This window comes from Ahaetulla prasina, chromosome 4 (genome assembly GCF_028640845.1).
Source record: "Ahaetulla prasina isolate Xishuangbanna chromosome 4, ASM2864084v1, whole genome shotgun sequence".
Taxonomy (NCBI): Eukaryota; Metazoa; Chordata; class Lepidosauria; order Squamata; family Colubridae; genus Ahaetulla; species Ahaetulla prasina.
In genome coordinates, this window is record NC_080542.1 from 47,798,830 (window position 1) to 47,943,008 (window position 144,179).

Here is a 144,179-nt window from a genome sequence, read left to right on the forward strand (position 1 = left end):
AGAAAAACACAGACTTCAGAGGATAATTAGAACTGCAGAAAAAATAATTGCTACCAACTTGCCTTCCATTGAGGACCTGTATACTGCACGAATCAAGAAGAGGGCCGTGAAAATATTTGCAGATCCCTCGCATCCTGGACATAAACTGTTTCAACTCCTACCCTCAAAACGACGCTGTAGAGCACTGCACACCAGAACAACTAGACACAAGAACAGTTTTTTCCCGAAGGCCATCACTCTGCTAAACAAATAATTCCCTCAACACTGTCAGACTATTTACTGAATCTGCACTACTATTAATCGTTTCATAGTTCCCATCACCAATCTCTTTCCACTTATGACTGTATGACTATAACTTGTTGCTGGCAATCCTTATGATTTATATTGATATATTGATCATCAATTGTGTTGTAAATGTTGTACCTTGATGAACATATCTTTTCTTTTATGTACACTGAGAGCATATGCACCAAGACAAATTCCTTGTGTGTCCAATCACACTTGGCCAATAAAATTCTATTCTATTCTATTCTATATTTTTGTTTAATATTGATCATGCAATGTACCTTTTATATCCTGAATTTGATTTTTAAGTGAGTTCTTTAGCACTCACCACAAACTAACATTTTTATGTTATGCAGAGTGCTGCACTTCTTAGGTTTTCCATTTTATAGACATTGGTCATTGCTGGTACCCTACAAGTATGGCATTGAAGACACTGCACTAGCTTTGACGTTTCCCATGTGCTGTGGTAGCTGCCTATATTTCTGATGTAGTCCCACAAAGAGCCCCTAGATGTCACTGTCCACCCAACACTAGATTTTTAAGAATCTATCTAGCTTCAGCTAAGGGCCTCAAGCTAATAATGGGGCTTGCTAAAAGAAGGCACCTGAAATGCTAATGGAAAAAAAAGGGCAGCATTTAAGAAACGAGCTGCTTCATGTTGATTTTCACTCACTTTATGACTGCCTTGGAGAACATGGGTTGTGCATTCTGTGGAAGCATTTCAGAATTCTTTCTAATTTTATATTACAGTACATGAAAGTCATAGGAAATACAAAGCAGTACATATATATATATGATACATTCCTATCACCTTTAATCATTGCACTGAAAGAAATGATTTGGTTGGAGCACCATAGTAAGGAGAGAAGGAAAAAATAAATTGTATTTCATAATATGTCTTCTTCTAAACATGTAACATGAAAATGATTCTGCTCTCTTTCTGTAGCTGGCTGCCTCTTCTGTGTAAGCAATAATAAGGTGAAGGTTCTCCTTGCACATATGTGCTAGTCTAGAGGGCAGTGCTCATCTCCTTTTCAAAGCCAGAAGAGCCAGCGCTGTCCGAAGACGTCTCCGTGGTCATGTGGCCGGCATGACTAAACACCGAAGGCGCACAGAATGCTGTTACCTTCTCACAAAGGTGGTTCCTATTTTTCTACTTACATTTTTTATGTGCTTTCAAACTGCTAGGTTGGCAGAAGCTGGGACAAGTAAAAGGAGCTCACCCTATTATGCGGCACTAGGGATTCGAATTGCTGAACTGCCGACCTTTTGATCGACAATCTCAGTGTCTTAGCCACTTAGCCACTGCCTCCCTTACATAAGCATAAGCAATAATATGAAATTATTTTCTAATTTCAGCTAGGGGTCTCTTTATTATATGTGTGTATGTGTGTGTGTGTGTGTAGGTCTTTGGTTATTCAGGCTTTCTCCCGCGTAAAATTGGAAGTGTTTTGGCGACGTTTTGACAAAATCTCATTCGTCATCTTCAGGCTTCAGCTTCGTGCTTCTGGGAGCAATGTGTGATTGCAGCTGTTTCTTCCTTTTTAACTACTAGTGGGGTTTGAACTGATTGGGTGGGAGCTTGGCTGTGCTCTGATTGGATGGGTTTTTTGGTGCTCTGATTGGCTGGGGGTGTGTCCTGTTTGGGTGGAGGCTTGGTTGTGCTCAGATTAGTCTGAGTTGCAGGGGGATTTGAGCTGGTGAGCTGCATTGCTGTTGTTTGGCTTCTTGTTTGTGGTCGTGCTACATCTTCATTTATTTATTTAATCAAATTTATTTAATCAAATCTTCAGAGTGGGTGTCAGTCTGCTGCATGTATGGATTGGAGGGGTTTGAAATGGCTAATGTTGCAGCTGCGGTCTGGCTTCTGGCCCTTGGTCGTGCTTCATGATCAGTGTGGGTTTGGGTCTGCTTTCTGGGTAGATGTGTGGTGGTGACATCCTGTGTGGACCTCGTGAGTGTGGGTCTGGTGTCCTTCCTCGTGTTAGGGACTCGTTTGTCAATAAGGGCGGGTTTCCAAATGGCTGGTAGGCGGGAGTATCTTCTTGTTTGTTCATGCTGTGGGCATTTTTCTATCTCAATGGCTTCTCTGTTATTCTGTTGTTAAAGTGTTCAGTTTTGGCGATAGTTCTGGTCTTTTTAAAGTCAATATCGTGTCCTGTGGCTTTAAGGTGTTGGACCAGGGAAGAAGTTGGTTCCTCTTTTTTGACTGAGTTCTTGTGTTCTTCAATGCGTGCACTTATTCTTCTGTTGGTTTGTCCAATGTATGTGGTGGGGCAGGCAGTGCATGGGATTTCATATACTCCTTGATTTTCTAATTCAATTTTGTTTTTGGGGTTTCTTAGGATGGTGGATATTTTTTGGTTTGTGCAGAATGCTATATTGATGTTGTGTTTGTGGAGGATCTTGCTGATTCTGTCTGTGGTGTCTTTTATATATGGGAGGAGGGCTGTGCCATTTTCTTGTTCTCTGTCTTGGATATAAAAATACCCACCACACATCTACCCAGAAAGCAGACCCAAACCCACACTGATCATGAAGCACGACCAAGGACCAGAAGCCAGACCGCAGCTGCAACATTAGCCATTTCAAACCCCTCCAATCCATACATGCAGCAGACTGACACCCACTATGAAGATGTAGCACGACCACAAACACGAAGCCTAACAACAGCAATGCAGCTCACCAGCTCAAATCCCCCTGCAACTCAGACTAATCTGAACACAACCAAGCCCCCACCCAAACAGGACACACCCCCATCCAATCAGAGCACAAAAAAACCCTATCCAATCAGAGCACAGCCAAGCTCCCACCCAATCAGTTCAAACCCCCACTAGCAGTTAAAAAGGAAGAAATAGCTGCAATCACACATTGCTCCCAGAAGCACGAAGCTGAAGCCTGAAGATGACGTGAGACTTTGTCGAAACGTCGCCAAGACACTTCCAATTTTACGTGAGAGAAAACCCGAATAACCAAAGACCTACATATAAACACCCGCGAAAACCTCAGAAAATACACACACACACACACATATACATACACACACACACACACACACACACACACACACACACACATATGTATGTATTTATGCAGGAAGGTAGGTAGGCCTTGGCATTTTCGGATCTTTTCCCATGTAAGGTTGAGAGTATCCTGGCAATGTTTCAACGAGGTCTCACTCGTCATCTTCAGACTGGTGCTACGGCTTCGTGCTTCTGTGAGCAAATTGTGGTTGGAGCTGCCATCTCTCTATAAATATTGGTGGGGAGGTGGGGAGCGTTGACTTTGTTGCTGTAAGTGGGTTGGTTGGCTGGGTGGTTGCATTTTGATTGGTAGGTGGAATGGATGTTTGCAGATTAGTCAGCTGTTTTGTAGCATCCTGGGTGGGTGTGGTCCTACTTGTGTGCCCATTAGTCTTCTGTGTTGTAATGACCTGAATAATGGGTTGTGTGGAAATGTCCTGAGTTCTGGTAATGTGACCTCCTGAGTCTTGTGCTGTAACATCCTGGGTGGTTGGTTGTGTTGTAACGTCCTGAGCTTTGGTGTTGTGACCTCTTGAGTTTTGTGATGTAATGTCCTGAGCAGATGGCTGTGATGCAGCACCCTGGGCTCTGGTCTGGCTTCGAGTCTGAGGTCTTGTCATGTGTTCATAGCATGTGTCAGTTTGCTTTGTGTGGGGATTGGAGGGGGCGCAGCAGCTGGTGGTACCAATGTCGTCTGGCTTCTGGATGGTGGTTGTATTTCATCTGTGGGAGAGTGCTATTTGGGGATGGAGAAGGCACGGGGAGGTGGAGGTGTAAGTTGTTAACATATGCTTGAACAAATCCAGAGGTAGAAGGAAACCTGAGAGACAAACTAATCCAATCCTGATTTTTGTTATTGTTAGTGCAAGATAGAATATGAAGAAAATGAATTTTTTTCCCCAAAATTGATGTCTGCACTTCGAAGTAGACCAGATCACAGGGATTCCAGAAATGATGCCTTGTTATTGTAAAGTATGCGAGAATCTTGAAAGCTGCTCAATTTTTTCTGTGTCACATTTTTATAGTAAACAAGATCAAGGCATATTTAGAGTTCGTTTCTCACGCTTCCTTCAGTCCCTCCTTAACAGCTCACTCTCTACTGCACAACCCCCATGGTTCTCACTCCATCCTCAAAGTCAGCTCTATGTTCCTTTACTGATAATCTCCCAGCTGGATTACTGTAATGAATTAGACAAATAGGTCCTTTGGAAAATGATTTGGAAAATTCCGCAGTTCACAATAGACAGATAGACCATTGGGTTTTGCCAATCCAATAATATTAGGCCAACATTTTGACATCTGCACAGGCTATTGGACCAGTTCCAAGCCTAATTTAAAATATGCATTCAGTCTATGACACACAAATAACTTGAGCACAGGTCACTCAAAGGAACATCTCCTCAGCTATTATTCTACTTTGACTCTGAAATGTTCAGCAGAGACAATCATTCAATCTCCTCTTGAATGGTTACCCATAAAGGGGGGGGGGCTTTTTGGTGATGACACCACTAGGAACTTTAGAAATAAATAAATGACTGCTGCTATTAATGATGATTTCATCTTGAAAGCGCTATGCTATTCTCTGTGTTGGTGTTTGTATTTAAATAATTTCCCCCTATGATTTATACAGTTTTTATATTTTAACTGAACTAAAAGAGAACTTCTATCATTTTACAGTAAAGCAAATACAATAAAAATAAAACTGAGAAAGATTAATTAGACATGACAAATAAATTAGTGAATAGAAACTCTTTATTTATGTGTGCCACAGGCACTCTCTTACTTATACAAATGACCACATTGGCCTTACTTTTAACCAACATTACGCAAAATAATTCTTGCCCTTCATTTTGATCTCAGTTCAGGAAAAAGCAGCCTCACTTCTTGGCCGCTCTCCTTTCCTTTTTTTTTTTTTGGAACAAACACAGTTAGGATTTCACAACTTTGAAAATGAGAATACATTGACTTTGGGATAAGGGAACTAGAACGACTGGGAAATCATAAAAGATACCTCAAAGTTGGTTCAGTGCAAATCACCATTCCAGAGAAAAATCTTCCTAGTATTTTTAGTAACAAATTTGTTTTCAACACTTATTAATAGGAGAATTAAATCTCATTTTCTTAATTACAGAAGCAGCTATTTCTCATGGAAAGGTGCTACTCTTCAGCCAGAGAGATCCATAGATGCTACGTATATTTATAGGAAGTATTAGAGCAGCAGAGGCGCTAATGCAGTTGCAGAAAACAAAAGAGAAAGGAAAGGCACATTTATATTATTCTGCTCCCAAGTTTTAATATGGCCGTGAGTCTCTAGATGGAAAGAGCTGCAAGATGAAAAGACCTGTTGAAAGTCAGGTATGACAGTATTTCATCCTACCAAATATCTTCCATGCTTTACCTATGTTAGAGACTCTATCATACGAAAGACCCCAAGAATTTAGCCAGGTTGTTTCAGCAAGTCGCCTCTGCTTCAGAAAACTTGAGGGAGAATTTTCTGGTCATCTAGGACACTCACCTAGGTGAGTATTGATTCCCTGAGTGAAAAGCAGGACCTGAGGAGTACCTATCCCAATTCTTTGGGTGAAGCATTGTTAAGCAAGTGGCAAATCCTACATAATATGTCACTTACGATACTTTTTTTTTTAAATTTGAATTTATATCCCGCCCTTCTCCGAAGACTCAGGGCGGCTTACACTGTGTTAAGCAATAGTCTTCATCCATTTGTATATTATATACAAAGTCAACTTATTGCCCCCAACAATCTGGGTCCTCATTTTACCTACCTTATAAAGGATGGAAGGCTGAGTCAACCTTGGGCCTGGTGGGGCTTGAACCTGCAGTAATTGCAAATTCTCTTGCAATACTGATGAAGAGATTTCTGGATTTACATGATACATGATATGAATTAATGTAGCTACCTTGTATTGTACTTGTAGGCAGCAAAGGACTCAGTCTTGTTGGACAACAGATTTCTAGACTGACATGCTGGTGATTAAATATGGGATCTCTAGTTGTAAAGCATTGTTCTGTGCCTGAGCTACATTTTCTTCCCAAACCTCCCCCATGAAGATCAAGTAGTTATATATTCATGCACTTAGGTGTTGATGTCCACACATTTTAAAATTACAGTTTGTTGACTGGAATCATAGGCTGTAAGACGTAAAAGGCCCTTTGGGCATCATCTAGTGCAACTCCCTATCCAGTGCTATTTCTATAGAAAAGACTAAATTACAGTAGCCCAGTTTATATACAATATCAATACAGTGAATTAATTTCTACATGATGCTAAGCCAATAAGAAAAATTCTACATTAGAACTTATCATGTGTGAACCTACCAGGATACTAATGTTATGTGAAATATTATCTAGGAGGGATATAATCTGAACAAGAGACCTAGAAATATGTGAAGTAAGCATACAAAATGGATTAATACAGAGTGCTTTTTTTTTTCATTAGAAAAAGCAAATAATCTATAAACACTAGGAACTCTTTCCTTCTAAAAATTAAAAGCAAGGAATTTATTATATCATAGTCTTGGGATAAGTATAACAAAAAGAATAGTCTAACAATATTGAAACTCTGATGTAATATGTAAAACATTGGATTTGAAAATATATTTTTCTTTAAGAACATGCCTTATTTCTGAATTCATTTGGAAGTTCAGGTTTGCAATTGCATTGACAGCAAAATAGAACTGGATAGGTTCCTAAGCCTCATAATGAACTCCTGTAGTCTAGGGGTGTCAAAATCTGGCCCATGGGGCTGGCCTGGAAATAGCAAAAGACCAGATCTTGATGCCTGTGGCAGCCAAAATGGGGCACCGGGGGCCAGTTTCAGCCCCCCCCTGCCCCCTGTTTTGGCTGTCAGAGGCATTGCGGGCCAGTCCTGTGCCCCCTGCCCCCTGTTTTGGCTGTCAGGGTGCTGCAGGAGGAGTCCATCCTATCTCCCCCCTCCCCCTGCCGGCACATGGAGGAGAACTACAATGCTGATCTGGCCCTCAAAGAAATCCAGTTTGACACCCCTGCTACACTCCCTTCCCCTAAGCTATGTTTATTAGGAGCAAGGATTTCTGAAGGAAATCCTGCTTCCTTGCATGTTCTATGTTAGATAGCAGTGTGCAAAGTGTAATGAAGGACTTTCAGCACACTGTTCCCTTGGCCAATCCATCCAGTGTCTTGTATTTTGGAAAGGTAAATGAAAAGGGCAGTAGCAACAGCACAAGCAACTAGCTGAACCCTTGGAAATTTTGCCCGGATGAGGGACTTTGGGTTCAGCTTGCAATGGACTTAGATATCATGAAGCTCCTCTACCCCAAATTTCACTAATTCACATATGAGTTAGATTATAAAGCTCAATAATCATGACCCCTGATTTTGTTCAGATAGAATCTTCTCTTAACCCTGGATTTATGCAGTGCTGTTTATACTGAAGAGCAAGTCCTGCTTTCTTCTTCAGTATACGAGTCCAGGCCGTAGCCTTGGGCAAGCTGAGGTAAAAAAGAAAGTCTTGAAAGAATCACAGTGCAGATACTTTCTTGTGACAGCAGAACAGTGAAGGCTCTTGAGCAATGGCTGTTTTGTTTGTTTGTTTGTTTAAAAAAAATCTCTCACACCCGTAACAGAGACAGTTCCGTAAACATGAGTGGAGAAAACCTTGGAAGACTGTAATCTCACGAATTCCCACGGTATGTGATGTTGGTAAAGGTGGAGGTAGCTCCTTTGTACAGGGGATTGTTGGCCTAAAAGATAAAACAGATACATGGTGAAAAATATATACTTGGCAACTGATTTAACAATTGCCAAGTCATCCTAGTAACTTAAAATTCTTTAACAGGGTGAGGTGATTCTTGGTGCTCTCAAAAGTCATAACTCCAGAATTATTTAAGAAGTTGCAACAGGCATATAGGTCCATGGTGAAATTGTATATCTCCTAGAAAGATGTAAAAAAAAGAGAGGTATTGCTCCATAGTATGTGTGTGTGTTTTCATAATCACTTCTGTACAACCATTAACAAATAAAGCAAAGGAGAAGGCAGAAAATCCTGATGCAATGACATTCAGGTTATTTTTCAACAACACACTATTGAGAGAATGCTAACAATACAACCTCAAGGTACAATAAAACATATTTATGGATGATTCAGAATCAACGATAGGTTGCTATGTCAGGGAACTAAAACAATAAATCATTGCAACCTACCCTCCACTTAGGATGAAGCAAAATATTTGCTCTCTGTCTCCTTACACTCTTCTAATATTCCTTACCGTGTCCCATCTAGCCCTGGCACGCTCTTCTTCAAATTTGGCAAATTCTCGTCTGTCATGGATGGTAATAAGCAGTTTCCAGATGAGTAAAGCAGCCAAGCCAATAAGCAAGATGGCTCCAGTTACGGAAAGGAGAACTACCAAGACATCAGGTCCCTTGGGACAATCTGTAGAAAACAGTTGTATCATAAAACAGAATTGCAAAGCTATAAATCACCCCACTGACCATTATATTCTTAACTTTAGTTCACCAAAAGATATACATCTATTCATTTGATCAAGCTGCTGTGCCAAAGGAAATCCCGACTAAGGAGTAGCAGTCAAAGATTACTGTTGGATTTATGAGCATATAACTAGTCAGAAACTATTAGAAGACTTATTCTGCAAGCAACTTTTGGAGTGCTTGTTCTCTAATTCTGTGCTATGAATACCTGGCACATAATTGTTACGATGGGTAAGATGGATGTTTTGTAGCAAGAATGAACCATTTATAAAATCTCTTTGTTTAGAATTTCACGTTCAGTTTACATGTTAGACCTTCCTTCATGCTAAGTGGTGGCTAATAGGAATAAATATAGAATCATCTGCATAAATGAGACCAGCAAACAAAAGTTCATTTATACTATAAACTCAATTGCCAGAACCAACCCCATCCACAGCAAACTTAGATCATGGCCTGATCTATCATTTCTGCAATGGATTCACTCCCGCAAACTCCACACAGAACTCAAACAACGGCAAGACAAAGGCAAATCCAACTTATACATTGACTACCGTGCTGCATTAAAAGAAAAATCTAGAATCAATTGCCCAACGCCCAACCCCCATCACCCAAAACATCCAACCATTCGTTGTACAGAACTTTCAACCAGCCGTCATCCAAAACTAGGTATGCACGCCTCTTATTTGCTCTATACCAACCACTATAGAACTTAAATGCAAACTGATAAATGCAAGAAGCATTGTAAACAAAATGCCTGAATTTCTCCTCTTGTTAAATAGTGGTACATTCGACATTATATTTGTATGCGAAACATGGCTGAACTCATCCCTCCCAGACTCCATCATTTCAGACAGAGAATATCATGTTTTCCGGTCTGATCGCGAAACCCACAGAGGAGGTAGAACAGCTATCTTTTACAAAAAGTCACTGAATCTAAAAAATATTCAAGTTGCACATAAACTCGTTCTTCCACAAACTATTGTCTGTGAACTGTCCCTTAACATCACACTTCACTTCTTGCTATGCTACAGAGCCCCTGATTACGACATTGCACATGCGTATATGTTAACCACACTACTAATATGGGCTGCCTCTTGCCCTTATCCTCTCATCTTCCTGGGTGACCTCAACCTACCTCTTATTAATTGGATAACAAACAAATGTACAACTGAACCCATCCATACTACCCTGTATAATGCTGTTACAAATCTAGGTATTGATCAACCAGTAACTAACAATATAAGACTCAACAACTGCCTTGACCTCATCTTCTGCAACAACACAAACTCAATTTATGGACTACAAATAAAAGAACCCTTTTCCAACAGTGACCACAGCATGATAGACTTTTATCTCAATATACGCCCTTACAATAATCTCCATAATAATGGTATACCAAACTACAATTTCAAAAAAGCCAACTATGATCTTATAAACACTGACCTCTCATCTCTTGACTGGCAAAATCTATTCTCTAACTGTATCACTGCTGAAGACCACTATAGCGTTTTCCTACTTAAGTCAATAGAGTCATTAAACTATGCGTACCACAAACCACCACCAAAGTCAGGAAAAACAAATTACCTATTTCAATAAAAAAGCTCCAATCCAAAAAAAAATATCCCTCTGGCGAAAAAACAAAACTGGCTATGTAACCAACTTCAGAAACGGCTACAAAAATATATGCCACCAAATAAAGATCGAATGCACCAAATACCACATCAAACAAGAAGAGGACCTTCTGCACACAAAATCCAATCGCGCTTTCTATAATTTTGTAAACAACAAATTTAAAGACTCGAGATCCATCCCACTTCTAAAAGGATCTAATGGTAAAGAATGTAATGCTGAAACAGTTAAAGCAAATCTCTTTAACACATTATTCGGCTCAGTCTTTGTTAACAGTAATGGCTCATACCTCAAATTCCCCAGTCATACCAACAACGATTACAATGATGTAACACAAATAGATTTCACAGAAGATAATGTTGAAAAGGCCCTTCGCAGACTGCAACCATCTCTATCTATTGGACCTGATGGACTATGTGCATACTTCTTAAAAAAGTTTTCCACTGTTATAGCAAAACCCCTAAGCATAATCTTTGAAAAATCTTTCAGGACCAGCTCCCTTCCCAAATATGATCACTAGCCACGGTCATCCCAGTCTTCAAAAAAGGAGACCCCAGCTTAGTTGAAAATTACAGATCAATTTCTTTATGCTGTGTCATCTGCAAAGTAATGGAATCAATCATCAACCAATCCATCACCCTCCACTTTGAAACAAACAACCTACTCTCCAATAAACAATTTGGTTTCAGAAAAATATTATCCTGTAATTTACAACTTCTTCATTGCAAAAACATATGGACTACAAATCTTGATCACGGCAAAGCAATAGATGCAATTTACATAGACTTCTGTAAAGCTTTTGACTCAGTGGTACATGAGAAACTTCTTCAAAAACTAAAATCCTATGGCATCTCCGGACTCCTCCATAATTGGATAACAGCATTCCTGTTTGACCACTAGGCAACTAGGCAACTAGTGGTCAAAATAGGCAGTGCCCTATCAAATCCTGCTCCTGTCAATAGTGGTGTCCCCCAAGGCAGCGTTCTAGGACCAACACTCTTCATATTATACATTAATGACCTCTGTGACCATATTATAAATAATTGTGTTCTCTTCGCTGATGATGTTAAACTATTTAACACTACCAACAATGCGGCTATCCTTCAAAAAGACCTTGACTTTGTGTCGGAATGGTCAAAAAATTGGAAACTCCAAATCTCAACCAGCAAATGCTCTGTCTTACACATTGGAAAAAAGAATCAGAACACTAAATACAAGCTTGATGGACATTACCTTGTAGATGACCTTCACCCTGTCAAAGACCTTGGAGTTTTCATATCAAACAATCTAAGTGCCAAAGCCCACTGCAACTACATCACCAAAAAGGCTTTAAGAGTTGTAAACTTAATCCTGCATAGCTTCTCTTCTCCAGAAAGATTACACTACTAACCAGAGCATACAAAACGTTTGTTAGACCAGTTCTCGAATACAGCTCACCTGTCTGGAATCCACACCTCATTTCAGACATTAATTTCAGACATTAATGCAATTGAAAATTTCATTTCAGACATTAATGCAATTGAGCTTGTCCAGAAATATTTTACAAGAAGAATTCTCCACTCCTCTGATCACAACAAAATACCTTATGCCACCAGACTTGAACTCCTGGGTTTAGAAAATTTAGAACTATACTGCCTTCAGCATGACCTGAGTATAACTCTTAAAATCATCTAATAATAATAATAATAATAATAATAATAATAATAATAATAATAATAATAATAATAATAATAATAATAATAATAATAATAATAATAATATTTTAATTTGTATACTGCCCTTCTCTCGAAGGACTCAGGGCGGTGAACAGGCAGATAAAATACAAATACACACAATAATTAAAAACATCCCTTAAAAAACTAATTTAAATGCCCAAATGTTAAAATAACATACTCCCCCATAAAATCACAAAACTTTAAAAACCCATCAAATAAAGATAAAAATCAGGCTAGTCCAGCCATACGAAATAAATAAGTTTTAAGTTCGCGGCGAAAGGTCCTAAGGTCAGGTAATTGTCAAGTCCGAGGGAAGTTCGTTCCACAGGGTGAGCCCCACAGAAGGCCCTCCCCTGGGGCCGCCAGTCGACACTGTTTGGCTGATGGCACCCTGAGAGTCCCTCTCTGTGGGAGCGTGCGGACGATGGGAGATAGAGACCGGCAGTAGGCGGTCCCGTAGATAGCCGGTCCTAAGCCATGGGCGCTTTAAAGGTGGTAACCAATACCTTGAAGCGCACCCGGAAAACAACAGGTAGCCAGTGCAGTCTGCGCGGGATAGGTGTTATGTGGGAGCTCGAACCGCTCCCTCAATAACCCAGCGCAGCGTTCTGAACTAGCTGAAGTCTCCGGGTGCTCTTCAAGGGAGCCCCATGTAGAGAGCATTGCAGTAGTCCAGGCGAGAGGTAACGAGCATGAGTGACTGTGCATAAGGCATCCCGGTCCAGGAAGGGCGCAACTGGCGGATCAGGCGAATCTGATAAAAGCTCTCCTGGAGACGGTCGCCAAATGGTCTTCAAAGGACAACCGACCGTCCAGGAGCACGCCCAAGTTGCGTACCTTCTCCATCGGGCCAATGATTCACCCCCGACAGACAGCCGCATCTGCAGCTGACTGTACCGAGGTGCCGGCATCCACAGCCACTCCGTCTTGGAGGGATTAAGTTTGAGCCTGTTCCTCCCCATCCAGACCCGTACGGCTTCCAGACACCGGGACAGCACTTCGACAGCTTCACTGGGGTGGCCCGGGGTGGAAAAGTACAGCTGAGTATCATCAGCGTACAGTTGGTATCTCACCCCAAAGCCACTGATGATCTCACCCAGCGGCTTCATATAGATGTTGAACAGGAGGGGTGAGAGAATCGACCCCTGCGGCACCCCACACATGAGGCACCTTGGAGTCGATCTCTGCCCCCCTGTCAACACCGTCTGTGTCCGGTCAGAGAGGTAGGAGGAGAACCACTGATAAACGGTGCCTCCCACTCCCAACCCCTCCAACCGGCGCAGCAGGATACCATGGTCGATGGTATCAAAAGCCACTGAGAGGTCTAATAGGACCAGGGCAGAGGAGTAACCCATATCCCTGGCCCTCCAGAGATCATCCACCAGTGCGACCAAAGCTGTCTCAGTGCTGTATCCGGGCCGGAAGCCGGACTGGAACGGGTCTAGATAGACAGCTTCATCCAGGTACTGGGGTAGCTGACATGCCACCACACTCTCTACAACCTTCGCCGTGAAGCGAAGATTGGAGACTGGCCGGTAGTTCCCTAAAACAGCTGGGTCCAGGGAAGGCTTCTTGAGGAGGGGTCTCACCACCGCCTCTTTCAAGGCCGCGGGAAAGACCCCCTCCCGCAGAGAAGCATTTGTGCATCTGTGGTCTCTTCCCAAAATTCCCAAAATCCTCAAAGCTTTAACCAAAGACTATCTATTATTGACCTCACCCCATTCCTAAGAGATCTGTAAGGGGCGTGCATAAGAGTACCAGCATGCCTACCGTTCCTGTCCTAATGTTCCCTTTGATTGTATCCAATTCGTATGGTTATTTCATGCTTATACTTATATATACTGTTGTGTTTGGCAAATAAATAAATAAATAAAATAAAATAAAATAACCCATCAGTGGCTTTCAAATAGTTGCACAATTATTCAGTTCTAACATCTTTTTTACAAAATGTTATTCTAAAGCTATCTGCTCTTCAGCCTAAAGGGGGTAGTTTGGCAAAAAGAAAGTATATCTTTGATCTGATCCTCTAAACATAGTTGGAGAAAACATCCTATTTTGTAATTAGAAAACTCTTTCTGACAGCAAAGTCAATAACAACAAAAGATGTCCAAGATGACAGCAGCACATACTTCCTGCAAGAATTTAAAGCGGAATTAGGGAAATCATTTACTTTCAATGACCCAGGAAGGTTGCTGGTCCCAACAGTTTGCATCCTATCAAACAAGTTTTGACAATTCAATTTTTTTCCATCATTTCATTTCCAGAAATTTTTCTAGTTTCTGAAATATCCAACCCTCCTAACTACCTCATTCTTTTTAACATTTACTTAAGGGGAAGAGAGAGGGTTTAAAGGTCCCAGGCTATGATAGGAAGCGTGGCAGCTTTTGTGGTTTCCCCATGAGGTATTAGCTGGATTCAAATTGCTGTCCAAGGAGGTCTGGCTAAGCTCCTTCAAAAGCTGCCTGAGACTCCATCGTTGTCAACCTTCTAAGTGCAGTCTGAGTCATCGGCCAAGTTAATACCCTGTGGTGAGGGTATATCATTTATTGCATGCTTTTGGCAACTAATGAGAGCTTTATCACCCTCTTTGGGTTTAGAACACACTCTTTGAAGGTTTCTAGTGTCCCCTTCATGCTCACAAGCACGCAGAAAGAGATTTTGTCTTATTGGAGTTTATGGCAGAGTCAGTGTCTGTGGTCCTCTTTGCTCATCTCTCAGCAAGCAGAGACAGGACTCGCATTTAGTCATAAGTCAAATATCAAAGCAGACAAATCCAGCAGCTGGCTTAAAAAAATATTTCCATCCATGAATGACGGATGATATTTTTAATTCTGAACTGAAAGTTGCCAGACTGAATCACTGCTCTTTAGTCAGAACCAGTGATAGGATTCAGCCAGTTCGCACCACTTCAGGAGAACCGGTTGTTAAGTTTCTGAGCAGTTTGGCAAACAGGTTGTTGGAAGAAATCATTAGGGCAGAGAACCGGTTGTTAAATTACTTGAATCTCACCACTGGTCAGAACTATATTCATGTTGAACTAAAATAATGTTGAATTAAAAATACAGAATCCTGCCATCTTTAAGAATTATTGAAATCAGACATACCGCTTAGGTAAATTTTGTTTAAAGCATTTGATAATTCTGATTTTTTCCCCCCAATATGAGTTCAGGTTGGGGAATGAGTTTGCCTTACTGTCATTGATCTACTGTGCTGTCCTAGGCTAAGGGGAAACAGGACCTTCCAAAAATTTCTAGCAATGATCTCTTTCTGAATTGATTGGTCCCTATTAATGATGATTGGATATGTGTCCTTCTAATCCTTTTGTTCTGCATATGTTAATCCAGAAACCATTTCTATATTGTTTTCACATGATTATGTATCAAAAAAAGTAATCTGAATGGAAAATCGTGAGTTTACTAATTTCTAATGAGATAGGAAGGATCTTTCCTCCCCTGCTTTTGAAGGAAAAAGGTGGGAGAAAACTCATTTTATAAAGAAATAACTGCCAATCTTTAGATGCCTTTTTTCCCCATCTCTAAAAATCTCTGAAGTCCCTGCTCCAGTGAAAATGGGGATGGGCATGGTGAAAGTTGGGGCTGGAAAAAGGAAGGTAGGATGTCAACTAGCTCTTATCTTATTATAATATGAACCACTTTTGGTTTTTGTATTCACGTTGAGCTTGTACAGTTATGTCCATAATTAGTTTTAAAGGTATTTAATATACTGAAAACCAAGGTATTTCATCCCATGTCTCAGTTGGAATCTGGGTTTTTTCATAGCCATATATTGTTCTCAAATATAGTACCTCTAAGCATGAATTTAAGGACCTCACTTGTCATTATAATCACCCCTCTCATAATTTCAAATTAATATGGAATACCACGCTGAGTTCTGGAATTTCTCATCCTGCAAAGTATCAACTGGTCATCCAAAATGAAGACTTATTTTAGTGGCCCTTGGCCCTCACCTGGTTCCTCAATAACATAGAGGATAGATTTGCCACTGGAGTCCTCGTAATATTGGAAGTACACTACACAGTCAGTCTCATCCTTGTATGTGCAATTCACAGCATCTTTCCCCTTGTCTCCTGCAGAAGAGGACAAAGGAAAGAACATTTAGTTTCCTGACACTATTCAAGAAATTGTTAGCATTTAGATCTAGATATGTCACTAGGGGTGTTAAAGGAACAGGGTGACTCTGATACATCTCACCATCTATGTACGTAAAGACTGTTTTGCCAGACATGTGTCCATTATCATTGATCTATGTGGTACATCATATTTTGTATCTGCTATTCTCAAAAGAAGTGTGAAAATATAGAAGAATTTCTTTTAAACCCCTTCTCAAGTTGCAGATCTTCAGCCATCATTCACTTCTCCCAAAATGATGGGCCCATTAGGATGCTTCACCTATAGGCCAATTAAATCCAAATGTATTCCTAGGTGCTATTGGAATAGTCGACATGATTGGTACTAACATCAAAGTTCCAGTTTTGCTGCAAAATATGAAGCTGACTTAATAGGATCAGCCTGAATGTCTTCTTCTGTTCTGCAAAGCTATGATAGATTTCTGGTTTTCCAAAAAGCAGACTAAAAATGAAAGAAGTTAAGAGTAGAGCAAAATTCTCAGGAAATCATATTCATTATATAGTCTACTTTCCAGCAACAATAATTTTGGATACTTCACCAACATCCTTTCATCCTTATACAGTAATATTTTTAACAGCGTTTTCTCAATAATTCTGGTCTCACTCTGGGTAGATAGAGTAAGACATTATTAAAAAAAAAACTTTCAATAAGGGGGCAGTGATATATCTGAAGAAGAAAAATTCATGCATATCTGCCATAAGCAATATCTTACACCATTATTTATTTAATCCAGGAATATGTCCAGAATATAAACATTTCATTCTTTGTGGGGTTATTTTATTCTTGATTGCTGCAGCACTGTAGCTTAATTCCTGACTTTTAAAACCTTTCCTGACTAATTACATGTAACTGAAGGGGACTCATTGACTGCTTCCAACAGGCAGTTAAATTGCCTGTAAATTTACTTCTTGAAACAGCCTCCTTTTATTTTAATCTTTATCAGCTAATTTGTACTATTTTATTTTTAGTAGGCTTCTCAGATATTTTATTGTAGACTGACTAGACCATTTATCTGGATCCATTACCAGTTGGTTTCAGGCTGGATTCTAGCATGGACTGCTGGAGTTGTCTTAATGAATAACCTTTTGTTGGAAGATAACAACAAATGTATTTGGATGGGTGCCAGTTCCATTTCCAGCTTCCTACGTACTGCCCTAGTATTCAGTCATTGGATTTTAGGTGGTTCTGGTTTCTGGCTGCTGCTCTTTATTGCCAAGATAGCCTGTAATAAAGCCTATTCACAACTTAATCATGGAAGGCAGCAAAGCTGATATGTTCCACCAAGATTTGTTTGTTGGGCATGGGGAGTTGGGGTATTCACCCACCTAGTTTTGGCATCAGCCACTGTCAGCTTTGAGGGGCAGACCAGACAGGAAACACAGGCAGATGAGCTAATTATATTTTATTGTAAAGCTATATTAACAGAATCTTGCAAGACTGAAAGTACATCCCCCCTCCTCCCATGCCCATGGAGTGTGAATTCAACTGAGCACAGAGAAAAGCCTTTATTGATTGTTTCATGGCAGTGGAAACAGTGAAACTAAATATGCCTTCATCCTTATTGTTTTCACATATTACTGGCTGGTGACCTTACTTAAGTGACCAATTTATCGCTAGGGAGGGAGGGAGTGGGAAACACCTTTGAAGCCATTTTGGATGCTTCACCAACATCTATTCCAGGCATTATCCAGATAAAGTTGCTTTCAGAGTTGGGCAACCTAATAATCAATCAAATAAATAAATAAATTGGGGAGCCATCTCTCCCAGTCAACTCTGTCCATCTCATGAGGCTGTGCAAGGTTGGCATGTTCTGGTTCCCGCTCTGACCTAGGAGGCATGCCTTCTCTTGCTGTGGCACCTGATCTTTGAAATGAGCTTCACCCAGGGTTCTAATAGTCCTGAGCCTTTTGGCTTTCGGCATTGCTGTAAAGACCTGGCTCTCCTGTGCGTTTGGGCCAGGAGGATAGATGAAACTGTTCTGTAATGTGTATGCATATTTTTATTGTTGGCCTCAATTAGGGGCTTATGTTTTTGATTTTGTTGGTTTGGGGTAGGCTATCACTATATTTATTCTTTTTTAAAAAAAAAGAAGTATCTTTTGTATGTCACCCAGAGCCACAAATTTTGAGAAAGGCAGCTTTATAAATATAAATATATATATTTTAAATAACTCCTGTGGCGTCAGCTCGGTTTTCAGTAATCTCTGGTACTATATATTATTTTATCTTTCTAGATAGGTTCTGGAGGTGGGAACTGATGGAATAGTGACTCTTAAACTAGCTACGAAGTCCAAAGATAAAATGCTACAAGATCCTTTATTTAATTTTTTTAAAAAATCATTATTTCTGATGGAATTTAACATCTATAGGAGGAATGTGATATCACTGTTCTATTTTTCTTTAATTATGAAGAAAGGAAGATATGCAGGGGAGAGTTTTCTAATATTACAAACCTTCTTCCCTATTATGTAAAAAAGCAAAGGGAAACAGAGCTCTGCTGAGATAGTTTGTCTTTTTATAGCTGTCTCCTTTAAAATTCTTGCTTGAATTCTTGTGTTAAAACCTTAATTTTCTATAATGATGAATACTGTGAGATTAACTGCTTCCAATCCAGATTGCAAGGACCAAAAGTCTAATATCCTATAATTTGGAAACACACACGTCTAATTCTCTCTCTCTCTCTCTCTCTCTCTCTCTCTCTCTCTCTCTCTCTCTCTCTCTCTCTCTGTGTGTGTGTGTGTGTGTGTGTGTGTGTGTGTGTAGATATACAGATAAATATAGATATAATCTTCATCAGGCAGAAGCCCTGAATAGGCATGGTTTATTGTTTAGGATGATGTTACTGAAACTGTGTTCAACACCATAGGCAGGCCTCAACATACAACCACAACCGAGGAAAACTTCCATTGTTAAGCAATGTGATTTTTTAAGTGAGTCCTCATGTGACCATGCCTGATTTTACAACACCTTTTTGTCACTAATAATTTGGTTGTTAAGCAAATCTGGCTCCCCTCCTTCCATTGACTTTGCTTGTGGGAAGCTAGCTGAGAAAGTCAAAAATGGCAATCGTGGGACCTTGCGACACCGCAACCCCATAAATACATGCCACTTGCCAAGTACCTGAATTGTGATCGTGTGACCATGGGGACGCTGTGTCAGTTGTAAGTTCAAAGACAGGTTGTAACTCATTTTTTTCAGCCTCATTGTAATTTTGCACAGTTGTAAACAAATGATTGTGGACTCCCTATATCGAGGGAGGACTCCCTATATCTCAAGCAGGCAATATTCACAGCCTAACCTTGGCTTTGTCATTGGAGACCTAAATGATCTCTATGGTATGAGTGCCTTCCCTTAACTTAGCAACTGAATCATCTGGAAAGTTTCTAAGTCAGAAAAGGGAGGAGGAGGAGGAGGAAAAAAATTTAGAAGAAAACAACAATAGTTTTTTTTTTTTTAAAAAACCTGCCATAGTCTTTACATACCAAGTTCCTGCACCAACTCAATCTCATCTCGGCAATTGCGGTTGCAGGTGTTTTGTTCTATCAGGATTCCTCTCTCAAACTTCTTGCATTCCACACATTCCCTGTGCAGAAGAAAGAGTCATGAGCAAGGAGAACAGGGAGCAATAGTGATTATTGCCGCCATGTCCCATCCCTATAAAACCAAGAATTTAATGTCTTCTCTCTAGTCTAGGTCTCCTCCTGCTCTCACAGCCCTATGATGTCTTACTCTGTTACCCAATAGTTTCTTGGTTGCATATGACTAGATGGGGCATACATTTTATTTTATTGAGGATGCACTCTATTTGAAGGGCTACCTAATCAAATCTGGTTAAAGAGCATTTTGAAAGAACATAAGAAATCTGTGTATTACATCTCAATAGCATTTGCATAGCAGTAACCACAATTTCCGTCTTTCTCAGTATGGTTAGATATAGCTATAGTACAGTTAAGTTATTATTTCTAAATGTGCACCATATATATAGCCCAAATTGTTGTTGTTGCTGCTGTTGTTGTTCCATGAATCCTAGGCTCTTGGTTCAAATCATTGAAAGTAACCCATCTGAAAAATTGTGATATCCAATGCAATAGTTACAGTAATTAAAATACAGTACTGTTCCTGCTGTACTTGACTTACTTGCCTCATTTTAGTGCTTTTTTTTTTTTTGGGTGAGGTACCATCTATTTAGTTTTATCATTACAAAACCTGGGAGAGAAGCAGTGTATTGAAATGAAGAAGCGAAATATAATACCCACAAAGAGAATGGCTACCAAGTTCAAAAAAGGATTATAGCACGGAAAGCTAAGAACCCCTTTGAACTGAGGAAATGTTTCATTTAGATTGACAAGTGAGTTGCAACTTTTTTTTATTCTTGAACAATTTGCACTGATGGACTGGGATGGTGAAAAGCCATCATTACTGAAGAATGAAGACCAACAAGGAAAACAATATCCATTGGTTAAGCTCAGCCTTTTTGGCTTAACTCTATTTACTGACATTGTTATCTCACTTTTCCCCCAACCCATAAATACCAGTAACAAAATAGATGAGCTTATGGAAAAAAACATATGGGAGGATAAATTATAAGAGAATGAGAATTATAGCAAATATAATGAAAATATATATAATGAATCTGGATTAGGGAAATCTAGTTGGGAATAAAAAAGGTTAGCAGTAAAGAATGAAAAGAGTTATTCCTTCATTGTTTCTTCTGGTACTCAAAGATGACAATTCATGTTCCTGAAATGAGCATGCAAATTTCAGAATAAAATAAGTCTAGATGCTGCACTTGAACAGCATCAAACTACAGATAGTTAACGTTCAGGTATTTATTCGGGGCAAATGGCATAATAAATTTTCATTAACAAACAGGTGTACATATTCATTTAACACATTCCCTCTTTAGTAATCCTACAAAGTTAGAATGGTGCTTAAAAAATAATTTTATAACTGGTTTTTGGACTATTGGAGGACCTCTAAGGATGTGCTGTGAATACCATTTGCACTCTTGACAGATGGCTTCTGACTAGCAGAGTCAATGGAGAAGCAGGCCGAAAGGCATAAGCCATGTTTATAGGATGCCTCACTTAATAACTGTGAATGATTTGCTTAATCATTGTGGCCAATGAAGTGAGGTCATAAGTCCTTTATGATTGTGTCTGAAGACTGCATGTATGGACTTGCCCGTCTTCTATGATGCCAAATTTACCATAGTAATCTGAGAGAAATAACTTGGCTTCCCATAGAGTCTATTAAAGAGTTGTATGGACTTTTAAATGTCCTGCTCTACCATTGAAATCGTATGTTTCCTGAGGAAACAAATGACTATATACTTTCTTCTATTGAAGTATGAACCTAGTGGAGATGACATATGGAACAGGAAGTGATATGTTATCAGGTTCAGTTAAGACATGGGCTACAGTCAGCCTCAAGTTCATATAAATAGAAACCTAAGCAGAAAAGGGAGAGGAAAGAAGAAGCAGAAGAAACAGATGATGAAAAACCTCTGATCCACTCTTAAAATTCTTTCCCACTTTGAACAGGAACAATAATACAAAATCTTCATGAGTAGAGGCAATAAAACCTATGCTGACTACAGTTGTAACTGCAACAAAATCATTCTAAAAAAATTGTACAAACAAGAAAAGAAATAAACAAGTGACAACATTCAGCACCCAGTGATTATTACAGCTGTGAATCAGCATGCAGGATACTGTTTCCTATCGATTAAAAAGAGCAGATAATAGTCCAATGCAATCCAGTGGGGAACATGACATAGGGCAGATAGACATGGAACAGGAAACAGAACAGAAAATAATGAGCATTCAGATTCATCCAGAGGATAAACAGACATATTAAAAAAATGAATACATGCCTACAAGTGCTCACAAGATAATGATTCTGATTCAGCAGGCATAATTAAGGGATGGGAAAACCCACAGTAAGAATGATGTGATCAGACCCCATTTCTCACACAATTTGGCTGTCAGCTCAAGTCTTATGGAAGGGCAGTAGGTGTGGTAGTAAGGCACTGGAGGCACCAATGGATTACTTGGAGAACAGATCTGCATGCAAGGGACAATAAAGCCTAAGAGACAATCCTAACCAAGATGACAAGAGCTGCAGGTTACTAGTGTGCCTACTGAAGCACTGCTGCAGCCACTTGACCAGCAATCAAGCCCGTTTCTGTTTAAGTTACAGCTCACACATGTAACATACAGATTTAAACTTTCTTAATTTAAACACCCAATCTAGAGATGTACCAGGATCTTATAGTTACCACCAGGAAAGGTGGTAACTTATCACACAAGAAGCAGCGTTATAGTGAGAGATTTTTATTCCTGATAATGATTTTATTTATGCAAACAACCCCCCGACCCACGCTTTGGTCAATAAAAGTAACAAAATTATTGATTGAGGAGAGATAGGCTGCCACTGCTCGCCTCTTCCTAGCCCCTCCACTAGCATCAGGACAGTCCAGCAGCAGAACCCTGGAAGGGAGGGGACTTATATTTTAGAGCTTGATAGTCCCAGCCACAGAATGAGCAGGCAGAATAAACAGATTGTTTAAACAGAATAAACAGAAACCAAGAAGCCCAAGAATAAAAGTAAACTAGCCAGAAATAAGCAAGTAGAAAAAGTGACCTGAACAGTAAAGACTCTGATGGAGTACAAATAGAAAATGGGAAATATAAACAATAATTTGAACTCTGTACAGCTTTGTAGAGAGAGACAATAGGGATATGAGGGATATAAACAGAAGAAATACAGATCATTGTATTTTTGATTGGAAACCATCCAGAGTTGGTTATAAGATGGGTAGCTATAAGAGAGAGAGGGAGGGAGGGGGGAGACACCACTGTTTTTCTCAGACAGTGATCCCTTTAGAAACTATACAGTTTGAACCATGGGACTCAGATTAATAGTGAAATCTTTTATCACTTTTTTTTTCCAGCAGAAAGAGACAGTTGTCCTCCATGTGGACAAAGTAATTGCAGATTATATTATTATTGCAGGACATTTCCAGCACTTCATATCATTTTTTTGCTTTCAGCAGAACTTCCTGTTTCCATATGACAGTGTAAGGATTACAAAAACACAGTGTTTAACCTATTTAACCTAACATCGTTAGTCCACATTAGCTTACTCTAAATTGTGGGTTCAACACTAAATGTATTGAAGCAAAAATAGAAAAGCCCCCCCCCCAAAGCTTTTTGCCAGCTGTAATTATAGTGACCTTACAACCCCTCCAAAAAAAAATACCTTTGTGCTTTATTTTGGTCATTTAACTTGTACTGTAGAATTGGTACCACAGTGCACATTATTTCACATTCATGTGAAAAATATGGAAATTGAATTGTCTTTTAAAAATAAATTTACCTATACTGTCTGAGTTTATATATTTTTATTAGAATATGCATTTTTGTATATTTTTTCTTGTTTTCGTTCTAGAATTTTCCTTCATAAAGCACAATTATAAACAGTTTAAAATTTTGATTCTTTCAGATTTGCCCCCTTTTCGGATTTTTTTCCTTTATTTTTTGCCAAGAAAACGTGGTTCTCATAGCTGTTATGCATGTGGGGGAAAAAACAAGAATAATGTACTACCTGCTCAGAATCTTCCTAAGTAAAGCAAAAAACTATTTAAGAAGTTGCTTCACTGCTAGGAAAGAAATACTATGAAAGACAATTGGCACAGAACTTTGTCAGACAAGTCAGACAAAGTTCCCAGCACTGTAGAAAATGAGTTATGGATGATACAGACAATTTTACTGTTATATAGTCATTTTGCAGTGAGATAGACAGCAAAAAATGTAATATCAAATTAACAAACAATTAAAATATTTTACCAGAAACCCGAGAAAGACATTTCAGTTAATTTTACAAGGAGGAGATACTGGTTTATGAATGTTATGAATGGGATTTAGACAATTTACCTGAGTGGCCATTAATAATGTCATCACAGGCTAGGAATTTGATTAAGATTGTTAAGACTTTGGAAGATTCCTGGGATACGATCTAACCCGATTTGAGCAGATAAAAAACAATTCAGAAAGTGCACTCCAATTTGTTCCTGCTGTTCACAAATATTGACATTCACAAGCATGGCCAGATCCCCACTGATTTGGAAATAACAGTCATTGTTTAAAAAAGATCTGAGGGATGATGACTCTACAGGCTTTATTCCCGTTGGCCTGTCAAGTATAGGCAGAGAGCTTCATTCCAGGCCCTCATACTACCAATTTACCAATCTTTTAGCCGAACAGTTTAAAAAGTTTAAAGTCTCCACAACTAATCATTACTTATTATGCATTTAACCCACAGCTCACTATTGCCACATTAACAGGAAGAGCAAGAGGTACAGAATGAAGGCAGTATTGCGTCATTGCTGTGCAAAGCCTGCTTTTTTCGCACACATGGTTGCACCTATGTATAAAAAGTTTTGACTTGCAGCCTAATTGTGCAACATTGCTTTCCACATTTGGATAAAAGCAGCAAGATCCTACAGATTCCATGTGTCAATACAGTATATTCTTGAAAATCAGGTGCAATCTTCAAAGACATTTATCGACTGCCATTATTTTAACTTATAATGGTTATCCTAGGAAGGTACTTGATTTTATTAAATACTGATATTAGTAATGGGAGGGTGGTTCAGAATCCCTGATTCTGAAAAGAATCATTACAAAATGATCAGAAAGAAGTTTTCTATGCTCCCTTCAGCAGCACATACACTGAAATAAGAAACAGGTTTGTAACACATTTCATCAGACCAGGGGTCTTCAACCTTTGCAACTTTAAGCCTGGAGGACTTCAACTCCCAGAATTCCCCAGTGAGCAAAGCTGGCTGGTGGATTCTGGGAGTTGAAATCCTCCAGGCTTAAAGTTGCAAATGTTGGAGACCCCTGCATTGGACAATGCAGAATATTTAGGACTTGTATGTTTATAACTATTGCACATATGATCATTTGAATTTCAAGGAATTTTGCTGGCTATGTATCATTATCAGTTATATCACTGCCATTGGATCTCTCCCTTCCTGAGTTTGAAATGTCAGCGTGGAAAAAAAAATGAGGAAGGTTTGACTATATTGTGCGCTTATTGAGTCTGAAAACCCAAACCTTTAGTACTTCTAAATATCCTGAATTTCAGACCCTGGTATTAGAGAAAAGCAGCATAACAGCTAGAATATAATGCACCTGAAAGTTTGGCACTATTTGAGAACAAACCTGTGCCAAATTTAATCTTTGTTTCATATATGGCAACCCTTGGGGCCCTCTTCTTCTATAGACAATATCACAGGCAGCCTCCTTAGTGTTCTTTGCTTTTGAGGGCACCATGATAATATGGTTAGAAGTCCAACGTTCCAAAGTGTTTTTGAAATTTAGTTCAGAGAACTAATCTTGAAATTAGGTCAGGAGTAGTCGGCTTTTGGGCCTGAATAAAAATCAATTTCTTTCCTGAGGAATGCAGGTACCATTACCTAGGATTATGAGTAATTGGTAAGTCCTAAGGCTCAAACCCTAAGAACTGGTTTCTTTCTCATGAAACCAAATCAGAATTTGGCACTTACTTTTTGATGGTGCAGGCATCAGGACAGGTTGGGCACTTCTCACAGGTATCTCCGTAAGAGCCAGGCTGAGTACAGACACATTTCCCACAGACGCAATATCCACGGCCTTGCCCACTGCACATCAGCCCATTGCTGGACATGCAGGTGTCTGTCCGAGTTGTACAGTTGCAATACGTTCCAGTCCAATCAGGGTTGCAGGCACAGTCTCCACAGATGCATTTCCCATGTCCTACAGTAAAGCAATCATGAAAATGGGTCTGTATTGGAGACCATGGAAGGGAAGGTAGAAGAAGAAGGGGATACTACTCAGAAAGCTTTATTTTTGAATGCTAAGATCTCAATTTTAGCATTAAAGGAGTCAGTTCCTTTCTACTTCCCAATCTCTCTCCTCAATCACATGGAAAACAAATATAAAAGTTAAACAGAATAACATACTTTCTGGAGATCATTGACCTGATCTTATTTTCTGATCCTTTTTTGTCATACAAATGTTAGTAACCGGAAAAGTTTCTTACTTTTATTACTTTATTATAGACAATTTCTCCCTATTTTCTCCAAAAAACTCCAAAGGCTTCTTCCAAAGATTGGCTTCAAAGCCTGTCAGGATTCCCTTCAGACATTCCAAGCAGGTCTAAACAAGTTTCCCAGGGCTTTGGAGAAAGACTTCTGATATTTCACCAACTCCTCATTTTATGCATACAGGTAGGGCTGAGTCATATCTCAGGATGCAGTATTGCATGTGTGTATGTGTGTGTGTGTATGTGTGTTTGTATGTATGTATCTATGTATGTATGTATATTTATATACACACACACAATTAATTAAGAACACGAAAAGTTTGAAAAGTCAGATTCTCAAGTATTTAAGGGAGACCTTTTTGCATATCTCATTTGAAACTCACCAGCTTCTACCCACTAAAACGTCTGTAATGGTACAGCAGGATCACTTATTTTAACATCTCTGTTACCATCTCAGAAAGATTGAAATATAATTGTTAATTTAACCATTGTAGATAGTGCAAAATTGTGTCTCTAGAAGAGTGTTTCTGAATCTGCTCAGCAATTTTAAAATGTGGGGACTTCAAGTCCCAGAATTCATCAGCCAGCAGACTGCTCTAGGATAAGGAAAGCTAAAGGCAGTGAAGTGTCTGCTCTTAATAGTAGCCAAATAACTAGGACTTGCCCTTGCATATACTTTGTTCAGCTGTGCACTGACCCTTTGAAACTACTGAAGCTGTAAAGTCATTAGAATCGGAACATTATTGCATTATGAGAGGAAAGCTTAGAGGCCTCTACGAAAAGCTGCCATGAAAATAATCAGTGGAAGTATTTTTTTCTATAGGATTGACCTACCTACTAATACAAATTCATGAACTGAGGGAGGGAGGGAGGGAGAGGCAGACAGACAGACAGGCAGGCAGCCAGACAAACAGACAACAGACCCCTCTGCAGAGGACGAATAATAATGAAGATTAGTCAATGAGAAATTCCAGTGAATCATGGGGAAAATGAGCTGAATGAGTGAGCTGGGTGGAACAAAATCTCTAGCAGTACCAGGAAAATGTATATAATATTAGGAACAGTTTGTGAGTTTGTCACATAGCTAAGAAATAATTACTTGTCTGGAATATACCAAGAGACAACAGCTTCATCAAAAGATATTGAAGGGAAGGGTTGGAAAGTAGAATAGCAAAAATAGAAATGGTTCTTGGAACAGTTACTGATGTCCGATTAGATTTTGGATTTTCCTGCTAAACTCCACACCTCAGAATCAGATTTGCAAGCCATTTCACTTGACTTGCTCTCATACACAAGATTAATTAAAGTCTCATGTCACAAAGAAATGTAATATGGTAGGGAAATCTTTCCCAGTTCCTTGTTGAGGAACATCTTCATCTGGACGACAGATTGCTCTTAAAAGTATACAGGGCCACTAAGGGATATGGCAAAACCATTCAGAATTCACATTCAGTTTTGAGCAAACTCCACTCCCCACTAGTATTTCTGATGTTACGTAGTTTGATAAGGAAACATCTGCAGGAAAACAACCAAGCTCCAAGAGCATTAAGAATCCCACAATCATTTTTGATCATATTTTTAAGACAATTAGTGCCCCTTAGCATCCTTCTCAGAGCAAGTTAGAAATGGTTGCACAAAAAGTTCTTGAGAAAAGCAAGTACCTTCCTTCCCTTTGTAGTACCAAGTTGCAATCCTGAGTTTACTCTGTACAAAACTGTGCCTTCTAGCTGTGTCCTGGCTGTTTATTATTAAGCAGAAGCAGCCATGGCTGTATTCCTCAAGTGGAAAATTAGGCCCAAATGAGGCTTTGCAGCCCAGATCAATTCTAACTGTTCTGGTAGCCACTGAACAGACTTAACAGAAAAATAACAGTACAATAAGTTTCGGGGGGGGGAGGGGAGAGAACCAGAGTGATTAAATTGTGTGATGTATACCTGGCCAGCCTGTTTTAGCAATGTTTGAGGAACATCCTGATATCCCACATTGCAGAATAGTTGTATTTTATAGCACATACAGAAACTTCCATGGAATAGAATGAGTTGTTGTTCTAGACACAAGCATGTACAATCCCTCCACTTCTTATAATCAAATTACAGCAATTGTTTCCTTTAACACTGAGTCACACACACAAAGCAGTCATGAGTTCCAAACAGATAGCTGCTTCTAACACTTTCCCCCTCTTTCATGAAAGCAAATTGAGTCCTATCTGGATCACCAAGTTAATGGTTATATTGTAGGAAACAGTGTTTAACTGTTTTTTTTTCTTAAGCAGCAAGTTTTAGCTTGCTTTTACAGGCATACAAACACAAATGCTTTTTGCTTATTCCTACTATACCAAAGTTGTGATTTAATTCTTTCTTAAGGAACAGATTTTTCAGTTCTTTCTCAATTTAGTAAAGCACAAGTTTGACAAATTATATGTGTTTATAGTTATTCCAACTTGCTCTGGAAACATAAATAACTTCGCATCTGTATGTTTACAATCCCAATGATAATTAAATATCTGAGTTATCCTTTAGCTAGAAGGCGAATGAATAATCTGTGATAAATTTACACTCCTGCACTTGCTCACAGCCTAGACAAAAATAGAGAAATAAAAAGATAGCGTCTTCTATTATTTTTCAAACCACATATGATTATGTCATAAAACACCTGAAATATACCCCAGAAATGAGGCACTTTAGTTCTCCAAATGTTGTTGAATTATCCCTCTCAGCCGTTGTTATGAATTGGTTATGCGAGTTGCTGAGGATGCTGTGAGAGACTGCCATTCCTTAATAAAGATGTTTAAAGCCTAGGTATTGGAAAGATGTACCAAATACTAAATATTCCTTACCCCTACACACATGTGTGTAATGTCATGATGTACATACAAAAAGAATGCATTGTGATAGCACAACATGTTTTTTGTTATGTGCCCCCTTTTGACCTCCTTGCAGATATTTTTGATCCTATTTATGATTATTAATTATGAAGTGTTTTCTAAAGAATTTACATTTTTGCAGGTGTGTTTTGAGAACACTGCAGCTTCCCACAGTATAAACAAATGCATGTTTTTTTCGCTGTCAGTTCTAATCAGAAGAACTTTACAAAGCCTCCTTCCTTCCTCCCTCCCTCCATCCCTTCCTCCCGTGGTGGGATTCAAGTAATTTAACAATCGGTTCTCTGCCCTAATGATTTCTTCCAACAACCAGTTTGCCAAACTGCTCAGAAATTTAGCAACTGGTTCTCCCGAAGTGGTGCGAACTGGCTGAATCCCACCACTCCCTCCCTCCCTTTCTGTCTGTCTTTTTATTATTATTATTTGAATTTATATCCCGCCCTTCTCCGAAGACTCAGGGCGGCTTACACAGTGTTAAGCAATAGTCTTCATCTATTTGTATATTATATACAAAGTCAGCTTTTTATTGCCCCCAACAATCTGGGTCCTCATTTTACCTACCTTATAAAGGATGGAAGGCTGAGTCAACCTTGGGCCTGGTGGGACTTGGACTTGCAGTAATTGCAAGCAGCTCTGTTAATAACAGACAGACTTAGTCTGCTGAGCCACCAGAGGCCCTGTCTGTAGGTGAAGAGGGTTATAAAGAGGAATCACGGAACAACCCAACAGAAAGAAAGTTGGAAATCATGATATTTTCTTTCTTTGCTCTTTGCCTTTTTTCTGTTTATCTTATCTTACCTTTAAATATAAATTGTTAAATTGTTATATTTAAAGATTATACAGGTAGTCCTTGACTTTGTTTAGTGACCTTTCGAAGTTACAACATCACTGAAAAAATTGACTTGTGACTGTTTTTCAGTTATGACCATTGCAGCATCTCCATGATCATGTGATCAAAATTCAGAAGTTTGGCAACTGGTTCATATTTATGACCGTTGCTGTGTCCCAAAGTCGTGTGACTTTCTGACAAGCAAGTCAGTGGGAAAGCCAGATTTACTTAACAACCAGGTTGCTAACTTACCAACTGCAGTGATTCACTTAAGAAATATAGCAAGAAAGGTCATAAAAATGAGGCAAAACTCACTTAACAAACATCTTACTTAACAACATAAATTTTGGGCTCGAGGACTACCTATTACTGTTGCATTTAAACATTCTAGCGTTTTTTTAAGACAGAAAGAGGACTGGGAAAAATCATTCTTTTTTGCAGATATGTACAGTTCTTAGAAGCCCATCCCATTTCCTCAGGATGATGCCACTCACCTGAGCATAGTTCCCCTTTGAAGCGAACACAGGAAAAGTCATCACACTCACAGTATTTGCCCGATATCCTACCAAAGTCACTGCTGTAGCAAACACATTGGCCACAGATGCATTCTCCCCGCTGGTTGCAAAGTGGTTGCCCCTGACCAGGACTGCAATTGTCCTGCTGGGATGGGCCATATTCTTCCTCAGAGCACTCGCAGAAGGAACCCAGCCGGCCTGGGTGGCAACGGCACATCCCACATTCAAAGGTGCCATTCCCATTGTTACAGATCTTGCTATAAGGTTCGGCGAACGTCTGGCAAGCACAGTCACAGTTAAAGTTCAACAGAACTGTCAGGCTGTCTTCAAAGCCCACTGGCTTAATGGTGAAAGAGGTCTGCCGGTCCTTTGGGCAACCGCGGACCTTCGCTTCAATGCTGAAGCTCACCTGGGAAGAGGTTTAAGAGGAAGAATTACTCAGGATAAGGAAATATCCTAAATATGTCACATTCAGTTTAGATCTATACTAGGGGTGAAATGCTTCGGTTTGGACCGGCTCGCCCGATCCAGTAGCAATGGTGGCGGGTGGTTTGGAGAACTGGTAGCAAAAATCCGTGGCCCCGCCCCCTGCCTCTGCTGAGCTGCACCATCATCAGAGGGTTTTTTTAAACTTTTAAAAGCAGTTTTTCTTCAGCCGAAAACATACCTTTAAAAGTTAAAAAAAAAAAGCCTTTGAGGATCCCGCTCAGATCATCAGAACCCTTTTAAAACTTTTTTTTTAACAACCTCTTTGGCCGAAGAGGTTGTAAAAAAAAAGTTTTAAAAGGCTCCTCGGGTGATCCCAGCTGAGTTCCTCATCACCAGAACCTTAAAAAACATGTTTTCTATAAGCTCTTCAGCTGAAGAGCTTGTAGAAAACCTTCTTTTAAGAGGTTCTGGGCTGCGATGAAGCACTTACCTTATACTGCTCCTTTCCGGCTGGGAAAGCCATGCTTTACATCAGTTGCATCAGCTAGCAACTGAAGCTGCCTGCCTGAAATCCATCTTAGTCAGCAACTCAATTTGTCTGCTTTGCTGGCTGAGGAACTCTGGGAATTGAAGTCCACAAACCTTAAAGTTACAAAGGTTGGAGACCCCTGATCTAAAAAATATAAATAAAATAAAATAATAAAATAAAATATTTGTGCAGCTTTCTGAGATTTGGTGTGTTTCTGTAGTGTTTCACTCTAACTATACAAACACACAAAATCTCACAAAGCTGTATGTGGCATTTTGTGTATGAGAGAGAGAGTCAGTTGTGTTGTGTTGTGTTGTGTTGTGTGTGTGTAAAGTGTGAAAGTTGGTTTTTGAGCTTTTTGTGGCTGTGTGAGGTTCCTGCTTCTTGCAGGGGCCATTTTGAGTGAAGTGCAGCTGCTTTTACATTGTGTGTGAGTCAGTTGTGTTGTATTGTGTTGTGTGTGTGTAAAGTATGAAAGTTGGGTTTTGGTACCTCTTATTGTTTTGTTGTATACTTTGTTTATTATTTTTATTATTTATTGTTATTGGCCATGCCCACCCAATCATCTGACCACCAAGCCACACCCACCAATTAAGCCATGCCCACAGAACCGGTAGGGAAAATTTTTAGATTTCACCCCTGATCTATACACAGAGAAAGAGAGAGACAAACCGTTCAGAATAATGTATAATTGTTTGGATAGAGTTACTGGTTCCAAAATCAGCACAGGGATAGTTTTGTCGTAATGCTAATGTACCTGCAGCAGGCAATAGAACATATCAGCTTGGATGATCTGCGCAGGATTAAACCTGCAAAGTATCTTAATGAGAAACCACTAACAAAAAATCCAGGGCTGCAGGCTGTGCAGTAAAGTTTCAGAAACAACAACAAAATCTTGAGAAACCAATTCCACACGATTGCAAAGAAAACTATGGATATCTTCCTAGGTTTGCCTTTAATTAATTTATTACTCAAGGGTGAAATTCACTAACCTTCCCTACCGGTTTGCAAATGTGTGCATGCCATGCGCTCGCTTGCTTCGCTTGCATGCACCATCATCCACACATGCACAAAACCTTCTGAGCATGCGCAGAGGCTTAAAATGTTGCAAAAAAGCGATGTCATGACCTCCGTGCGGGTGGGCGGAGCCTCCCGCAACAGCCACTACTAGTTCGCCCAAGCCAGAGAGAACCGACTGAATTTCACCCCTGCTATTACTAATAAAAAGGGGAAGATATACTCATTAATTTCAGGAGGAAAATTTGTGGATGGAAGAAAGATGTTCAACTGTTGTTCATCTTCGCATCCCTTCCTCAAATCCTTTTCAACTTCTTTTTCATTTTTTCCCCTAAATTGGTCTCCAAAATCATAAATAAGCTGGGCTGAGATAATGAGGAAACTATCTTAAGTGCAAGGTTAGTTATGTAGTGGACCGCAAAAAACTAAAACAAAAAAAGTAAGTCTTATTTACTTACATTAAGTATTTCTATTCCTTTAGTAACCATTGATTTATTTTATTTTGTAATTTCATTATAAAATTTAGACACCACCCATCTTACTATCCAAGTGACTCTGGGTTGTTTACAAATACAAACCATAAAGCCAATTAAAATGACTTAATTAAAAGCAATATTAAAATTGAGTAAAGAACATAAAACAGAGTTTAAAAAGCTTTGTTTAACTTAGTTAAAAGGTGGAGGGAGCATCCTCAGGTCAGCAACCGACCCCTAGTTTGCCTGCTATTCTTTAGTTCTTGCATCAATTGACAGAACCAAAGTCACCATGTTCTTCCAAAAGAGGTGGGGGAGAACCTCATTTCTGGGAGCAAGATATTAATTAATTAAATGTATATACCGTACTGCTCACTATCAAGCAATTCTGGATAGTTTACAACGTGATAAATATTAAAATTTAACTTAACAAAAATTAGTTAAGGTAGGAACCAGTACAGAATAGGGTAGAGATGAATCTTCTTCTTAATCCACTAGCATAGAGGTCTGCAAACTTGGCTCTTTTAAGACTTGTGGACTTCAACTCCCAGAGTTCCTGAGCCACCTTTGCTGGCTGAGGAACTCTGGGAGTTGAAGTCCACAAGTCTTAAAAGAGCCAAGTTTGCAGACCCCTGCACTAGCATTTCCATCAGCAGAGCCAAGTTTTAAGGCCTTTTCAGAAGGCCAAGAGGTGGGGGCAGATCTTACGTTGAGAGGAATGATGTTCTAGAGGGCAGAGAAGGCTTTCTTCTTAGATGTTGCCAATTGAAATTATTTAATCAGCACTGCCCATACATACTTTCCCTGCCTGCCTGGGTGGGATAGATCAATGTAACTGGGACAACATAGTTTCTCAAGTAATCTGGTCCCATGAAGGGCTTTAAATCAATATTTGTAATTGGACCTGGAACCAAACTGGCACTCAATGTAGCACATACAGCAGAGGAATTATAGGCACAATCTTCAGAATGTGCAAAATTGTAAGTGTGCCCATATTCTGCACCAGCTGCAGCCTCTAGATGTTCTTCAAGTATCAGTCCCATGTAGAATGCTTTGCAGTAATCCATGGGGGAAATGACCAGGATATGAAGACTGAGAGAAGGGCCTTGATTGTCACTATATTATGTGTGCTGGGTAACATGAAATCGTTGCTTTTCTTCTTCAATAGCCACTTTCTGCTACTGCCATCCTTGCCAAGCATAGTTCAGACAGAGACAATGTACAGAATTTCTGAATTTCCAAAAAAGCATTTTCTCTTCATGCAATCTTTTTCTCTCGCTTTGTGTCTCACAGATCTACCAAGGCAAAAGCCGCATCGTAAAGGAGAAACTTAAGATGCTACTGACACAAGTGAATGTCTTTTCTCTAATATAATTCAACCTCTCCAACGGGAAGAGGTTGGATTCTTAAAATGTGCATTCACCCTGGGAAGAGGCGAGAACGTGTCTAAGAATCTAAGGTTCATGTAGCTCATTCAAATAACAAATGCTTATTTGTTTTAGCTTTGACCATTACACAGAGAGGAATCTTTGTGGAAATAGATTATTTGGCTGCCCATGCCAAAACGGCCATGGAGGGCAGTACTACTGCATAGAAGGCAACTTAAAGTAGCCAATAGGAGCTAGGCAAATCACAGGTGGCCATTGGTGCATTCCCAACTCATTGCCAATGAGGCACTCTACATTCTCTCTCCAATAACTATTGTGTCAGGAGAAGAGAGAAATTGCTTTAAAGCTAAAATAGCTACATGTTACTTTAAGCTGCCATGAGTGTGAAGGAGAAGAATTGAAGGCAATGTTTTGAACATTTGAACATAAAAATGGTTCCTAAGCCTGAATTTTGTACTGCAACTAGGAATATGTGAGGATGAGCTCTCACAAATATTCGAAGTATGTTTTGAATTTCCCAGATTCGAGATTCATTTTGTGCACAACCTTTCCAGAAATAAATACATTGTGGGTCTAATTGTGCTCCTCTCAAATATCTGGGTTTAAAAAGTTGCCTTGTGTGTCTTCTTGCAAAACTTCAGAAATGTCAAAGTGTTATTGGTTCTTTACAAACAGGTTGTTCATAAAGAAGGAAGAAAGCAGGTTTATTGTAATTGTTGCAATAAAAAAAATGTACTGTCCTATAATTGAGGTCTTTTTGACCCATGATTCCTTGGCACTTATCTCTATTTTTTGCTTCTTCCTTGTGGTTGGTTATTTTGTGTGCCTGAAGTGGTGCTTCTTGTTATAGCAGTACATTAGAGTGACGCATTTGCTGCCTGGATGCAGATACTAAAAAACACAAATTTTGTATTGATTTTTTTTTTTTTTTTGCTACAATGCAGAGAGCAACTTAAAAAAGGAACAGCTTTTTGACCAGAAAATCTACCTATTCATTGCAGGAATTTATGCTTCCAAATTTAATTAAAATTAATTCAGGTTCATCGTAGCTGAGCTCTTTAAAACAATGATGGCCCCTTTTTCAAGCAGACATTTGCTAAAATAGGACTGATATCAAGTGGTCGTTTCCAGATTGGTAACTCAGGAAACAGAGACAGAAACCCAGCTTGATAATGGAAAGATGTATATTCTAGTCAGGAAATGTTCCTTTAAATACCTTGAAGAAAAGCTTACAATAAATGTTTCTTGTGGGGCTAATATTTAACCCTATAGCATGTTTGCAATACTGGTAGTAGGGTATGACATTCCTCTTAAAAGTGATGGGAAATCACCATCTTAATTGTACCTTTAATTGCAACTTTCTAAAATTATTTCTGCCTTAATATGGTGCACCCATAACTCACCGTATCGCCGATCTTGAGTCCAACACAAGATTTAACTCCAGGAATGACTTCATTATCAAGGCAAGTGGCATTAAATGAGAGGGACAATTCCTCTGGGAGATTACGGACTTCTAATTCAACCTTGGAACGGATTTTCTGAGGAAGGACAGAAAGATAAAATCAGCCTCCATCTAGTTGTGGACCTCAACTAAAAACCCAACTAGTCTTCCCAATTTAAGCACAGGCTCCAACTCTCTCTCTCTCTCTCTCTTTTTTAAAATCATGGTTCCAATATCTCCTAACTACCTAAATTAGTTAGCGTTGATGTAGATCAGTTGGGAAGAGTGGTTCAATTGAGCTTAAGTCTACAAATTTTTTTTAATATCATTCCATGGCAGGGGGAGCTAATGGGAAAAGCAATTAAATATGGATGGGAGTTTCTAAAATACGACAGTAACAATTCCAGTGAGAAAAATATTGGGGACAGTAGAATAAGCCTGGTATGGTAAATAATGGAAAACAAGAGGGGCATCTAAGTAGCCCAGAACTGTAGACATGGACTTGGGGAGATTAAAGCTCAGCAGGATGTTGGCAAAGGATGCTAAGAATAACAAAAAGAGCTTCTTCGATATGCTCACAAGAAAAGAATTAGTGCAACAGCTGCTCTGTAAAGATGGCAAAATGTTAACAAATAGCAAAGAAAAGGCAGAGCTATTCAACTACTATTTTGGTTCAGTGAAAAACATCTTGGAATAGAAGTTGTTTACACACTGAAAATGTGTCAGCAATGTAACATTGCTGAAAAAAAAAAGGCAACTGCAGTTTAAGGCTACATTAGCAGAAGGAGTGTTTCCAAATTACAGAAGACAATAGCTTTCCCTTAACCTATGACAATCAGACCCTCAATACAGTGTTCCATTCTGAATAGATGAAGAGGGATTGAGACCAGGGGGATGAATAGGTAGCATATGGGACAAGGAAAGTCAAATGACAAATGACATGACACCTACTTGCAGTCAGAGAGAATAACATGACCGACACAATCACATTATGTCTCCTTTGCTCAATGATGTCATGATGCATATGTTATCATTTTGTGGCCATTGTGGCTAATAGCAGAGCCTTATGATTCAGACAACCTAGAACAGATGAAGTGAAAAGCACCGAGTGATTGTCAGGGGTCTAAGAACTAAGTCTCATGAAAAGATATGGAACTAAATGGGTATGTATAACCTTGAGACAAGAAGGCTGAGGAAATATATGATAACATTCTTCAAAGACCTTAAAGGATTTCAAAGAAGATTATTGAAAAGTCTGCTCAGAGCATAGAACAATGAATAATAGATTTATATTACCCGGGATGCAGATTATATCTGAATGTAAGGAAAATCTTTCTACCAATAAAAATAGTTCAGCATGGAACCAATTATCCAAAGACGTGCTGGATTGCTCTTACTAGATATGTTGAAATAGATTGCTAGTTATCTGCTCAGGATGCTTTGAATTCCTGTACTAAGTAGGGATTGGATTCATTACCTAAATGGTTCTGTGTTCTTATGAAATCAAGGATCGGATTGCTCAGCCATAAAGTTCCTAATGTAGATTTCTGTAAATATCTATCAGCTGACCACCATGGATAGGAATCTTAACTATTAAAAAGAACTGTCCAGTGAGTCAGTCAGCATAAAACAAAAAAGCTAGTTTGATATAGTGGTTAAGACATCAGCTAGAACTTGGGAAATGGTGAGTTCTAGTCCTGCTATAGGCACAAAGCCAGCTGGGTGATCTTGTACCAGTCACACACACACTCTCTCTCTCAACCTAGGAAGAAGGCAATGGCAAACTACTTCTGAAATCTTGCCAAGAAAACTGCATAGACATGCCAGGCGATTGCCAGGAGTCCAAATGGATTCAAAGACACCTTCCAAAACAGGAGATAGATTCAATGCTAATAGAAAAGATAAGAAATACAAAGGACAACTTTGCTATGAAAGCTTTAATGTGAAACTGGGGTTTTATGCTATTTAGATTCAGATCTGTCTACATAAATGTATGTCTATCCTACTGCCACACTCAAAAGAAGGCAATGCCTGAAGTTTTAAGTTGAAGGAAAACAGTCCAACAAGACTTTATTGTCCATATCAGATATATTGGTAACATAATTTTATTTTAGCAAATAAATTTGAGAAAGCCACAATACAGGAAGAGAAAATGCATGGGGAGGACAATGCAAAAAAAACCCCTCAAGTGCAGTGATTTATCAATTATGTTATCTGGCTTTTCTTTTTTTTAAAAAGTCTAAATTCTAAATAAAATTATTAGAGTTAGAAATTAACTCCCTATTTGTATCTCCATTCATCCCCTAAATTAGAAGGCTCAGTGTTATATCTTTGGTACGTGACAAATGTCAGTCAAGCAGAAGGCTGGGAAGTAGACGCTGTTGCTTTAAATATCTAGTTATGGATAAGAACATATTTGGATGAAGTCAAAAAAGTCAAAATGGAATCTGTCACCATGGGAGCAAAGTTACATTCTTTCTCACCTATGTCACAATTACAATACTCATTAAATACACAGGGTTTCAATTATATAGTTGTGCTCCTACCCCATAGGCATTTTTACCCCTGCCCCCACCAGTTTGGTATTTTAACATTTACAGAAGTTACCTTTTGCGTCCAGTGTCAGACAAACCTTGACAAAAACCCAGTGAAACTTTTAGACATTCCTATTCATGGACTCACCCCATAGGAATCCAAAATGAGCTGTAAAACATTGCTTGAGTCCCTTGACAAGGTCCCTACAGTAGTGCCTGGGAGCAGCTCGCTGTAGTTCTGCAAAGAAAACAGCAGAGATTTCCCTTAAATGGACAAATACAAGCTCAGGCTGTTATAAGCCTGTTATAAGCCGTAATAGCTCAGGCTGTTAGAAGCCTGCTATTAGAACACAACAGCCTGCAATTACTGCAGGTTCAAGCCCGGCCCAAGGTTGACTCAGCCTTCCATCCTTTATAAGGTAGGTAAAATGAGGACCCAGATTGTTGGGGGGGCAATAAGTTGACTTTGTAAATATACAAATAGAATGAGACTATTGCCTTATACACTGTAAGCCGCCCTGAGTCTTCGGAGAAGGGCGGGATATAAATGTAAATTAAAAAAAAAAAGCTAAGAAAATTGGAATACAGTTTTTCTATGTTAGACTGATTTTTTACAAAAGTTTTAAAAGGGACCCAGCACTACCCTCTTCCTATCGCTTGTATAGTCCTTTGATTTCTTTTTTCTAATAAAGGACAGCAAAAAAGGAAACAGCAATCCAACATCTAGACAAACTTTTTCTTGTTTTGACTTTCCAGTCCCACAATATCCCCTAACCATAATGTGTATCAATGTTTCTTCTTACCTGGTAAAGACCAACTATGTTCTGAGTCACTGCAAAAATCAAGTTAATGTTTTTCTGTGAGAGTTTATCTGTCAACAGACCAAGGGATGGGTAATCCTGGGGAAGAAAAATCAAGAGAGTCAAATAAGTAATCTGCTTCCATATCACTGCATAGGACAAAAACCACATCTTGGAATTGGTTGAACATAGAAATATGCTAGATATTATATAATATAGATATAATATTATATATTATATAGAAATATGCTAGATATTATATAACATAGATATAATATACTAGATATTTTATGTACTGTACCAAATTAAAACATTGGCATCTCACCTTTCTTCCAAATCTTCAAGACATTTACAGTAAACCTATCATCATGCTAAAACTGAAGATCTCATGACCTCTTGAGGCAATCTACAGTCGCCTTTTATTGTGAACAAGACAGACAATCTAGAATGGTGCTATAGGAATGAAGATGTTGGAGAGCAAAGTCATTGGGAAGAATTATCAGGAGCAGAAAGTAAATAAGACTACATCCAGCATAGATTTTAGGCACACCACCTTTACTTTCTCCCAAATGAGTGTAAAAATGCAATTTATTCCAGAAATTATTGCTCTTGAGAACATTATTAAAGTTAGGACAAAGCCTGATTTCTTCACAGGACAACGAATGGTCTGGTCTCAATTACAGGATTATCATTGAGGGTGCAGTATATCTCTGTACACTATATACCTCCCAGAAAAAAGCTTCAGACTGTTAACATTATTCAGAATTTGCTGACATCCTAGGCCAGCACTGGACCAGCATCTCATTTTAAACAGAGTATCTAGCTGTCTTTAATGCAGTCTTGAGCTTGGTTGTTTTCTTGTGGACATTTCATTACCCTAATTAAGTAACATCATCAGTGATAGTAAGGAGTGGGGTTTGCTATCAGTTTATATTTTATACTAATGGCTTTTGCTCTGTCAGAGCAAACCAATAGAATATAAACTAGGAGCAAACCCCACTCTTTACCAGCACGGATGATGTTTCCTAGTTTGGGTAATAAAACATTTGCAAGAAAACAATGAAGCCCAGAAAGGACCAAGGACCACTCATTTCAACCCCAAGCTACACATATTCTCCTTTTTTGGTGCAGAGAATCTAAGAAAAACAAAAGCATTGGGAAAATTCTGGGGTTTATATATTTTTTTCTTTCAGATTACAAAATCCCACTGGTTACCTAAGTCATCCTTCTATTCATCTTCCTGTCCTTCAGTAATGCTGTTGTCCTTCTGAATGCCCAAAGACCAATTTTTCTTTATCATCACTGGGAGGGGAAAAATGCTAAAGCAGCAAGTACTGGTATTTTGGGTTAGCTAATGAAGGAGGAACAGCAGAACTTTACTGAATAAGAAAATACCTATCTATCTATCATCTCTGTCTGACTGTCTGTCTGACTGTCTGTCTGTCTGTCTATCTATTTATCTATCCCACCCACCTATCCACCCACCCACCCATCAATCTATCCCATCCATCCATCCATCCATCCATCCATCCATCCATCCATCCATCCATCCATCCAGTCTGTCTGTCTGTCTGTCTGTCTATCTGTCCCACCTGTCTATCCACCCACCCACCCATCAATTATCCCATCCATCCATCCATCCATCCTGTCTGTCTGTCTGTCTGTCTCTGTCTGTCTATCTATATCTATCTATCTATCTATCTATCTATCTATCTATCTATCTATCTATCTATCTATCTATCTATCTATCTATCTATCTATCTATCTATCCCACCCACCTATCCACCCACCCACCCATCAATCTATCCCATCCATCCATCCATCCATCCATCCATCCATCCATCCCGTCTGTCTATCTGTCTTTCTGTCTCTGTCTGTCTGTCTATCTATCTATCTATCTATCTATCTATCTATCTATCTATCTATCTATCTATCTATTTATTTATTTATTTATTTATTTATTATTTAAATTTATATACCGCCCTATCTCCCAAAGGACTCAGGGCGGTTCACAGGCATATAAAACATCAGTGTACAAAATTAAAATAATCTTTAAAAAACTTATTCCAGTGCCCTATCATTAAAAATAGAAATATAAATATTAAAATCAATTTAAAACCCTATAAAATTAAAATCTAAGCCAGTCCTGCACAGATGAATAAATGTGTCTTGAGCTCATGACGGAAGGTTGAAGGTCCGGAAGTTGGCGGAGTCCTGGGGAGCTCGTTCCAGAGGCGGGAGCCCCCACAGAAGGCCCTTCCTGGGCGTCGCCAGGCAACACTGCCTAGCTGGCGGCACCCTGAGGAGTCCCTCCTGTGAGAGCGCACGGGTCGGTGAGAGGTATCTGGTCGCAGTAGGCGGTCCCGTAGATAACCCGGCCCTATGCCATGGGCGCTTTAAAGGTGGTCACCAAAACCTTGAGCGCACCGGAAGGCCACAGGTAGCCAGTGCAGCCTCGCAGGATGGGTGTTATCACGGGAGCCACGAGGGCTCCATCTATCACCAGCGCAGCCGCATTCTGGACTAACTGTAGCCTCGGATGCCCTTCAAGGGAGCCCCATGTGAGGCGTTGCAGTAATCCAGGCGAGGCGTCACGGGCGTGGTGACCGTGCATAGGGCCTCCCGGTCCAGAAAGGGGCGCAACTGGCGCACCAGGCGAACCTGGTAGAACGCTCTCCTGGAGACGGCCGTCAAATGATCTTCTAGAGACAGCCGTTCATCCAGGAGGACGCCTAAGTTGCGCACCCTCTCCATCGGGGCCAGTGACTCGCCACCGATGGTCAGCCGCGGATTTAACTGACTGTACCGGGATGTATCTATCTATCTATCTATCTATCTATCTATCTATCTATTTATCTATCTATCTATCTATCCCACCCACCTATCCACCCATCAATCTATCCCATCCATCCATCTATCCATCCATCCATCCTGTCTGTCTGTCTGTCTGTCTGTCTGTCTATCTATCTATCTATCTATCTATCTATCTATCTATCTATCTATCTATCCCACCCACCTATCCACCCACCCACCCATCAATCTATTCCATCCATCCATCCATCCATCCCGTCTGTCTGTCTGTCTGTCTGTCTGTCTGTCTGTCTGTCTGTCTGTCTCTGTCTGTCTGTCTATCTATCTATCTATCTATCCATCCATCCATCCATCCATCCATCCATCCATCCATCCATCCATCTATCTATCTATCTATCTATCTATCTACCTATCTATCTACCTATCTATCTACCTACCTACCTACCTACCTACCTACCTACCTACCTACCTACCTACCTACCTACCTATCTAATTTATATGCTGCCTCACTCATCAAGAAGATGACTCTATCTGAAAGTTGAGATAGTTCGGCTGAAAGTTAAATCAACACGGCAAAAGCCCCATTTTTAACAGGAGTAAGCACATGGACAAACATGGAGTTACATAATTGTTCATAGTGCTAGTGATTAGTATACAGATAGCCTCATTGACTGAAAATTCCTGCACTTGAAGTCGAGTTTATCTGGAGGAGACCAGGCTAGGGAAGGCTAAACTAACTTTTAACTTTGATAACATAGAGGAAGTAAACCTAAAGTTATGGAATTCCAGCCAAGTCTATCATCTGCTATAATGGAACAATTTTTGTAGCTATATTAATTCCAATCCTGTGGCTATGAAATGAAATATCCTCACCAGTGTGGTGGAAGCTTCATAATAGTTATTGCTGTTCATGTGGCACTTCCCATCATTGGGTATTACAATTCCAGCCAGTCTCCCATCTAAAGCAATGTGTGTCTTGGCATCTGTAGTGAAGACCAACAAGTGGGAAGCATCAGGTCTCCAGCCGATTTTGTCCTGTAAGAAAATAATTCCATGATATGTTCAAAACAAAAACAAAACCTCATAAAGAGGTCCACAAAGATATTCCCAGCACCAATCCGAGGAAATTAGTTAACCATTTAAGACTGAAATATTAATGGTGGAAAAGAAGTGGTGTATGGGTCTGACTCATGCCTTTTTTAAAAAAAAATCATTATTAGAGTCAATTGTAAAAATCAGTAAGAATCATATAATAATGTAAAAAGTTACAATGCAAAATAGCAACATAGATACATATTACTAGTACCACTTTATAAAACCCTAGTAAGGCCACACCTGGAATGCTGCAACCAATTTTGGTCACCATACTACAAAAAAGATGTTGAGACCTTGGAAAAAGTATCAGAGAGGAGCATCTAAGATGATCAAAGGCCTGGAGACTAAAACATATGAAGAACGGCTGCAGGATTTGGGTTTAGCTAGTGACAGTCTAAAGAAAAGAAGAATTAGGGGTGACATGATAGCAGTATTCCAATATTTGAAGGGCTACCACAAAGAAGAGGGGTTCAAATTATTCTACAAAACACCATAGGGCAGGACAAGAAATAATGGTTGGAAACTAACCAAAGAGAGAAGCAACCTGCAATTAAGGAGAAACTTCCTAACAGTGAGGATAATTAACCAGTGGAATATTTTGCCTTCAGAAATCATGGACACACCATCACTGGTGGTTTTTAGGAAGAAACTAGACAGCCACTTATCTGAAATAGTATAGGTTCTCCTGCTTGAGTAGGGGGGTTGACTAGAAGACCTCCAAGGTTTCTGTTTCTTTTCTATTCTATTCTATTCTATTCTATTCTATTCTATTCTATTCTATTCTATTCTATTCTATTCTATTCTATTCTAATAGTGAGAGAAAAAAGAAGAAAAAACTCATCCAACAGGTCACCCATTCTCATATTTGAGAGAGAGAAAAGGAGGTAAAAGTGTTTAAAGGCAGGCAGACTAATTGACTCTTGAGCTTGGGGATGCTCCTTCTTATCCCTTCAATGACTATATATGACAACTTAAGTATGGCTGACTTCTGAAAACATAGAGTTGACCAATATTTAGGAGACAAAATGTCTCTGGTCCCCAAAGGGGAATCCAACCCACATATCTTTGCCCACTGAATTGGCACCAATGCTTTTTTGAGCCACCAATGATTTTTTGAGAAGCTTGAATCCCCCATAATAGAGATTGCCTCTTACATCACAGACAACTGCTTGGATGATGGCATCAAATCCTCCTTCAGGTGCATCTCGATTCTTAGACACGCTTTGTTTCTTCACCTCCTCATTGAAACGCTTGACCTCATCTGTGAGAGCTAGGACATGCTTGTAACCAAACATTGGTAGGCAGTGATCATTTGGTGGTTTCAAGCTAAAAAAATAGCATGTCAAGGTTAGAAAAGGGAACAGGAAACTGAAAACCCAAGGAAGTCCACAGAATTTAGCACAGCCACTGGCCTCATGTTATACTCCCTCCCAGTTAAACAACCCAATCAATTTCTCCTGAACTCAATTAAAGGGTCCTTAACCTAGCTCTTCCCCTCTGCCACAGTAGTTCCCAAAAACACACGGTAGTGCCCTCATTAGTTACATTAGCTGTTTATTTCCATGAAAATCAAAAATAAGTAGTTGAAATAGCTAAGGAAGAACCCAACTACTACTTACGTACTTTTAGAATTACTTCGACTATATAACACCACTACTTGGTGAGCCAGTGTTGTTCCAGGTATAACTAAAGAGGCTGGTTCAGTAGTGGGATTCAATTTTTTTTTACTATCGGTTCTGTGGGTGTGGCTTGGTGGGCATGGCAGGGGAAGGATACTGTAAAATCTCCATTCCCTCCCGATCAGCTGGGAGTTGCGAGGCAGAGAATAGATGGGGGCGGGGCCAGTCAAAGGTGGTATTTACCAGTTCTCCGAACTACTCAAGGTTCTGAACTGATCAGAACCTGCTGAATACAACCTCTGGGCTGGTTGACATTTTTACAGCCCTTCAACGTTTGAGGCTGGGTTACTTGAGGGATCATCTCATCCTTGTTATTTCTGTCCGTCTGATCCAGTCTGGCAGGATGGGAATGCTTTGGATCCCATTGGCTAAGGAATGTTGGTTGATAAGGTCCAGAAGATGTCCATCTTATGAAACCTTTTCCGACTGGAGACAAGAAAGCCCCAACCCTCCTGGCTTTTCATAAGGCTCTGAATATCTGGTTCTGTGCCTGGATCTAGATTCCTGAGTGTGTGAAGGAATTCATCCCTTAGCTGTATAGATAATAATGTTTTCCTTGGCTGCTTTTTAATTTTGGATTTGTGGTTGTAATTGTTTTTTTTTATTTGATTTTTTTGTTGCTGCCTAGGGTTACTTGTTAAGATGGGCAGCTATACAAATGTATAAAATAAAATGAAATAAAACTCATGAATTTCCCTAGATTTTACCTGATATTAAGAAAGAAATATTTCATTCTGCTGCACATATTTAAGGTAAAGAGGGACTAGGAATACACATTTAGCGATCTTTAGAACTACAGATTATAAATTTTAGCTTTAGAGATAGGGGATCTGAGATGTTTGAGATGCTTCTAGGCTGCAACACCCTTCATCTCCGATTTTTGGACAAGTTGGCAGAAGGTGATGGGAGCTAACCTCCGTTGCAGCTGGTGAATTCAGGCTTGTTTAACAAAGATACACTCATCAATGTTTCTTCTGACTAGAGAACTTACTCATAGCATGGGTTTTTAATGGCCTCTGGAGGAGAAATGTACATGTAAGGAGACAGAGGTTTGTCCACAAAAGCTCCAAAGCCAATCCTCAGGTTGCTGGTCACTTTGCGCATTTCCATGGCAAGATTGGTACCTAAGTTCTGGATATTACGGAGGTCATCCTTCATGGAGTTAGACAAATCCATTAGATAGTAGATGTCCACGGGATAATCTTCCACCTGGCGCACTTGTATTGAGAAAGTTTGGGAGTCATCTGAAATAGCAAAATTGGATAAGGACTGAAGGACTAAAGATGAGGGATGTTTTTCCAAAGATTTCAACCTAGCCTATTCTTTCCAAATGTTTTATTTACTAAGTCACATTATTACAAACCCATGCTATCATAAACTAATCCAAACATACACCATTCTTTTCCCCCTGATTGATATGAGATATGGTCGTTTGAGATCAATATTCCAAATCATAGCAAAGTAATGTGATGACCAAACACAAGTACATCTGTAGACATCTCTTCTGGTCATTGTTGACTGCTTGCTTCAGCCAAGATCTTTACATTTTAATAAAAACCAATAAGTGATAAGTTGATATGAAATAGTACAAATTCACATTATTATTTCTGATTACAGTCATCCACTCCAGATGATTTTAGGTGGCTTACAATATTCAAATATATAATCACAAGTAAAAAAAAAACATAACAAGACAAGGCAGCAATATTTATTTCCAAGAATGGTTCTAAACATCAGATAGGCCTTATATTTATGAAAAATAAAAATAATGGGTGACTGCTGCCAAATGCTTTGCCAGGAAATGTGTACACATTCTTAACAACAACAAAAACAACAACAACAACAACAAAAACAAGCTTGTTTAAACCTACTTTTTGATCCCAAAAGCTAAAGGGTAGTAGGCCTTTCTAGTAAATGAAGGTTGAAAGATTGGACATGTCCAAAATGGTGGCCATTTTGTGAACAGTAGCTGCAGTTTGTCCTCAGATTCCCAATATGCCCACAAGATCTCAAAATTTGACTACCATTGCCAGAAGGTAACATGTCCATTCTGAATAGACAGCTAATAGTCAAGTCAACATAGCTCTGAAGCTATCATAGGTGAGCTCTAAAACTATCAAGCTATCATCATATTGTCTCAGACTATTGGACCATGTTTGCAGCATTATCAGTTCAAGTGATGCTTTATGTAGATGCTTTCTTCTCTGTTTCTTACTGTTTCTCTATAGATGGTAAGGCTTTCTGTGGATAAATCAAGTAGTGTATCTGGTTTTACCTGGACGCAGGTAGAGTTCAATCTTCTGTGGAGTCATTTGGGTGATGTCACTCCCTGATCCTTTGGCACTGAGAGGTCTGGCCTCCAGTATGAAGGTCTTGCTGACTGGATATTCTATGTAATCTTTTGTGCAGCTGCTCTGAAGGAGATTTTCCATTAAGTCACAGCGAGAGAAAGTTTTTGACATATTCTGTTGGAGGGAGAACAGAAAGAACAACAATTTTTTGAAACAGGGAAGTTCTCAAATTTCCCAATCTAATAATGTTGTTGCTAAAATTAAATTAAATTAAACCTGTCAGCTTCCAGGTCCAATTCAAAGTATTGAATTTAAAGTCCGCTATAGCATGGATCCAGGATACCTGAGGAACCATCTTTTCCCAATGGGATCGATCTGCCCTATTCATTCTGGCAGAAGAGGCCTACTGCAAGTCCCATAAGCCAAGAAATTTTGGCTGCTGGAGTCTAGGAGAAGAGTCTTTTCTGCCTTGACCTCTGTCCTTTGGAATTTCTTGCCACTGGAAGTGAGAGCTGCCCCTTTTCTTCTGGCATTCAGGAAAAAAAACCTGGTTATACCAGCTGCCATGGGACCCTGAAGGAGTAGCTCTCAGCTGGACGTAGTTGATGCAGTAACAATAAAGACATCACCACTGCTCCATTCAAAACCTGTGATTTTTTTGATTGTTCTTAATTGCCGAGAGCTGCCTTGAACTGTGAGATAAGCAGCACACAGATACACTGGAAGGAAGGAAGGAAGGAAGGAAGGAACCTAATTGGGGCAGATTTAACTTTCAACAAGAAATTATAGACCAATATCACTATTGAATGGTGAATTACAATGTCTTAAGCAGACAGATTGTAAATAATTCTGAAGAATTTATTAATGAAGATCAATGTGTATGTCAACCCTGAGGTTGGCTGAATTGAGACCATTTTTTATTTTCCTGCTTCAGTGCTGACACATACTGGAGCTGAGGGATAGGGAGGGGGGAATAGAGATAGTTGGGGTGCTATAGCCGAAACAAAATGCTTTCCCTTGGGAACCAAGGACATTCCCGCACGTGTTCAGAAGGAGGAGACTGAGGTCATCTAGCAACTGGACTTTATGCTGATTGGAACATGTGACTGAGGGTTTGGGGGGAAGTGACAAACTTTCACTTTTAATTACTGGTAGATGAAAACCACAGGAACTTTTAGAGTCGGTATTCACCAGATCTGTGCCAATATGATATTTCCAAAAAAGCTATTCTTTGAGGACTTCACCTGCCTCGGAGTTTTGCTTGATATGGGATTAATACTTGGAACCCTGACACTATATTTTTTTTTTACCTAAAAGATAGTTAAAAATAATACCAGAAAGGTGATGGACATTATAGAACATTTGGAATAGCATAATGAAAAAAAGGCTGCATTAATTTTTGTAGATGCAAAGAAAGGTTTTGACAATTTAAATTGGACTTTTTTATTTAAAGTTTTAGAAGACATGGATTTGGAAAGAATTTTATAAAATGGGTAAAATCAATTTATACCTCACAGAAAGCACAAATAACTGTTAATAGAGATCTGACAAAACTTTGTGAGAGAGGAACCAGACAAGGTTGTCCATTATTTCCTTTTCTGTTTATTTTGATTTTTGAAATTTTAAATAGAAATATAAGGCACAATAAGGCATAAGAAAATGGTTATAAAAATAAAAAAATACAAGTTGAGAGCTTTTACAGATGATTTAATGCTGGTTTTGGGAAATACTTTAAAGAATTGAATCAGGGGTGAAATACAGCAGGTTCTGACAGGTTCTGGAGAACCGGTAGCAGAAATTTTGACCAGTTCAAAGAACTGGTGGCGGAAATTTTGAGTAGTTCGGAGAACCAGCAAATACCACCTCTGGCTGTCCCCAGAGTGGGGTGGGAATGGAGATTTTGCAATATCCTTCCCCGAGGAGTGGGGAGGGAATGGAGATTTTGCATATCCTTTGATTAAATAAATTTGATTAAATTTGATTAAATAAATATCCTTCCCCTGGAGTGGGGTGGGAATGGAGATTTTGCAGTATCCTTCCCCTGGAGTGGAGTGGGAATGGAGATTCTACAGTATTCTTCCCCTGCCATGCCCACCAAGCCACGCCCACAGAACTGGTAATAAAAAAAATTGGATTTCACCACTGGATTGAATTATTAATGAGAAAATTAAAATAATTTGTTGCATTAGGTGGGTTTTAAGAGATGGTAGCAAAAATACAAAGTTGTAAGATCTAGCAGAACTGATGAACGAAACTGATTTTAAGACTGAGAAAATGTAAAATATTTGGGTATTAATTTGACAAATATAAATGATATCTTATTCCAAAATATGTTAAAATATGAAATGAAGTTTAAAATGTTACATTAAGAAAGGAAAAATTAGAATTGTCATTATTGGGAAAAATTTCTGTGATTAAAACAATATTCTACCTAGAATGTTATTTTTGTTTCAGACAATATCTGTTTTGACAATTAATATACCATTTAAATAATGGCAAAAAGAAAAAATATATAGAAGTTTTTTAAAAATGAGGTAGATTTAAGGTGTTGCAACATGCTAATGGAACAGGAAATTTAGCTATATCTGATTTGTTGTTTAATCTATATGAGAGATTGGATGATGCTGAGAAATAAAAGATTATTGAAGTTAGAAAGAGACAATTTGACATTTGGGTGGCAGAATTATTTGTGGTACACTAAAGTTAATGTAGTTTCTAAAGATCACTTTGTTAGACATGCTGTATTGAGAAAATGGAAAAGATATAAATCCAAAAAATGGTTCATTACAGGAAGCATATTATAGAAGAGAAGTGAAAATTAAATATAAATAGTTATTTTATGATAACATATTAATATTTTCATGAGAGATTAAAAAAAATCAGGAGAAGATCTGACCATAAGAAATATGTCAATGCTTTTCTTAGGTACTATTATTAGAAAGATTTAAAGAAGATAAAAAGAACTTTTGGTTCTGAATATTATAAGAATGAATTTGAAACTGAATTGCCTATAAATGATGAATATGTTATTGCTAAGTGAATACTGTTCTAATTTTCAAAGGATCATTTTCTGTACTAGACATTCAGCCTCAATAATTTACACTAGGATGAAAAGGCAACCAACTTAATTTCAACTTAATTAAGAGAATTTCTTTAATTAAGAACATTTGGAATAGAAATTTAGAGATAGGTTGGAAATATTTGTATCATAATAATTATATTCATTTGTGCATCGGGTTCTAAAACAACTTCTCTCACCTGATAAGGAGCACAGTGGTTCATGTGGTTAGGTTGCTGGGCTGGAGATTAGCAAGCCCATATTTAAGAACCAAGTGCTGTTACATGGCAGAGCGCGCTCCTGTCGCTAATTTCGGCTCCTTGACAGGGACATGAAAGGATCCACCACAGGCATCCCCCAGGTAATGGTGATGTCACCGGTTAATCTTTCAGCTAATCTTAAACAGTGCTTCTGACACAAATGGATATAACCAGATAATCCTTAATTTATGATTGCAGTTGGAACTGGAATGTTAGTCGAAAGTCATGACTTGTTATAAATCAAGGCGTCTAGGTGACTGGACCAGTGGTGAAATCCTCAAGGTTTGCCACTGGTTTGCGGTGCGCGCATGCGTAGTGTGTGCCAAATGCATGCTGCGCACATGCATGCACAGTTTGCACCAGACACTGTGTGCATGCGCATGCACATGCACAGTGCGTGCCAAATGTGCACTTTGAGCGGAAAAAAGAGGCTTAAGAAGGTAAGTAGAACAGCGAGGGGGGGAACAGCTGTGCCACACAATTTAGATTCGCTAGAAAGCAGGTGTTCATTAAGTGAATCATACAATCACAATGGCCAAAAATGTTTTATGCGCTATAAAGCACCTTTTTCCAAGGTCATTGTAATTCCAAACAGTTGTTGAATAATCAGATGTAAGTCAAGGACTACCATTCTGAATGTAGGACAGAGAATAATAAGGGTTGTAGTTCCAACGTATCTGGAAAATATCATTGTCCAATCTACACTGTAAAGCAAGATCAGGGAAATGAGAACTAAGCAGACTTTGTGTATCTTCATGGCCCGTTTTGAAATAGATAAACAATCTTTATAGGAAGAATTTCCAACTATCATCAATTTTGAGCTCATGAGCATAGATTCTTTTGGAATGGTTTAAAATTCTTCTTTCCAGTTTTCTTACCATAATACTTACCATAATAATAATAATACTGGAAAAGCCAGTATTAGAAAATAATTCACACATTAATTTGATTAAAACCAAATTTGATTTTGAGATTAAAAATGGCCATTTCTGCAGGTATAAAATAAAAAAGTGAAATTCAGGATTGGCTGAAAGGTATTCAAATGCAAAATTCTACCTGTACCGTCACATGTGTCTCTGTGCTCTAGTTATAAAGGCAAAACTCTCCAAAAAGGGATCATAAGTATGTTGTAACTTCCCCCCCCCCTTTTTGGCAGCCTTTAATAAACTGTACTGACTTGCTGCATCCTATTAACCTCTGAAAAACTGCCAGGAAATTTTGCTTTTTTGGGAGGCAAAATTCCCTAAACCTGTATACAGCAGTGCTTAGTCACCATTCCAACAAGCTGGCTGGAAACAAAAAAAATGTCTCTCCCAAAGACTTATCATTTCCTCCAGCACACAAGGGAGAGAACATAAGACCAAAAAAGGAATAAGCACTAGAATGTAGCAAGGCAGATACTATGGAAAGGAAAGCAGAAAAGCGGAGGACATGGAAAGGAAATTCAGCATCATCCTGAGACTTAGAGATATTTGTGTGGTTCTATAGGAAAAAAGAAAAGATCATTCAGATTTTGAATGACATTTTTCCAAAAAAAATAAGACTTACACTAAAATAGGTTTTGAATCACCATATTTAGTTTTTAAAGAAATAATCATCTTGGTACATTTTATAGATTTCACTTGAGCATTAGGAACTGAGGGAGCTCAAAGCACGAAGAATGAGGTGGGGACGTTCCTTCTTTGCCCTCACTGATCCCTCCAGGAAAAACTGCAGCATCCTGATCAAAATTGCTGCTAGGCGATGGGTGGAGGCAGAGTTTACTTTTATCTTTCCTCATACGTTCATGTAGACAATGGCTGTGAGTGTGAACTGAGTATGAACTGCATCCTAGCTATGTCTGTGACTGTTCAGCAAAGGTTGGGCAACCACTTGGCATTCCTTCACTCAGAAAAGGTTATTCTTTTACTCTACCTGAGAATAGGTAGGCCTTGACTTACAACAGTTCATTTAGTGACTGTTCGAATTTACAATGGCACTAAAAAAAATAACATGACCATTTTTCACAATTATGACAGTTATAGCATTCCCTTCTTCAAAATTCAGGTGCTTGGGCAACTGACTCACAATTATGACAGTTGCAGAGTCCCAGGGTCATGTGAACAACTTTTGTAATCTTCTGACAAGCAAAGTCAATGGGGAAGCCAGATGAACTTAACAACATGTCACTAACATAACAACTGCAAGTGATTCGCTTAACAATTGCGGCCAGAAAGGCCATAAAATGGGGCAAAATTCACTAAACAACTGTCTTGCATAGCAACAGAAATTTCGGGCTCAATTGTGGTTGTAAGTTGAGGACGACCTATATCAGGATATCGACTGCTTGTCCCTTCTTAAAGGGCACAGCAGTATTTTAAAACTAAGGGAAAGGGTTCACCAGATAGGTTCAAAAGCTATTATAATGAGTGGTCTCCAAGGATTGTTTGGCCATAGGCTAGGGAATTGCAATAGATCTCAGAAGAGAGCAGTGGGAATTCAAATCTATACTATTGTCAAGAAAACTACATGGATATGTCCATAAAGCATCAGGAGTCAAGTTTAAGATGAAAATAACTTTAGGATAAAGAACGAGAATTCTGGCCATGGACCAAATATTGCTCCTGAAGAATTCTATTAAAGAATATATTAAATACACATTTTACATAAATTATGGACATATTTACAAAGATCCTTTTTTTAAAACTGTGTTTATGGTCTCCTGACAGGAAAAATGACATTTGCAATAGGTAGGAGTGGTTGCAACCTAGTGTGTTGTTTCTTTTCTTTTTAATATAAATTTTATTAAACATTATGATTGAAAGCATAACAATGAATTCAAACTAAAAGAATAAAAAGAAAAAACTGCACAAAAGCAAAATAGGAAAGAAAAAAATAAGACTATAGTAAAGAAAAAGAAAACAAATGCATAAATAATGATTTCTTCATTTCATCGATGTAAACAATTTTAGCAACAGCTTTTCTTAAAGTACAAAAAGTGATATTTATTTCTGACATTTCTTTTCTATAAATAAATCCTTAAAACCTCATTGTTCATTCATGATCAGTAAAAATCCACTAGAGATAATAATATACACTACTTAATTTAACCTTGATCAAATAAACCAACACTGTATTCCTTCCTTTTACTTTTAATAATTTTAATTTTTAATCCCTTCAAATAATATTCTAAAACTTGATTTCTTTTCATTTTTTCTTTATTCCTTCTCACAAAATTTTAAGAAGTCTCTTTTGTAAATCCAATATAAAAAAATTATTCAGATCATTCTTTGGTTTGTTCTTTATATATCTCTTTTAATTACTAAAGTATCAACCAGTTATATATATATATATATTAAATTCACTTTCAGATCAAGCTCAGTCTTTTCTAGTAAAACTGTTTTTCATTGTTCAAAAATATTCTTCAATATTTCCAATGTTAAAGTATTTTGCTCCATTCTGTATTAGTGAGTCAAATTTAAGTGTTCTTCGCTTTTAATCCTAATCTTCAATTCCTTCAGATTCCCTTTAGTGTCGAACCTTCAGTGTCCCACCTTATGGTATATATTTTAAAGGACTTCCCCACAGAAAAAATTCAAAATCTTATTTCATATCCATCTGGACCCTTAGTTGATTTGCAACTTTTCAAAATCAATGTTCTAACCCCCCTTCTACTGTTTACTTCAAAAAAGAGTTTTTTTAAAAAAAAATGCAGTCATAAAGTTAGTGTCATCTAACCTCACCACTTAACCTTCATAGCATTTCCATCTGCTGTTGTTGACCAAGAATCACAAACTGAGGGATTCCTGGAGTGCAGTGTGTTGCAAAGCCATATCTGTCAATCGAAGCTTTAGGCAGTCAAGCAATATGGCACAAAGCTGCTCTGCCCTCAGCCTCAGCCACCTCACTCAACTCCTGGATTGCCTCAAGGGGATGGGAAAATCTTGGGAGGCCCAGTGAAGGCCCATTGGGGAGTGCAGTGTGGTGCAAAGCCATATCTGTCAATTGAAGCTTTAGTCAGTCAAGCAATATGGCACAAAGCTGCTCTGCCCTCAGCCTCAGCCACCTCACTCAACTCATCAGTGCTTATGACTACAGGGACACTGCAACTCTCCCCATCTAACTATCCTCCCCTGATCTATGTCCTTTTGGTTGCCCTGTACAATGACTCAGTGCCTAGGCAGGGACTGAGTTTCAATCAGTTGCCACTGCCTGTAGGCCTCTACTTCATTCCTAACCCCACTGAGAAATGCTCTCTCAAGCTTCACATTCATGCCAACGCCTTTATGCAAAGCCATAGTTACCCCACTGCTCTGTGGCTCACCAACTCTGCTGCACTTTGGTGACTACTATCCTCTCATGGTGTTTGCCAAGCCACATTTCCCATTTTTTTTCTTCAAGCTGTGCATCCCATTCCTTCTCTGAACTGTGGATCTTATTCTCATAGTCCTTCAGAAAAGTTATGGGTTTTCCCCAGGTCTCACAAGAATAAGTGCACTATTTGGAGAATGGCAGGAGCCCCATTTCTCTAAAATCTGGGGAAAACCAGAAGTTTTCCAAAAGATCATGAGAATGGGTTGCATGGCTAGAAAAAGAAATGATCAAGGAAGATAGGCAGTTGAGGGGCATCGCAACACCTCTGCAGTCACAAGTTACAAAAGGGAATACTGCCAAGCACCTGAATTTTGACTATGTGACCATGGGGTGCTGCAATGGCTGTAATTTTAGACATTGTTCATAAGTCCATTGTTAGTGCCACTATAATTTCAAACAGTCATTGAATGAAGGGTTGTGAATTGAGGATTATCTGTAATCATAGTATCTTCTATACAGAATTATATGTGGTAGATCATAAGAATGATCTTGCCTTTCTCTTTAAATCTTTCTATGTGTTTTTTTCACCAATTCTTCAGTCTTTTTTTTCTCATGAAAAGAGCTCCATTAAAGAGGAAAAGTGGAAATAATGCCACAGTGCTTTTCTGACTGATTGCTATCAGAATTGGACTTCTGGACAGAACTCTGGAAATGTGACAGATGATGTAAGATTTAATCCAGAGCCTTTTTAATGTATAGCCAAGTTTATCTTAATTGTAATTGTACTGTATCAGCTTTTCTTCCCACACAAGAGATAAAATTTTATTTTTTGTATAAATGTATCCACAAAGATATTTATGCGATTTCAGCATTTGAAGTTTATGAGTCAAATGGATGGTCTCTAAATTTGATAAATAAAAATACATTTAAATGATTCCATTCACAAAAGTATTAACTGGATTACTGTATTTTATTCTAGATTGTTCATCATGGCAAATAGTAGCCAAATACTACTAAAACAATTTTTCCAGTTTCTGAGCTCTTGCATCTATTCATATCACTGTTTACTGGTCTTTTTGTGGGGAAGTGCTGTAAGGAGCACTTGTGAGCAATCTTAGTTCTCACCTTGATCTGGAGAGGATTTCAGAGAGCTGATTCCATTTATCAATTCCCTTTTTGTGATGGCTGTTGGCTCTGCTGTTTTCAAAGCTGTAATTGCTTCTCCGGTTTTCAACAAAATTTCAGAGCTTCGGGAACTGAGAGAAAGTCATCTCACCTGAGTGGCAGTTTGGAGCCTTCAAATAGACACTAGGACTAGGTTTACTCATTTCCTCTCTTAATCACTTCTGGAAATGGCTTGTTAAGTGGTTTATACACATGAAGAACCCTCAAAAGGACAAGTTTCATTATACTATGATTGTCCTTCAAGCCTCAGTGAAAGAAGCTCCATGTAAGTTTAAGGACTTAAAGAAAAAATACTCAGAAATAAACAGCAAAAGATTGATTAGAACATTGATTTTGGGAAGTTGCAAATAGACTAAGGAGTCACATGTACTGAAGATAAGATTTTGAAAGTAATTATGCTTTCTGTGGCATATTTTATATATATAAAGTTTTTAAATCTAAGAATAAGAAAATATTTCCATTGGAAAATGTGGATTAGAAAAAAACATGATCAGAGGAGACTTGAAGGCTGATTACTAGAGGCAACCAGAAAGAACTAAAGAGTGCAATAAAGGAGAAGAAAGCTATTAATACAGAATGGAGAATGGAAAAATATCTTGACTCTGGAAAAATTCAAAGATATTTGGGAACACTGTACTCAGAACTTTCTCTTAAGACGGGGTGTCAAACCCAAGGCTCAGGGGCTGGATCTGGCCCACGGGGTGCTTAGATCTGGCCCACGGGGCCACCCTGGAAACAACAGCAAAGGACCAGCCTGCGGTGCCTCTGCCAGCTCCATTTTTGCTGGCAGAGGGTTGCAGGAGACAGTCACAGCCAAAACTGGAGCTTGTGATGGCTGTGGGTGGCTCTCCCTGGTTCCTTTGTCACTGGCAGAAGGTTGCAGGAAGCCGTCGCAGCCTAAAATGGAGCTCGGGAGCCCATTTTCATTGGCAAAGCGCTTGGGCCACCACAGGCAACCCCAACACAAGTGGTGTCCCACTGACCTTGCCCACCCTGGCTGCCCAAAGTCAAACACAATCCTGATGCGGCCCTTAATGAAATTGAGTTTGACACCCCTGTCTTAATATCATATGCTACTGTAAAATGGGTTATAAAGAGGAAATAGAAGAGGATACAACTGAGAATCAGGCTGTTTTGGATATGGATTTAAAAATGAGTGACTTGGATTTGTAGATTTCAACACAGAAGATTTACTTGTACATCTTTTTTATTTTGCACTAACAAAAGTGATGCGTTATACTTAATGAAGGGATTCCTGGGAGTAGATAAAGAAAAAAATGAAAAACAAATTAGCTTTTGGGACATTCTTAAAAGGAATAAATATCAACATGCTGAAAGGCAAAAAGGAGGAATATAAAATAGTCTTATTCAATCATTATTAATTTTTTCCTAGTAGCATTTAATGAGCCAGTCTTAACGGTGACTTTAAAGATTTGTTTATAGACAAGATATGAGAAGAAGAGATTTTTTGTTGTATTTTTAGAGAAAGTGATAAGCTGTGGTGTTGAAATTAAAAGAAATGGTTAATCATGCAAAGGAGTTTCTAAGAGGAGATGAAGAGGACATGATAAAAAATTAACTTGTGGGATACTATTTGAAGGGCTATTAAAGATTGATAGTTCAATCTGTTGTTTCTAATAGTTCTAATGCAATTTTTCTTGATTAAGTTTGAGTGAAGTTTTAAAGATTTATTTCTAGATATGAGATAAGATATGGAAAGAATAAATTTTCTCTTGTTCCAGAGAAAATGATAAGTTACTGTGTAAAATAAAGGAATATGAAATTGATTTAGAGATGTGTATATGTATGTTTGTGATATATATGCATGTATATGTGTGTTTATGTGTATGTGTGTTTCTTTCAATGGACTTTTGGTGATTAAGATTAATTGATGAGGGTTTGTTTGTTAATAGATAAAAGACAAGATATGGGATGAAGACAACTTTGTCTGAAAGGTAATAAGTTACTGAAATCATTTGTGAATGACTGAAGGGAGAAGTTGTTTCTTTATATATATATATTTCTTTATATTTTTCCCTTTCCTTTTTTTCCTCTCCACATGTTTTAATTTTATTTTTATTTTACAAATTTTCTTTAGTTTCTTTTTTAATTTGTATTTTACTTTAATAAAAATATTGCCATAGTTTGTACATATATTTAACAAAACCACAATTACTGTATACGAGTCTAAACTTCACACTACGATAGAACTTTGTTTATAAATCTTAGTAATTGGATTCACATAGCACCTTAATTCCAAATCAAGCAAACCACATTTCAGTTTAGCATGATCTGTGAATCCAACCATCGTGTCTTTCTGCAGAATTATTAGCAAATATGTTTATTTTTTAGGAAACTTAATTCCAGCTATAAATATGTTATTTTTACATAGGGGAGATATTGTTATGACTGGTGGTCAAAACAGTAAACATACTGATTGATTGACAAAGAAAAATAAAACCATAAATGCTAGAATATCCTATAGAGAAACACACTAAGAGCACTTCTGAGGAAGTCTTCTGAGATTAGTGGTTCAAGCACTTCTACAATTGCTATCTCATTATTTTGTAAAGTTTTTCAAACATTAGACTGCTGTTTCCTTTATATTTTTAGGTCTCAATTGCAAAAATGCCTTAACATATCAGATGAATTTCTGCATATCTTAGCCACAAAGTACATTGTGGGACTTCACTACGGCTCTGCATAAATTGAGAATGCAACAGAACATGCTTTGGATATTTCCAGACAAAAGGCTCCTAATATCATTGCATTATTTCCTTTTTAATGTTTTTTTTAAATGGTAAAAGAAAATGGAAGGCATCCCAGGGAACTACAGGAGAATTACACATGGAAAAACAACATGGTCAACTTCCTCTGTAAAATCCTGTGAGCAAGAGCAGACAATTACACAGGAAAATTATCATCTGGAAACACTTTTGTGCAATTGAACATTGCAAACAAAGCTATTCAGAGCTAAATAGCCCGTTTCTTGTCTGCCACCGAGGAACATGCTTGCAAGGAAATTGAGTGTTCCCAGATAGCTCATGAAATCCAGAATTCATTGTCTGATCTTGTTCTTACTACTTAGTCTGCTCACATCAATTGCAGTTGGAAAGCTTTCCAGGGGAGAATATATTTTTCTGTGGTCTTTGTCCTAGCATGAGCATGGCCTTTGGAAAAAGAGGTAATTTCCAGTTGTTTATCATTTTAATAGGCTTTCCTCAGAAACCAGATTTTGCAGAACATTTGTTCTCAGAATTTAGACTAGGATTTTGTAAATTAAATTATCCCATTGTTATTTCCATATTCTAATATTGTTTTTGTTTTTAATTCTGTGAGAACATGTGCGTTGTAAAATGAAAAGGAGAGCAGAAACCCCGGTTCGTCCGCTCATTCTTCCTTTCAAATGTTGGCAATAGTATTTTTCACTGGAATGATTTTATTAGGAAAAAATATGGAAACAAGGAAGAGTCCAAGTCTGAAACTAGACAGGAAGATAGAGGACACAATGAAAGGAAAAATGTCATTTGTTAAATTAAAGCAACATGTTAGGAAATTGCTTGGCTAATAGGTTTTGCATTCGAAGGGTCTGGTTTTTGGCAAGAAGCAGGAGATGTCTCTATTAATTCTTACATATCTTCACTGAACTGTGTCTCGGGGCCCAGCCGGAAGAATATTGCCATTTTTGGAAGCTTTCTCAGAGATAAAACAATTCTGTAGCCATAGCTGCTGTCTAGGAAGATGAAAAAATGAAGCAGCTGGCAGAGTAGGCAGAACTGTTGATGTATTGGCCTGAGCTAGTCAACTTTAAAAAAAAAAGAACTTCTCCAACATATTATATAGAAAACTGGCAAGTAATTCTGGCATAAAGCCTTGTGGTCCAGCCATCACGAACCCACAAATATCTCCTCATGTGAACAACAGCCAGGATGTCTCACAAGCTCTATTAAACCCACGAGATGCTCAAATTCAAATTTATTTATTACAGCCCTGAATAGTAAATAATACATTTATTATTCAGGGCTGTAATAAATAAATTTGAATTTATTATTCAGGATATTGAATTTAAAAAGTACTATATCCTTCTATATATTGTATATGTATGTGTTTATAAGAAAAACAATATGCAAAATAGAGTCTAATAATAATTGAAAATACAGACACTAAAATAAATCCATATTTATTTTACTTTATACTATTATAAAAAGTTCTAATCCTAAATAATGTTATGACATATCATATAAATGGTAACATAGAACTGGGCAACGTGAGAGGATATTTTCAAGTCGTCTGGGAGTAAGAGTATTAAATCACACTTTCTACCTGGAAATTTCTTTGAAATAGGATATATAAGGACCTGTCTAGAGTTATATAAGTAACAATCTAGAGATGGTCTAGAGATTCTATTGAACTAATTACCACATGAACATAATCAAAGATGCACAAGAATACCCTTAAAACACCCAAGGACTTCTAAAAGCATTATACTTTGCTAAAATGCTAGCTTTATGAAATTTTAAAATCAGAAAGGATGATAAACACATGGCTGGAAAGGACCCTTTTGGAAGCAAATAATAAATATTGGGGTGTGATACATTACTTAGGCCTGTTTGGAGATTTGTATCTCAGATTCGTTGCCTAAGGGAGTTTTAACATTATCAAAGTCTAATGTACATAGACTTTCCATAAAGAATTCCAGCAACCAAATTTTATCTAGAGCTTTTAAAGCCTTGAATATTTAAAATGATCTCTAAATATTAAAGGGGCCAAACTTATACGGAATAAAATTTACTTTAGTCAGAAATTAAGAAGAAAGCATGCCCTGGTACCATTGAAACTATGCCTGTTTCTAGTTAATATTTGAAACTATCAAAATCGGTTCAATAAACATATTTTGAATTGTTTCGATAATATTGAGTTTTGCAGGGGAACAAATTTGGGAGCCATAGAGAAACGATGGGATTCTCTTGGAAGACCTTGCAGGCTGCAGGAACATAAGACCTTTGAATGGTAAAATCTTGCAATAGTTGTGCAGTAAAAAAAAAATCATTCCAGTGTAAGGAAGTATGAAATTGCACACCAAGGTACTTAAAGGTGTGCATCTGTTCCATTGGAATTCCATTTATTTCGCATCCGTAGAATTTATGATACAGTCTGGCAAAAACAATGACTTTGGTTTTTTAATAATTTGTTAATACTTTTTGTACTCTGTAGAAAAAAGCTAATGCTCTAACTGTTTTGCCTATTTCCACCTATGAAATAGACATAATAAGTACATCATTGGTATACATTACTGGTATACATGCCAGTAATACATGCCAACAATGATAAGTACATCATTGGTATACATGCATGACTGGATGGATGGTGGGCTGGAACAGTGAGTACTTAAATTCTTGGATTTAGACATAAATTGAAGAGTAATAGGATTAAAATACAACTTCATTTAATACATGCTGGAACTGCTTATATAGATATCCTCACGGGGCACATCTAATTTTCAGAGAAGTCTTGAAATAGAGTGACTGGATAAACACAAACAGCTTTTCACTTTTCAGACTGTTACACAGTTTCTTCTTTGGTATTAAATCAAAAGCTAATTTAAAACCAAAAAGGAAACCTTGATGGGGTGCAGAGTACTTTTTTGCCAGGTGGTAAAGAACCGCAAAATGATATAGTGTTGATCCTTCCTTTCTAAATCCAGTCTGATTTTAGTAATAATATTTTTATTTCATACCCAATCCATGAAATATGAAATTGAGGTAAACTTCTCAGTTTTATCAGACTAATATTACATAGCAACCTCCCCTCTATACTTTTTAGTTAATCCCTTGTATATATATCTTCCCCACTTTACCAGTTTCTGACTATAGAAAGAATTCTTGACTTGTGAAAAATGTGTCTATGGATTATAAACAGGATTTCACAAGGCTGCTTCTCATGCAGGTGGACAATCATTTCACAGTTGCATTCCTGGAATTAAACAGATTCTCTTCTTTAAGCAGTGAAGAGGCTATCTATCTTACTTGGAATGGTGATGTTAGTATGTAATTTGAAGATGGTTGACCACTTCAATATGTGGTACCAATCCTGATCCTCACTTTGAGGAAGCATGATTGGATGGATAACTTTCTAGAAATTATAGTATGTCTAAAAACTGAAGGATCTTCAAGGTAGGCCATTATAAAATAGGTGGCTGCGATGAAATAATATATGATTATGTAGAAAACTCAATAATATTAAGGAAAACATGTTCTTTTTTTTCCTCTGGATCACACTGAACTGACTGTTCCTGGAGTTAATCCACTGGTTATTCAGAAATTAATCCTCTGAATTGCTAGGGTATTTCAGACATGCTCTGACCTTTTCATATGGATCTGGATAATTATGAACTACTTTCATTGATTTCTAGAAAACAACTAGTTCAATACCATAACAGTGTCTCTGGACTACTCTCTTTCTGAATGTTTAGTTTCTGCTTGCACTCTATTAAAGTAAATAAAAGATTAACTGGATGCTTCCTATAAGGAAGGGACTCATGAAACTGGAAGAATATGGAGGGAAAGCAATTAAGAGGAAGACAGTTAATAATTGGATAGAGGGGGAAAAAAGAAGAAACACACTAGCTGTTTGCAATCAGCATACAAAATAAAGGAAAGAGAAACATGTAGCATATACTAAGCTATAACACCAATATAGGTACATTAATAAGAAGGCTTTTATTGATGTATCTATAAAAGAAAGCAACTTGAGTTTTACAGTAAATCTTCATAAGATACTATTGTTTCAAGGTGTATTTTTTATAATGAACTGAGTTAATGAGTTTCCAAAGAAACTCTGCTGCCAGGAAAAAACAAATAAGAGAGAACTTCAGTAAGAAAATGTTAAAATTATCATTTTAGGATGCTGACAGGATGATTTTAAACTATATTAGTATATTTTATTTATTTATTTATTAAATTTTTATACCGCCCTTCTCCCAAAGGACTCAGGGCGGTGTACAGCCAGAATAAAAACAAAGATATATACAATTTAAAACAACATTTAAAAAGAGCAAATTTTAAAGGCTGATTATTAAAATTTAAGTTAAAAATATTAAAACCCAATTAAAATACATCACTAATTATGCCAGTCCCGCTTTAATGAATAAATGTGTTTTGAGCTCACGACGGAAGGTCCGAAGATCAGGCACTTGACGCAGGCCGGGGGGAAGTTCGTTCCAGAGCGTCACTGCCCCCACAGAGAAAGCCCTACTCCTGGGGGCCGCCAGCCGACACTGTTTGGCGGACGGCACCCTGAGGAGACCCTCTCTGTGACAGCGTACGGGTCGATGGGAGGCAAAGGGTAACAGCAGGCGGTCTCATAAGTACCCGGGTCCTAAGCCATGGAGCGCTTTAAAGATAGTTACCAAAATCTTGAAGCGCACCCGAAAGACCACAGGAAGCCAGTGCAAGCTACGGAGCAGCGATGTCACGTGGGAGCCACGAGCGGCTCCCGTTACTACTCGCGCAGCCGCATTCTGGACTAACTGCAGCCTCTGGGTGCACCTCAAGGGCAGCCCCATGTAGAGAGCATTGCAATAATCCACCCTAGACGTAACCAGAGTGTGAGTGACCGTGCATAAGGCATCCCGGTCAAGGAAGGGACGCAACTGGCGAACCAGGCGAACCTGGTGAAAGGCCCTCCTGGCGACGGCCGCCAGGTGTTCATCAAAAGACAGCCGTCCATCCAGGAGGACGCCCAAGTTGCGAACCACCTCCTTTGGGGCCACTAACTCGCCCCCAACAGTCAGCTGCGGATGCAGCTGACTGTACCGGGGTGCCGGAATCCACAGCCACTCCGTCTTGGAGGGATTGAGCCTGAGTCTGTTTCTCCCCATCCAGACCCGTACGGCCTCCAGGCACGGGACAGCACTTGACCGCCGTTGGGGTGGTCCGGGGTGGAAAAATACAGCTGAGTATCATCAGCGTACAGATGATAACTCACCCCGAAACCACTGATGACCTCACCCAGCGGCTTCATATAGATGTTGAACAGGGTAGGCGTGAGAATCAACCCCTGAGGCACCCACAAGTGAGGCGCCTCGAGGACGACCTCTGCCCCCTGTCAACACCGTCTGCGACCGGTCAGAGAGATAGGAGGAGAACCACCGATAACGGTGCCCCCACTCCCAATCCTCCAACCGGCGCAGCAGGATACCATGGTCGATGGTATCGAAAGCCGCTGAGAGATCTAATAGGACCAAGGCAGAGGAGCAACCCTGTCCCTGGCCTCAGAGGTCACCAACCAACGCGACCAAAGCCGTCCCCGTGCAATAACCGGGTCGGAAGCCGGACTGGAACGGGTCTAGATAGACAGTTTCCTCCAGGTGCCGGGGGAGCTGCCATGCAACCACACTCTCTACAACCTTCGCCACAAAGCGAAGGTTGGAGACTGGACGATAATTACCCAAAATAGCTGGGTCCAGGGAAGGCTTCTTGAGGAGAGGTCTCACCACCGCCTCCTTCAAGGCGGCAGGGAAAACCCCTTCCATCAAAGAAGCATTTATAATCCCCTGGAGCCAGCCTCGTGTCACTTCCTGAGCAGCCAGCACTAACCAGGAAGGGCACGGGTCCAGTAAACATGTAGTTGCATGTAACCTCCCCAGCAACCTGTCCATGTCCTCGGGAGCCACAGAATCGAACTCATCCCAAATAACCTCAACAAGACGTGTCTCTGTCATCTCAGCTGGATCCTCGCAATCTTGGTCCAAACTATCCCGAAGTTGAACGATTTTATCGTATAGATAACCGTTAAACTCCTCAGCTCGTCCCTGTAAGGGGTCATCCCGTCCCTCTTGATGGAGGAGGGAACGGGTCACCCGAAACAGGGCGGCCGGGCGGTTATCTGCCGATGCAATGAGGGTGGAAACGTAGGAACGCTTTGCCTCCTTCATTGCCACTAGGTAGGTCCTAGTAAAGGACCTCACTAGTGTCCGATCAGCCTCGGAACGGCTAGACCTCCAAATACTCTCTAGGCGTCTTCTCCGGCGTTTCATCTCTCTCAGCTCCTCGGAAAACCAGGGAGCCAATTGAGATCTACGCCGGGTCAGAGGCCGCAAAGGCGCGACACGGTCCAAAGCCCCAGCCGCGGCCCGTTCCCAGGCCGCAACCAGTTCTTCAGTCGTGCCGTGGGTAAGATCCTCAGGAAGCGGCCCAAGCTCCGTCAGGAACCTCTCCGGGTCCATCAGGCGCCTGGGACGGAACCAACGCATTGGCTCCGTCTCCCTGTGGTGGTGAGCGGCGGTCTGAAAGTCTAGGCGAAGAAGAAAATGATCTGACCATGACACCGGTTCTTTCACTAAATCTCCTAAATCCAGATCATTTACCCACTGACCAGAGCCATCAGTTATTTGAATCAGGTCCAAGGCCGTCATGGAGGCCTGGAACTCCTGAACCACCGTCGACGACAAGCCGGCAGATGGCAGGTTGAAATCCCCCAAGACCAGTAGTCTGGGGATCTCAACCGCCACGCCAGCAAGCACCTCTAGCAGTTCAGGTAGGGCTGTAGTCACGCAGCAAGGAGCCAGGTACGTGATCAACAGCCCCATCTGATTCCGGTGGCCCCACTTCACAAGGAGGGATTCACAGCCAGCTATCTGAGGAAAAGTGGACTCCCTCGGCTCCAGACTTTCTTTAATCACAACCACCACCACCCCACCCCTACCTTGGGTCCTTGGCTGATGGAATGCACGGAAACCCGGAGGGCACAGTTCGACAAGGGGTACACCCCCTTCTGTGCCCAACCAGGTCTCCGTAATGCCCATAAGGTCCGCGGACTCCCCCTGAATAAGGTCACAAATCAGGGGAGCCTTGTTAACCACGGACCGGACATTGCAAAGCATCAGCCGAAGACCCAAGCTCTGAGGGTCTTGACCATCTGGGGAACGAGTGAGGACTGGGGGGCCGGAGCATATAATTTGTATTTTTATTTATATATACACAAATGTACAAAGTTAAACTTATTTATGTATATGAAGTTAAACCACCAAAATGCACATGCATAAAGCACAAGAAACCAGTTTTAAAGTAAGAGTTCTGCTATATCAGTGGCTGTATGTTTGCCTTTCACATAGAATGTTGATGGCTTGGAACCCAGCAGAAACATTTTTAATTATTACATTTAAAGATGAAACAATGCATCTCTGTATTTAATTTAACAAAAGCCCAAAAAAGAGTACCTAATTCAGAGAAAGATGTAATAATTAAGCAAAAAATGTCTCTGATGAGTCCCAAGCCAGCAATCTTCTATATGTATGGCAAACATATAGCCATTGTGTTATTACAGCATTCTTTCTAAAGGAAGTTCTAAAAAACATCAGAGAGTGTGGTGGCTATTGATTCACTTGAGGTGACATTCCTGTTTCTGGGAAATAGCCAGTGATCTTCTGGGCATAGTCTGTAACAAAACTGTGTATCACCAAAATGGATGGACATTCAAGGCGACATATAGGAAGGTAGAAGAGTAATTTAAAATTTCAGCAGGAAAATGCACCTGGAGGTGCTTTGCAATGAGAGGAGTATTTATTTACTTATTTATTTATTTGTCACAACAGTATATATAAGCATAAGCATGAAATAACTATACGATATATAAGCATAAATATAATCATAAGTATGTAATAACTATACGAAATTGGATACAATCAAAGGGAACATTAGGACAGGAATGGTAGGCACGTTGGTGCTCTTATGCACGCCCCTTACAGACCTCTTAGGAATGGGGTGAGGTCAATAGTAGATAGTCTTTGGTTAAAGCTTTGGGGATTTGGGGAAGAGACTACAGAGTCTGGTAGTGCATTCCAGGCATTAACAACTCTGTTACTGAAATCATATTTTCTGCAATCAAGATTGGAGCGATTCACATTAAGCTTAAATCTATTGTGTGCTCGTGTATTGTTGTGATTGAAGCTGAAGTAGTCTTCAACAGGAAGAACATTGTAACAGATGATTCTATGAGTTAAACTCAAGTCATGTCGAAGGCGGCGGAGTGCAGAGCAACAGCAGCCATTCCTGCTTCCTTATTCATTCCATCAATGGGGCAGCAGGACAGTGAGGATGTATTTATTTATTAAATTTATATGCTGCCCATTCCGCTAGCCAGAGGATTAGTGGATTAGATGACAGACAGACATGGATAGAGATATACCTCATTATAGCCATGGATGCTAGCTGTGCTGAGCATTTAGAGCAGAGGTAGGGACGCGGTGGCTCAGGGGCTAGGACGTTGAGCTTGTCGATCAAAAGGTCAGCAGCTCAGCGGTTCGAATCCCTAGAGCTGCCATGTAACAGGGTGAGCTCCCGTTACTTGTCCCAGCTTCTGCCAACCTAGCAGTTTCGAAAGCAAGTAAAAATGCAAGTAGAAAAAATAGGGACCACCTTGGTGGGAAGGTAACAGCGTTCTGTGTGCCTTTGGCGTTGAGTCATGCTAGCCACATGACCACGGAGACGTCTTCGGACAGCACTGGCTCTTCGGCTTTGAAACGGAGATGAGCACTGCCCCCTAGAGTCGGCAACGACTAGCACGTATGTGCGAGGGGAACCTTTACCTTTTTAGGGAACGATGGCCCCTTTATGACTTGTGGACTTCAACTCCCAGAATTCCTGAGCCAGAACTCTGGGAGTTGAAGTCCACAAATCATAAAAGGACCATCATTCCCTACCCTGATTTAGAGGATGCTATGATCAGGGAAAGAGTCCAGGTAAGACTGGTACTTCAAAATAAAGATGATGAGCTTAAAATTTTATTTCTTTTCCTACTAACTCTCTACTAAGAAAGAGATTTAAATTCTAAAACTGTTGGTGAGATGAATGTAATGATCTGATTTTCAATATCTTAGGACCTACAAGAGGACAACAAGGTATAAGCAGAGAATTAAGGTTTATTCTGTGTACCATTTTTGTTTCTCATTCTGCTATTCTGTCTAAGAGATGACTTAATCGCAGGTTATATTTCCAGGCTGAGGAAACTCATGCAAGATCATGCTTTCAAGATAGGCCAGGACAAGAAAAAACAGTAGGATTGTACTTTATTGCTGCCATGTATAATAACAGAATTTTAAAAGTCTGACAAACTTTTTATTTGTCTCATCTTATGCTAAACAAAATCAAGGTGAGGTTATTTTGAGCTTCTTTCTCTCATGTGCCTCAGTCTGTGGACTTCGAATCACTTCCCCCAAGTCCCCTCGATGATTCTTTCATAACTTCCACAAGTCACTTCTAAATTCCTTTACATATGCTCTTGGATATGATTCATTCTGTAGCAAAAACCTCAGATCTGCTGCAAGTCTGAGAGATGGCAGCCTGGACTGAGCCTTGGCCTGGAAAACTCCTATCTTTTAGCTAGACTCCTAATTAATGATGCTACATACTCCTCACTTCATATTTGGTTTACATATTGTCATCCTCCATCCACAAGGAAATTGCAATTCATTTCCACATTTATTATTCAGAAATCTATAGTTTTAAGATTAAATTGTGAGGTTTCCAGGGTAGACAGCAGTACATTTCAAATTTATGGAATCTATCAATTATACTTATTAATATAAAATGACTGGGTCTTCTTTGTTGATATATCAGCAGGCACAGATACTGCTCTCTTTAGAATTGTCCATGTAATCTTGTCTTTATAGAGTTTTAAAGATTTTCCAGAGATTATGAGACCATAAACTTTCTTTATTTGGGTTATCATTTAGTAATTTATCAAGCCTTACACCAGGAGATAGAACCAGAAAATGCACGTATTCACAGAAAGGAAAATTGTATGGTAAATACCAAGGTTGCCTGATTACTTCTCAGTGATGAAAAAACATTAAGAAATGCAATTTTTGCCTCCCAAATGATACCAAACAGCTCTTTGGAGTTCACTAGTGGCTTCTAAAATTGCCTATGTTTTCTAGCCTGTTCATAAAGGATGAATGCATTTTAGGGGTCATTGTGTACGATTCTTTTAATATCTCACTAGTGGGATATGCTTGCCAAGTGCTCTTCCAACTCTGTGTTCTGTACAATATCATTGAGATTTTATTCCATGGTGTTTAATCTTGGATCGAAAACAAAAATAAAGCTACTTGGTGAAGCAACTTACAATTATTCAAGCAATAAAGAAACTTTCAGTGAGAAGATATATTTTTTAAACTGAAAAAAATTATGGGAACAGAATCAAAAGGCTCTAGAAAAATGGGTAGAGGGGCATTTTTCTTCTCTTTTAAAATCTTCTCCTATTCCTGGCAGGTTGGAACCAAAAGGCCTTGCTTCTTGGGATTTAACAGCCATGGAAAAACATTCTTTAAATACTCTAAGAGGATTCCACTGTTAATTGGGTTTTCATGATTTAAAAGAAATACATTTGTGAAGTTTCCGAAAGATGCCCTAATTAATTCATGATTATTTTTTTACATGTAGCATTTTACTCCTTTACCATGTATTTCTAAGAGTTATTCAACCATAATTCTTCCACTGCAAACTACAAAACGGTTGCAACTAATTTGTTACTGCAGCTTGTTAAATTGACACAGTGTAAGGAAAAGGAAGGTAAAATCTGGATGCTTGGGTGATTTGAAAAATGTTGTATTGATGAATGAAATACTTTAATCAAAAGAGCAAGAAGATTGGTAAGTGGAACAAAGACCAGGAATTTCTGTACACAAGTACACAAATATATTAATATATGGTAAGTATGGCTGAAATAATATTTTATCTTTTAGCTGAAAAATAATGAAAGATATTGGTAAAATGGTACATTCCAGATTGATTAACAATATAGAAACACTAGCTAATGAACAGTGTTGTAAGGTCACTATATATATCAGCTGTGCTATAATGGAAAGGAAAATGGCTAGGTTCTACATGTGAATTTATTTATTTATCAAATTTATGTAGCTATTGATGTCCAAGTATTGTCTAGGTGATCCACATTAATCAAAACAATTAGAATGCATCTTGAAATCAGCACAAAAAACAAGAAACATGCATATAACGTTGTTTTAATGTCTGTATTAAAAATTCAAACATAATAAAACCATCTCATCCTGTTTCCCAAAGGATCCTCATGTCTCCTGAAAAAGCCACATCTTAAGACATATCTGTAAGGTCTAATTTGACCTTGAGGGGGAGTGATGTTCCAAAGTACGGATGCCATGTCAGAAAAGGCAGGCATCCTGAGTCCCATCAAATGGAATTCCTTAGTAGATAGGACATGTAACATGCTCTTTCCGTCTGACTTGTTGGGATTGGTACATATAATCAGGAAGAAGCTGTTCCTTAAATACGTTGACTCTGGGGTGATGTAGAGCTTTAAATGTCAAAACCAGCATCTTGAATTGCACTCAATAGCAAACTGGCAACCAATGCAGTTCACAGACATGTGCCACTTTAGAGGTGCCCATAACTGTCTGCTCTGCTGCATTTTGTACCAATTGAACCTTCCAGATAATCTTCAAGGGCAACCCCATTTAGAATGTATTACAATAGTCCATTCAAGTAGTGACCTGGGCATGAATAACTATTAGCAAAGACTACCAATTATGGTTGATTCAGAACCAATATTGATGAAATACATTCTACCACAAACTCTAAGCATCTGAAATAAAAGCTTTCTGAGATGTCACTTAGAAATACTGCCAGAGGCCTTGTATGGTAACTCTCCAACAGCATTTGAAGATTGTAATCTGCCCAATGTTTTTTATCTGGCTTCTCTTTCCTGTGGGTTTTATCTGTTACTCTGTTTCTTAAATATACAATTAACTACACAGTCGGTCAACAGATTTCACTACAGATGGTTGAATCTGGGCATGCTTCCATAAAAGGTTTTTATTGTGCAACAACCTGCCTGAAACTCATACTTTTATCAGAGGTCTATGGTGCAATAATTCACCAGTAACTCTCTCATATTTCCTCACTCTTTCTTTGGCGCTTTTTCCTCCATAAAAGAATCTGAGGCAAAGGCAATAGGACAGCATTTCTCAAACTTGGCTACACCCTGCTTTGTTCCTGGTAGCATCAGAACATCTAGGATAGAATTCAAAGCTCTTGTGTCTGTTTTGCTCTGTATACAAAAAAATAAACTACTTGTCCTTTAAGTATTTCATGACAAGTGCTTATTATGCTATAGTATAGATTTAGTTTTGACTCACCACCTGGGAGCACCAACCACAACGTGGATTTACAGTCAGGCACTGTTGACATGAATTTGCTCCTCTTGTGGTACAGATATTGTTACCTGAAATACAACAGACAAAAAATTCCCATAGGTAGGCCTCAAAAGCATTTACCTTAGTAACAACAAAGCAGCTGACATAAACAGCTCTTCATTGGTTTTGGCATTGTTTGAAATTTACTGGCCATTTGCTATTGGCTGCCCTAATTACACCTTCAACCATTTGCCGGGTGTTAAAATTTTTTTTTCCTGATATCTACACAGCCAATATAACACACAGCATTTGTTCTTCACATCTGTTCTTTCCATGTGACCAGTGGAGATTTATTAACTCTGCTTGCTGTTGGTTCTAAATAGTTTTGCACATTTAAATGAACATAAACAGGAAATTTGCAGACCATTATGCAATCTGTGCTCTGAATAAGCGGACAGAATCCAGAGAGACAAACCTGGAAAATTTTGCAGTACTTGCTTTTAAAGCAAGGCTGATCAGATAGGGATTGAGGAAGAGTCTGTTCATACAGCTCAATTGACAAAATGACAAATTCAAAAAGGTAATATCTAATTCTATTTCTGAGCAGATTTCTTTTTGGGAAAAGTGGAATTAACTTCTAAAGTCAGAGCTGGCTCTTGAATTCAACACACACAGCTATGCATATCAAAATGTGTACAAGTTTTGTTTCTCTGAAAGAGGATGCTATTTAATATAATTATTTTTAAATAAGTGGGTGTATGGTAGCATAAGAAAGGAAGCCCAGTGCTATTTTGCTCAGTGACATCTGTCTAGGCATAAAATAAGTAATATAGAATGCACTGCTAGGATTCATTTTATTAGATACTGGCGAATAATGGTCAAAATCTCCAATTGCCAAATAAGAAATAGAAAAGAGTGCCCCAAATATTAATTTCCGATCCAATACAAAAATATCCAGTTAAATCTGTATTCAACATGCTTAAATCAGACAGTGTTTTCCACTGCTCCATTCCTCCATTTTACAAGACTGATCTAGGAAAATATGTAAGGGTTAAAGGCAAAAATGCTAAATACTGCTTTCTGAAGATTTACACAGAACTTCAGAATAGCTAATGCCCGCATTCCTTAAGGAATTATCAGCAATATCTTTACAGCAATGCAAAAGAAATGAAGTGTATTAACATTGTTAACCTCTCTTAGTTAAAGAATATAGTTAAATATCTTAGTTAAATGTAAAGGGAAATAATTTTATATACTAAATGGGTTGAAACCTATGTTTACCCTAAGGCAGTGCTTCTCAATTATTTTCTGTCATGCCCCCCTAGGAAGAAGAAAACATTTTTCGCGCCCCCCCGCGCGACTGTAAACACGGGCTTAGCTTGTTATGACAGTGTTTGCCGAGGTCAAACGCGCCCCCCTTTACGGAGCCTCGCGCCCCCCCTGGGGGGCCCGCCCCACTATTTGAGAAGCACTGCCCTAAGGACACAATTACAATATGTAATTACAATTACATATACACATTCATATATATATATAAATATATATGAATGTGTATATCTTTGGTTATTCGGGTTTTCTCCCGCATAAAATTGGAAGTATCTTGGCGACATTTCAACGAAGTCTCATTCGTCATCTTCAGGGAAAGCATGTGAGCACAAAGCTGTAAACACCAGCCTGAAGATGACGAATGAGACTTCGTCAAACGTCGCCAAGACACTCAATTTTACGGAGAAAATCAAATAACCAAAGACCTACATACAAACACCCGCGTAAACCTCATATATATATATATATATATATATATATATATATATATATATATATATATATATATATATATATATATATATATATATACACACACATACACACACACACATGCGTACGTACGTACGTACGTACGTACATATGTACATATATACATATTATGCCTTTTCCTGACAACTATTTTGAAAAGTCTATGCAATTTTCTTGGCAGCATTTTCAAAAGTGGTTTGTTACTGCCTTTTTTTCATTGGACTGAGAAGAGTGATTGGCTGTCACACACTTGGCTTTCATATCCAAGATAAGTATCTCCTGTTTTTCACTCCTTGTCCAGTATCTTAACCACTGTACCAAACTAGCTCTCAGCAGCGAGAGTGCCAAATCGCAAATGAATTGTGCTTGTATAATTCTTTGCTAACAAGAATGAATGGAAGAGTGGGTTTCTTTCTCCTGTGTATGAATGCCAAATCAAAGAAATGATGATGTCACTCTGGCAGTTGCCACACTCTCAAAGAAAGTAAAATTAGACCAAATGTGCTGTCTCAGATAATTGGATACTGGCCACGGTGTCATGACAGGCAGGTGATAGGATACAGAACTGTGTACATTGGCTAGGAGCAGAAGACCAAACACATCCTATTTTGGACTGTGAGTGGAATCTGCATTTCTAGGTTGTCCCCTTTTTGTGGCTTTAATTTAAAGTGTCTGGTAGTATTAAAACTAAACAAAGACTAGTGTGCAATGTTCCCCTCACCACCTGGTCTCTATTTGTGCAAAAAGAAGTTGGAGGTTATCCTGTACTTTGCCATTGTGAAGGCTGAATGAACTGCATAGATGATGGGTGGGTGGGTGGGTGGGTGGGTGGATGGATGGATGGATGGATGGATGGATGGATGGATAGATAGATAGATAGATAGATAGATAGATAGATAGATAGATAGATAGATAGATAGATGGTGCAGCCAGCTTTTGCACAGTGCATGCAGTAAAAAAGAAGTGCTGCTTGAAATGTGTTGGTGGCCTGACAACAGCTAAAACAAAATCACTTCCTTTTCCAGGAACTCTACGCTCTTTTATCTGTATTTTCCAAAAGACAAATACAGGAAAACCTGAATCCAATAAAATCTTCTATCTACTACTACAACATAGTGTTGGAAAAAGCTGGTATGATTCTCTCACACCTCATCAGGCTGTTCTTCATCTAATACAGTGGAAAATCTGCAAAGCTAGAAGCAGACTGTCTTCACCCCAAAGAGCTTACTATAAAAATAGCAAGACAAGACATGACCAAACCTTCTAATCAGCCTTCTTTCACATAGCAAAAAGTCTGCGTAGATAACTCCCACTTCCTTGCACAAAATTTTTACACTGTCATATTTGAGTTTGGGTCCTCATATGTTATTTTTGATAGAGAGAAATAAAGTTCACAAGGGAAGACTAAATTGTTTTGAAAATCCTTTGAAGCTGTTCTGGCTAACCCCAGCAAAGAACTTTTTTTTTTTTTTTTTTACAAAGAAGCACCATTAACTCTAGAGCAGTGATGGTGAACTTTTTCAGTACCGAATGCCAAAAAGGGAGCATTTCTAGAGAATATATTTGAATACATTTATAACTACTGCAGAGATGATCTAATGTTCTATTTAGTTATTTATTTATACAGGTTTTATCACCCTCATAGAGTAATTCTGGGCATGTTTAAATATTATAATATAAAACTGTTAAAAATAAGAATAAAATTTAAAAGGTGGGGAAGGGGCTTCAGAGCGCTAACCAGCCCCATGGCTGCATGCATCCCCTGAAGGGCTCAAGCAAGTTGACCTAGTCAGGTCTTTTGACATTTACAAGAGGCCAGGAAAGTGGGGACCTGCCTCACCACTGGGGGCAGAATGTTCCAAAAGCTGGGGCTCTCTTCCTACACTTGGCCAGTCAGAATTGTTCAAATGATCAGGTCCACAACATACCTACCTGACTGAGTGGGATGGGCCGATGTAATGGGGTGAACATGGCTCCACAGGTAAATTGGCCCCATGCCATCTAGTGCTTTAAAGATCATAACCAACACTTTGCATTGGACACAGAAGCAAACCAGCACCCAATGCAGCTTGTGCAACAGAGGTGTTACATGTGCTGTCTTTTGGGTGCCTAAGATTGCTTACGTAGCTGCATTCTGCAGTAGCTTCCAGGTACTTTTCACGGGTAGCTCCATGTAGAGCAGTAGTCACCAACCTTTCGGACCTCAAGGACCACTAAATTCATAATTTTCAATCCCGCAGACCACTAATATGACCTGCCTAATGACCGACTGGGTAGGCGTGGCTACGCGGTCATGTGACTGGGTGGGCGTGGCCAATTCAATGCCATTCATGTCAAGGGGTGCCTCACCAGCCTGTACTCGCCCCTCCCTTCCCAGCCACTCCTTGCCTGCCCGCTCAGGCTCCTTAGGGCCCCAACAGGTAGCAGTTGTTGGAACTAAGCAGCCACCATGAGAAAGAGTCCGTAGTTTGAGGACCCCTGATTTAGTGCAATATAAAAAATGAAAATAATTTTTCTGAAGACCACCAAAATTTTCTCACGGACCACCAGTGGTCCACGGACCATCAGTTGGTGACCGCTGATGTAGAGTGCTTTTTGTATTTTTTCTTTCTCTTTTTTCTTTTCTCTTCTCTTTCATTTATTTATTCTTGTCTCATCACTTATTCTTTTTCTCTTAATTTTTATTCTGTAATTTTTTAAAAAAAAATAAAAAGTAATTTTAAAAAGTAGCAGCAGTTCCCCATACAAACATGCCCTGCTTGTGTGCATGATCCAGCAATCTCTGCAGCATTAGTTCCGAGGTTAGATGCAAAACTAGTGCACCATCACCTTATTGAGGGAGAAAAAATTCTCTTTGAACAGGAATCAAATCTAAGGGCCTGAGAGGTCAGCCCTGCAAAAAATGCAGATGGTAGCTTTCTACACCTCTTTGCTCGCATTAGTAGTTTTATGTGGATTATTGCACTACCAGGAACTTCTGCATAACACATTATTGTCACAGTGGACACTGCCTGCAATGATGAGCAATACAAGTTTCAATCTACTTTAATGTGGGAGGAAAGTAGCCTTCCATCTAGAATTGTTGTAGCCCCTTCTGCAGCTCTATAATTTATTCTCCTCCCTTACTAGTGCACCCCCTCTAATAACCACATTGGTTTGCTGATTCACAGGCTGCGGCTTTTGTAGCTCCTAAAAGCTCTGAGAAACTGTTGATTAACCTTCCTGGGTTATTATTAACTCGATGGTGGCTTGTGTATAGGAGCTGCCTTCCCTGTTCTCCCTGGAATGCTTTGTGGGTTGGCAAAAAAGTTGGTCATCAGTTTCGGCAAAGTCCTCTCCCTGCCCCCAGCCATCACCCACCCACCCCGACTATCTTTTTGCTCATATCTTGAAAGGTGATACATGGCTGAGGGTCTTTATGCCTTATCAGAAGATAAGGACCAAGCTTCTTTTTATACTTGACAGAACAACTTTGCTAATAGAAAACCATTTATAAATAAGAAAGAGGACATATTTGATAGTCATTCATGGCATAGACACCTCATGATTAGACTACTGCGATGCATTCTACATGGGGGTGCCCTTGAAGACCATCTGGAAGCTACAGCTGGTTCAAAATAAACGGTAATTGGCACTTCTTGTTTTGCTCAGTGTCGCTATTGCTACCTAAACCACAATGGTTGCCAGTTAGCTTCCAGGTGCAACTCAAGAGGCTGGTTGTTATCTTTTCTGTTATTAAAGCCATTTGTGACTTACGACCTGGTTATCTGAAGGACAATCTTACTCTCATTGTTTCTGCTTGCCTGGTATATTCAGGCAGGTTAGTGTGTCCTTTCTATTAAATGTTGTCATCTTATAGGACTGAACAAACATGTTTTCAGTGCCATGGGCCTCACCCTCTGAAACAGCATTCCTCAGATGTAGACTAGATCATTTCTCCCAGGGTTCTATAGATATTTAAACCTGGATAAATCCTAATTTTACTATAGGGAATTATCAGAAATCTATTAATCTATATCCATCTTTCCAAGGAATTGTCACCAAAAAGCAATTTTCTAGTAAACTATCATGGCCTTTTATTCCCTGCTGCTGTAATCCATTGTAGAATGCAATAACTTGGTGCAGTTTTATTGCCTTCTAACAATTTTTTTTTTTTTATAAAAAGTTTTATTTTTACAATCATATCAAATAATTCATCCAATGTACAGTTATATACAATTAGTCGGGCTTGCCCAGTCACCACCACCCTTTTTAACACTCTTCCCTCTTCTACCTTATTTTACTTTCCAAACCTTCCTCTCCTTCTCTTATCTACATCCACTCCTCCCTCCACCCTACACCTTCCTTCTCCCTCTACTATCCCTCTTCCTTCCTCTTCTCCTCTTTCCTACCTCCTACTCTCTCTTTTCTCCCTCCCCACCGTTCTAAAATGGTAACTATGCAGACCCGACCCTACATTAATTATATTTCTTCAATAATCCCTGTACATTAACCATCACTCCATCTCTACCAAACCCCCAATTCCCTCCCCTTACCCCCACCCCCACCCCGACTTCCCAGAACAAAATGCAGGGTATCAAAACTAACAATCATAATCCAAAATAATTCCTAAATTATAATCTTTAGTCACACCACACTTAGTCACACTCTCAATTCCCTCTCCTTCAAAAATATATCTAATACAAAATATTTCCTAAATTTACTCATATGCTATTCGATATTTTTTTATCTGATACTTATTTTAAATATAATCAATCCACATTTTCCATTCTAAAATATATTTTTCTAGTATATAGTCTTTCAAGTAAGCGGAGATTTTGTCATCTCTGCCAGATTTGATACTTTGAGTGTCCATTTGTTGTTTTGTTTTGTCCATTCTTGATTGTAGGTAATTCTTCTTTCTTCCAATACTGAGCAATCAAAAGTCTTGCGACTGTTATTAAGTTCAAAATCAATTTAGTCTCTATAGCTGTATAGTCCATAATTATTCCTAGTAGAAAGAACTGCGGAGTAAACTTAATCTTCTTTTCAAAATATTCTGCATGATCCACCAGCCTTTAATCCAAAATACTTTAACTTTTTACAAGTCCACCATATATGGTAATAAGTAGCATCTTCACAATCGCATCTCCAACATTTAGCAAGATCTAATATGTGTTTCTTGTAAACAGGTAATGTCATTTTTAAATTATTTCAAATAATGAAATACTTTCCTTCTCTTCTGCGGTGAATTCAGGCCATTAACATTCCAAGATAATAGTTTAATTGCCATTATCGGCCAAAGGAAACTTTTGGAACACCAGCCGCAGATCACATTTTACTTTAGGCCTTGCTCCTCCACTGTTTCCATTGTAGTAGTTGCCAGTTGTTGTTGTGCCTTCATCTCTTGTTCCTTGCGTTTAGCAGCAGCTCTAGTCAGCCTTTGTTCTTTTGAATCTAAACCCGTCGTAGGTATTTCCAACACTTGTAATAAATCTTCTTCCATCACAATCTGTTCTTGTACCTGCTTCACTTCTCTTTCCTTCACTTCAGCCTCCCTTCTTCTAGCTTCCAATGGGGGAAGACTTCCAACTTTTAATACCTCAACATAAAATTCTCTTGCTTTTCCAACCGTATTGAAACGATGTACTTTCCCTGCATAATATACTATTATACCAGTTGGAATATCCCATCTATATTCAATCTGATGTTTTTAAGTTCATTCACCAGGAAGGCAAATTCCTTCCTAGCCCTTAACATTTTGGTGGAATTTCCTTTAATATCAAGATATCTTGACCAGCAATCTGAATCTTCTCCCCTTATATGAAGCTTGCAAAATCTGATTTCTCACTATTCTGTTTGTAAAATAAATAACAACATCCCTTGGCAACTTTTTTGCCTTGCTATCCAAGAATTCACACGATATATTTTTCAATTTGATAAGCCACATCTGCTGGACGAGCTGCTAATATCTCAGCAAATACTTCAGAAAAATTTTCCCTTAAATTCTCTTCCTTATTTTCTTTCAAACCTCGGATTCTAAGAGCAAATTCCATATTTCTGTATTGTATCAAAACTATTTCATCCTCTGTCTTTTCCATTTTACTTTGAAATTCATCCATTTTATTTTCTAATTTTGAATTATGTTGCTTAATTACTTCAACCTCCTCTTCCAATAAAATCACATTCGTTGCCAAACTTTGTACTGCCATTACAAATCCTTCTTTAACTTCTTTATTTCCCACTTGAATTTCTGATATCTGCTCTTTCATTTCAGACATCTCATCAGTTATAACTTTAAATTTTTCTTCTATAAAGCCTTTTAAGTTCTCTTGTAACGCCTCTAAATTCAATGTTCTAGTCTCTGCTGTATGAGCTGGAGAGGCACCAGCTGATAAAGTTCCAAAGCTCTTTGTTACAGTAGACTTTAATTGTTTGGCTGCCATCTTCTATAAAATTATTTATTTATTTATTTCCAACTTAATATTCACTTTAAATCTTCTTAACTTCTGAGAAACACAGTCTTTTAAAGCAGTATTTAAAAAATCTCCCTAGATTCTATCAGCAGGCAGCAAAGAGTTAAAGCAGCAAGTAACATGCAAATTACCAACTGCAGAGGCACACGCTGAAAGTATCACTTTCGCTTTCCACTCGTTAACTTGTTAACAATTCGCCTCCATTTTCTTGCTGTTTTCAAGCTTGTTACAAAGTATCGGGGAATCGGCTTGGCTACTTGCTTAAAGTTCTCCCACTTTCGTTCTGTCCGGTATAATCCTTTATTGTCCAAAATAAATCTCGGCGTTTGGTCGTGGTGATTGGTTCCGCCAAAGCAGAAGAATCCTCGGATCTGGAGCACTTCGGGTTACTGGAGGGAACTTAACCCTTCAAACCCCTTTTTTCTCAGGGGCTTTAGGGAAATTCAACCTCTGCCCTCAGCTCACCCCTTCTCCTTCTCCCGAAGAGGGGGTTTTCCGAACCGCTGGGCAGCAGATTTAAGCTGTCCTAGCGATTCCACATAATCCAGAGGTTGGTGATCGTAAAGATCACCGCCATCACCTACGGTGCCAAACCGGAAGTCCGCCTTGTTTTCAGTGCCATGGGCCTCACCCTCTGAAACAGCATTCCTCAGATGTAGACTAGATCATTTCTCCCAGGGTTCTATAGATATTTAAACCTGGATAAATCCTAATTTTACTATAGGGAATTATCAGAAATCTATTAATCTATATCCATCTTTCCAAGGAATTGTCACCAAAAAGCAATTTTCTAGTAAACTATCATGGCCTTTTATTCCCTGCTGCTGTAATCCATTGTAGAATGCAATAACTTGGTGCAGTTTTATTGCCTTCTAACAATTTTTATCCATCCATCTATTTATCTATCTATCTATCTATCTATCTATCTATCTATCTATCTATCTATCTATCTATCTATTGAATTTATATTGCTGCCTATTCACCCATGGCGACTCGATTTAGTTCCTTTCTTACGAAAAAAAAAAATATCTGAGGGTATGAAATTAAATTTATTTATGCTTTGTTCGTTGCTTTGTTGTACAATATAAATATGTTTTACTTAATGGTAATTTCATACGATGCCAAAATTGTACAATGTCAATAGCACTGAGGCTTATATACCGCTTATATAGAATATAAACTGACCCTAAATAGTCATACTTGTTATACTGACCTTTTTCTTTTTTTAAAAGAATTCAAGTGGCATATGATTTATTTCATTGATGTCACTTGTCTTATTTCATTTTCACAATCTTGTTTGCATGATTATAATATATGCCCAGTTTGAACATGTCTGAAGGGATCTGGGTTGATCAATTCAAGTAATTCTAAGGAAAAGCATTAAATCCCTACTGAAAAAATTGTGATTCAATTCACATATATTAGGCCAAAGTGAGAGAAGGCTGCAGCATCCTTTTCTTGGTATAAGAATGATAAGGCCAAAACAAGAAAAATAATAGGTACTGTCAAGAAATAAAATAGATATTTCAAATTCCAAATCTCTAGAAAAAAATTAGACTGTGTTTGGAATGTGGGCTCAATGTGCAATGAATTTTGGGTAGTCCTCAAGATGACAGAAAGTGTTAATGTCTGCATTGGGCCATAACAGGGGTCGTCAAACTTTTCAAACAGGGGGCCAATTCACGGTCCCTCAGACTGTTGGGGAGGATCTGCTGATTGGACATAGCTAAGTGGTCATGTGACTGGGTGAGTGTGGCTAGGTGGTCATGTGACTGGATGGGTGTGGCCAATTTAGCAGTCCATTAAACAATACACACAAATTAAACTTTGTTATGCTTCTAGGGAAGGGATGTGGCTGCCTTGGGGGGAGGGGTGAGGGACTTCTCTTTGTGTGTGTGTGTCTCTCTCTATATCCCCCCTCCCTCTTTCTCTCTCTCTGGAGGCTGGGGAGCCTCCTGGGGCCTCCACATGTCCTGTTTTTGGCCTCCTCAGCAGTGGTGGGCTGCTACCAGTTCGCACCGGTTCAGAAGGACTGGTAGCGCTAATTTCGGCTAGTTTGGAGAACCGTTAGTAATTGCTGGCTTGCCACACCCCCAAACTGGTTCTGCTTGCTCACCCCAGCCACCTGACGCTCGCTTGCCCCGTCCCCCTCCACCCAGTCACTCCTCACTTACACTGTGTGGGTCCTCTGCATGTCCAGCTGAGCGCCCCATGATCATCAGAGTTGGTGTTTTTTTTTACTTTTAAAAGCATTTTTTCTTCGGCCGAAAAAATGCTTTCAAAAGTAAAAAAAAAAGCCTCTGATGATCGTGCAGCTCAGCTGGGATCGTCTGAACTCTTTAGAATCATTTTTTTACAGCCTCTTCAGCCAAAAAGGCTGTAAAAAAAGTGCTTTTAAAGGGTTCTGGTGATCAGGCAACTCAGCTGGGATTGCCAGAACCCTTTAAAAGCATTTTTTCTACAGCCTCTTAGGCCAAAGAGGCTGTAAAAATGCTTTTAAAAGGCTCCTCTGGCGATCCCAGCTGAATTGCCTGATCATCAGAGGCTTTTAAAAGCATTTTTTTACAATCTCTTCTGTTAAATGTTTTTAAGCATTTAAAATATGCTTTTAAAAGTTAAAAAAAAAAGTTGGCCACACCCACCCAGTCAAGCCATGCCCACAGAACTGGTAGTAACAAATTTTACATTTCACCCCTGTTGGAGATCTCTGAGCTAGATCACTTTAGGAGCAAAGTGGTGGGTTTTGTTGGCATTTCAGGAGGAAGGGGAGGGAGGGGGGAGAGAGAGAAATAGAAAAAAGAGAGAAAGAAAGACAAAGAAAGAAGGAAGGAAAGGAGAGAGAAAAAAGAGAAAGACAGACAGAGAGAGAAACAAAGAGAAAGGAAAGAAAGAAAGAAAGTAAAGAAAGAAAGAAAGAGGAAGGGAGAGAGAAAAGAGAGAGAGAAAGAAAAAGAAAGATAAAGAAAGAGGAAGGGAGAGAGAGAGAGAGAAAGAGAAAGAAAAAAGAAAAAAGAAAGAAAGAAAGAAAGAAAGAAAAGAAAAGAGAGAGAAAGAGAGAAAGAAAAAAGAAAAAAGAAAGAGGAAGGAAGCGGGGAGAGGGAGAGAGAGAGAGAGAGAAGAGGAAGGAAGGACCACAAACCCTGGAACTAGACATAGCGTCAGAAGATGCTTTGAAACAGGACAACAATCTAGGGCTGGAAGGGACGTTAGAGGCTATCTAGTCCAATCCCCTGCTCCAGCAGGAAACCTTACATCATCTGGATTGTTTTGGTGCCTCTAACAGAGAGGAAAATTGCCAGCAAGGAGAAGGAGTTTACTAGGACAAGGCTGCCATACAGAGGAAGGCAGAGATAGTCCTTGACTTATGACCAGAATTGAGTCCAAAATTTTGGTTGCTAAGCAAGAGCGTTGTTAAGTGAGTTTCACCACATTTTACTCAATCCATGATCTCTCTTGGCTCTAACAGTCATGTGCAAGTTAGGGAAGAACATCTGAAGGTGTATGTAATGTTCTAAATGTACAGAAGTTATAGTTAAATGTGTGGCGGAAAGTGGACTCTGGGTATGTTTTTCCAAATGTAGTGAGTGAGGTTGAATGTGTATAGTTTTAGAAGAGGTGTGTGTGTGTGTGTGTGTGTGTGAAGTATATATAGTAGATAATGTATCTTTTTGTGTGCTTATACACACTATACTATGTAATATGTATGTACACATATGGCATATATACATAGGATTAAATAGTATATTTTGGATGTTCAGTAGTAGTAAATAAATAGGGAAATTGTATCTCGTTGAGACGTTTGAGGCGAGGAGAGGACAGGCACCCTAACCCTAACCTTTGACGTGAGTGACATCAAGTTGGCACACCCACCCAGTCACATGACCACCAAGACACGCCCAACCAGTCACATGACCAAGCCATGCCCACCAAATAAGCCACATCCACAGAACTGGTAGTAAAAAAATTTAGAACCCACCCCTGCTCCTCAGCCTCCAGAAGGCAGGTAGGGGCTGTTGAGTAGGTGGGGCGATGTGGATGGGGCAACCTCGTGGTCCTGCGCTGGCCAGATTAATGGTTTCGATGGGCTGTATCCGGCCCGTGAGCCATACTTTGAGGACCTCTAGGCTATAATATAATTTATACATAATTTAGTATTGGCTTACTACATTGTATGATTGTCATAGCCACAGTGATTTGCAAAACCTTGGTTATAACTTGGTGTGGTATGTGAATTTAGCCAGTGGTGGCTTAGTCAATAAGTCATAGCTAAGCACGATATGTGAACCAGACTATTATTCTGGTTTAAACTACTGTTTTTCAGAAATGCTGTCAACAGACTCTTTTTTTTTTTGTAAGAGTAATAAATCAGATGAACACTTACCTCACACTGTGAGACAGCAGGCTATCCAGAAAATGCCCAACATCTGTATTGCTGTTATCCTGTCTCTTTAAACCCTCTCCCCAGCCAGCATAGCAACTGTAGCTATAAAACTTCTGCCGAGAGACAGCTGGATGTTGTGGTGGTGTGTGGAGGAAAAAGAAGAGGGAAGGAAGCATTGTATTCAGGTGTGGAAGTAAAACAGCTGGCAAGAGAATTTTGTGAAGAACTCACAAAGAATAAGAGTAGTAGGACTCCCAAGGAGTAATAGTTGCAGTACCAGTAGTAGCAATGGGATGCTGTTGTTGGATCATTTGTATTTGGAGCCCACTGAATTGGATATACTGAAAAGAATCTGTGACAAAGTGGTGGTAGAGGTGGGATATCTGAAACCAGGTGAGGTATTGAAAATCAGGTGGGAGATCAACAAAGGGTAGCTACCACACAAATGAAGGTGGATTAAATTCAAGGAGTTTATTAAAGACTCCATGAACAGAAAATAAACCCTAGCTGCAAAAAGAAAGGAGTTTGGCCCTCACAGAACCAGACTTTGCAGGAAATAGCCAACATCCTTCCTTAGAAGGGGCCTCTACTTTGGTTAGATATGGGTATCCATCTTACACCTGTAGTTAAGCCAAAGAAAAAGATAGCCTGGCTAAAAAGGGGACTAGGCTCGGGTACTTGGCCAGTATCACAGAAATGTTAAAGCAAGAGCAAGAGGAAAGACTTTTGACGATTAAAAAAGAAAAGAAAAGGAAAAGGTTGGCTTTGGAGGGAGACAGAAAGTAAAAATAGGCAAGAACAAAAGTGTTTTGTGGACTGGTGGCCTTAATGGGATCCAGTTTTTCGGTATTTCTAGTGAGGGGAAGTAGTCCCAAAGATTTTTTTAAAAATCCCTAAGTTGTCAGAGAAAGAAGACATAGAAGCTTATTGTACCATGTTTGAAAGAGTTGCTATCTCTTGTAAATGGCCTGAGAGTGAATGGGTAGCCAGATTAGCCTCATGTTTAATAGAAAAGGCTTTGAGCACTTACAGTCATCTTCCAGCAAGAGAAGTAATGGATTATTCCCATGTCCTGTAAATATAACCAGTAGTAGGATTCAAATTTTCCCATTACTGGTTCTGTGGGCATGGCTTGGTGGCAGTGGCTTGGTGGGGCGGCACCTTGCTGTTAGTGATGTTGAATTGGCCATGCCTGCTCAGTCATATGACCCACCAAGCCACACACACCAAGCCAAGCCCACAGAACCCGGTAGGAAAAATTTTTGAACTTACAGCTATTGCAGCCTTTTTACCTATTTTCTGCCCAGGGTCTGAGGTGGCTAAATGCAGAATCTGTCAAAGGCCTCCTCCTGCATGCCGCCCACTCTCCCTAGGCCATGCATCACCCTGTTTCCCCTCCCTCAGAGGCCCCAGCTCAATCTCCCAGCTTCCTCCCCTAGGACCGCATCTTTTCTTCATCCTTACCTTAACTTCCTCCTGCGCTGGCTGCCAGGGAAGGCAAGCCAGGGCTGGGCCATCACTGCTAGGCTCCACGCCAGCCTGCATTGTTCAGCTCCCTTGTCGCGAAATGCCTGCAGTTGCTGCATCTTTTTTTGTGTGTGTGTGCGAGAAGCCTCCAGCCGCCACCTCTTTGCCAGCCAGAACCGAGCTGGCAGTGGCGACTGGCTGCAGGCTTCTTGTGCCAAAAACTACTGGCCTTCGCTTCTCAAACATGCTGAAAGTCAGTCCTGTTGCCACCATTGCCACCCTGTTCTTCACGCCGGCCATGCACACATACACACATTGCCTGCTGTGCCGGAGGCGGCCATTGGGAGGCTTCTCGCATTGAAAAAAAGACATGGTGGCTGCAGGCATCTCATGACAAGGGGGGCAAACAATTGCAGGCTGGCGGGGAGCCCAGAGGCGATAGCTCAGCCAGTCGCGGGAGGAAGGTAAGGTCATGGTACAAAGAAAGACAAGGTCATGGGGGAGGAAGTGAGGAGATTGTGTAAGGGCCAGGGCCTCTGAAGGAGGAGAAATGAGGTGAAAGGAGAGCAGGCGGCATGTAGGAGGTGGCCCCGGAAGGCTGGAGCTGGGGAATGGTGTGTTCCCCAACCTGGCTAAGGTGGGTGGCGGGTAGTGAGCAGGCGGTGGCTCTGGGGCCTTGGGGAATGGTGCATCCCTGGATCCCAGCCCCCAACCCAAGATTAAGGGTGAGCGGGCGGCATGCTTACCTTTGGTAAGCTGAGCAGAGTGGATGAGGCTTGGAGGCGACTGGCAAGGTGATTAGCTGGGCCGCGTGGCAAAGGCAACATATAAAGGGCAGGAGTGGGTGGGGTGAGCATTGAGCAGGCGGGCAGGCAGATAGGGTGAACGTCATGTAGGCAAGCGGGTGGGAAAAGGCGAGGCCAACCAGAGGTGATATTTACCAGCAAACCAGTTAAAATTGCCACTACTGGTTCGCCTGAATTGGTTCAAACTGGCTGAATACCACCTCTGGATGTAACCCCTTATACTTACAGACAGAAGTTTAGGAGCTACACCTACAACAAACATGAAGAAATTTATGAACCGGGGACAAGATTGGTAGATTTAGGTGGGAAATGATTGAGGCCTGTGATAGAGGAAGTACCGTACTTTTTTGGAATATAAGATGCTCCGGACTATAAGATGCACCTACCTTTTTTGGTGAGGAAAAAAAGAAAAAGAAATCTGCCTCTGCCTCCCAGCAATTTTGCCTTGTTGCAGCAAACAACAAATAGCCTGCTTTACTTTCATTTGTAATGAAAGGTCAGAGGATGTTAGAAAGGAAGATACAGAAGGAGAAAGGATAATAAGAAAGTCTGTCCAAACAGTTAGGAATTCTAAAGAGATAGAAGCGTAAAGGTGAAGAGAGTAAAGGAGCCTTTTGTTCCTGCCCAAATGAAAAGAAAGCATTGGGAAGTCAGAAACGCATAGTTTCCCTACAGAAAGGACAAGATAGAACAATTCCCCTGCAATATTGCAAGGTGATAGCAATAGCAATAGCACCTAGACTTATATATCACTTTATAGCGCTTTACAGCCCTCTCTAAGCGGTTTACAGAGTCAGCATATTACCCCCAACAATCTGGATCCTCATTTTACCCTCCTTGGAAGGATGGAAGGCTGAGTCAACCTTGAGTCTGGTGAGATGTGAACTGCCAAACTGCAGGCAGCTAACAGTCAGCAGAAGTAGCCTGCAGTACTGCATTCTAAAAACTCTGCACCATGGTTCATATTGGAATTAGCCAATGGAAATCCATGGTCTGGGTGTATTGGTAGAGATGGGACAACATATAGAATCTTGAATAGTTTTAATTGGCCAGTGGCCAGGGATCTGTAAAGCAGGGTCCATTACTGTAGATTGTCTCTGTGTGTCAATTGCTAAAACCAAAAGAGGAACTCAATAAAGTTCCTATGAAGAGAAAGTTCCATAGGCCCTTTTCCATAATCTTTAAAGCAAAAGTATATCCTAGTTGTCTGCGATTATGGAACTTGGTATCCTGTAGCGCAGGGGTGAAATATAAAAATTTCCCCTACTGGTTCTGTGGGCGTGGCTTAATTGGTGGGCGTGGCTTGGTGGTCAGATGGCTGGATGGGCGTGGCCAATAACAATAAATAATAAAAATAATAAACAAAGTATAAAAAACAATAAGAGATACCAAAAACCAACTTTCACACTTTACACACACACAACACAACACAACACAACTGACTCACACACAATGTAAAAGCAGCTGCACTTCACACTTCACACAGCCACAAAAAGCTCAAAAACCAACTTTCACACTTTACACACACACAACACAACACAACTGACTCACACACAATGTAAAAGCAGCTGCACTTCACACTTCACACAGCCACAAAAAGCTCAAAAACCAACTTTCACACTTTACACACACACAACACAACACAACTGACTCACACACAATGTAAAAGCAGGTGCACTTCACACTTCACACAGCCACAAAAAGCTCAAAAACCAACTTTCACACTTTACACACACACAACACAACTGACTCACACACAGTGTAAAAGCAGCTGCACTTCACACTTCACACAGCCACAAAAAGCTCAAAAACCAACTTTCACACTTAACACACACAACACAACTCTCTCTCTCTCTCTCTCTCACACACACACACACAATACCACATACAGCTTTCTGAGATTTTGTGTGTTTGTATAGTAAGAGTGAAACACTACAGAAACACACCAAATCTCAGAAAGCTGCACAAATATTTTATTTTATTATTTTATTTTATTGTGGATTTCAATTCCCAGAGTTCCTCAGCCAGAAAAGCCAGACAGCATTAATCACTCAGTGATGAAATAGATTAACTAAGTTTAAATTAGTTCTGTCTGGTGCTGAAAGTGAAACTGGGGCTTTCCGGCTGGGAAAAAAGCCATGAGGTCATCAGTAATCAGGTAAGTGCCTAAGAATCTCTGAAAAGGAGGTTTTCTACATTTTTTCTACAGAAAGCATGTTTTTTAAGGTTCTGCTGATGAGGAACTCAGGTGAGATCCCTAGAGTAGCCTTTAAAAATTTTTTTAAGTTTAAAGGCTCTGCCGATCTCAGCTGAGGGGCAGGCTCCTCAAAGGCTTTTTTTTACTTTTAAAGGCATGTTTCGGCTGAAGCAAAACCTTCTTTTAAAAGTTAAAAAAAACCCTCTGCTGATGGTGGGGCTCAGCAGAGGCAGGGAGGCGGGGCCAGGGATTTTTGCTACCGGTCCTCCGAACCAGCAGCTGCCATCACTACCGGATCGGGTGAGCCAGTCCGAACCGGGAGCATTTCACCCCTGCTGTAGTGGTTAAATTAAGGAATGTGGGAGCCAAAAGAATAGGAGAAGTGCTAATAAAGATCTTTAGTAAGGTAGTAATAACAAATGAGATTTTCATAGATCCAATTTCCAATTAGCGCTGCTTAAATATTCATATGCAGACCTAGAAATAAAAAGGGTGCATAGTAGTCTTTATCATCCACAGATATTCTTACCGTTAGGATGAACCAGACCCTAAAAAATGTGGATTAGTAGGATATTTTCAAAGGTTCATACCTTATTTCTCTGTTGTAGCTCAAGCCCCCACAGACTAACAAAAAAGACACATAATGTCTCCAAGATACAGTGGTCTAAATTATGCCAGGAACCATTTGAGAAAGTAAAGGATGCATTATGTGGGAAATCAATATTGAAAGGGCTGGATTTTCCCCCAACCCTATTCATTTGTTTGTTTGACATGTCTTAGATAGCCTCAGGCACAGTACTTATCCAAAACCATGAAGAACTCACTTATTCATCTGCGCTGGACTGGGTTAGTTTTTTTTAAGTCTATGGGTTTTTAATGGGTTTTTATCCTAAATTTTTAATTGTGGCCAATTTAATAAGTTTTTTAATTGTATTTTAATCGTATTTATAGTGTATTGTGTATTTTTTATCTGGCTGTGAACCGCCCTGAGTCCTTCGGGAGAAGGGCGGTATACAAATTTAAATAATAAATAAATAAATAAATAAATAAGAGGTAGACTATCATGTGATCTACCTCTCAAAGATACTCCTCCAAAAGAACAAAAGTACAGTACCATTGAATTAAAAAGCCTATGCACTAAAATGGGCAATCAATGTTTTGCCTGTATATTTGTGGGATCAGGGATTCACTGTAATGAACAAGCACCAACTGCTCATCTGGCTGGAACAAATGAAAGATACCAATTCATGTACCAGTTAGTTAACATTGCAACTGTGCCATTTATTTAGCATTGCAACCGTGTCATTTCAATATTTTAGATAGAGTGGAACAGCAAAATGTCATTGCTAATTCCCTACTGCGGTATGAGAGAAACACAGAAATGGCATTAGTTTCGTAAAAAAAATAAAAAATGGCTAAAATATATGCTGCTGTTGCCCTGTCACTTTAAGCTCTCTGCCCAGCTAGCACATCTACTGTGACTATAAATCTGTGCTGAGAGACAACTGTGTGGTGATGTTGGTGTGTAATAGTTAGAAGAGGGAAGGAGATATATAGGAAAGGAAGGAAAGCAGCCTGAAGCAGCTAGAAAAATATCTTTTTTTTTCCTAACAGAATTCACAAGGAGTAGGAGCAGTAGGACTCACAAAGACTAGTTGGAGTAGCAATAGTAGCAGTGGGCAAGAATGGAGTAAGGGTGAGTAGTGTGCATAGACTGCAGATGCTTGTGCACAGGGGACTGTGTTATTGACTTTTTTGTATTTGGAGCCCATTGAATTGAGTATACTGAAAAGAATCCAGGACAGGCAGATCCAATATCTCTTTGGAAGACATGTTATAGGGCAGGGGTCTCCAACCTTGGCAACTTTAAGACTTGTGAACTTCAATTCCCAGAGTTCAATTCTGGGAGTTGAAGTTCACAAGTCTTAAAGTTGCCAAGGTTGGAGACCCCTGTTATAGGGATTTGTGGCCATTATGGGGCATGTATCACAACATAGAGATAAACTGGCAATTTAAAGGGGTGCGATGGCTTAGCGGTTGAAGACACTGAGCTTGGAAAACTGACACTCTGGGTTCAAGACCTGAGCTCTGTGTGATGGGGTGAGCTCTTGTTATTTGCCTCAGCTCCGGCCAGCTTAAAAAGCATACAAATGCAAGTAGATAAATAGGTACCACTTCAATAAGAAGGTAACAGTGTTCTGTGTACCTCGGCATAAAGTCATGCTGGCAACATGAGCACATAAGTATCTTTGGATAATGCTGGCTCCCTTGGCTAAGAAATGGAGATGAGTACTACCTCCTAGAGCAGGGGTCAGCAACCTGAGGTTCTGGAGCGGCATGTGGCTCTTTCATCCCTCTGCTGCAGCTCCCTGTCATTCAAAATATGTGTCACAACCGCCAATATGTGACACCTGCCGACATGCAATTTATTGAGCTATTCAACCCCCAGTAGGCCAGCCATGGATAAATCCAAAAAAAGAAAGGTTTCAGAAGAAAACAGAACATTTAATTCAACTACATATGCTAGTTTTGTGGCCGCTCAAGAAATAGTCAAGCAAGAGAAGGGTTTTTGTGGCTCCCAGTGTTTTCTTTTCTGTGGGAAACAGGTCCAAATGGCTCTTTGACTGTTTAAGGTTGTAGACCCCTGACCTAGAGTCAGACACAAATGGACAGGGAAAACTTTTACCTTTAGATATACTGTATTAAAGGGGAATTAGGGGATTTCTGATCCTGTTTTCCTTGTGAAAGAGAGACAATAATTTTATTGTTTAGCTTCCTATGTATACCATGCAATAATTGCAAAGATTTTGACAGTTATTTTCAGTTATACAACATCTCATAGAATATTGAATGTTATTAGTAAATAAATAAATAAGAACATTCTTCAAACTGGCCTGCTGTACTAAGTTGTACAGAAGAGGTGTTGATTATAGTTCCCAAAATTTCAATTCAGTATATCCAGTGGGCATTCTGGAATTTGTAGTCCAACGCATTTGGAAGTGGTTGCTGCAAACAGTTTCTCCATTGTATGAAAACAGGCCATTTGAATCTATTTACATGTTTTTGTGCACTTCTCATTCTGCTAGTCTGTGAGTGAAAACGCAGCTAGGCAGAATATTGGAGTTTCCTACCAAAAATAACTAGAAATCCTAATGAGGCATTTATAGCAAATATATAGAATACAAAGAGCAAATTCACCCCCCTGTGAGCAGCCCCTTGTCCAGCAGAAGTCACTTAAACAGAACAGGGATGTTATCAGTGTAGTGAAAATATGTTTATTTTGTATTTGAAAATATTACTCTGGGGAGAGCTGGATCAAGAGACTTGGAATGCTTATTTAAACAACTTTATAAAACTGCCTAATGCATCCAACTCTGGGCAGCTTATAATAAAAACTTCTTTTTTTAAAGGAATGAGAGGGCGAAACCAGAATAAAAAGAACAAAAATCAAACCTGATTCTGCAAAAAAACCCATCATCCAGTGAGAATGTCTATGGAGATTCTCAGTCATCCAGGTCATGGATGAAGAAGCTTCTTGGATGAGAAGTGAAATGTCTTCAAAGAAAAACCAGAAAGTCCAGTTGCCTCTTGAAAAGCACCAATGAAAAGAATATTTTATCCTATGGCCTGGGAAAGAGAGCCAGAACTTCCAATTCACTTGAAGGATGACAGGGTCAGGGCCATACAACTTCCTGGGGTTATATCATTGTGGAAGGCAGATGCTTCTCCAGAGAAGGCATGTTTCCTAGGATCCTTTAGATATTTTTTCAAGGAACATGCTCACTTTGTCAGATCTGTCAGTGGGCAATGATAATGGGAGAAAGTTGATCCCCTGGGTAACCATATCCTACACATGAAGGGTTTTATAGGTCACCACCAGCGTCTCAAAATTGCACACAGAAACTCACAAGTAGACATTACAGCTCAGGAAGTATAAATGTCACATAAGGCTCGTTCTGAACCAATCACAGATTCCAAATGGTTTTCAAAGGCAACCCTTTCTAGATGCATTGAAAAAATCTAAATGTGAAGTGTTTAAGGTATGAGTGACTGAGAGAAGGGATTCCCAGTCCAGGAGGGACAAAACTGGTGCAATAAGTGAATCTGGACTAAGGCCTTCCTAGTCATAGCTGTCACTTGCTCTTTAAATGGGAGCAGGTAATCAAGGAGAACTTTAAAATTGCATATCAGTTCTGTGCAACACCACCCAGAACTAAAGATGGTATATGTCTGATCCTGGGAGAGCTAAAAATCCATAGCTTCTCCATTGTATAAAGTCAAATTAAAGCCTGTCCTGTTTAATTAACAAATTAAACCCTCTATGTCTAGATCAAGGGTCAGCAACCTGCAGCTCTGGAGCTACATGTGGCTCTTTCACCCCTCTGCTATGGCTTCCTGTCACTCAAAATATGTGTCACAACTGCCAATGTGTGATACCTGCTGGCACGTGATTTATTGAGCTTTTCAACCCCCGGTAGGCCAACCATGGATAAATCCAAGAAAAGAAAAGTTTCAGAAGAAAACAGAACATTTAATTCAACTACATATGCTAGTTTTGTGGCCGCTCAAGAAATAGTCAGGCACGGGAAGGGTTTTTGTGACTCCCGGTGTTTTCTTTTCTGTGGGAAATGGGTCCAAATGGCTCTTTGAGTGTTTAAGGTTGCAGACCCCTGGTCTAGATCTTCAAAGTCTCAGAGCACTGGGACATGACTTTTCCAACATTACTTGGTCAGCTCAGGGTTGAGATGTATGGCTGAGTATCATCAGCATATCAAAGAAGCAGACATTGTGCTGGCTATTGATCTCACTTAGCAGTTTTATATAGATGTTAAAACAAGGGTAAGAGTTTCAAGCCCTACTGCACCCCATGAGTAAAGGCCAAAGGCTTGACTTCTCCCTCTCCCCAAACCACTAACACCAACTGGAATTTACTTAAGAGAAAGAAAAACCACCCCAACCCTACTCCTGGTTCCTACTCCATATCCCCAAAGATCCCAGTCAATGGTACTGAAAACAGCTGAGATATCAAGGAAATCTAGGTCTCATCACCCCCTACATCACAATGTCCTTAGAAATTGTCCATAAACACAATCAGTGCTGTCTATGTATTATGTTCCAGCCTGAAAACTTACTGAACTGACAGGTAAGCTTTCTTCAGTTCATATAGACCTGGGGTCTCCAACCTTGGTCCCTTTAAGACTTGTGGACTTCAACTCCCAGAGTCCCTCAGCCAGCAAAGGAGTTGAAGTCCACAAGTCTTAAAGGGACCAAGGTTGGAGACCCCTGATATAGACCAAGTTACCTGGCTCCCAAATGATTACCCCCATTCCTTGCCAGTCAAACTCAAATGCACTCATTGGTCTGTTCCACATGACCAAGTCAGTGTAATATTGACCTCCTTGAGCCAAGAGAAAAATATGCTGGCATGAATTGTGTTACCCTTTCTTCCAATCCCTGTTGCCACATAACATTAACAAGGTCAATGAACAGTTCTAACTATTGCAAAGGATTAATAGATTCCACTGGACTCATTTTTCTTCCCACCAAGCATTCCATCTGCAGGAAAATAAACCCCGATCCCTAACATAGATTGGGCAGATTTGGAAAGATGCATCAAATGATAGATGCATCAAGTGATAACAAGGCCAGAGATTAACAAGGCCAGAGAATGCAGGATGAAGCAGAAAGGAATCACAAGTACTTCGAGATGGTGCAACTGTTGTCCCATGTCTCTTACCTATTAGGTTATTTCTGAAGATGGGTATAACAATTTTCTGAAAGAATGTTAAATAGCCTGACCCACAAATAACAGGTGTAGAGAGTGCGTAGGATGTAGCAGGAGGGAACAATCAATGAAAGGCTAGTCATCCATCGCCACCAGAGGAAGGGTGGTGCTGTTAACAAGTGACAAGGAATGATGTCCACTTCCCCCTCACTGGGGGGGAGGAAGAGAGGGAGGGAGAGAGAGAGAGAGAGAGAGAGAGAGAGAGAGAGAGAGAGAGAGAGAGAGAGAGAGAGACTGCCTCTGCATCTTGCTGATTCTGAGACAGCAATCCTAACAATTTTCAGCACTCTAGCTGCCTCCTCAGAGATAATTAACAATAATACAAGGATTAAAAAGAGCGGCCATAAAAATCCCTTTGTTGGGGATTTTTCAGCAGAAAACCTGAAACGAATCCAATGATGACAGAACTAGTAGCATACAATGGGCACCATCCAACTTTCTTTCTTAATTTAAAGTGATATTCTGGTAGTACAAGCCTAGCATTCTTTCAAAGCAACAATAACCCTGTGTTTTAAAAGAAAAACAGGTTCAAAGCACTAAAGATTTGGCTCACGTAAATCCTGACAAGTGTTATGGAGAGCAATGAGCAGGCATGACATAGGCAAAGGCCTATGTGGAATCCAACTGTTGGCCTCTCTTGCTGTACTGAAAATAGCCTTGGGTAAACAGAAGGAAGAGCTGCAGCCTAGAGAACAGTCTAAGAGAAATCTGAATCCAAAAGAGGGATGGGTGTGGAAATATCATCTCAGATGTTTCAGGTATCCTCCCTAGTTTTCTGGAGAGTAAAAATAAGTGAGGAGGGGGTGCTTTCAGGTTTGCAAGATTCTGTCAAGGTAACTTTACAATAAAGGTAGTGTTAATACATGTACTTCTTGTCTGGACTGACATCTGCAACTACACATCAGAGGCCAGAGAGAATTGTGCAACCAGACCTAGGGGGTCACGCCTGAAGGTGTAGCAGACAGATTCAAAACTTTAACAGCATCATCTACCAAATGATGCAAAATATGCCAGAACATATTTGTAGAACAAGAAGTAAAACGTGACTTGAAAATCAGAAGAGCTGAAAACAACTAAGCTTCTTTAGGTTAGGCATGGACTGGGTATGAGATGAAAACCATTTTAGAAATAGTGACTGTGTGCCACTATTGTTGACTGTGACTGTTTGTATATGTGTGTTTGAGAGAGAATTAATCTATGATTGTCACTTTTTTCTTCCTGGTTTTATTATATATGACCACTGACTCTGACTGCGGACAGTTTGGAAACATACTAAATAAATGCACGCTGAAGAGGACTAGGGGAGCCTTCCTGGCTCCTCTTTCTGACTTTTTACACACATATGTATTTAATTTTCCCAAAGGCATTATGTCCCTTCCCTTTTGTCCATTTCTGTGACTTGATGTAGCACCAACTAGGAAAGTGAAGTGGAAAGGAAGCGAAAAGGTAGATGAAATGGATGTTTTGGATTGAAATCTGAATACAAGAAGAATTTGGAAGGCCAAGACATAGAGTGCATTTCTGCAAGCAACATAAACCACTGGGATTTCTATTTCCAGTCCCAAAAACTTGGTGTGGATTGCATGGTTTTGGTCTTAACTGTTGTGTGAACCTAACCAATTGTGGTTAATTCTGTCAATTGTTACTCTGGAGATTAAACCCTAATATATTCTGAATAAAAACGAAAGGAACTTAAAGGTTATGTCCATACTTGCTGTAGAGTAGAATGGACTATTTTCATATCTGCTTGCAAGAATAGAGGCAATGTGTATTAATTACTGTCCTCCACCAGGCCCCAGCCCAAATCTGGACAAGCCAATCCTGTATTTTTTTAAACTTTCATGGCTAAGACCGGTGGGGGGAATCAGTTTGGAAATGGAAACTTATCCAGAACTGCTCCAATAGTTATAAAACTAGGATTAGAATAATGTAGAAAAAAGCTAGCAACCTCCTTTAAAGCAGGGTCTCCAACCTTGGAAACTTTAATCCTGAAGGACTTCAACTCCCAGAATTCCCCAGCCAGCAAAGCTTAAAGTTTAAGCTCAAAGCTTAAATCTTGGCTTAAAGTTGCCAAGGTTGGAGACCCCTGCTTTAAAGGATGGTAGTTTCCCACCCTGTCATCTATGCATATCTCTGGGTGTGGCAGCATTCTAGTCTGAATGATGGAACTAGGCTGAGAGTCTTTTCCAAGCCTTCAGGTTTGAGTTGGTTATTGTATATTTGGGAGGGGAAGAACCAGATATAGATTTTACTAGGAAACAAACTTTTCCTGTTAAATTTTAAATATCATGTTTGAAAGGCAGGCAAAAGGTAAAAATATCCCCACCCCCTTTAATACAGGAAAGCAATTGTCGGTACACACCGACCAGAACGTAAGGGCCACTGAACTCAAAACAAGCTTTCTTTTGAGTACTGTAGTGTATGAAAGCATAAAATTGCACCATGCCTCAAGTTGTCCTGGAAAGCAGAGGGTAACGCTTGAGCGGTTTTTCATTAAGTTTTGAACTTCCCTTTCGCAGCCAGCAAACGCGAAGGGAAGAGACCTTCCCCATTTTCTTTCAACCGGGTTGGGGTGGGGGGAGGGAGGGAGCGGAAAATCAGCAGTTCATCCAAAGCGCTCGGCAGCTGAACCGTAGAGGGGAGCAGCGGGTCTTCCCAACTTACCGCAGACTCCGGCGGCGACCAGAAGCAGGCTAAAGACCAGAAGCGCAGGGGAGGCAAATTTGCCCATCCTGGTCTCAATTTAACAAAACTGCAAAGCGGAGCGGAGCAGTCTGTTCCCGAGAGGTCCGCCCCGAAGATCAGCCAAGTTCTAGCAAACCGCGTCACCGAGAGATCCGAACACCGGGCAGACGCGGCCAGAGAGAGGAAACAACTGTTAGATGGGAGTCACGGAATGCCCCGCCGGTCGCCGAGGTCGCCGCTTCGTAGGATCCTTTTCTCCACCCCTCCCAGAAAGACGGAGGGCGGGGGGGGGGGGCTTGGCAGGGGAGGAGACGACCTCTGCCAGCCACTGCTCTACACCCTTTATCCTTGGCAAAGATTTCCTCCCCCAGTGCCTAAATTCATTGGCCACCCTTTTGTGTGTGTGTGTGTCCTCCCCACCTTTTTAGTGGTGGAATGAACCCTGAACCTCCCTATTCCTCCTGCGTCTAACTCTCTTACTGTAGTGGAGCCACTATAAGAAAACTGCGTGAATCAAACGTGAGAAAGACACCCCCCCTCCTTTTAACCTATTTGACCCTCTGCGTTTAATGACAAATTTAAAGAAACAGCAACAATCATCCCATTCAAACTGGCGCCAATTCCTAACCGCAAACTATTTCTTTACTTCCTTCCTTTTTTTCTTTTTGAGGATCGGTTCCTTGTCCATCGTCACTATTGATTCGGAAATGGGAACTGTAGCCCCTTTTAGTGGCATTTTCCTCCCAATCAACCCCCCCCCCACTACATGCCTGGAGAAAACAAAGTATACCTTGGTCAAGCAAGTTATACCTTGGCCTTTACCTTGGCATCATCTCCCATCATCCCCTACAAATGTACAAATGTCAAAAATCTCATACAAGTATATAATCCTTGAATAAATATTTATATAAATGCTCTTCTCTGAAGCTGATTTTAGTTGGGTTATTTTGTATATCCACCTAGAGTTTTGCACAACCCTCTCAAAACTTTGGATTTATCAAAGAATTTGTATAGCAATCATTGCTCTAGAGATAATTACAGAACAAGAAGTATCATACAGATTCAGAGATTTGAGATGATTGAATAAGGTTTAATTCTTTACAAAGCATAGAATAAGTAAGGTGGTATTTATAACATTACAACATGCTTTAAAAATTGGGTTCTGCAGTTCTAATTAAAAAAACTGAATTCTACTATCAATATAAATCATATAAACTAAATCAAATATAAACCAATTATACAATTTTATTGACTTCTTCTGGTTTTGTTAAATGTGGGAAACAACTGGTCCCTTATCCCCTCCTTCTGATATTTCAGCAGACATTCCTCACCACTTTCCAAGTCAAGGCAAAGGGACTAAACGGTAACCAAGACTCAAGAAATTTAACTTGGAACTTAGACAAGGGAATGTGGGAAAGGGCTAATATTTCATTATTTTCTGGATGATGCCCTGAATATTTTTAGCCTTCACGCATATTCATCTGAATGCCTTATCTCTGGAAAACAGAATGCAAGTAAAAATTCCTGATTGTTGCTACCTACTTAATTAAATAAGATACACTCAACACACTATCAAAAGAAGGCATAATGGGATGGGAAAAGGGTATGTCTGGAATCTCTTGGTAAAGGACTTCAAAACAGGCTGAAAGCACTTGAGCTTCTTTAATGTTCATGCGGATGAGTTTCTCAGTCACATGCAGCCTGCCTTGATCTCATTTGGTCTCTGTTGTCTTGCTGCCCTCTTGCGTGCAAAATTAAAATCCTCAGTCAGGCAAAGCCATTTTCCTAGCTTCTTTTTAAACACGCAACTGATACTGAGGAAAATTGAATTGAATGTGGTGGTTCTAACACTTCCAGTTCTAATTCCCAACCTGAACATGTTGGCAGCTATTCCAAAATCATATCACTCCATTGCTTATAGTGGACCAAGCTCCAAGCAATACAAGGTGTTTTTTTTATTCAACCTATTTGCGTTCTTGTACACTCTTGTACACTCTACTACTATACTCTTCTATAGTATAGTGTCTTTGGCAACAAGATCCATTTAAGGGCTTCAACATAGGAGTCTCCTTGGGAGTGGAAGGGCTGCTTGAGATTTTCGGGTCTCCTTGTGACCATTTGCTGGCTGAGGAATTCTGGGAGTTGAAGTCCACAAGTCTTAAAGTGGCCAAGGTTGGAGACCCCTGCCATAAGGGATTCACCAGATGAGAAAAGATTGGTCTTTAGCTGCTTTAAAAAAAAAAGATTTCAGGATCATTTCAATTAATCCCAGAAGCTCTCAAGGATCACTTCCTCCCACTTACCATACTAAATTATGAGGTCCTCTTTAGAGAAGCTGTTGCAGATGTCTCAGCAAGTGAAGGGTGGGGATACAATTATTGTAGGCAAAGTCGTGTAAATGGGTGACATAATCATTGTGGTATTCCTTTCCTATAAGATGCTTTCCTGCAGCATTCATGCTAGGCAATTTGGTACTAAAATGTGATTTTAAAAGAGTTTTAAAACATCAATATATACTCTTCTGAACATTATGTGCGTACTTGGTCACTACTTTAATTTTACTAAGAACTATTTATGCAAAAGGGGATGTGGTGGCTCAGGGGCTAGGATGTTGAGCTTGTCGATCAAAAGGTCGGCAGCTCGGCGGTTTGAATCCCTAGTGCTGCCATGTAATGGGGTGAGCTCCCGTTACTTGTCCCAGCTTCTGCCAACCTAGCAGTTTCGAAAGCACGTAAAAATACAAGTAGAAAAATAGGGACCACCTTTGGTGGGAAGGTAACAACGTTCCGTGCGCCTTTGGCGTTGGAGTCATGCTGGCCACATGACCACAGAGACGTCTTCAGACAGCTCTGGCTCTTCAGCTTTGAAACAGAGATGAGCACCGCCACCTAGAGTTGGCAACGACTAGCACGTATGTGCAAGGGGAACCTTTACCTTTACCTTTATTTATGCAAAAAAACAATGTATGTCCCACATTATTTTATAATATTAAGAATTTTCCATTGTAAGAATATAAGAAGAATTCTGTGGATCTAAGCAAGATCACATCAAATACCTGTACAATTAGCACAGGGGCCCCCCAAGGCTGTGTGCTCTCCCCACTTCTCTTCTCTCTGTATACCAATGACTGCATCTCCAATGATCAATCTGTTAAGCTACTGAAGTTCGCAGATGACACAACAGTGATTGGTCTCATTCGAGACAATGACGAATCCGCATATAGACGAGAGGTCAAACGACTAGCCTTGTGGTGCAACCAAAACAATCTGGAACTGAACACACTCAAAACTGTAGAAATGGTGGTAGACTTTAGGAAAAACCCTTCCATACTTCCACCTCTCACAATACTTGACAACACAGTATCAACAGTAGAAACCTTCAAATTTCTGGGTTCTATCATATCGCAAGATCTCAAATGGACAGCTAACATCAAAACATCATTAAAAAGGACAACAAAGAATGTTCTTTCTGCGCCAACTCAGTAAGCTCAAACTGCCCAAGGAGCTGCTGATCCAATTCTACAGAGGAATTATTGAGTCTGTCATTTGCACCTCTATAACTGTCTGGTTCGGTTCTGCAACCCAACAAGAAAAACACAGACTTCAGAGGATAATTAGAACTGCAGAAAAAATAATTGCTACCAACTTGCCTTCCATTGAGGACCTGTATACTGCACGAATCAAGAAGAGGGCCGTGAAAATATTTGCAGATCCCTCGCATCCTGGACATAAACTGTTTCAACTCCTACCCTCAAAACGACGCTATAGAGCACTGCACACCAGAACAACTAGACACAAGAACAGTTTTTTCCCGAAGGCCATCACTCTGCTAAACAAATAATTCCCTCAACACTGTCAGACTATTTACTGAATCTGCACTACTATTAATCGTTTCGTAGTTCCCATCACCAATCTCTTTCCACTTATGACTGTATGACTATAACTTGTTGCTGGCAATCCTTATGATTTATATTGATATATTGATCATCAATTGTGTTGTAAATGTTGTACCTTGATGAACGTATCTTTTCTTTTATGTACACTGAGAGCATATGCACCAAGACAAATTCCTTGTGTGTCCAATCACACTTGGCCAATAAAAAATTCTATTCTATTCTATTCTATTCTATAATGGTTGCATTTGTCTCTGGGAAGCCCAAGAGCAACATATAAATATGACACCACACAGCCTGATTCCTCTTCTGCAACTATTGGTCTATCGGAATACTACTCTGACTTAGTCATATTAATCAGTTGTGCTATTATAGTACAATTGTTGTATCCTCTAGGGTAAAAATAGTCCAGAAAATTTCTTAGGTAGCTTTCCATAAACATAATAGATAAATAAAACAGAAATAAGCATCTAAACAGATAGTGCTAGCTTAGGAAAAGTACTTGAACCTCATTCTAACCAGAAGCACTATTTGGGGAAAACACATTTTATGATGCATAAGAAACGAGGGTAAACTCTTTGCATACTGTATTTATAATCTACGGTGAATTTTGATACAAGAATTCTCAAATTAGCTTCCTGCCTTTTCCAATCTCACAGCAAAGAAAAATGCTTGCAACTATCCATTAGAGATTATACTAATAAGGTATACTGAATCTAGACTGGGCTTTAAAAAAAGATTTATTTATTTTTTTGAAAGACTGGAAAAAGGCTGATCAGGTGATCTTTGATCCCTCTCAACACAGAGTCTGAGAAAGAAACTTCTCAGGTTCAAAGCCTATACAGGGTCTTTCCCTTTAAAACTGTAAGGAGAGGCATTCTTTGCTAATCTCAGGGAGAACAGTTGTCAACTGGAGTTGCAGCTGATAAGCTTAGTGATTAGATACCGCGAAAGAATGGATTTACACACAGCACCTCAGGAGCTCTTTAAAGAAAAGATTTCTGTGTGTTTGGTAATGCTAGTGCATCATATCAGCACATGAACTCTTCGTACTGAACTGGTTTTCTTCTGGATAGAGAAGGACTGTTAGCAGACTGGCAGCTCTCTGCCTGTAGTGGTGGATGAAGGTGGTGCTTAGGATCAGTTCTGGGTGGAGTTTTTTTTTCCTGCAAGTTGTTTTTATCATGCTGCTTAGAGACTTTACTGTACAATGCAACATGCATCTCCAGAGATTCCAGCCTGTTTGACAGCACATGCTCCCAGCTGCTTAGAAATCTTACGTTTGGAATTGCCCTGCTTCTCTTAAAGATTGGATGGTGTGGTGTTGGTGGAACTGTTTCCTTGTCCTTTTACAGCTGTCTATCTTCTTGTGCTGCCAGTGCCTTTGTGCAAGAAGATCAAGAAGCAGGAGACAGCCTTGCTGACTACTGAGGAGTCCTTATATCATTTAGGGTCACTCAGCAAAAGAAAGCTTACTGTTCTCATTTTTCTGGAACTTCCATTGGCTTGAAATACAGAATGAATGGGTCCTTATTTAACCAAACACTGTTGGAAGAAGGTATGTTTTCCAATCGATCCCAAGATCTGGGGATTCTGATTGGCTGCTGCAATGGGACAGGAACAGTGGTGGCCAACGACGGAGGGGCGTCTGTCCTGCTCCCAGATGAAAGAAACCTCTTCATTACCCGAGTGGTCCAGATTGCTGTTCTTTGTGTCCTCTCATTGACTGTCATCTTTGGGGTGTTCTTTTTAGGCTGCAACCTGCTCATCAAATCAGAGAGCATGATCAACTTTTTGGTCAAAGACCGCCGGCCATCCAAAGATGTTGGCATTGCAATCATGGGACTCTACTGAGCAAAGATTGTGGAGCATTTCTCAGTGGGTGACTCAAGTATTAGCTTTCTCACTGCAAGTATAGGATGTGAATATTGTTGTGGCTAGAGGAAGGGGAACCTGGGGTGGCATGTTTCTAGATGGAGTTACAAAAAAAGAAAGGGGGGGTGGGAGGGAGGGAGGGAGAAGGGAGGAGACGGAGAGAAAAAAAAATTGTGTGTATTACAGATGTAAGAGAGGAGGAGAAAGAAATATTCTTATAGCAAGTTTTGTGCAAATTTTAAATTTCTGCCTGTAGAAATGTCGTATTATTTGCATGATTAGTCTATGTATAAAGATAAGTAAGTGAAGATGTCCAAGTCTTTTACATTGTTTCCCTTGGACATAAACTTATAAGGACATAAGTGACTGGACATAAGCTTTTGTTACATGAGCTGGACATTCATATCTAAATACAAAATTTAAAGTCAAGACTGTTCAAGACAAAGACACTCTGAGTTCCTCAAAGTGATAAGTAATGTGATGTTTTGTTTTGTCTGCTCAGTGGGTGCTTTCAGGGAAAGCTTTTACTGAACCAACATACTGTCTCATTTATGGAAATCATAGGGGGATTCAAATATTGTTTTCTTTTAAATGTAACCCACCTCTATCTTCATTTTTCTTATCTCAGAAATCTACAACGGACATTGTTGCCTTTGATCGATAATGCTAGGAACTGCATATTTGGAAGCATCCATGGTCAAAGCATGTGTTTTTAAAAAATATTATGGTACAAGATCTTTTTCAGATACAATGTAATGCTAGTCCTTTGCAATAGAAAAAGGTGGTTGTGGGGATATTTAGTATAAAAAAATATGTGTTTTTAAAATCAGCTGGTTTTTTGGTATTTCATCCTTTCAAAAATTTAGTATTCATTGCCCTAATGAACTTTTTAAAAAGGTTTTCCTCTGCTTTTTAAAAAGAAACACGTGGAGATAGCTCAGTTAGCTGTATAATGATCAGATATTCAAAAAGTATCTCAAAGTAAACAGATAAAGAAAGAGTCCACTTAATTGTCTGCAGATTTAAAACACTGTTTTAGGATAACTGAACATAGCAAATTAAGCATCTTAGTCTCTTTTTATATCTACGTGTTTTTGGATGGAAAAAATATATGTTTTGAGTCTTCTGTTACATAATTGTGGGGACAGGAAAAAAAAAGGAGTGAAGGAACTAAGCCTTTGCCAAACAGAAATAGGGTGCTGCAAAATTGTGAAATATACTCAGCATGTGCTTACAATTAGATATATGTTCAGATCCTACTACACAAAAAAAATGGCACCTGCTTTGAAGAAAGATCACATACTAATGCATGTATTACACTTTTGGACTTCTCTTTTGCATAAAGTTCCTTAAAATGCAAAATTATCACATTTACATTTTTAAAAATATTTGCATATTGCCCTTTGTCCAAGAAGCTTGAAAGAACATATTCCCTGTAGTCTTAAAACCCTTGTAAAGGATTCACGAAAGAAGAACAATTTGTCTAAACTCACTTTGTGAACTTAAAGTGAAGATTTACTGGTCAGCTGGGCCCTTATAATGCAATGATCTTGTATTTGTTTTTCATTCCAGTATTGTCTGACATTTCTGATTGAACATTGTTTTGAGACAGATTTTATTTCACTGCCCTTTATCTATTTTTTTATATATTCACAATGAATTGAACAGTCGTATAACTCCTCACTTCTACTTTGAATCCCTAAACATATAAATTATGGTCCATGAGACTTATTTCTAAGGAGACATGTATAGTATGTGTTATAAGGCACATCTCAGTTCAACTATCTGACAAATTGACTGTGAAACCTCAGTACTGCTCTTGGGAAGAAAAGTAACGGGCATATAACCATTCCATGAAATTGAATTGAATTGTCTTCTATTTGAAGAAAATAATTTTATTTCCCAATATTATTAACATGTCACCTCTCCCACCCTACTTGACCATAGCTTCTGATTATACGATCTCCTTCCATGTTATCCATCTCAAATATAATTACACAAATCTCATGGCCTAACTAGAATTCTTAAGCTCATTCTTGAAATCATCAGGGTGAGTGGCCAGAATTCTGGTTAGTGAGATATTAATATTAACATTATCCCAAGCTTACTGCTTAAACTATTCCTAAGTTTTATTTTCTCTATCAAGACTCTTCTGAACTGCGTGCTACATTTTTAATTTCTAACCAAGGTGAAAAACTGAACTTCTAGGAGAACTAAAATATTTAGTCTAGCCCAAGAGCTCCAGCAAAGATTGATATTGAACTAAAATTTCAGAAGGCAGAAATTATTCAAAGGTGGAAGCTATTCATAAGAAGCGGTCATATTAACAGTTTGTATTTAATTTAAATTGTGTTGATTCTCATCTGCTCTTTAGAGCTGGCCTTGCCTCAGACAAATTATAAACACTTGCCCACTATCAGCATTGCTCAGATCTCAGATCTACTCTCTATTTTGTGAGCACAAAGAGTAAATGTGTAGGGTGAACACTACTAACCGTTCATGCAATTTTATTATTTTAATCTCAAATATTTTATTTCGGACTGAGGAACAAAAGAATCTGTATCGTCAAGATAGAACTTTGGAGCACAAGATCTAAACTCTTCCCTAAAGAATTAGTAGGGCATCCTTCTTCATTTAGCATATAGATAAACTGAGAAATCAAGAGCATAAAATAAAGTGATGGCCAACAGCTTAGATAACTGAGATCTGCCCTTGTCTCAAGTGATGTGTTATTGAACAGAAATTGGATGGGATGGTAGAAAAACTAAATTGATATAATTGAAGTTAAGATTGAATCCAAATTGGATATTACCAAATCAAAATATTTAGTATGACTCCCTTGAGAAAACTTGATGCTTAATAATTTTATGAACAGGTCCATGTAACATTCTTGGGGACAGTATATAATATAATTCTCATTCTCTTCTTCAGGGACATTTTCCCATTTCTCAAACAAGTATTTAGCCAGGCTTTTTCCTCATAGCTTCCAATCCAGTTAAAAACCAAATCATACTTAACTTTTTCCAGAATTTAATAACATCTTTATCCTGTTGCCTAAATGGTTACCATTGATGGCAATCTACACAGTCCAGATTTTGAAGAACTACCCAGTCAGAGGATAAAGGTTCCATAGAACCCAGTCAAGCTATTTAATTGATTAAAAGCCAGAAGTTTCTTGTGTGATCTATATACTAGAAAATGATGGTTCTTATAGTATTGTGCTCATAATTAGAAGTTGCTTTGGTGTGATCACATTCTACTTCATTCAGCCATTAGAAGGTATAATGCCATCCAGGTGTATCCACAGGAAGGGGTTAATAAAAATCAAGATTGCAGCCCCGACCATGTAACTTCCCTTTTTGTGTGAGTCTGTGCATGTTGTTACACATAAAAAGGAATGGTGCTTTAATTGCATAATTGTAGCCAATTTTTGGCACCTCTATATGTAGTTCTGGCTATATCAAAACTACAAGCAGAGCAGTTGTAAAAAAAAGATGCTTACAAGATCTCATTTCCATTATATGAAAAAACCCCAAAACCATAATCACACAGAGCCTGATCTAGTTTGGGTTCTCATTCAGATCACTTTTCCAGGTAACATATCCTCCTAGATATTTTATAACTCCAAGACCTTACTAAAATAGAGATCTAGAACCCCACTTAAGAGTGGGTACAGTTAGAAATCTGTTCAGTCATAATATATATTAGGAATAAGGCTATGACTGAGAAATAGACAAGGTTGCCTTTCCCCCATAAGTGGCTATTTTAATACACATGTAATCAGTGTAGCTTAATGTAACATCTAATTTTGCTTCTAATACTAGATATTTGGGATAGAATAGATGGCTTAAATAAAGGGAGAACCCAAAGAAGCCAATGTATCCAAGGTTCTTCTGCCCTGGGGGAAAAAAAGTGCTCACTTCTAATGAAAGAAGCACATTAGACCGCAGGGTTTCTTTTCCACTCATAGCAAACAATGATGTTATATTGCAATATTATACAGAATCTTATACAAAGAAAAAAGTGATTAGAAATGTATTGTCAGGAGGTTAATTTCCAAAATAAGAAAGGACAATATTCCACTAATAAGAGGAAATATTTTTTGTACTTGGGGGTAACAAGAAAATGATATTACTATCGAACTGGACTGGAACTAATAGATGATAGGGTAATAAATGCAAGAGGACATCTGTAATTCTTAGCTAGTTAACAGCAGGGATTACAAATTCAGGCTTGTCATGTTGCATTTATAGCTTGAAAGGGAAGGAAAGAGGCACCAGAGAAAACACAGTAGCCAAATTGACAATCTTTCCATAAAACACATGAGGCTTTTCACATCAGTGTCATTCACTTATAGTAGTTTATACTTAATCTGAATTTTGTGCCAAGAAAAGTTAGATTTGGATATATAAATTATGCATCTCCATCATATTTGATCATTTATTTTATATTATATTGCAATTTCTCCCACTTTGCAATGCTTCTCCAGAGAGGGAGAGGGAGAGGGAGAGGAAGGGGACAGGGAGGGGGAGGGGGAGGGAGAGGGAGGGAGAGAGAGAGATACTGGGAAGGGCTTGTTAAAACAGACAAGCAGTTCACAGTTAGAATCTATATTTTTGTTTCTATTTTTCCACATAACACTTTCTATAGCAAACATTTACAATGGTGAATAACTGAACAAACAAAATTCCTTAAAACGAAGGGGGGAAAGACCTTTTAAAAAATCAACTATAGCCAGGGGAATCAGTGTAGAGGATACCTAGCGATGATACCTTGCGATAACTAGATAATATATATATGTTTTCAATGATTTGTGAAAAATATTTGTATATATGTATTTTGTGTTTCCCTAAAGGTTTTCATCACTCATTTGAACGTTTTAATTATAATACTGTAGACAACAAAAGCTGAATGTAACTGTCAAAAATCTGTTTGTTTTGCTATGGTTTCAGCTGCTTTTAAATTGTTTTGTAGCTGTACAATCTTATAAAAATAGTATGGTGATTCCTCAGTTCCCCATGAGTGGTCATTGTCAGCTTCTGCATGGAACATGTCATTTAATTCTAGTTGGGGTGCCAGTCAAGGTTTTAAATATTTTGTTTCCTTTCAAAACTTTTTCCTGACCACCAATATGGTAGGTTTTTTTATCATTAAAGTGTCTACTGCAGTGGTTCTCAATCTTAACCTTTTCTTTACCATAGACCTCTTTATGTAAATACCTTTTTTGGAAACGGACCATGGCCACAGACCCCACCCCCAAGACTTAATACAAGATTAAAACCATAAAATTTCTTCAAGTCTTCGCAGACCCTCTGTGATGACATTGTAGCCCCTGAAGGGTCCACAGCCCATGGGTTGAGAACCATTGGTCTACTGTATTCCTCTCAAGTGTTATCAGGAGCTAACCAAGCCACGTCCCCATCAAAGCTACATCTTCACTGTTCATTGCATTTAGACTTCCAGAGAGAAACAGGTGCTGATGTAATTCCTGGATGAGATAGTTAGGTTCATTGGAGGGCAAAACTTCTGAGTAATGTTCTATCAGCATTACAACCATTTGGTATAAATGTGCAATTTCTCAGTTTCAACGAAGTCTGCCTATCAAGATTCCCTCTTCTGACTCAAAGATCATGAACTCTAAGAAAGGAGTGCAGGACCTGAAAATTGTTCATCTACAGTTTCCATCTGGACAGCGGATTGTGTAAGCACATAGGTTATCTGGCCAAAGTTTTCTTCACTATAGTAAGAAACATGTTCTTTCTGTTTAAGCTGCAACCTTCAATATTCCAGGAAAGTATCCTACGTGGAGAATAGAGAGCAAAATCCCATGATTTAATGGGATTGGATGGGAAACTTTTGCCTGTCCAACTTCTCTCCTCTGAGGCCAACTCTTTTTCCCAATGCCCAGCTTTAAGAAAGAAATGGCTTGCCAACCCTGTTGAATATTATCTTGCAGCATTTCCAAAGTGCTAATTTGCCCTTTGCTTCTCCTGAGGGGAAAAGAATAGCTCAGCTTCCTTTTCCTTCTGTTGCCATGCCCCAGATAGCAATAGGGTGAAGTGAGGAGAAAGAAGAAAGAGAGATAGGCAGGTGAGCACCCAAGCAAATTTTGTGGCTGAGCAGGATTTATAGTCAGAGGAGTCCATGACTTCATGAAGAAAAATAATTTCTCTTCTCTTCTCTTCTCTTCTCTTCTCTTCTCTTCTCTTCTCTTCTCTTCTCTTCTCTTCTCTCCTCTCCTCTCCTCTCTTTTCTTTTCTTTTCTTCTCTTCCCTTCCCTTCCCTTCTCCTCCCCTCTCCCCTCTCCCCTCTCCACTTCAAAAAACGTTTTGCTTAGAACAATTTTTTTTTATTTGGACAAAATCTAAAAGTACCAGGGAACTGTCATCTCTCTCATTACATGGTTATTTTGGCCCTGACAGACGTGCAGAAGACAAGAGTCTTCAAACCAAATGCAATGCTTTCAGAACTGATTGCTTTTCTGTGAGATAGAATAGAAAGGACCAAAAACTCCCTGAAGCAAATAAATAAATAAATAAATAAATAATGAGCAAGTCATGCAAACAAAATAGCAACTTGTGGACACCTGGTGGTAAATTCCTGACAGTTCATAAAATAAAACTGGAACCAAACAGAAGAGAGGAGCAAGCTTCTTTTATTTATCAGCAAAGACAGATTGGTATATGTCTATGAAGATTCTCAGTCATCCAAGTCATGGTTGTCCCAAAGGTACCTTTTCAAGAGGCAACTGGACTTTCTTGGTTTTTTTGAAGATGTTTCACTTCTCATTCAAGAAGCTTTTTCAACTCTGACTGGATGGTGGGGAATGGAAGGATTTATATTCCTTTCAGAGAGCTGGTCATTTGCATTCTTTTAGAGAGATGTTTAGGCCAATTGGAGGTTTATCCTCAGGTGACCCTGAAACCTCCAAGTGGCTTCAATGACTCTCTAAAAGGATGCAAATGACTAGCTGTCTGCTGAAGAAGCTTCTTGAATGAGAAGTGAAACATCTTCAAAGAAAAACAAGAAAGTCCAGTTGCCTCTTGAAAAAAAACCTTTGAGACAGATTGGTATAATTGGCTCCCGTCTCCCACAAAGCCCTCAAGACAGTGAGAAAAAGATTGTCAGGGTCAACAGGGACGCAAATGGAATCTAGATTCTTTTTTGGTCAAAAAGATTACAAATTAACAAAGACTAAAGAATTTCAATGGCATCAGAACAACCTATGTTGCAAAATTTATAACACCTACAAAATGGTTGGAAAAAAAATCATTGTTGCAGCAGCATCAGAGATGTAGGCAAAATTGCAGCTCTAGCACAATGAAAATGTAGTCACAGGAAGCCATAATATGTGCGTATACACCAAAATCCATTTTATTAAATAAGGCAAGACATCAAATTCCACAACAAAACCAAGATTCATAAGTGTATACACACACACACACACACACACACACACACACAATATCCCAGGCTAAGTCAAGTAAAAGATTGTTATCATCATGCAAGTAAACAAAAGTTGCCTTTCCATGGCATTAAAAAAAAGTCAAAAACCTGACTTGGCTATCCTATCATGATTCTTGAGAGCCTAATCTGAAAAAACAAGAGCCTTCAAGTCTTAGGAACTGGAAGCTGGTAGCAAGGAGCAGATTTTGGGTAGAACTTTTGGGTAGAACTTAATGATGCCAAATATGAAAATGTTCTGGCCAGCCTGATTATTTTCTGGTGCCTCGGGAATATAATCTGTTACACACATAGTTTTGGTCAGTAGTATAGTACCAGCTTCATATGCAGAAGACTCTACGTTCAATTCCTTGCATCTTCATGTCTGAAACCCTGAACAGCATTTTCAATCAGGCCGCCCCAGCTAACTTCAGCTTTAATTGCAATAATACTAGAGCAACTAATAGATTTAAACTTAATGTCAACCGCTTTAATCTAGATTGCAGAAAATATGACTTCTGTAACAGAATCATCAGTGCTTGGAATACTTTACCTGACTCTGTGGTCTCTTCTCATAATCCTAAAAGCTTTATCCAAAAACTTTCTACTATTGACCTCACCCCATTCCTAAGAGGACCATAAGGGGCGTGCATAAGCGCACAAACGTGCCTACCGTTCCTGTCCTATTGTTTTTCTTTTCTTCTTCATATATATATATATATATATATATATATATATATATATATATATATATATATATATATATATATATATATATATATATATATATATATATGCTTATACCTCCTTATATTTACTCATATATGTGTTTATATACTATATATTTTGTATGATACCTACGTATATTGTTGTGACAAAATAAATAAATAAATAAATAAAATAAACTGGACTGATGATTTTATTCCCAACTATCAGCGTTCGCATATTAAATGATAAGGCCTCCCAGGTTGGGCAGAAAATATAGTTGTCTCACCCTGCCTTCTATTTCTTTCCTCTGATTCTGAAATTCTAGGTTTCTTTTCTTTTCTTGGAAGGCCTGAGAAGAGGATTTGAAATTTTAGGTTATCGCTTGAGAAATAGGAATCTCAGAAACTTTTGCTCTCTAGAAGTCCTGGACTCCAATTCTCTTTTGTTCAGAGCTGTTATATCCATTGGCTGTGTTACCTAAGATGATGGGCTCTGTATTCTAAACCATAGGAAGGCATCATATAGGGGACTTTTGATAATAATAATAATAATAATAATAATAATAATAATAATAATAATAATAATAATAATAATAATAATAATAATAACAACCACCACAGAGTTGGAAGGGACCTTGGAGGTCTTCTAGTCCAACCCCCTGCCCAGGCAGGAAACCCTACATCATCTCAGACAGATGGTTATCCAACATTTTCTTAAAAATTTCCAATGTTGGAGCATTCACAACTTCTGCAGGCAAGTCGTTCCACTTATTAATTGTTCTAACTGTCAGGAAATTTCTCCTTAGTTCTAAGTTGAGCAGAAGCAGGAAGCTTTCCTGGAGGTAGTTTTAAAAGCACACTATGACTTTTGTGAAACAATACAATATTTTATCATTTCAAAAAAAAAAAACCCATGCAATGCTTCCAATAATAAGAGGGCATTCCTGCTTTTTCTCTTCATATGCAATTAAACATGCATTGTTGTAAGAATGTAATGGAGGATATTCATACAGATATAATAAATTAAAAGTACCGTATTTTTCAGAATATAAGACGCACCTTTCCCCCTCCCCCCAAAAAAGAGGGTGAAAATCTGGGTGCATCTTATACTCCTAATGTAGTCCCATTCAGCTTCTCAAACAGAAGTTTCAGAGGCTGAAAAAAGCATTAGAAATGAAGCTTCAGAAAAGAAGCCCCCACACAGGGCTTCAGGAAGAAAAAAAAAACCAAACAGACCTTCAGAGGCTTTTTTTCGGAAGCTCTGTTTTGGAGGCTTTCAGAAGCAGGAAAAAAAAGTTTTTTCTGAAATGGAGTTTCAGAAATTTCAGAGGCAGAAAAAAAAAGCAAAAATAAAATAAAATAAAATATCAAGGCACAGAGCTCACAACCAAAGAAACTGTTGCTAAAATTCACCTCTGGAACAGCTGATTGAGGGTATTCCAGGACACAGATCCACCTGCCAATCAGCTTTTTTCTTATTTTCCTCCCCAAAAACTAAGGTGCGTCTTATACTCCAGTGCATTTTATACTCTGAAAACGACAGTAATTTATTTTTGGCCTGCAATCCTGCAGCAAATAAATAAATAAATAAAATTATTGTTAATATAGCGTCAAACAAATGGACCGTCAAACTAATCAACTTGAAGTTTTCCTTGGAGGAACAAATGACCTGCCTCAAATTATCATATTTTGGATATAAGTGCAAGGATCTTCTCCTCTCTGGATAAGGCTTTAATACTGGGAAAGAAAAGAGAAGAGGATGACCAGAGCAAGATGGTTGACAATAGAGATACATTGAAAGACTTGAAAGATCAGATTAGGCATAGTTCATCTAGTATGGTTGCTAAAACTCAACAACAACTTGTTGAAAATGGTCAATCAATCAATTAATCACGTACCTTAATTTGTTTTCATATTGGTAAAAATCAGTTACTCTGAATTATATTGCACGGGAAAGGTCTTTCAGAGATAAATCCTCCCCCTTCCTTTTCTTACCATTCCTTTCTCATTGCGTGAAAAATCCACTGGGTGCCATGTTTGCAGAATTAAGGCAAGAATATAGGCAAGCCCTGATGAGAGCTAATGAGTGATTAATTAGCTCCTTTGGAGAAGAGTTATTTTCAGTAAACAAGTCTGAAGAAAGCTGCATAGAGAGATATCAGCTGGCAAAGAAGAAGAGATGAGAGCAAGAGGTGATTACTTTAAGTGATTACTTTAAGTGATTACTTTACCATGGTATCCTGCTGCGCCGATTGGGGGGATTGGGAGTGGGAGGCACCGTTTATCGGTGGTTCTCCTCCTATCTCTCCGATCGGTCGCAGACGGTGTTGACGGGGGGGCAGAGGTCGGCTCCGCGGCGCCTCACTTGTGGGGTGCCGCAGGGGTCGATCCTCTCGCCCCTTTTGTTCAACATCTATATGAAGCCGCTGGGTGAGATCATCAGTGGCTTCGGTGTGAGGTACCAGCTGTACGCTGATGACACCCAGCTGTACTTTTCCACACCGGGCCACCCCAACGAAGCTATCGAAGTGTTGTCCCGGTGCTTGGAGGCCGTATGGGTCTGGATGGGGAGAAACAGGCTCAAGCTCAATCCCTCCAAGACAGAGTGGCTGTGGATGCTGGCATCCCGGTACAGTCAGCTGAGTCCTCGGCTGACTGTTGGGGGCGAGTCACTGGCCCCGATGGAGAGGGTGCGCAACTTGGGCGTCCTCCTGGATGAACGGCTGTCTTTTGAAGATCATTTGACGGCCGTCTCCAGGAGAGCTTTTACCAGGTTCGCCTGGTGCGCCAGTTCGCCCCTTTCTGAACCGGGATGCCCTATGCACGGTCACTCACGCCCTCGTGACGTCTCGCCTGGATTACTGCAATGCTCTCTACATGGGGCTCCCTTGAAGGGCATCCGGAGGCTGCAGTTAGTTCAGAATGCGGCTGCGCGGGTTATAGAGGAGCCCTCGTGGCTCCCGTATGACACCTATCCTGCGCAGACTGCACTGGCTACCTGTGGCCTTCGGGTGCGCTTCAAGGTGTTGGTAACCACCTTTAAAGCGCTCCATGGCATAGGGCGGGTTATCTGGGACCGCCTACTGCTACGAATACCTCTCACCGACCTGTGCGCTCTCACAGAGGGACTCCTCAGGGTGCCGTCAGCTAGACAGTGTCGTCTGGCGGCGCCCAGGGAAGGGCCTTCTCTGTGGGGCTCCCACCCTCTGGAGCGAACTCCCCAGGACTCCGTCAACTTCCGGACCTCCGAACCTTCCGTCGCGAGCTTAAGACGCATTTATTCACCTGTGCAGGACTGGCTTAGATTTTAGATTTTAAATTTAGATTTTAAATTTATAGATTTTTAAATTTACAAGGGTTTAAATTTGGTTTTAAGATTTATATTTCTATTTTTTAATATTTGGCATTAGAATAAGTTTTTTAATAGTTATTTTAATTGTATATAAATGTTTTATGTGCCTGTGAACCGCCCTGAGTCCTTCGGGAGATAGGGCGGTATACAAATTTGAATAAATAATAATAATAATAATAATAATAAAATAATAATAACTGTAAAAAAATAAATGATAAAGCTGCATGTGGACTTATAGCTACAAAAAGTCCAGTCGTTCCTTTTTTTCAGTCAACAGGCTCAACATCATGCGCTGGCTCTACACAGTTACACACCACCAGGTCTGTATTGCAGGGATTTTTTCACAGCCTTCCCAAAATTGAAACTGCCACTTTCTTTCACATTTCCTTTTTCTTTCTTCTTTCAAACCAGAGTAAATAAAATTAAGGGGAAAATCACATTGGTGCGATTTGGGTAAATACCATCCAAATGGATTCAGAGGCTCATCCACCTCTGATCTTCTTTGTCTTTTTCCCATGTGGCTGGAAGGTAGGTGAAAACCAAAATGGGCATTGAGAGAGTGCTAGAGTGTCCCTATTATTTATAAGACCCTCCGGAATTTTGTCTCAAGTTCTCAGTGGGATATATAAAAATGGGTTTCTTTAAAGCTAACACTAACCCCTTGAAGTTTGCTTGCTGGAATAAACAGACACATTTTGGAGTTTCCACACTATCTCTTTCCTCCATTAAATATTATGTGAGAGCAAAACTGGGCCCTCTGTAGGATGACTTAGGACCCACAAAATGCAGTTTCCTTAAATTTATATTTTATCACCCAGCACAACTAGATTAAAAAGGGAGTTGGCAACACTACCGCTTTCACAAACTTCACAACTTGCTTTGCATGATTTGTGACAAAAAGCATTCTATGGCCTAAAATAAGAAAAAGAGAAGTGAAAGACCATAGCTCTTTCTAGCCCACTCTTGGTTATGTAGACTGGTCATTTAATTAAGAAAGGCCTGAAAATAGGCCTATTGTTTCTAGAATGTTGATGACTTAACCACCTGGCAACAAGTTTTCCAAAGTCATAAGTTATCTTGAAAAATTAGTATGCCACCCCTTATTTTTGAGTGGGTGAAAGATAAATCAACAGTAACTTCCTTCTATATTTTTTATTTATTTATTTATATTTATTTATTTGTCACAACAGTATACGTAAGCATAAGCATGAAATAACTATACGATATATAAGCATATATATAAGCATAAGTATAAAAAAAACTAAACAAATTGAATACAATCAAAGGGGACATGGGACAGGAACAGTAGGCACGTTGGTGCTCTTATGCATGCCCCTTATCCCTTACCTCTTAGGAATGGGGTGAGGTCAATAGTAGATAGTTTTTGGTTAAAACTTTGGGGATTTTGGGAAGAGACCACAGAGTCAGGTAGTGCATTCCAGGCATTAACAACTCTGTTACTGAAGTCATATTTTCTGCAGTCAAGATTGGAGCGATTCACATTAAGCTTAAATCTATTGTGTGCTTGTGTAATGTTGCGATTGAAGCTGAAGTAGTCTTCAACAGGAAGGACATTGTAACAGATGATTCTATGAGTTAAACTCAGGTCATATCGAAGGCGGCGGAGTTCTAAATTTTCTAAACCCAGTATTTCTAGTCTGGTGGCATAAGGTATTTTGTTGTATTCAGAGGAGTGGAGAACTCTTCTTGTAAAATATTTTTGGACACCCTCAATTGTATTAATGTCCGAAATGAGGTATGGGTTCCAGACAGGCAAGCTGCATTCAAGAATTGGTCTAGCAAATGTTTTATATGCTCTGGTTAGTAGTGTAATGTTTCTAGAGAAGAAGCTACGCAAGATTAAGTTTACAACTCTTAAAGCTTTTTTTGCGATGTAGTTGCAGTGGACTTTGGCACTTAGATAATTTGATATGAAAACTCCAAGGTCTTTAACGGGGTGGGGGTCATCTACAAGGTAATGTCCATCGAGTTTGTATTTAGTGTTCTGATTCTTTTTTCCAATCTGTAAAACAGAGCATTTGCTGATTGAGATTTGGAATTGCCAAATTTTTGACCATTCCGACACAAAGACAAGGTCTTTTTGAAGGGTAGCCATATTGTTGGTAGTGTTAAATAGTTTAACATCATCAGCAAAGAGAACACAATTACTTATAATATGGTCACAGAGATCATTAATGTATAATATGAATAGTGTTGGTCCTAGAACGCTGCCTTCGGGGACGTCGCTATTTACAGGAGCGGGATTTGATAGGGCACTGCCTATTTTGACCACTTGTTGTCTGTTTAATAGGAACGTTGTTATCCAATTATGGAGGGGTCCAGAGATGCCGAAGGATTTTAATTTTAGGAAAAGTTTGTCATGTACCACTGAATCAAAAGCTTTACAGAAGTCTATGTAAATTGCATCTATTGCTTTGCCTGGATCAAGATTTGTAGTCCATATGTTTTTGCAGTAAAGAAGTTGTAAATTGTAAGATAAGTTTTTTCTGAAACCAAATTGTTTATTAGAGGGTAGGTTGTTTGTTTCCAGGTGGAGGGTAGTGGATTGGTTGATGATTGATTCCATTACTTTGCAGGTGATGCAGCATAAAGAAATTGGTCTGTAATTTTCAACTAGGCTGGGGTTGCCTTTTTTGAAGACAGGGATGACCATGGCTTGTGACTATAGTTTGGGAAGGGAGCTGGTCCTAAAAGGTTTTTCAAAGATTATGCTTAGGGGTTCTGCTATATTAGTGGAAAGTTTTTTTAAGACGTAAGCACATAGACCATCAGGTCCAATAAATAGAGATGGTTTCAGTTTGCGAAGGGCCTTTTCAACATTATCTTCTTCTGTGAAATCTATTTGTGTTAGGTTGTTGTACTTATTGTTGGTACGAATGGGGAATGTTGGGTATGAGCCATTACTGTTAAAAAAGACTGAGCCGAAGAAGAGGTTTGCTTTAACTGTTTCATCATTATATTCTTTACCGTTAGCTCCTTTTAGGGGTGAGATGGATCTCGAGTCTTTAAGTTTGTTGTTCACAAAATTATAAAAAGCCCGATTGGATTTTGTGTGCAGAAGGTCTTCTTCTTGTTTGATGTGGTATTTGGTGCATTCGATCTTTATTTGGTTGCATATATTTTTGTAGTGGTTTCTGAAGTTGGCTACATAGCCAGTTTTGTTTTTTTGCCAGAGGGATTTTTTTTGGATTGGAGCTTTTTTATTGATATGGGTAATTTGTTTTTCCTGATTTTGGTGGTGGTTTGTGGTACATATAGTTTAATGACTCTATTGACTTAGTAAGAAAACTCTATAGTGGTCTTCAGCAGTGATACGTTTTGAGAATAGATTTTGCCAGTCAATAGATGAGAGGTTGGTGTTTATAAGGTCATAGTTGCCTTTTTTGAAATTTTTGAAATTCTATAGCTGTTCATGTTAAAAAAAAGTGTGTGTATGTGTGTGGGTCTTTCTGTGTATGTGTATGAGTGAAACTAACACAGATAATATAAGTTTTTCCTTTTTTCAAAGCCTTGTGAAGAAGGAATTCTGGTTTTTTTTTAAATGTAATATTTTCCCATTTTTATTCTAAAATGATGCATTAAAACTGGGAAAGAACTAGCTGGAATTAGGAATGACAGAAGATCAAATCCAGAAATACATGAAAGAACAGAAAATATTATTTTCATTATATTCTCATGGATTTCAAGTCCATGAAAATAATAAGTGATAAAAAATACAGACTCAGAAGTAGTTGAAATTAGTGATAGCACAGTAACATTATTTCAGATTCAGAAAATGAAATTGATTAAGCAACACTTGTCAACGAGATTATTTTAAGCCTTCTTTCCCACCTCCCACCTTTTCTTAGCATTTTCTGAAAATTAAATGTTTTCTGTGTTTTTCCCCAACATTTTGTACACCAAATTCTCCTAAATAGACAAAAGTGAACAGATGTATATCACCTATAGATTATGCTTAGATTTGTAATAAACAGTTAGAACATTTTAAAATAAATTCAAATAATAAGCTTATAATTATTTTTGAACAACAATATATTTAGACTGAGAGCCAGTTTGGCATGGTGGTAAAGGTGCCAGGCTAGAAAGTGGAATATCATGAGTTCAAATCCCATCTTAGCCATGAAAGCAAGCTGGGCGTTTTTGAGTCAGTCACTCTCTCTCAGCCCAACTCACCTTATAGATTGTTATTGCGGGAAAATAAGAGAGGGAAAGAGTGCTGGATATGTTAATCTTGAGTAAATAATAATGAAGATAGGATACAAATAAATAAATACTTTCCAGGCTTATGTAACAAACAGACTTGTATTTCAAAATTGAGACGGAGTGGCTGTGGATGCCGGCACCCCGATACAGTCAGCTGCAGCCGCAGCTGACTGTTGGGGGCGAGTTATTGGCCCCAAAGGAGGGAGTGCGCAACTTGGGTGTTCTCCTGGATGCACAGCTGTCGTTTGAAGATCATTTGGCGGCCGTCTCCAGGAGGGCCTTTCACCAGGTTCGCCTGGTGCGCCAGTTGCGCCCCTTCCTTGATCGGGATGCCCTATGCAGTGTCACTCATGCTCTTGTTACCTCCCGCCTGGATTATTGCAATGCTCTCTACATGGGGCTCCCCTTGAGATGCACTCGGAGGCTTCAGTTGGTCCAGAATGCAGCTGCGCGGGTGATAGAGGGAGTCTCACGTAGCTCCCATGTGACACCTCTCCTGCGCAGACTGTACTGGCTTCCTGTTGCCTTCCGGGTGCATTTCAAGGTTCTGGTTACCACCTTTAAAGCGCTCCATGGCTTGGGACCTGGGTACTTACGGGACCGCCTTCTGTTACCGCATGCCTCCCACCGACCCGTACGCTCGCACAGAGAGGGCCTTCTCAGGGTGCCGTCCGCCAGACAATGTCGGCTGGCGGCCCCCAGGGGAAGATCCTTCTCTGTGGGGGCTCCCACTCTTTGGAATGAACTTCCCCCTGGTTTATGTCAAATACCTGACCTTCGGACCTTCCGCCGCGAACTGAAAACATATCTGTTTTGTTAAATGCGGGGCTTTCTTAAATTGTTTAGTTTTAAATTTTAAACTTCTCTCTGGTTTTAATTGGGGTTTTTAGATTCTTAACTATTTTAATTTCGGCCACACTGTATAATAAGTTTTTTAATTTTATTTTAACTGTACATTGTTTCTTTTTATTTTGGCTGTACACCGCCCTGAGTCCTTCGGGAGAAGGGCGGTTTATAAATCTAATAAAATAAAATAAATAAATAAATAAAATAAATATTTCTACATGGTCTCTACATATTTTTATTTTATTTTTTTAACTTTGCTAGGTATTTCCAAAGAATGAAGTCTACTTCAACATTTTTGAAATATTTTTTTTTAAGAGGAACATTCCTCTGAGTTTAACATGGAAATGCCCATATCATTGTCTTGGCAACAGTATGGACATGGTTTGCCATCTTCTGTTTTGTTTTGTTTTTTAACTTCTCAGCCTTGCCTGCATTTTTGGAATTTCCTGGTGGTCTCCCATCCAGGTCTGATCCCGTTAAGCTTTTTGAGATTAACCAAAGTAAGCTATGTGTGGTTAAAATTCTCAAGAGTTCAAATCCAAAGAAACAATTCTACTCTTGAAATCTTGTTGGGTTTCCTCTGAAATAATATTAGAGGTTAGATGAAGAAAAACAAGTGGGTTACAAAATATGCTGATTAGAAAAAGAACTCTTGGTTGATGAAAAGGCAGATCCAGCAACAGCTAACTTCTGGGGAAAATGTGTGAGAGAAATTTAATAAATATATACTTTTCTTGGCTTCCTTTGGCTACATAATGCTACTTGTCAAGCTGGCAGCATACTGCTGTGCTCTGCTCTCTAAATTGCACAGAGAGACTCAGATGTATTCACAATAAACGTTTTAAAATAATATATAAGAAGATACTAATTTTGGAAGAATCATATGTTAAATTAGCTTAGCACAAGGATGGCTTTAAGAGAAGAAGAAGCTTCATCCTGGAAATAAGCCAAGGCAAATACGCACCCTTAACAAACTGTCATGCATATACAGTATATTGTTACTGTAATTGGTATTACAATCACCTCAACTCCTCCCCACTCACCATCCAGAAAACACAACCTACCGGGCAACTAGGTAACAACTTAATACTAGCCTGCTGGGTTGTCATATACCCAGTGGTGGGATTCAGCCAGTTCGCACCACTTCGGGAGAACCAGTTGTTAACTTTCTGAGCGGTTTGGTGAACTGGTTGTTGGAAGAAATCATTATGGCAGAGAACTGGTTGTTAAATTATTTGAATCCCACCACTGCATATACCTCTTTCCCCTATCAGTAGTTCTAGAAATCATGAGTTAACTAGATGGATTTGCAATTGGCTAACCAATCACATATAATTTGTGGTTCTCAATGAAACGACCCAGTGGTGGGATTCAAATTTTTTTCTACCAGTTCTATGGGCATGGCATAGCTTGGTGGGCGTGGCTTGGTGGGCATGGCAGGGGAAGGATACTGTAAAATCTGTATTCCCAGCCCACTCCAGGGGAAGGATACTGCAAAATCCCCATTTCCTCTATATCAGCTGGGAGTCAGGAGGCAGAGAATAGTTGGGGGCGGGGCCAGTCAGAGGTGGTATTTACCGGTTCTCCAAACTACTCAAAATTTCTGCTATCGGTTCTCCAGAACTGGTCAGAACCTGCTGAATATCACCTCTGCAACTATCCCTGTATGGACAGAAGCATGCAGGGGATACCTCAAGGTTCAGTGTTGGGCCTAGTACTCTTCAACTTTTTCATAAATAATCTAAATGAGGGGATAGAAGGAAAACTCATCAAATTTGCAAATAACAGCAAGCTGTTATAGCATAGGTGATACCTGGCCCAACAGCAGTAACTGCGAGAGAGATCTAGGTGTTCTAGTGTGCTGCAACTGCCAAAAAACCCAATGCAGTCATAGGCTCTATCAACAGAGACAGAGCGTCATGACAACAAGAACTGCTGCTTTACACTATGCTGGTGAAACCATACTTTTGGTCTCAGCCAATACGGGGGAAAAAAAGTGAGAAAGAGAAGGCAGACAAGAGCAACAAAAATGGTAAAGGACCCTTCGTATGGTAAACAGTTGAGGGAGCTAGGAATGTCTAGCCTACCAAAGAGAAGGATTAGGGGGAACACAATAACTGTCTTCCAGTACTTGAGAGGCTGTCAAAAAGAAGAGGGCAGGACAAGAAGTCATGGGTGGGAGCTTATTAAAAAGAAACCCAACCTAGAAGTAAGGAGGAAATTTTCAACAGTGAGAACAATCATCAGTGAAATAGTTTGCCTCCTGTAGTTATGGATCAGTAGTGGGTTTCACTTACCTTTGCTACTGGTTCGGAACTGTGAGCGCCCGTGCATGGCACTTCTGCGCATGCGCATAACCTTCTGCGTATGCACAGAGCATCTGTGATGACATCCGGGCAGGTGGGCAGAGCCTCCTGCTGCCACCACTACCAATTCGCCTGAACTGGGATGAACCAGTAGAAACCCACCACTGTTATGGATGCTCCACCACTGGGGGGGGGGGTTCAAAAATAGACTGGACAATTATTTGACTGGAATGGTATAAGGTTCCTGCCTTCAGCAGGGGGTTGGACTAGAAGACCTCCAAAGTCCTTTTCAGCCCTATAATTCTATGATTTTATCTTGCAGGGCTGTCATAACTATCAAGCTACATGTATACTATTGAAACCCACACACCAAAACCTAATCCAGGCTGATGTGTCTGTAGCAAGGGGCTCAATTAAAAACTAGGTGGTACCAATAACCATGTGAGGCTTTGATCACATGGTTTTGTCCATCACATTGTCTCTCAACCTCACCAAATTCACCCACTTTTAAGAATGAGATCTGGGCTCAAAACAAAACAAAAACCAAAAAGGCCATAGTCACAGTTATACAGGCTACTAAACTATTTTTATGGGGCAGGTTTTATTTACATCCAGAGAATGTTCGGGAGAAGGGCGGTATACAAATTTAAATAATAAATAAATAAAATAAATAAAATATTTTTTTTTACAATCTTTGCCAATACTGTTTATTCTCTGGCTAAAATACTAAAAAAGCAAGAACAATTTGTTCTTGCAAAATATGTGGAATGCATTTTGCACGTTTCGCTTTAAGTTTTGTTTTCTAGGAAGATTGAGGACTATTCTTTTTTAACGGGGAGTTGGGGATTCAGTTATAATGAATCATCTGGGAGCAATTCCCCCATGTCGTCTTTTGGGAGCACCCATATGATAAATTGATAGATGTAACAATAATCACAACCTTGACATGATTGTATGGCTTGGGTCCAACAAGGAAGATGAGAGCTCTGCCAGAGGTTCAGTCATAATGGGTAGATCTCATCAGAGGAGACAAATGAAAAGTATCTCTCCCATAAACAATATAGTGAGATGTAATTTATGGATACCCATACTGGATCAGTCATTGCCACGGATTGGATGCACCACGCGCAGGCCAAGCCAAACCCAGTTCCACAAAGGGAAAAAAATATCACAAAAAGTCACATGATGGCAGCGTGAGGCTGCAAGTTTGACACCCATAGCCTGGATCAACAAGGACCATGCTAAGTGTTGGATTTTCTGTACATACAGTGAAAAATGGGTTCCAAGATACAGGACTGATCAGCTGCAGGATTACTAGAAGAAAAGTTGTTTACCAGATGCAAATTTACCAAGACTGACACCAATAAAGAAATAATGATCTTGATAAAACAGAATATTTGTAGCTCGGGGTTGAAATGAGGGGTTCTTGGAGCATTCTGAGCTTGGTTGTTTTTATGCAGTTATTTCATTATCCAAACTAGGTAACATCAGAAGTTGGTAAGGAGTGGGGTTTGCTCTCAGTTTATATTTTCTGGCTTGCCTTGTCAGTGTTAATGGAAGTGGTCTTCTAGATGTCTCAATGACAGTTGGTTGCACCATTTACTGTTAGATTGTTTTCTTAATTGGGGTATTGTTTACTTCTTGATTGATTGTATCATCTGGATATTGATTGTTGGTGTGAAGGTATTTGGTTCTTTATGTTTCCTTTTTTGGCTTGTTGATTATCTCTCATGCATACTGGAGGTTATAAGAAGAGATTGGATAACCATTTTTTCTGAAATGTTATAGGATTTCCTGCTTGAGCAGGGGGTTGGACTAGAACAGCGGTTACCAACCGGTGGTCTGCAGACCACTGGTGGTCCGTGAGAAAATTTTGGTGGTCCACAGAGAAATCTTTGCATTTCTCTCAAGGAGCCTGGCCAAAGTTTCCACATCACTTGTGCTTCAGCGCTTTAACTCCCAGGGACAGGGTGGGGTCCTTCAGGGAGTTAGCTTGTTAGTGGAGAGAAACGCCGGGGTCAACCCTAGCTTTGCTGTCCATTGCAGCTAGAAATCTCAAATGTGGCCAAGAATGAACGGTTCTCTTGTAGCCAGTCTGGACACTAGATAGGCCCCCTGCAAACTCTTGTCTCTCGAGGAAACTTCAGCCGGGCTCCTCAAGAGATGAGATTTTGCAGGGGATTAATCTAGCATCCACAATGGACAGCTAAGATAGGGTTGACTCCGGCTGCTTCTCTCTGCTGTAGTGCTTCCCAGACAGTTTACCGCTCTGAGCCCCAAGTGGCAGGAGACGAGGGCTGCCTTGGCGCCACCAGCTGGTGTAAATATACCATGGTGAAGGCGGAATGCTGATGCAAATGCAAGTAGTGTTTCACTCCCACACCTTCCAGCCACCGCCACTGCTGCTTTGGCCCACTTGGGCTACCCCACCCCCCTCCGCAACAACACCATTACCTCATTCCGGCCAGTGAGGGCTGTGCTCCTTTTTGCATGTTGCATCACCTGCAAAGTTGCACGTTCCACGTACCACCTCCTATGGCGGAGATTTCCAGACCCATCACACACCAGTCCCATATTCCAGAGCTTTAGTAGTCATAGGACTGGCCCTTTGGTCATCCTGGAGCAGCTCCTTCGCATGGAGAAACTGCTCTGGGATGACCAAAGGGCCAGTCCTCTGACTACTACACTCTGGAATATGGGATTGACTTTCCCTCCAACATCAGCAAGCCACCATCAGTCTGCCCGTCTTCATTTTCCATCACTCAGATTGACCAAGCTTCTTGAGAGACGGAGCACAAAAGAGGTTTCAAGGCTCTGTGCCTGGACCAGGCACTTTCTCTCGGGCCTCCCACCTGGAGGCCTCGCAGAAGCAGACAGGTAGGCCTGAAAGGCAGGCCTCCCCCCCCGCCATGGTCTGCGGGATTTAAAATTATGAATTTGGTAGTCCCTGAGATCCAAAAGATTGGAGACCCTTGGACTAGAAGACTGGCAATGCCCCTTCCAATTTGGTTATTCTGTTAATATATAGATACATTTATGCCTATATGTTTACTGATGGCTAACTTGTCAGAGTGTCAGGCTTCTAGAAATTGGTTAGAATTTTTGGACTGAGACTAGTTTAGGCTGGTCACCATTTCCCAGCTGAAACTATGGTTATATCCAGAGGTGGGTTTCAAAAATTTTTACTACCGGTTCTGTGGGTTTGGCTTAGTGGGTATGGCATGGCTTGGTGGGCGTGGCTTGGTGAGCACGGCAGGGGAAGGATACTGTAAAATCTCCATTCCCACCCCACTCCAGGGGAAAGTTACTGCAAATTCCCCATTTCCTTCCCTATCAGCTGGGACTTGAGAGGCAGAGAATAGATAGGGGCGGGACCAGTCAGTATTTTTACTACTGGTTCTCCGAACTACTCAAAATTTCCGCTACTGGTTCTCCAGAACTTGTCAGAACCTGCTGAAACCCACCTCTGGTTGTATCTGTCCATATGTTGTGAAATTAGAGTTTCCATCACATCTTCTGATTGTTTTTTGATGTTCGTGAATGTGTTTTGCTAATCTTCTGCCTATTTGTCCTATGTAGGGACTGTTGCAGTCATTATATTGTATGTCGCAGATGACTCATGCTGTTTCTTTTGGAGCTACTGGGTGTTTTGGTTTGCTTAGAATGTCTTGGATGTTTTAGTTGGCTTGTGCACTTCACTGATTCCATTTGTTTCTGATATGTTTTTGATGTATGGCATTCTTTTTTTTTCTTTTTCTTGCTTTTTTTTTTTGCAAATTGTGCTGGTTGTACTACATCGGGTTGAGTGGTCAGATACATTTTGATGAAGTTGCATGGATATCCATTTGATTGTACAGATGCTGTGTTTCCTTTTTCTGTTTTTCATGGTTGCTGCATTCTGTTAGTGATCATCTAAATAGAGTTCTTATGCAGCTTTCCCTTGGGTTGTTGCTTTGGTAGTGGTGATTGGTGTGGGTGGCTTTTTGGTATATTTGTGTTTCAAGTTTGCCATGGTAGTCTCTACTGATCAGGATATCCAGGAAGGGTAGTGCTTAGAGAGCACCAAGGACCCCTCATATTTATTTATTTATTTATTTATTATTTATTTATTATATTTGTATACCGCCCATCTCCCGAAAGACTCAGGGCGGTTCACAGCCAAAAAACAACAGAAAACATATATAATATATATAATATATAATATATAATGATCCTGTTATTAAAAATCAAGTCCAACGCAATAAAATGAGAACATATGAAAAGAAAATACACCAGTTCTGGGAAAAACAACAACCAGAATCAGAAAACAGAACGGAGGCTAGCAGATCAATGTTAATTTATAATGAAGTATTCACAGCAGTAGAATTAGAAGAACTGCAAATATCTACCCAGGACAAAAAAGTCAAAGCCTTGCCAGAAATAGTTTAGACTATAGAGACAAACCAGGAGAATTGGCAGTAAAGGAGACTAGCATAGATATTGTTTTCATTCCAAAATCAGGTACCCTCTCCTGTGCTTTCTCCTCAGGAAGAAGAAAGCTCTCTGCACAGACTTTGACTTATGACCAGTTGTTCAACAACCTCTCAGAATTATGATGATCTCGTAAAGAGTACTTTATGGCTTGTAAAGCAATTCTGGCCATAGTAACATTTTGTTCCCCCTTCCCTTCCAGTCATACGATCACAATCTGGGGGTTTGGCAACAAATTCTTATTTATGATCACTTGGCAAATGCTTTGGGAATATGTGATCCCCATTTGCAATTTTTTTCTGCTGGATTCCCCCAAAAAGTCAAGGGAGAAAGCCAGTAGGGAAGGTTGCAAATGTCTGTTACTTGCTAAAGAGACTCTCTCTCTCTTTCTCTCTTGTCTCTGGGGGCTGGCTGAAGGAGCTGCTTGCCAAGGCGAGCTAAGGGCAACTTTGAAGAGGTATAGAAATGTTCCCACACCTTGTCAAAGGAGTTTTCTTCCATTTGTAAGGGGGGTTTGGGGGAGGAGGAGGAACACAATCCTGAATATGAGCCTTGTTCCTACAACCCACCAAAGCCATTCCCTTCTGCACACACCAAGGGGAGCTGAATTCCTTTGGCAGGCAGCTCTTTCAGTCAATCCTGGGGATGAGGGGGAGCCAAAATCCAAGCAGAGAGGCAACACGGTAAGGGAAGGAGTGTGGGTGACCTAGATAGATACAGGAGGCCTTGTGTTCTGTCTCCTTCCCCACTTTGGAGCAATGAGTGGCCTTCAGCCAGTGGATTCACGGCTCTTATCAGTCCTGGCAGAGAAATCGCAGCTGCCTGCCAAAGTTCAAACAAATGACTCACAGAGTAAGACTTTTAGCTCTCTTTGAAACAGTTCAGCTAATTTTTGCTTCCCGTGGAAGGAGAGCAGTCCCAAAGCTCCTTATATATCCTGTGGGATGGGGCTCCTGCCCCAACCTTCCCTTTGATGACACCGCCTCTCTAATCTTCTGAAGCGCGGGTCGATCCAAGCTTGATTATTATTATTATTAGCTGGGTCTGAAGGCATAGCCTGGGGAAGGGAGGAATCAGGGGATGACAGCCTCATTACATCCTCCGACTGGTCTGGTTCTGGCTCCTGGAATCAGGCCAAAGGAATCGGTGCTCCCGAGGTAAGCCTTACCAGCCCTTCCCCCTCACTTTCAGAGTCAGGTTCGGGGGCTGGAATCACAACACCCTGGGTGGCCCAGGGCAGATCACACATGAGTATCTCTTCCTCAGAAGTTGGAAATCCTGCTTGGATTTCAACAGGAGGATTATACTTACCTACAACTCTGTCCGCTATACCAGTGTGTCCCCAACCTTTCTGGCTTCATGGACTGGTAGCAGCAGCGGGGAGGGAGGGTATTGTTTCGTGCATGTAACCGAGCTCCTGTTCATACACAAATGACCCTTCATGCACTCACCCAATACTTGTGCAGCCCAATTCCCAATGGGCCACAGACCAGGACAGGTCCACAGCCCGGGGCTATACTACCTGCTCAATCGCTTAAAAATCCCAACTGGCAATGCCGGATTGTGGTCATTCAGTAAATCAATTACATGAGCAGTCACACGATGTCTTGCTTAATGACCACATTGGCTGCAGAGAAGGCAAGCCTCCAAGGTTCTGTCAGTTGACACGGAGGTGTTCCCACAAATAACCTGGCCTGCCTGTGTCAAGCTTTAACAATAATAACCAGCACCCAGAAAAAAACTAGGAGCCAGTGCAATTCATGTAACAGCAGTACAACTAAGGACAGGCCTTAGGGTGACCAGAATGCATGTCACTGCATTCTGGATCAGCTTCAGATTCCAGATGGTCTCCAAAGGCAATTTCATTTGGAGAACTGCAGAAAACTAACCTATCAGACACAGCATAATACTACTTCAAATATGGTTTCTGCCATTAATTCAGTAAGCTGTCTTAGGAACTTCAGTAATACTATTGAGCTATCCTTTTGAAGAGGAATGAGAAGAAATTGTATGTGTTGTGAATTACATTATCCTGTGGAATTTAAATTGTTAAGCATCCTTATATTTATCATAGGAGTATAAAAGTTGCATCGTTCAATTCTGCCGCCCAATTCCCACAGGCTTTTTAACTCTCTTGGAAATCTGCCCATCTCTGCTGTACAATTTTAGGCCCTAAGGAGAAATAGTTACAAAATGGCTAAAGACTGAATAAAAAGGACAAAATGTATATATATATTTTTATTATTCAGATGCAAATGTTTAAAAGCCAGTTACCATGGTAATCCAGTTTGGCTCAAAATTACCATAGCAATTATAATTTATAGGATGTTGTTTAAGGGTACAAATGCAGCAACCCAGCTGTAAATTTCATCTAAAGGTGAATAACTACGGTATGTTTTAATGTATTAAAATTTCATAATCAGTTCTCAGGTGTCATGCCCTTCAGAGGGTTGAATGTTTCAAGCATAATTACCTAGAATAGTTTGACCTGTTACATCAAGATGTTACAAAATGTCTTGTACGGGGGAAAAAAAACCCAGCAAATTCCCATGTAATAGCAAGAACATTTTTAAAAAAAAATTGCTATTCCATAGACTCTCCAACACAAGAAAGACCTTTCCAGAGTTTGTAGCAGTGGTGGGTTTCAAATTTTTTTACTATCGGTTCTGGGGGTGTGGCTTATTGGGCGTGGCATGGGAAGGTTACTGCAAAATCCCTATTTCCTCTTGATCAGATGGGACTCGGAAGGCAGATAATAGAAGGGGGCAGGGCCAGTCAGAATTTTTACTACTGCTTCTCTGAACTACTCTGCTACCGGTTCTCCAGAACTGATCAGAATCTGCTGAAACCCACCTCTGGTTTGTAGAACTGATTTATAGGACCAATCTTAGTCTCTAGCTGGGTTTTCAGCTCTTAAAATAGCCCCATCTTGCACCTTGGATCAGCCTATCAGTGTGTTTTCTTCCTTGTGGAGATGACTCTGCTTCCCATTAATTATAGATGGGAAATATAACGCCTAAATACACCTGTGATTCCCTTTAAGATCTGAAACCTAAGCAGGATCAGACCTATCAAATACTTGGATGGAGTACATTAGGGAACAGCTGAGTTGTAAATTAGACTGGAAAATAAAGCAAACATCCTCAACGGGGACAACGGATGCCGTTCCTTTACAACTGCCAAGAATCTATGGATATTTATGGAAATCTCCATGGATTTACCAGAATATATTCATTGCTCAATTCAGTGGAACATACTTCTTTTTAAAGTACCCATATCTTCATTTTGTTTTCTTCATCAATAGGGATCAAGATCAATACGCAAGGAAGTTAGACTTTCATGAACTGATGAACCTTCCCAAGTGGCATAGAGAGTGGTGGAAATTTTTTTTCCAAGTTACATGGTGTTTTGAGTCTAGCCACTCTGGATTCATGTGTTGACTGAGATATGAGTGGCATTGTCAAATCTCTGACACCTGGCTTGTGATTGCGAGATTATAATTGTGTGAGTGTAAGTCTGGCTGAAAGCTTGAATAGTGCAGCAGGAGATAAATTGGAGGTATAGTAGAGGGCATTACATTCACTGTTCCAGGAGGAAGAGAGACTAGCAATCTCGTTCTGATGTTTGCTTCTGGGTTAATGTACTCAAACCTATGGTTCAATTGTCACATTGCCAGCACGTTGGACCTCAAGATGTTAATGGCCAATATCATGTCTATAAATAACAAGATTTCATCCATTTATAATTTGGTGATAGATGAATGTGTAAATTTGGAGTGTGTTACTGTGATCCATTTGGACAAAGATGGTGACCTCACTCTCTCAGAGAATTGCTGTTCTGTACTTTAGGTCTTTAACCTTCAGCAGCAGAGTGGAGGCATTGATCTTTAAAGATTCTCTATTAGTGACTAGGGTCTCCACTGCTGAGGGTGTGAATCAGGGGTGCTATTCAGCAAGTTTCTGACAGGTTCTGGAGAACCGGTAGCGGAAATTTTGAATAGTTCGGAGAAGCAGCAAATACCACCTCTGGCTGGCCCCAGAGTGGGGTGGGAATGGAGATTTTGCAGTATCCTTCCCCCAGGAGTGGGGTGGGAATGGAGATTTTGCAGTATCCTTCCCCTGCCATGCCCACAGAACCGGTAGTAAAAAAAAATAAATCCACCACTGGTGTGAATGCCTGTAGTTAAGACCATATGGATAGGCTTTGAAGTCTTCTAGTGTACCAGTTGCCCCATTGCCTGGTGGGATACCTCCCAACCTGCTTAACCTAGTATGGGCTAGTTTTGAGCTGCCTCAATTTATGGTCTTAATGGGTAACTTTAATCTCCATGCTTTGGGAGCCTGGTTAAAAATTCTCAGAAATTCAAAGTAATTATGGGCATATCTCAGGTAATCTCAAACTCAATTCATATAGGCAGTCAAACCGATTAAACCTCTTTGGTGCTTTGCCGCAATTGTATAGTGGCTGACATTGTCTTAGTCCAATCAATTTCTGTTTCTTATTTGTTTGTTTGCTTTTTTGAATTTATTGACTGCTCAATTTCAATGCACTCTAGTTCTGACTGTTTGTTATCTATGATTTATATGCAGTAATTGGACAAAGTGCATTAGTTCAGCCAAAGAAATTTATGACATCAGTTTGATTACCTATAATCTTTTGGGCAGTTCATTTGGTTGCTTGGTTGCCTAACAGGAGAATACTTGCGCCCTTTATAAGACTGCTTCTGTGTGGCTTCTTTCTGTATGTTGCTCCTAGGTGGTAATTTGGTCTATCAGAGGACTCTGAGAGAAGCAACACTAGAGCACCAGAGAACGTTGACCAAAAGAGAGCCTGGCTAAGCTCAGGTTCAAGTGCATACTATAAGGATAAGAGTGGTGAAACACAATTACATCTCTCTTACTACACTAGGCAAGCTTTAGGGAAGCCAACTCCCTGTTGAGGCACAGACAGCAGATGACGTGGTGGAATTGAATGAGGAGACAAGAGGGGGCTGGGTTTAGAGTCTTTACACCAGGGGTCTTCAAACTTGGCAGCTTTAAGATTTGTGGGCTTAAACACCCAGAATTCTCCAGCCAGCATAGCTGGCTGGAGAATTCTGGGAGTTGAAGTCCACAAGTCTTAAAGCTGCCAAGTTTGAAAACTCTGCTTTAGATAAAAGTGCACAATTTGTTCTCAAGGCCAGAAAGAATGGATATTCCAAACAAAGTGGCCACAAAAAATATCCAGATTCCCATAAGGAAAGAAAGGGAAAGAAAAACAAAGTTTTAATCCTTTTAAAATACAAAGGCAGATATCTGTGCAAAAATAAAATGAAACGATAAAATTCTTTCAAAATTAATAATATAATCAATCTTTTTGAGTGGAGTTCCAGTGTAAATAAATCATTTTCACAACAGAAAAAAAGACCGCTAAGCTGCCATCTTCCTTAACAACTTCTGGCAGCAAAGTCAACTGTTCATCATCAGAGCAAAAAAACCAAAAACACCTTGCTGATCAGGATACCATTTCTGGAGAACTCCGCTACCATGACCTTCCTTTCCATCTTGAATGACACTTTGCTTATGTAGTTACTCAGGTTAACCAATCTGTTGATTTTTGCAGAGACTGGGACAATGGCAGTTTTTTAAGGTGAGCTAATCTCAGTTCTTCAAGCAGAATTGACCTACCCGATTCATTTGTCCTAAGAAAACCTGCTGGTAATATTCCGCTTCTGAGAGATCTTATTTATTTATCAAACTTATATTGCCATCCATTTCGCCTGGGTGTAACTCTAGGCAGCTTACAACCATAAACAAGACAAAACATTAAAACAATAAATGTTAAACACTAAAATTGATTTAAAATAGACAAGATGGAAAGGAAGGGAGCAAGATGCACATGGGGAGGAAGTGGGATACTATTTTAGTCCATTAATCATTTCAGAATGACACCACACCCCCATTGGGGGTCCAGGCCTTTCAGCCCTTTAGGAAGCCCAAAAGGGTCAGTGCAAATTTATTGTCACAACAGTATATATAAGCATAAACATGAAAATATCTATATAATATATAAGCATATATCTAAGCATAAGTATGTAATAACTATATTAATTGGATATAATGAAAGGAAACAATAGGACAGGAACGGTAGGCACCTTTGTGCTCTTATGCACGCCCCTTAGTATCACATGAATGAATGAATGAATTAATATCACATTGAAGGGGCACAATGTTTTCAGAGGACAGGAACCATGGCAAAAAATATGGCTCATCTCTTGGATCCCACCTGCTGAAATTCTTTGACGGACGCGGTCTGCAGCATACCACCCTCTGGCAGCACGGATGGGGTAGGCCATTCCCATTGGGGTAAGACAGGCATCCTGGATCCACGGCATGAAGGGCTTGAAAGTTAAAAACCAACACTTTGAATTGAACCTAGAAGCAAACTGACATTGCAGCTCATAGAGCAATAGTGTAACATGGGCCACCCCAGGGGCCCCAAGAACTGTCCATGTAGATGCTTTCTGTGCCAGCTGCAGCCTCATGTAGAGCACTCATGTAGAGCCCAGGTTGAGATGACCAGGGCTTGAATGACTGAGCCCAGAGACTCCTATCTATAGGTAAGAGCAACTGGCACACAAAACAGCACAAAGGCTTTCCTAGTCATCATTACCATCTGCTCTTTGAGCAGGAGATCCAGGAGAACACCCAAGATGTTAAAGTCTCAGATCCCAAAGCTCCACACATCCTCAGCCACTCAATCTTAGCATGGTTCAGCCAAAGCCTGTTGTCCCCATGCCTGTGGCCTTAATCCCACAGCCTCCACACCACCAAACAAGTGGCTAGTATGATTGTGCTTGTTGCCACTATGATGTGGTAGAAGCTCTTGTGGTTTTTATATTGTTGATTTTAATATTGTATACTATCTGGAGTCACTGTGTATGAGTTTGCCAGCCACATCAATCTATTTAATAAATAAATAAAATGATGTGATCTAGTCAAGCAATGAACTTCTGCAAGTAATGCAAGCTCAGAGAGCAGCAATGATTCCACATTTATTTGTTTGTTACATTTATTTGCCATCATCTCACATCCATTACTCTGAGTTTCTTACTCAGAAACATAAAAAATTCAAAAACAATGTAAATAATTAGAAATGCAAAAAAAAAAACAGTAATTTAGAACAATAAAGACTATTTGAAAAACCAATAAAATACAATGTGTGGAAGAGTACAATTAGTTTTCCTAGCAATGCAAGCCACCTTATAGGCCACCGAAAAGGTTCTGTAGAAAAACCATGCGCACACGTGCTCTTCACAACCACACTCCAGAAAAACTGAACTTCCAGGTTGTAGCGCACATTCTTGCCCAGCTGGCCAGCGCACATGTGCAGGCTGGTTGTCAGCACTGCGGTGCGCACAAAGGGATTGCGCTCTGGAAAAGCCAAACTTCCAGGTTCTGGCACGCATGTGCACCCGACAATCACCAGGCTGGCACACATGCGCACACTGGTTTTCGGCACTGCCACGCATGTGAAACTCGGAAGACAACAGGCAAGGGCATGCATGCCAGGTGACATGGCTTCACATGCCACTTTGTGCACGCTGGCCATAGGTTCACTTTGTGCATGCTGGCCATCACAGTTTTAGGCTCTACACCACTGTTACTGGATCCTCCTGCCAGATGGGAAAGCCATGTCTTGATATTTTTAAGAAGAATCAAGCAAGTTCCCGATTCCTGTGCATACTTTCATCCAGAGCCAGTCTGGTATAGTGGTGAAGGCACCAGGCTAGAAACTAGAAGACTGTCAGTTCTAATCCTGCCTTAGGCACAAAGCCAGCTCGGTAATGTTGGGCCAATCATCCTCTCCCAGCCCTAAAAACCAGGTCATAACAAGCAAGTTCTGAAATTTTGCCAAGAAAATTTTAGGGACTAGACTGGGCAATTGCTAAGACTCAACAATGACTTGAAGGTTCACACATGCATTTTGTCCAAGCATTCCCATTCTTTCAACAGTACTTGCACTTGTTGGAATACCTGGTATATCCCTCAGAACGAATAAGCTTAGAACAAAGTGAAATTGTTAGAGAACCAGGTGCAAGAGTGACTGGATTCCTTCATTAGAAAGTAAGAGTTTCCCCCCTTCCCAACCTTACAATATCATTGAAGTATATTTTTCTGTCAAATATCTAAATAATGTAGCGTCAGCTACAAAAAAGGCAAAAATCATTAAGTGATTATTCTCCTGAAATAGAGATGCTATGAGAATTTTTTCACTGATGATTTTCTATTGTACTGAAGTTATTAAAAAGTGTTATAGGTAATATAAATAAACGCCTTCTGCTTTTGAAATTGGAATGTGCGAGATCCTAAGAATTATAGTGAGATAAGTGGGGTTGGCAGCATAACGTTCCTCATGAAGGATACCTCTGTAGAAATATAGCCTCCAAGGCAATATTAGAAACTGCAGAAGTCTACAATGTCAGCTTTCAGTTAAACCAGAAGGACTCTAGGAACCATGGAGTTAAATCCAGATTTTTCTTAGGGGGAAGGGGGTGGCACAAGGGACTCTCCCTTTTGAACAAGTTCTTTGATGGCTATGTAACCATCACCCTGAGTCTCAAATGGCAGATCTAATGGGATGAGACAGCTGATAGAACAGGAGGAATGTAATTAGGCCTCAATTAGCCACATCGGTCTACCAGAGTAGACACCCACTCTGAATCCCCTGCTTCAGGCACCCTTGTTTCTGCCCAGGCTTTCTGTCTGGCTGTATAAGAATCATTTTAGGGACAGAGGCACACAGTGTCACATAAAGGCTTCTTGAAAGGCCTATTTATTTCACCAAAGTTTTAGATGACCTGTACTACTTCTAAAAGTGATTCCAAGCAGACATGTTGAATCACTTTCCCATCTCCATTGCATCAATCAACATTTCCAATAACTTTGGGGATTGGAAAAGAGGCTTCTCTACAAGCCTAGCCCAGGTACTAAAGCAGGGGTCCTCAAACTTTTCAAATAGGGGGCCAATTCACGGTCCCCAGACTATTGGGGGGCCGGATCGGCCAGGTGGGCGTGGCTAGGTGGGCATGTGACTGGGTGGGCATGGCCAATTTAGCAGTCCATTTTGCCAATTTAGCAGTCCATTGAACAATACACAAAAATTAAACTTTAATTTGTTTTGCTCCTGGGGGTGTTTTATTTGCTTTTGTTTGCATGTTGCTGTTTTCGTTGACTTCTTTTTACTAGATCATTTTTGTTTAGGAGTCTAGTGCCTCACTTCAGGAAACTCAGTTTGCAGCAATTCTTCTCAGCCCCAAGCACCTCCCCCACTTTTCTCCCTCTCCCTCCCTCCCTCCCTCCCTCTCTCTCTCTCTCCTCCCACCCTCCTTTCCACTATTTATGCCCCTCTGGAGAAATTAAGTTTCAAGTACAACTAAACTTTAAGAGCGAATAGGGGTGGGGAACAGAAACCAGGACATGGAATGCTTGATGGGTACAGAGATGAGACTGTCTTCTGGGGCATCTTCTGCAGGATCCTCTTCAATCCTGGCAGCACCCTGGGATACCTTGTTGAATTCCATTACATTCCATTTCCATTTCCATTTCCATTCCATTCCTTTCCACTTTGATTCCATTCCATTCCATTCCCATTCCCATTCCCACTTCCACACCCATTCCCATTCACGTTCCCACTCCATCCTATTGCTATTGCTATTGCTATTGCTATTCCATCCCATCCCATCCCATCCCATCCCATCCCAACCTATTCCCATTCCATTCTGTCCTATTTCCATTCCATTCCATTCTATTTGCATTGTGGTGATCTCAATCCATTTTTGGAATCTTGCTGACTGTCCCAGAGCCTCCTCTGCACATGCTGAATGTGTGCAACAGGCTCCAGCAAGAGCTCTGTGTGCCTGGCAGGCAGGATCAGACCAGGCAGGCATCGTTCGGAGCAGATCTGGTGAGGAAATCCCAAGGCGGGGGCTCAGCGGTGCTGATCCGCCAGCCAGCCAGTCCTTCCTCCCTCACTCGTCTTCCAACTGCTGAGCAGGAGAAGGACAGAGAGCCAAGCAGCAGTGGCAGTGGGGGCACCTCCCCAGCCCCCAGTACCACTGTGCCAGCCAAAAATGGAATGTGCAGAGGTGCCCTGGGGCAGCTGTACATCCCATTTTTGGCCTTCCCCAGAAGCCTTCTGCCAGCCAAAAATGGGTGTTTATTTGGCCTCCCGGGGCATCCCGTTTTTGGCCTTCCCTCCCCCCAGCCAAAAACAGGACGTGCAGAGGCAGCCTGGGCTTCCACATGTCCTGTTTTTGGCCTTCCTGGCCCCCAGAAGCCTTCTGCCTTCCCCTGCCTCCAGTAGCTCTCTGCCTTACCTTCTATTTCCAGCTCATGAAGGTAAGTCCTGCGCTTGGTCGAAGGCCGGGGGCCAGCGGGTTGGTGAGGCAATGTGGGTGGGGCAGCCTTATGGTCCCGCGTGGGCCTGATTAATGGCTTCAGTAGGCCGTATCCGGCTCATGGGCCGTAGTTTGAGGACGCCTGTACTAAAGCCTCTTTGGGCAACTAAGTGTATAGATCAAGTTTGCAAGGCAATAAGAAATGCTTTGATAAGGCAAATTATATATTTCCTTAATTGCCAGTTAACAACAAAAAACAAAGAAAATGAAAAAAAATAATAGCAAAGAATTATACGTAGTTAGATATTATATTATTGTTCAGTTGTTAAGTCATGTCCGACTCTTCATGACCCCACGGACCATAGCATGCCAGACTCCCCTATCCTCACTGCCTCTCAGAGTTTGCCGAAATTCATGACACTATCTAACTATCTCATCCTCTGCCATCCTTTTCTCCTTTTGCCTTTAATCTTTTCCAACATCAGGGTCTTCTCCAATGACGCTTCTCTTCTCACTTGGTGGCCAAAGTATTTGAGCTTCAGTTTCAGTATCTTCCCTTCCAAAGACAGTGAGGGTTGATTTCCTTTAGGATTGACTGATCTGATCTCCTTATAGTCCAAGGGACTCTCAAGAGTCTTCTCCAACACCACAATTCAAAAGCATCAATTCTTCAGCCTCAGCCTTCCTTATGGTTCACATCTCACAGCCATACGTTACTACTGGGAAAATCATAGCTTTGACTATACAGACCTGTGTCAGCAAGGTGATGTATAAAGGTGGGTTTCAGCAGGTTCTGACCAGTTCTGGAGAACCAGTAGCAGAAATTTTGAGTCGTTCAGAGAACCGGTAGTAAAAATTCTGACTGCCCAATCTATTCTCTGCCTTCCAAGTCCCAGCTGATTGGGAAGAAATGGGGAATGGGGTAGGAATGGAGATTTTACAGTATCCTTCCCCTGGAGTGGGGAGGGAATGGAGATTTTACAGTATCTTTCCTCTGCCATGCCCACCAAGCCATGCCCACCAAGCCATGCCCACAAAACCGATAGTAAAAAAGTGTTGAAACCCACCACTGGTGATGTATCTCCATTTTAATGTGATGTCTAGGTTTCTCATAGTTTTCCTCCCAAGAAGCAAACATCTTTTAATTTCATGACTGCAGTTGCCATTTTGCAGTGATCATGGAACCCAAGAAAATAAAATCTGCTTCCATTTTTTCCCCTTTTATTTGGCAGGAAATAATCCCATAATCTTAAGTTTTTTTAAGTATTGATTTTCAAACCAACGTTTGTACTCTCCTCTTTCAGCATTATCAAGAGGCTCCTCTTTAGTTCCTCTTCACTTTCTGCCATTAGAGTGGTACCGTCTCCACATCTGCACTTGTTGATATTTTTCCAGGCAATCTTAATTCCAGCTTGTGATTCATCCTGACTGGCATTTTATATGACATATTCTGCATATAAGTTAAATAAGCAGGATGACAATGTATAGCCTTGTCCTTTTGCTTTCTCTATTTTGAATCAATCAGTTGTTCCATGTCTGGTTCTATCTGTTGCTTCTTGGCCTACATACAGGCTTTTCAGAAGATAAGTAAGGTGGTCTGGTACTCCCATCTCTTAAAGAACTTGCCACAGTTTGTTGTGATCTACACAGTCATAGGCTTTAGTGTAGTCAATGAGGCAGATGTTTTTCAGGAACTCCCCTTGTTTTCTCTATAATCCAGCAAATGTTGGCAATTTGATCTTTAATTCCTCTGCATCTTCAAAAACTGGTAATTCTTGTTTCACATATTGCTAAAGTCTAGCTTTTAGGATGCCAGGACCTTGCTGGTATGTGAAAAAAAGTGCAATTGTATGATAAGATATTGTATTATTGTACTATTTATGTGATTCCTACTGCTCTTGAGACATCTAATAAGGGTGATCCAAGACATCTAATAAGGGTGACCCAAGAAGTTGGAAGCATTCTTGGGTTCTCAAGCTGGAAGACTAGAATTGGCAAACTAGGTTGAATGCATATTGTAGACAGAACTCTCCCCTCTGTTTCATCACTTTTGCAGTATTTGAGCTTTCTCCTTTCCTAAATCTGTAAAAGCATCCCTCTTTCAGGTACAATGTACATGGGTGCTCTTTTTTCCCCTCTTGCTTGCCTCAGTGTCATTCTTCTTGCAGAACCTGGGAATTGGTCTATTTCTATAAATTGGAAAATATTTATACAACTGACCTTTTCTATGTGACCTTTCTTTGGGGTTGATTCACCATTGATCTTTTGCCAGAGTTCCTACGTTGGTACATTAGTTCCTCTCACTCTTCTTTTAAAGTTTTTGAACAATTTTCCACCATCACAATAATTCACACACTTATGTGGAGCTAGCAATGGAAAGCATAATATGAAAAGAAAAGACTCCATAGCAGTGATACAGCTTATAATATATAGGCATGTAAGTAATTTATTGATCCAGGACTAAATGTCACCCTCATTCTCCTCCTGCTCCCAAAATTTTGAGAAAATTATATTATAGACAACATGGGTTGATTTGCAGCTTATCTGATAGTCTTGTTAAACACACAAGAAGCCTGCAAAGACTTTTGAGATCCTAGAGCACTTTCCTCTCTGTTTCCACTTCGCAATAAGTTCCATTCAGTCCTCAAAGACTGACTTCTAGAGGATTGCAACTTGAAAGAACTATAGTCTTCAAGCGACAGAACTGAAATCAGCCCAGAATAACTCAAGTGTCCTATAAACATTAAAATATTCACTCCCCAACTTTAATCTATTTGCAGAAATAGCATTGTCGGCTCAACAGATGGAGGTGGGGGGTGGGGTTAAAAAAGACTTTTGATATCTTCTTCATGTTTAATTTGGCTGCCTACTGCATTGTGGGCGACTTTCTAAGCACGCATATGTCATCTTTGTTTGTGGCTGTTCTTGGAACCTTAAAGACGTCAAATCTGTAGACCTGCTTGCTTGCCAAATGACTACTTTCACAATTGACTCTCAGTTTTCGACATCTCTTCAGGGAGGACCTGTCATGTGTTGTTTCTAGCTGAGCTTGAAACTAATGATCTTCCCACCCAAACATTCCTCCTTCCTACACTTTGGATTAGCTGAAAAGCACTGTCACTTTCAAAGTGTGTGAACTGAGAGGCCCCTCTCTTTAAGAGTGTAGGACAAAGTTATGAAAAATTAATTTTATCTTATGGAGTGAAAGGACAGCACATTTTTTTTCCAAAGTGTAGGGCATTCTCATCAAAAACAGGAGAAGAAAAGGTGATTGAAAAGTCAGTGTATTTTGCACTGCTGTTTTTAACTTTTTCATTATTACTTTATTTACAAAAACTGAGATATTATTTCAGCTTTCCTCAATCTTATACCCTTGCTAGTGGTGTGCTCTTCCACTCCCAAATTCCTTGTACATTCTCCATGTAATGTATTTGAACTTTAGGAGGGAAATTTGGGCGGGAACATGCACGTTGCTGATTGGCTGATGCCTCAGCCAAAATACTATTTAAAGAGGGGTTTTTGCCTGTTGGCTTTTGCTGGGATCACAATAAACCAAAGAGTTGTTGTCACTTGTATTATCTCCTGCCTCGTCATTGCCCGAACTTAACACTGGCGACGAAGGTGGGATGTTGAGGCAGCGAGACTAGGAAAAGAGCTGAAGGAGTAACGAACCTTAAAACCCAGCCAGTATTAGGGTGGAAGCATAGCGATGTCAAGCTATAAACCACCAGCGCCATTTGACCCAGCCAAGGAGAAATGGGAGTCGTACATGGCTCATTTCGAGTGTTTTCTCGAAGCGAATGAACTGCAAGGAGTCTCGGATAATCGGAAACGCACTTACTTCCTGAGCCACTGCAGACCAGAAGTTTTCGATACCGCCGAATCACTGTCGGAACCAATGCCGGTACAGTCAGTGCCGTGGCAAACGTTACAGACGACACTACGAGCACACTACGCGCCGGTGCCATCAAAGTTTGTACAACGGTTCGAGTTGAGGCAAAGGGTTCAGCGAGAGGGCGAATCGATAAGCGTGTACATGGCCGCGCTAAGGAAAGCCGCAAACCACTATGAGTACAGAGATTTGGAGGACTCTTTGTTAGAACTACTCATTTGTGGGGTCAGGGACATCCAACTACAGAGGCGGTTGCTGTCGAAAAGCAACCTAACCCTGATGATAGCCCTGGATGAGGCCAGGGCACATGAGATGTCCACCAAAGCGGCGGAAACCTTGCAAAAGCCGAACACACCAAATGTCGCGGCGAAAACAACGCCAATCCACAGCGAGGAAATCCGGGCCGAATCGGAGGGTGAAGAAGAGGAAGAGGTTTTCCACACCGGGAGGCTGGAGAGAAGCGACCAGGACGAATGCGTGAGCTGCGGAGGCCAACACCAACGACAGAATTGCAGGTTCAAAGACGCAATTTGTCGGCGGTGTGAAAAGAAAGGACACATAGCTCAGGCCTGCCGAGCCCCTCAACCTTCCCGCCAAAAATTCAAACCGGCCAATCAGCAGAGCGCCGGAGCAGCGAGACGGCCAGGGATTGGTCTGTCCAAAAAAGGCGCGAAATTGAACCAGACCACTGTACGAGTGGGCCACGCCTCGATAAGGCTGGAAAAGAAGATATTCACCAAGACTTACATCGAAGAGGTGCCGTGTAAGATGGAGGTGGATACCGGCTCATCAATTACGATTATGTCTTGGGACACCATCGCGAGGGACCTGCCCAACGTCGCGAAACACCAGCTGCAAACCCAAAAGCTGAGAATGCAAGACTACCAAGGAAACCGAATCCCTGTCTGAGGAGTCACGTCCGTCAGAGTGAAATATGGACATTTTAAGAAAACCCTGCCGATCACCATCATAGATGGAAACCTGCCCAGTTTGCTAGGTCTGGACTGGTTCAGAGCCTTGGGCATGGAAGTAACCAGGGTTCACAGAAGCGGAGTCAACCTAAAGGACGAATTGTTGAGAGAATTCGAGGATGTCTTCCAAGACTGCCTGGGCAAGTACGTGGGGACCCCCATCTCTTTCAATTTGGACCCCCAGGTGGCCCCTATTAGGTTAAAAGCTAGGAGGGTCCCGTTTGCCCTAAAGCCAAAGATTGACAGGGAACTAGACAGACTAGTAAGCCAGGGAATACTAGTCCCCATCGACCATGCAAAATGGGAGACACCAATAGTGACCTCAGTCAAACCGGACGGATCAGTCCAGATTTGCGCTGACTATAAGGCAACGCTTAACAAAGCCTTGCAAAAGAGTGCATACCCCATTTGAGTAGTGCAACATTTGTTGCACTCGTTAGGCCAAGGACAGGTTTTCGCCAAACTCGATCTGGCTCAAGCCTACCAATTACCAGTAGACAATGACACAGCTGAAGCGCAGACGATTGTCACACATAGAGGCGCTTTTAAATGCACTCGACTTCAGTTCGGAGTTAGCGTAGCCCCCGGGTTATTTCAAAACCTGATGGAACGACTCCTACAGGGTCTACCGGGGGTAGTCCCATATTTCGACGAAGTACTGGTGTCAGCCGAAACCTTAGAAGAGTTAGGGGTCAAACTACGGAAAGTGTTGAGCATTTTCAGGTCTGTAGGACTTAGAGTTAAACTCAACAAATGCCAGATAGGAGTTGAATCTGTAGAATTCCTGGGATACTGGATAGACAGAGAAGGCATCCACCCAACTGAGAGCAAAGTGCGAGCCATTAGAAAAGCTCCTGCTCCAAAAAACAAGACAGAATTACAAGCATTTGTAGGGCTTGTAAACTTCTATGCAGTATTTTTAAAAAATACGGCAACAGTAGCCGAACCGCTACATAAACTGCTAGCGAAAAAAACTGTCTGGACTTGGGGCAGGATTGAGGCTAGGGCATTTGAGAATCTCTTGTCCAGCGATAGCCTCCTAATCCAGTACAATGGGATGCTGCCACTAGTGCTAGTTTGTGATGCATCGCCCTATGGGGTAGGGGCTGTTCTCAGCCATAGGTTATCGAATGGCTCAGAAGCCCCCATAGCATATTTTCCCGCACAATGTCCGCAGCAGAAAGGAACTACAGCCAACTAGACAGGGAGGCCCTGGCCATAATTTCTGGGGTTAAAAAATTCCACGAGTATCTTTTTGGGCGACAATTCGAAGTCACAGACCACAGACCATTGTTGGGACTCTTGGCGGGAGACCGTCCCACACTGGTTGCACTATCACCCAGGCTGACCCAATGGACTATTTTCCTGGCAGCATACTCGTACAAACTGTTCCACCGCCCGGGAAAGGAGTTGGGGCATGCGGACGCTCTAAGTAGATGCCCCTTACAAGAGACTGTAGAAGACCCGACTCCAGGGACGTCCGTCTTACTAATTGACTCTTTGGACTCTGGCCCAGTCACATCTAAGGAAGTGACCAGGGCATCTTACAAAGACGTTATCATAAGAACTGTGATTGGTTGGGTGCAGCGGGGATGCACTGCACCGGGGGATCGGTTCAAAGACTTTGCAAAAAAACGTTCGGAACTGTCGGTACAAGGGGGTTGTCTGTTATGGGGGGATAGAGTGGTTATTCCGGAGAAATTACGTGGGCATGTGTTGGAATTGTTGCATGTGGGCCACCCGGGAATTGTAAAAATGAAAAGCCTAGCGAGAAGTTACGTGTGGTGGCCACTAATGGATAAAGACATTAGCGATCGGGTGGGGAAATGCCAAGCATGCCAGGAGTCAAGGCCACTACCCCCAACAGCTCCCATAAGAGATTGGGAAAAACCCCAGGGCCCTTGGTCCAGGATCCATATAGATTTTGCTGGGCCATTCCATGGGCAGACCTTTTTAATTGTGGTAGATGCCTACTCGAAATGGTTAGAAATTTTGCTCATGAAAACAACAACAGCGGAAGCCGTAATCACAGTATTGAGGCATCTATTTGTAACACACGGGTTGCCCGACACTCTAGTGTCTGACAACGGCCCACAATTCATGGCCACACAGTTTGAGGGGTACTTAGCTGAAGAGGGCATCCGACATGTCCTTTCGGCGCCTTTCCACCCGGCAACGAACGGACTTGCCGAACGTTTCGTTCGTAGTGCAAAGGAAGTGCTATCTAGGATAAGCCCGGGAGATTGACAATCTAAAATAGATACCTTTTTGGCAGTACAACATAGAACGCCCTGTGTGACCACCGGCCGAAGCCCATCAGAGTTATTGATGGGTAGAAGACTCAGGTGCCCCCTAGATCGGCTAAACCCAACATACTCCCCTGATGGGTACCAAGGTACAAAAGAAAAAACCAGAGCAATGACAACAGGTGACCCAGTATAGGCACATAACTATAGTGAAGGCCCAGCGTGGCTAAAGGGGACAATTCTAGGAGTAACAGGCCCAAAATCCTATGTAGTGGACATGGGGGATGGCCGAGTGTGGAGACGCCACATAGATCAGTTAAGAAAAAGAGTATACAGTAACCCAGAAACCGAACAGCCAGACCCTGACTACCCAATATTTGAACCAACAGCTAGCTCAACCCCGAGGCGATCGGAAGACTTAGCTGAGCATGAAGAGGTCCAGCGACGCCAACCAGCTCCTCCGGAGAACAGCAGGAACAACTCTGCCAATAATCCAGGGCCGGATGGCCTGGAGGAGGAGCTGGGAGGAACAAACAGTCCCTCCGACCAGCTCGACTCACTCCCAGAGAATGAATTGCGCAGGTCCGAAAGGGTTAGGAGATGCCCTGTTTACCTGCGTGACTACGTGGAAAAATAACATGCAAATTCTATGTAAATAGTGGTACAATGCATTCTGGGAGGGGAGGAGTGTAATGTATTTGAACTTTAGGAGGGAAATTTGGGCGGGAACATGCACGTTGCTGATTGGCTGATGCCTCAGCCAAAATACTATTTAAAGAGGGGTTTTGCCTGTTGGCTTTTGCTGGGATCACAATAAACCAAAGAGCTGTTGTCATTTGTATCGTCTCCTGCCTCGTCATTGCCCGAACTTAACACTCCAGATTCAAAAGGTTGTGTTATATATCTATATCTATATACTATTAAAGCTTTCATTGTCCTGACCTTTAAC

At 40.1% G+C, this 144,179-nt stretch overlaps 2 protein-coding genes across 4 annotated transcripts; one reads left to right on the plus strand and one right to left on the minus strand.

Moving 5' to 3' along the window:
• Nucleotides 1-5,048: 5,048 nt before the first annotated feature.
• On the minus strand, nt 5,049-96,903 carry ITGB3 (integrin subunit beta 3). Of its 3 annotated transcripts, XM_058182087.1 has the most exons (15): nt 96,608-96,903; nt 71,059-71,144; nt 47,075-47,264; nt 45,791-46,043; nt 44,275-44,446; nt 42,899-43,060; nt 39,218-39,313; nt 38,563-38,652; nt 35,843-35,977; nt 30,583-31,012; nt 25,861-26,089; nt 19,769-19,869; nt 16,107-16,226; nt 8,573-8,739; nt 5,049-8,047 (listed from the first exon to the last, which is right to left on the minus strand). In XM_058182087.1, exons 1-15 carry the CDS (start codon nt 96,672-96,674, stop codon nt 7,979-7,981), a joined length of 2,367 nt encoding a protein of 788 aa, XP_058038070.1. In that variant the 5' UTR covers nt 96,675-96,903; the 3' UTR covers nt 5,049-7,978. The 3 variants fall into 3 exon arrangements, with proteins under 3 accessions (XP_058038070.1, XP_058038072.1, XP_058038071.1); XM_058182089.1 differs by lacking the exon at nt 71,059-71,144; XM_058182088.1 differs by lacking the exon at nt 38,563-38,652.
• A 5,135-nt stretch (nt 96,904-102,038) lies between these two features.
• On the plus strand, nt 102,039-102,392 carry RPRML (reprimo like). The gene has a single exon (XM_058182090.1). The coding sequence runs from the start codon at nt 102,039-102,041 to the stop codon at nt 102,372-102,374; it is 336 nt and encodes a 111-aa protein (XP_058038073.1). The 3' UTR covers nt 102,375-102,392.
• The last annotated feature ends 41,787 nt before the right edge of the window (nt 102,393-144,179 follow it).

Excerpts from the sequence above, each read along its gene's own strand:
- ITGB3 (XM_058182087.1), bottom strand. The coding sequence starts at position 96,674 with ATGGGCAAATTTGCCTCCCCTGCGCTTCTGGTCTTTAGCCTGCTTCTG. Across the intron at positions 44,447-45,790 it reads ATTAAAAACCCATGCTATGA|CTTGAAACCACCAAATGATC; the intron begins GTAAGTTCTCTA and ends CTATTTTTTTAG. Across the intron at positions 39,314-42,898 it reads ATGAAGCTTCCACCACACTG|GATTACCCATCCCTTGGTCT; the intron begins GTGAGGATATTT and ends TTTCTTCCCCAG.
- RPRML (XM_058182090.1), top strand. The coding sequence starts at position 102,039 with ATGAATGGGTCCTTATTTAACCAAACACTGTTGGAAGAAGGTATGTTT.